General features: G+C 39.2%; 9 protein-coding genes across 11 annotated transcripts in view; 4 read left to right on the top strand and 5 right to left on the bottom strand.

The window, feature by feature from the left end:
• Positions 1 to 5,236, top strand: part of LOC114356249 (uncharacterized) — an 8,700-nt gene extending 3,464 nt beyond the window's left edge. Inside the window, exon 2 of the mRNA XM_028309335.1 lies at positions 3,633 to 5,236. Coding sequence (XP_028165136.1) covers positions 3,633 to 5,045 — 1,413 coding nt within the window. The 3' untranslated portion in view covers positions 5,046 to 5,236. The remainder of the gene's footprint in view (positions 1 to 3,632) is intronic.
• An 11,819-nt stretch (positions 5,237 to 17,055) lies between these two features.
• Positions 17,056 to 35,630, bottom strand: LOC114356265 (zinc finger protein 85-like). 2 transcript variants are annotated; one of them, XM_028309351.1, is made up of 13 exons: positions 35,476 to 35,630; positions 34,813 to 34,987; positions 34,609 to 34,734; positions 34,378 to 34,518; positions 33,862 to 34,287; positions 33,658 to 33,765; positions 20,931 to 21,071; positions 20,708 to 20,838; positions 20,025 to 20,232; positions 19,415 to 19,530; positions 19,088 to 19,259; positions 18,294 to 18,419; positions 17,056 to 17,603 (listed from the first exon to the last, which is right to left on the bottom strand). In XM_028309351.1, the coding sequence occupies exons 1-13, from the start codon at positions 35,556 to 35,558 to the stop codon at positions 17,319 to 17,321; spliced, it is 2,238 nt and encodes a 745-aa protein (XP_028165152.1). In that variant the 5' UTR covers positions 35,559 to 35,630; the 3' UTR covers positions 17,056 to 17,318. The 2 variants fall into 2 exon arrangements, with proteins under 2 accessions (XP_028165152.1, XP_028165153.1); XM_028309352.1 differs by lacking the exon at positions 20,931 to 21,071.
• Positions 35,631 to 35,922: 292 nt separating this feature from the next.
• Faa (fumarylacetoacetate hydrolase) lies at positions 35,923 to 46,826 on the bottom strand. The gene is made up of 9 exons (XM_028309343.1): positions 46,533 to 46,826; positions 45,040 to 45,147; positions 43,611 to 43,735; positions 43,029 to 43,169; positions 40,726 to 40,823; positions 39,234 to 39,389; positions 37,813 to 38,019; positions 36,806 to 36,954; positions 35,923 to 36,171 (listed from the first exon to the last, which is right to left on the bottom strand). The coding sequence occupies exons 1-9, from the start codon at positions 46,614 to 46,616 to the stop codon at positions 35,968 to 35,970; spliced, it is 1,272 nt and encodes a 423-aa protein (XP_028165144.1). The 5' UTR covers positions 46,617 to 46,826; the 3' UTR covers positions 35,923 to 35,967.
• Positions 46,827 to 50,731: 3,905 nt separating this feature from the next.
• On the bottom strand, positions 50,732 to 55,530 carry LOC114356262 (protein phosphatase 1 regulatory subunit sds22). The gene is made up of 7 exons (XM_028309349.1): positions 55,356 to 55,530; positions 55,044 to 55,287; positions 54,336 to 54,464; positions 53,783 to 53,945; positions 53,119 to 53,427; positions 52,644 to 52,918; positions 50,732 to 52,435 (listed from the first exon to the last, which is right to left on the bottom strand). The coding sequence occupies exons 1-6, from the start codon at positions 55,360 to 55,362 to the stop codon at positions 52,745 to 52,747; spliced, it is 1,026 nt and encodes a 341-aa protein (XP_028165150.1). The 5' UTR covers positions 55,363 to 55,530; the 3' UTR covers positions 50,732 to 52,435; positions 52,644 to 52,744.
• Positions 55,531 to 55,688: 158 nt separating this feature from the next.
• Positions 55,689 to 58,263, top strand: Mcm10 (minichromosome maintenance 10 homolog). The gene has a single exon (XM_028309348.1). It carries the CDS (start codon positions 55,779 to 55,781, stop codon positions 57,918 to 57,920), a length of 2,142 nt encoding a protein of 713 aa, XP_028165149.1. The 5' UTR covers positions 55,689 to 55,778; the 3' UTR covers positions 57,921 to 58,263.
• bur (GMP synthase burgundy) lies at positions 58,038 to 80,172 on the bottom strand. The gene is given in 16 exon segments (XM_028309350.1): positions 58,038 to 59,720; positions 61,665 to 61,856; positions 63,262 to 63,518; positions 65,338 to 65,398; positions 65,875 to 66,003; positions 66,926 to 67,060; positions 69,496 to 69,676; positions 70,865 to 71,019; positions 71,557 to 71,645; positions 72,524 to 72,620; positions 73,497 to 73,643; positions 74,403 to 74,559; positions 75,336 to 75,453; positions 76,829 to 77,015; positions 77,953 to 78,075; positions 80,002 to 80,172. Coding segments are annotated over 16 exon segments (2,151 nt in total). The 5' UTR covers positions 80,023 to 80,172; the 3' UTR covers positions 58,038 to 59,618.
• A 920-nt stretch (positions 80,173 to 81,092) lies between these two features.
• On the top strand, positions 81,093 to 90,829 carry Rpt1 (26S proteasome regulatory subunit Rpt1). Its single transcript, XM_028309340.1, has 10 exons — positions 81,093 to 81,286; positions 81,372 to 81,409; positions 81,486 to 81,659; positions 82,092 to 82,231; positions 82,724 to 82,892; positions 83,976 to 84,108; positions 85,890 to 86,016; positions 89,101 to 89,197; positions 89,814 to 90,022; positions 90,530 to 90,829. The coding sequence occupies exons 1-10, from the start codon at positions 81,214 to 81,216 to the stop codon at positions 90,672 to 90,674; spliced, it is 1,305 nt and encodes a 434-aa protein (XP_028165141.1). The 5' UTR covers positions 81,093 to 81,213; the 3' UTR covers positions 90,675 to 90,829.
• A 1,506-nt stretch (positions 90,830 to 92,335) lies between these two features.
• On the top strand, positions 92,336 to 99,378 carry LOC114356266 (uncharacterized). Of its 2 annotated transcripts, none has more exons than XM_028309353.1 (9): positions 92,336 to 92,466; positions 93,128 to 93,274; positions 93,699 to 93,821; positions 94,207 to 94,379; positions 94,870 to 95,026; positions 95,479 to 95,558; positions 95,714 to 95,885; positions 96,460 to 96,715; positions 99,158 to 99,378. In XM_028309353.1, the coding sequence occupies exons 1-9, from the start codon at positions 92,455 to 92,457 to the stop codon at positions 99,289 to 99,291; spliced, it is 1,254 nt and encodes a 417-aa protein (XP_028165154.1). In that variant the 5' UTR covers positions 92,336 to 92,454; the 3' UTR covers positions 99,292 to 99,378. The 2 variants fall into 2 exon arrangements, with proteins under 2 accessions (XP_028165154.1, XP_028165156.1); XM_028309355.1 differs by having other exon boundaries at positions 92,337 to 92,466; positions 93,143 to 93,274.
• Positions 99,379 to 99,576: 198 nt separating this feature from the next.
• Positions 99,577 to 102,238, bottom strand: LOC114356256 (TBC1 domain family member 31). Its single transcript, XM_028309341.1, has one exon. It carries the CDS (start codon positions 102,138 to 102,140, stop codon positions 99,693 to 99,695), a length of 2,448 nt encoding a protein of 815 aa, XP_028165142.1. The 5' UTR covers positions 102,141 to 102,238; the 3' UTR covers positions 99,577 to 99,692.
• Between the last annotated feature and the right edge of the window lie 36,271 nt (positions 102,239 to 138,509).

Raw genomic sequence — 138,509 nt, 5'->3', positions numbered from 1 at the left:
CGGTGGCCGATGCCACGACACAGGGCCCAATTCACCACCGGACACATACCATCTCCGAGTCAACTTCAGGTACGACTTTCAAAGCACCTGCAATGCATCCAATAAATGTTCCGAATCATCCAACATCAAAAATTTGTTCATTTTGTAAACAAACGCACGATCTGTCAAATTGCAAAGACTTCATGTCATTGACAGTCGATGACAGATGGCATTTTATTAAAAAGAATAAAATCTGTCACCGCTGTCTTAAAAGAGGTTTCCACATTTTTAAAACGTGCAATAGGAACAAATTAAATTGTCAGGGAAACGGTTGCAATGCAAAACATCACATGCTATTACACGATCCAAATTTTAAACCTAATCCTAATCACATTTCGGCCGCACATAATAATATCGAACAATCATTTCCTTCAACGTCATCTAACTCAAAACCTGATACGGTAGCTATCAACGCAACCGATACGCTAGTTAACAATCCTGCATTACGTCCCTTATTAAAGGTAGTGGCTGTTACCGTGTCTGGGCCTGCTGGTAGTGTCGATACGTTTGCACTACTAGACGACGGGTCTACAGCCACGCTGATCGACTCCGACATCGCCTCTCGAATAGGCGCTGAAGGTCCTCAGGGACAAATTCATTTAGATTGTGTTGGTGGTTTAACAAAACATAGCGCCGTGCAGTATGTGGATTTTGAAATAAAAGGTCGTTGTTCCGATACGAGTTACCCTATTCAAGGGACGAGGTCGATAAAGGACTTAGGGCTGCGCAGCCAGTCTGCGCCACGAGAAAGCCTCCAATCATTTCCGTATTTAGCTGACATAGTACACGAATTATGCTACGATGAAGCGAGGCCCATGCTGATTATAGGTGTCGATAACTGGTCTCTCACAGTCGCTTCCGAGACCAGAAGTGGTTCGAAGTCTCAGCCGGTTGCCATTCGAACTCAACTGGGATGGGTTTTGTTTGGGTTTTCGGGTAGCAAAACGCAAGCGGTTACCTCGTCCATTCCTGTGTTTCATATTATGGTATCACGCGACGATCCGAGGCGTGAATCGAAAGCTCTCATCGAAGAACCAAATAACCCCGACGCTTTAAAGCTAGTACATAAAGAGTTGTCCGACCTCTCAGTTGCCGATCACTCTAATGTTGATTTAGGTAGTTCGCTGTCACCCACTTCATTCACTCGCACTCTGGGATTATTTTGGGAGTCGGTTAATTCTGTTAGCAAACAACCCCATCATTTCACCAGGAGGGAAGACATGCGCATCTATGAACCATTTAGATCTTTTGGCTCCCATACTAGTGAGAGGTCGGATACCTTTTCAGAATTTGTGGCTAACAATGCACAGGTATCTCCGNCTCACATTGACGCATATGATGTCGTACTTTTTAGAGCATAGACAGCATTTCAAAAATTGGCGAGATGATATAATTTGAAAGCAAGCAGCGCAAGGACCATAATTTTCCGTTTTAGTCGAAGCCATTTTTCTGTTGTTGGTGTACGTAACGCCCTCTATCGATGCCTAGTGGTAGTTCTTAATAGCTTTTAAATGCCTATTCTTCTGTACGCTAGATGGCGGTGATAGTTGCTTTTCACTTTCACTACTCACTAACAGATGGCGCTACTAGTCTTTTAGTGACGAAATACAGTTTGATGGAACATCATTGCAGCACTGTTTGTTTACACATTCAAAATAACGGTTTTTAAATTATGTATCAAAATCCTTGAAAATGTTTGGCGATATCGGTGCTTGATGTTATTACGACACTGATTACGCAGATCACTGATGCTCTTGCAACTAAAAATGTTCTCTATAACCAATTATCAGTTTAATTAGTGTCACTCTGTCCAAATTTAGTTTGTATTGTTATAACACTTTATTACTGGCAGCAATACACTAGATAACACTCACACATGATAGTCAAATATAAACCTCACGATTTAAACTACAATTACGGTAAAAGGTGTGAAAATGTATTTTTAACAAATTTATTTTTACGGAGCCAATGTTTACGTCGCCCGGTGGCGCCCTCTCCCTTCCAACTAATGCGCTGAGTTCGGAACTCAGTGTCGCATTAGAAATTGATACACACAAAGTAATCAAAATATGTGCTCATTATCCACTGCGGTATCAGTACTCAACGTTCGAATAATCTTTAGTACTACGCAAGTAATGTAAACTGTTTACATTATGACGTCTGCAGCAATGTGTTCCGTTTTTGGGCATATTGCTGCGACACCGGCCACGCCCCCTTGTCACATCTCCCTTTAGTTTCTGTGATCTGTGGTTAAATCTATTTTCTGCAAATGGCCAATAACAAAGAAAGAAAAAAACATTTATTGGCATAGCTGTGGGTCTAGACAAAGTGCAAATTATAATCGCAAACCAGTCGAAAAGTGGTCGAAAAGCCCCTTTTTTGTATGGAGTTTTGACGGATTCGATTTTCGATTCGATCAAAAAGTGCGTTTTGTCTAGGGGGGCAGCATTCGTCTAAAGCGTCCCAAAATATAAGTCTTGCGTTTAAATCAGTTAGGTCCTAAGGTATGGCAGCGACAAGGTAGGGTGTTTTCGTAACGTCAAACGTCAGCGAGACTTCAGTGGGTCTAGACAAAGTGCAAATTATAATCGCAAACCAGTCGAAAAGTGGTCGAAAAGCCCCTTTTTTGTATGGAGTTTTGACGGATTCGATTTTCGATTCGATCAAAATGTGCGTTTTGTCTAGGGGGGCAGATTTGTATTTTCTGTCACGTCATAACTATGTCAATGCACCCCTCCCGTGCCACTTCCTATAATAACTAACTGAAACTTATTGGAGACGGTGTAACTGGCCATAAGTATAGCAAAAGAGTATAGTTGTTGCAATCCACGAAGGCGAGTGAGCTTTACATGTGTGGTGGCTCGCTAATGTTCGCATTTCAAAAGTTTTGATAGACATTACACTATCGTTGTCCACGAATGGACACTTTTTGATAAATATGTATACTTTTTTACGCTATGTTTTTTTTATTGTCTATTAACTTTCGATGTTCGCTTTTTTATTATTAATGTCACTTGAGGAAGAATAGACGGAATACGTTTCTGAAACTGCATTTTATTGATACGACAGAATTAGAATAGTTAGTACGATTATCCGCAATTGGTACGGCTTCTGGCCAACGGGTGAACCGATCTACGGCTGTGAGGCAGTACCGGAAGCCTTCGGAGACAGGAAGCGGTCCTACCAGGTCTATATGGATTTCCTTGAACCGCGCTTGGGGTAATTTGAAAGATCCCAGCGGTGCAGTCACGTGCCGGTTGACTTTTGCACGTTGGCAAGGGATGCAAGCGCGCGCCCAGTTGCTGCAGTCCTTCCTGACGCCGGGCCATACAAACCGTTGGGAAACCAGTTTTGCGGAAGCCTTACAGCCAGGATGACTAAGGGAGTGCAGGCTGTCAAAAACTTGTTTGCGAAAGAATTTGGGTACATAAGGCCTGGAAGTCGGTGTACTGACGTCGCAATACAGGGGAACGCGACTTCCGGGTAATTGCAGTTTTTCCAGCCGCAGAGAAGAGCCGTCGACCCTGGGCGAGATGCTCGAGGTTTACAGGCAGTTCCAGCTCCTCAATCCGCGACAGGGAGTCAGCCACCACATTTTTCAAAATTTTTGGGTTGGGGATATTTGTTTAACGCAAAGATCAGGTTTTCAATCTTCGACCCCTTCCGCCACGGCTCCTTGCCTATTGCCGCTAAAAGCTGAGGACATTCTGCGTGCGGAACGACATCTTCTGGCTCGGAGTCAGCTGAACGTTTTTCAAGAGGAAATGCTCTGTCTGATGCGCCACCAACCCGTGCCAAGAAAGAGCCGCCTTGTCACACTATCCCCGGTGTTGAAGGATGGATTGCTGTGCCTCGCGGGGAGAACATCGTCGACTTTGGCGCAGCTACCGGTAATTTTGGATGGCAAAGAGCCACTGGTACGCCTTCTTATTCTTCATTACCACGAGAAATTCGCTCATTGCAACACGGAGAGTGTCATTAATGAACTGCGGCAGAAGTTTTGGATTCTCGGCATACGAAACGCTGTTCGGTGGGTCATACATAGATGTCAGACTTGTAAGCTGCTTCGGAGATCAACGCTCTGTCCTCCAATGGGAGATCTTCCGGAGGAAAGATTAGCTCACCATCAGCGCCCTTTCACTTTTACCGGCATTGATTATTTTGGACCAGTTGAAGTTGCCATCGGTCGCAGGAAGGAAAAACGTTGGGTGGCATTATTTACGTGCATGGTTACAAGAGCCATCCACCTTGAGATCGTTGCAAGCCTTTCTGCGGATGCGGCTATTATGTGTCTTCGGAGGTTCATCGCGCGTCGAGGCACACCGAGCGTCATTTTCTCCGACAATGGCACGTCATTTGTTGGAGCAAGTCGGCAACTTCGGGTCCTCTACGATATTGCGGTTTCGGACTACGCTGCGACCAATAAAATCGTCTGGCGCTTCATACCCCCTTCGGCTCCATTCATGGGCGGCGTCTGGGAACGATTAGTACGAAGTGTCAAGTCAGCGCTGAAGGTGACATTGCGGGAGCGGAATCCTCGAGAGGAAGTTTTGATGACCCTATTATCGGAGGTAGAAGCTATACTGAATTCGCGGCCTCTGACGCATATAGCTCCAGATCCAGACTACCCCGAAGCTTTGACTCCGAACCACTTCCTGATTGGCGGGTCGTCGGGCCAACCTTTTCCTGCGGATGGGCTTTGCGATACCGATTTGATGGGCAGGAGCTGTTGGCGGAAGGCGCTCCGTCTCGCGGACCATTTTTGGCGTCGTTGGATGTCGGAATATTTACCAACCCTGGCCCCACGACGTGTACCGGGAGTGGATGTTCAGATTAAGGTCGGGGACCCTGTTCTCATTGGTGACGGAGATCTACCAAGGGGAACCTGGCCTCGGGGTGTGGTCGAGGCCCTGTTTCCGGGTCGTGACGGCGTGGTCAGGGTGGTAGATGTTCGGACAGCGAGTGGAGTCCTGCGGCGCCCACTTAGGAAAATCGTTCTCCTCTAAAAAAGGGGAGGATGTCCACGAATGGACACTTTTTGATAAATATGTATACTTTTTTACGCTATGTTTTTTTTATTGTCTATTAACTTTCGATGTTCGCTTTTTTATTATTAATGTCACTTGAGGAAGAATAGACGGAATACGTTTCTGAAACTGCATTTTATTGATACGACAGAATTAGAATAGTTAGTACGATTAACAATCGTTATGTGCACGTAGGCCCAGAACAGACGGTGAAACGCAACTGCAACGAAACTGCAACTTTCTGATGATTCCGATGAATGAAACTGAAACTGAAAGTTTCAAACTGGTCGCGTCATGTGTGGTCTCTCAACGGACGCTATGGCAGAAACTTAGATGCAATTCAAAAGTAACTAGCAGTTGCAGTTTCGTTGCAGTTGCGTTTCACCGTCTGTTCTGGGTTGTACACGCACATAAGTAAAGCTCACTCGCCTTCGTGAGTTGCAAAAACTATAATTATGTTTGACATACAAGCGCAATTGCTCTCGTTGCTTGTAATAGATGCTGTTATGTTTGTCCTATCAGCTCGCACTCCATTACGTCATAACTTATCTTAAAAGGCAGGAATTACTTCGTCTGAAGTCCTGTTGGAACAAGCTCACTAATTATCGACCTCCATTACCTTAAGACGTTTCTGTCACCCTGTAACACCGTGCTGTATCGTGTTCTTATTCTTTTTGTTGCGTAGACAATAAACCTACACAGTGTCAGCCCAAAACTCCGCCACAAGAGTGGCGTTGTCAGTAGCATTCATTAAATCGTTTTTTGGGCACGCAGGGCACGACATCATGTTCTTCATCGACTGGGGAACACAACATTTAGATCCGTATTGTAATCAGCGTCAAATATGTAGTTCGTGACACCCAAAGTAGCCAAAAAGTTCGCAACACGTCTTTGTTATTTGGGATAAGGTTGTATTTGTCAACTTTTTGGCCACTTTGGGTGTCACGTCTATTTGACGCTGACTGTACAGAACAACGTTGTTTTGAACTATTTGAATTAACTCCAGTGAATAATCTACCATTAATTTCATCATCATCAACATCATGATCATTTCAGTCACAGGACGTTCACTGCTGAACATAGGCCTCTCCCTTGGACGAATAAAGCCTCTCCCAATGACTTCCAGATTGCCCGGTTGGTAGCGCATCCAGCGAATTCCAGCTACCTTTATAAGGTCGTCTGTCCACTTTGTGAGTGGATTAATAAAGCAAACATACAAATATGTTACTTTTGTACGATAAGTGTGATGATAAATAATACTGTACCACGTTATGTTGCGTGGCTTATTACTATAGCTACTCCTTTCTTAGAAGAATGTCGATCCTAAACTTCGATCTCCTATGTTCTTCTAATTAATTTCGTTGCGGGTACAATGTCAGTTTAACTTTCCCCCGCGACAAACTTGACCTTCGCTGGTTGGGTTACTGGCGGTCAAGCTGTAGATCCTGGCTACACAGGAGTTGCAGCGGTGGGAACGAGAGGTGCGAATAGTTTTGCATAGAGTTGCAGTGGGAACGAGAGGTGGGAAAATAGTCTGGCTTCGGTGTAAATGTAGTCAAGGGGCTAAACCTCTGACTAATCGCCCCAGTAATTATCAGGGAGTCAGAGTTAACACGTCGGCATCCAAGATGGCGGCCTGTCACATTTGACAGTTACAAGTTTGCCGCGCTTTCTGTTAGTACCCTCGCAATTACTGAACGAAGATGTGAACATTTAAGTTGCGTACTTGAGCAAGTATTTAATTATAGTCATTTACAATACAAATACAATTATTGGACGTCATTTTGTGTAGTTCGCGTCAATATACGTCAGGAATTTTGTATGTTTAAAAGATATATGAATCAACTAAAACAGTGTCATTTTTACTGTAGTATTCTTACTTGAGCCACTAAGTTCGGTTTTAATTTTAGCATTTGCAGATTGGTAAAATCCAAAAGCGTAAACTACAAAATAGTAAGTCTTTCACTTCATCATAATCATCATCATTATCATTATTATGATTATCAGTCCAATACCATAGATCTATACTAATATTATAAATGCGAAAGTAACTCTGTCTGTCTTGCTTTCACGCCAAAACCACTGAAGCGATTTTGATGAAATTTGGCATAGAGATAGTCCTGAGAAAGGACATAGGGTAGTTTTTATCCCGGTTTTTGAAACAGGGACGCGCGCGATTAAGTTTTTCTGTGACAGACGAAATTCCACGCGGGCGAAAAGCTAGTTACTAATAAGTTACTGATACTTTTATTATACTTGCAACACATATTTTCCATCAATTTCTTTTAATATAAAATAAACTCTTCCCTACACAAACGTCCGGACTAATTCCTAGAAATTATTCATATACATCCACTCCAGTAACATATTAATCAACTATTAACATATTATTTATTGCCTGTGTCAATCCCCATATTTGGCTTACTAATATGTGTGGTAGAGCGTGACATATTGGCATAAAACATCGTAGTTTATTTAAATAAGTTAAATAACCAGGTTTTTATGAAACCATACAGATATTGATATGTTCAGTCAGAGACTGATAGAGGTAGATAAGAAGTTGAAAAATATTAAGCTTTCAATTTGAAATGTTTAGGAAATAAACATCTCAATTATTTATTACTCTAGTATTAGATATTTATGATGAGAATGTATGTTAAGATCGTTTCATCCACGAAGACGCGCCCCACCATTCTTGCGCTAATGTCTGAGTGTTATCGGTACACGCTAAATCCATGAGTGCACACGCACACTACAATAATGCCGCTCGGATTGCACGGATCAAACTCCCCGCACCCCGCGCTTCACTCGACCAAAAATTGGCGGGGCGCGTCTTTGTGGATGAAATGATCTATACGTTTGTTTACACGCAAAAACTGAGTAGGGTACTAGACACACTATAGTGACATACTTTTTAAGAGCCGTCAAAACGCGACTTTCCCATCGTAGAGGGAGAAAATTTCCCAATTTTCCGGCTAGAGACTTATAAACTTCCAATCTTCAGTGAGTTCACGAGGATTCCGGGAATTAGCACTCACCGGGATGGATACCGATTATGCGGTAGTGTACAAGGCATGAGAGATAGCGCAATGCGGTAATTTTGATACTTGCGACTTTGGAACACAAAGCGCAAAGTAAGTGTTGCGAACTATATTCCATCTTCATACTCTTTCAGTCTATAGATTTGTAAAAACCAAATTGTAAGGCTGAGTTGCACCATCTTACTTTAACTTTGACAAACGTCAAAAATCTGTCAAACTTCATACAAAATACATCGGTTATAGTTACGGTCAAAGTTAGGTGGTGCAACTCAGCCTTATTGTGTCAGTGTCAACTTTATACTTTGCTGTTTGTTGATAAACTAAGCATTTTAATAGTATAATATTTTGTCGATAGCGAAACATTTTATCATTTCAAACTCATAAATACAGTCCACATTTCGTCCGTAAAAGTAAGTGTTCAACCGGTCTACAAGTGTCATCATCATCAGGTCATTTAGTCCCCACTGCAGGAGCACGACCCTCTCTAAATCACCAGAGACAAATGGAGCTGGATTGCTCATTTATCAAGGAAGGCTTAACATCATGTCAAATTGGAGAGGAGTATCAATGAAAAACATTACGAAAACGGACAAAAACTCAAACGATTTTCATGCGTACAAAGTTGTGTAAGCTTTAGTTTTAGTAATATTTACTGCACAAATTAGTTACTTATAGTCTCATTAACTGCTCGTACTAAGCTAATAATTATGCATACGTGTTACGAGGGGTTCACCACAATAGTCGAGCGGGGTTTGAATCAGCGTTTCTCGGATCGAGGCATCCAGTCCTACCTTTCACCATTCGGCTACCGTCACAAGTTTGGTGAAGACTAGTTAATTAATCATCATCATCATTATCAACAGCCCTTTACAGTCCACTGCTGGACTATGCGCCTCCTCCACTATATTGGAGGGTTTTGTAGTTTTGTGGGGATTACCCGGTACCCCACGCTTGACTATAATAGTTCATTAATATGATTGGCATATTATTTAAAGTCCAAAAAACTTATCCGCTACCGTTTATAACTAGTTCCCGCTCAGACCAACAGAGCGCTCACAATTAAAATAGTTTCGTACGAACAGATCAGCTAAGACCCGCGATCTCCAATAACGAATAACGTTATACCGGTAAACGTTTGTGGGATGTGAATACGAGCATGCCTTCGTGGGTTTGCTTGCAGTTGTAACGATACCAGTTATTTGAGTCAATTTAAAGTGGTTAGACGTATTTGCTGGCTTAAGAGGTAATCTTGCGTTTACGGGAGTTTTAACTTGTTAGATTTTAACAAGTAACGTTTTGAAAAAATATGGCACGCTAAAGGGACATTGTTTATTTTATACAGTGAACAGTTAACAGATCTTTTAAACTTTTTTAAACAGTTTGATGTAAGTTTACTACACAAACCAGTTATTGAAACAAGATCAAGCTCAGTAAAATAGCCATCTATCTGTTCATGACTCAAATACAAGAAGAATCTAGTTTTAAATGCATTGATCGGAATTACCAACAGTTTATTATACATTACACTGTAATTTATCAGGATTTAAAAAAGAAAGAACTAACGATATCTAATGAAAAAAATCGAAAACAAAATGTAGCTTAAAAATGCATTCTTTGTAACTTTTAGCAGGTGCCTCTTTTATCACACACGTCCAGCAACAAGGAACTAAGTGTTGAATATAAAAACGCAATAACCTTCCCCTGACGAATCCTAACCCTTGTAACTAGGTCGCCCCTCTCGTGGCCCCACCCCGAGGGTGAAAATTCAATTGGCACAAGTTTCCTAATTAAAAGTCGCTCAATGTCTCCAACTGCCCTCCATCGCTTCATCAACGGTAACGGTAAATTAAAATAACGGTATCAACGTCAACGGTATCCCGTTATTGGATTTATTTGACGTTGTTGGAATTCCTCATTAATTTTCCAAGATTTTAGCGTTTTGAGTTTGATATTGTTTTAATTTAGTTCTAGGGAACAATCTAGATGGGTTGGGGAGGCCTGATGTTCGCACATTTTGTTCTTTAGTATCTTTTTCTGATATTCAATGGGAAGATATCATAGCAGACTTATCAACTCGGAAAGGGATCAACACCGTATCGCCTTTCGCGCACTATCAACCACGAGGCGAGGCGTTTACGTTACGGTGCGGATAAGTGTGTGTTGCAGTATGGAGTTTAGGTACTGATCGCCTCAAGTTGATACGGTTACGATCCCTTTCTGGGTTGATATAAATCTGCTACGTCCTTAAGGGTGATCCTTTAATGACACCAAAACAGTGCCTGAGCACAGAAATTTAAAACACAACTCGAAAACTCTCAAAAATCGCGGAACATACATGGGGGTGATTCGGACAGCCCTAGCGATGGTTTACCTCTGGGCTTCGGCTTGACACTACTTTTTGGGACACCCTGTATAATTATCTTTTGTTTTTATTATCTGTTTCCCTATTCACACTGCAACGACATAACAAAGTAATTACAAATGTACATCAAAATGTGAAATTATACCTCGCGATGCGGCCTTTTCATCAAGTAATCGCCATAATAATAGTTATTAGTACGCCTAACCGGCGCGACCATGTTTGCAGATGTCATTTGTAGATCTGTACTTTTAATTTCATTTATTTTACTGGCAATTTTCTCAGCAATTATCATGAGAAAGCATTTTTTAATTTGTCTGCAAGTTTGTTATAATAAGTACCTACTGAACTGGTTAGTTAACTAACCCTGGATTGCTCTTACTTAAAACGTCAGTCTGTTAAACTCCATACGAAAAACCGGTTATAGTTACGGTTAAAGTTAAGGTGCAACTGAGAAAGTGTTAAACCTATTGACTAAACTGAGGTTTTTTTTTGCATAACAAGGCAGGTATTTGACCACAATCGCACATATCTGCCCTGAAGGTTTTTAACAAATAAATATAAATAAAAACAGCTGTGGAAGTTTCCCCTTGACCAAAGATTGTTTCTGAATTTCATTCATTCATTTCAATTTCTGGTATCTATTTTGAATTATTATATTACGTCAAAATTCGTTAAGTGGCGTATAAAAAGGTTACAGACAGACGAGTTGCTTTCGCATTAATTATTTACTTATTATGGATGAATTAACAAACAATAAAATCGAAATCTTCTCGTTAATTCCTCGATTCCTTCAATTAATGTGTAAACTTTATGAGGCCTATAAAGGACCACCGCTGAGTCAATCAATTACTAAATTGGCATCATTTGAAGTATTGGCGTGCAAATATAATTATTATTGCCTTCAATCGCCACTCTTGTGGCGGAGTTTTGGGCTGACACTGTAGGTTTGTTGTCGACACGAAGAAGTAGAAAGAAGGCCGATGTGTCATTTATATCCTTGAACATTTTACACTGCGCTTCTAGTCCCAAACTAAGCAAAGCTTGTACTATGGGTACTAGACAACGGATATAAACATACTTAAATACTTTTTTTTGTAAATACGTACTTATTATACTTATAAAACACCCAGTCCAATACAAACAAATATTTTCATGCACACAAATGTTTGTACTGTGCGGGAATCGAACCCGCTACCTCTATTTAGTTCCGAAAGTATCCGAAAGAATCTTCCACTCTTCCCATGGATGTCGTAAGAGGCGACTAAGAGACAAAATATGAGGACACCAGGCCTCCCAAACCCGTCTGGCCAGCGTGGGGAGTGTAGGACAAATCCTCCATTTGCCTCTGGTACATTAGAGGGTCGTGCTCCTGCAGTGGAGACTAAATGACCTGATGGTGATGAAGAATGATGTTATGATAAGACAAGTGATGATGGGGTCTAATTTGAAGCACACTGGCTCAGTAAATACTTCCCTAGAAGGGTGAAAGGCAATTTTCATTCGCATTCTTAAATTACACTTTTCCGTTAATCTTGCTATGTCCCTGGAAATTTTCGCGAATTTTCCGGGAATTCACAAATTTTCCGTATAACATTAGTTACTCACCCGGAAATAACCGGAATTTTCCAGTTAAAATTACCAACTTTCCCGGAAATCGTACGTAAATTTCCGCAACCATTTTCTCACATTGCAACGCAACCCACGCGCTCTGGAAAATTCTCCAAAACACATGTAAACCAAAATTGGTCACTAACAACCAAGATTAACGCTGTGTCAAGATATACAATGATTTATAATTAATTTAATGAGTTATAATTTGTATTAATTAAGCGTCGCACGTACAAGATTGTCGAGAGGTGATTCTCTCATTATTATATTACTCTATTGTATTGTCTAACCTTAATTACTTGACAATTAGCTGAAAAAAACGTTGAACAAACTACCCGATGTTGGCTGATTTTTATAATTAGATATGTGAGGCAGGCTGTTATTAAAACTAGCGGTGGCACGTGGTTTCGGCTGGGTTAGTTTTGGTCTTTCGCAGAAAGTTATCTATACTAATATTATAAATGCGAAGGTAACTCTGTTTTGCTTTCACGCCTAAACCACTGGACCGATTTTGATGAAATTTGCCATAGAGATAGTTTGAGTCCCGGGAAAGGACATAGGATAGTTTTTATCCCGGTATTTGAAACAGGGACGCGCGCGATAAAGTTTTTCTGTGACAGATAAAATTATTCGCGGGCGAAGCCGCGGGCGGAAAACTAGTTATATAGCATATAATACTCTACGCTGCTTACAATACTTTGTTTTGTCACCTGTCATCCGCTTTGCACTGGACCGCCGAACCTTATAACTTCGAACTCCTCCTATGTTCTTCTGATTAATTTCGTTGCGGGTCCATTGACAGTTTATCTTTCCCCCGGGACTAACTTGACCTTCACTGGTTGGGTTTTTATTGGCGGTCAAGCTGTAGATCCTGGCTACACAGGAGTTGCAGCGGTGGGAACGAGAGGTTGGAATAGTCCCGTATACGGTGGCCTCCACTCCAGAACCTTGTTGCCCCATCGGCCGTTAGTTCTGCGTACTATGTGCCCTGCCCATTGCCACTTTAAGCTAGCTAATACTGTTAAGTTTATACAATACTGTTAAGTTCTGTAATTTGCTGTTTTAAATGTGCCAATACGAGTAAATGTATTTTCTTTCTTTCTTTCTAATCCGTCGGGGTATGTCAGCGACTTTAGTTCGTTTACGGATCTCCTCATTTCTGATTCTATCCCGTAAAGGAACACATAGCCCTTCTACATAGACCCAAGGATTTCCAGAACTTGCCAAAGTGTAAACATAACAAAGCATTTCCACCGTCTGCAATGGTGTGTCAATACCTCTTAAACAATAAAATGGAATGCTTTTTATCAAGAGTTTTTCACCCGGCTTTCACCCCATCGAATTCAGTTCGCCCCTAGCAAGACTAATGACTCGGAACGTATTCTGTTATCTGCCCGCGCCAACGTGTGGCGCAGGGCCGGATTAAGGGGTCCTGGGGCCCACTGGGGGCCAAAAAACCACGTAACGCACTGTAAGGGGCATGTAAACATGGGAAGGTAACTGTTTACTACGCCATCTTGATTAGCTTCTATAAAATGTTGTAAAGCCTTATTTTTTCAACACGGTTCCATACCCAAAGGGAGCGAGACCCTAGAGTTATTTTGCTGTTTGTCTTTTTAAAGCAAGTTCACTGTTTTTTAATTTGCAAGTTCGTTCGTTCATTTCAGCCAAATGACGTCCACGACAAAGGCCTTCCCTAAGGATTTACACAATGACCAGTCTTGCGCTGCCCGCATCCAGTTTCCTACTTCTCGCGACCTTCAGCAGATCATCGGTCCATCTAGTCATTTCACTTTTTGGAGTCGTAGGTTGACCTGTCTTTTTAATTTCGGTTTGGTTTGAAAAAGAGGCTGACAATAGTGTCTGAGTTTCTTGCGCTGCTTCTTCTCAGCGCTGGCCCATTTATTGTCCTGAAGCAGTGGTAGGATTAATACTGGGACATGTAAAAGTGCTTTTTTAAAGCCTACTTACAGAAATAAATGAGTTTTATGAGTTTTAAACCTATGTTGACCGGTCATTCCACAACCGAGCCCTGGCGCCTCTAGATGCGCCCCTGGCGTGTGTTGACTGGAATGAATTGCCGTAAGGGCGTCTTTTGATTAAAGCGCACTCGATAAGCGTGATTGGGGTGAAAACATATGTTTGACTTGTCCTGGAGATAAGTTAAATTGATTCGGTGGTGTACTTGCTGTAATGGTTCTGTTTGTTACGTCAGCTAAAACCGCAATAGAATAAGAAAGTCTTAAGTATATTATTTTATATACCCTACTAATACACTGGACCGCAAAGAAAAAGGATCGGTTAGAAAATCTTCTGTAACTTCAATAGTATCTAACTAACTTAGCTTTATGAACCAGACATACTCGTACTGGGACAAACAAACTTCGCATTATTATTTATAATATTAAAAAGCATGAATTATTTAGTGTTTATTTCATAAAGCTAAGTCAGTGAAGATATTGAAGATTTTCCAACCGCCCCTTTTTCTTTACGGTTCACTGTAATGTGAAAGAAACCAATTTGTTAGTAGAAAAAATACTAATATTCCTGAATTCCTGTCAACCCCTCAAGCTAAATAGGCACTTGTGCCATTGTATAAATGTGGTGACTGAGTTTGTTGCGGCGCTTCTCCTCAGCACTTGCCAAATTTTGGTCGCGAATCACTGGTATGGCCAAAAGATTATGAAACATAAATTCTAAAGGCTCCTTAAGAACAAAACTTTTAAAGTATTTTTTTAAATTGCCAGTCCAAAAGAAACATCTTTACGCTATTGTTATAATTTAGGTATGTCTGAAACAAAAGTTAGGTAGGCTAAAACCCTCTCTTAGATCCCATCTATGTATCAAAATGTGTTCAGCAGTTTCTGAATAAAAACGTAACAGATAGAGTTGCCTTCTCATACTTATGTAGGTATAATGAATGATTTAGGCCTAGTTTAGTTTTAATTGTAACGTACTCCACATCACGTACCTACGATTCATGATTATTTTAATCATCAAAAAAAGTTGCAAAAACTGTATCCCATAATCGTTGGCATAATTATTGCTAAACGCATCGATTAGGCTCAGTATCGCTCGCACATGCGTGCGTGAGCGAGAGGCGCTGACGTCACGGCGTGCGTCTCGCTCGCTCGCGTGTTGGTTTTGTTGCGCGTGAACCGAGCCCACCCAGATGCGGGCTAGGGGTGGCAAAAGTTTATGATGTTAAAGAAAATCCATATTTTTTAAAAGAATATAAAAATGCGGAACTATTCCCATTTTACTTAATCCTACCAGCAACACTGTGTAACCAGGATCTAAAGCTTGTCCTTAAAAGAGTAGTAGTTTGGTTGGTGGTAGGGCTTGTTCTAAGGCTACCACCATCTTACCTAATTCTGTCGCCATAACAACAATGTTAACAGTATTGTTGTGTTCCGGCAGTTAGAGGTAAGATAGCCAGTTTCTCCGTGGTTGAGGATTCCGGGTGAAGCTCGCTTCCACCTTTGGCCTGATCATCACTTACCATCAGGTGAGATACAGGCCAAGAGCTTCCTCGTTGAGGATTAAAAAAAATAGAGGAGGCGACACTATGATCGCCTCCAGTTTCCTCTCCTCGGTGATGGCCAGCAGGCCGGGGCATTGGGGCGCCCCACGGCTTTGCACTGGCCACCATCATCGTCGGAACAGCTGTGTGCTTGGGGGGCCCCTCCTGGGGGGCTTGTAGGTGGTCAATCTGTGGCTGAGGCTGTGGTAGAGAAGGTTTTGTCCGGTCCTCTATCCCACAGTGGCAATGAGGGCTTATAAGTATTTAATAGCGAATTAGCGCCCTCACCAATGAATTGACGCCACTGTAGTTGTTGAATATGACTGTCAATCGCTAGCTGTTAAGACAATCCTAGTATAAATGTAAAATCACCTTCTTTGCAATAACAAATACGGTAGTTCATATACTTTTTTAATGAGCTGTCAAAAAACGCGACTCTCCTGTAGCTTTGGTACGCCAAAAATTATGGTTCGACAACAATGAAGTGTCCCAGATATAACAGTGAGTTGAGTGTGAGTTTACAACAAACGCGCTCGTGAGCGCATTTAAAAAATCTATGAAAATTTTAGTTTTTGAACTTTTCCCGCTAGGGGCGCTGTACAATCCGTCATACATTTAATGTCATTTGTTGACGCGCTCACTAGTGAGCGCGGTTGATCTAAACTCATACTAGGCCCTTTGGGAAATTCCGATTTTTGCCACTTGACGTTTCAGTATTGTTTGCCTGTATTTTCAGGACTAAATTAAAGATTTTTCTAAAGAAGTCGCATATTAGCTCGACAGCTTTATATAATATAGTAGAATGCTCAATTTAGTCCCTGTGTCAGCCCTGAGATGAAGTATGGATCCGGTCTTGGAATGAATTTGTCAAAACACGTCACTTTGCGTCGGTGCGCGCGCGCCGACCGCGGCAATGGCTGGACGGCGGAATGTAAACAGAATTAGGATTGTCAGCATTCTTTAAGGCAGATTTTTAATTCATAATAATCGCAAACTATCAATCTTCCCTTTATTTTAAACTAGTTTTCTGCCCGCGGCTTCGCCCGCGTGGAATTTTTTCTGTCACAGAAAAACTCTATCGCGCGCGTCCCTGTTTCAAATACCGGGATAAAAACTATCCTATGTCCTTTCCCGGGACTCAAACTATCTCTATGCCAAATTTCATCAAAATCGGTTCAGTGGTGGCGTGAAAGCGAGACAGACAGACAGACTGAGTTACTTTCGTGTTTATAATATTAGTATAGAAGTATAGATTTGTGACGCGCCCCGCGACGCATCGACAGCCCTAGCACAGTGCACGGAGATTTTGACAACCCTNATTATTAATGTCACTTGAGGAAGAATAGACGGTTACGTTTCTGAAACTGGTTTTTATTGATACGACGAAATTAGAATAGTTAGTACGATTAACAATAATAAAATCATTTATTTGCAAGAACATGGTTAGATTGGTGTTAATTTAGTTAATTCCAGCATATTCTGTCGCATGCGACGTGCAAAAGTTTTTATTCTTAAAGTTATGTTAATTGTTATTGCTACATTTGGTTGTCGTGTTGTAGCTCAATACTAAAGACCTTATGCTGATGATGATAAGAGTCACGCTCACCCGTTCGTGCCTCGCCAGGTTCCCTTTAAGAGCAAACGCACGTCCGCAGTGTTTACAGGCGTGGGTCGCGCGTGGGCCGTGCGCGACTACATGTCGTGCCAGCGCGTACTTGTCATGGAACACGTCGTACAGTCGAATGTGGGCTGCCGTGATGTAGCTCGAGACTAGACCTTATGCTGATGATGATAAGAGTCACGCTCACCCGTTCGTGCCTGGCCAGGTTCCCTTTAAGAGCAAACGCACGTCCGCAGTGTTTACAGGCGTGGGTCGCGCGTGGGCCGTGCGCGACTGCGTGTCGTGCCAGTGCGTACTTGTCATGGAATACGCGGGAACACGTCTCACAGCCGAATGTCGGGCTGCCGTGACGTAGCTCGTGGATGCGGAGCTTGGTGGAATTCTGTAGAGTAGAGTTTAACCAATTAGGGAAATGACAAAGTTTGCTTTAACAATAAATTCGTTTCTCTCCCTCGTTCATGGATACTGAGAGAGAAAATATATCATGTGAGGACACAACGATTGAGAAGAAATGAACAACAATGTTAACAGCATTGTTGTGTTTCGACAGTTAGAGGTAAGATAGCCAGTTCCTCCGTGGTTGAGGATTCCGGGTGAAGCTCGCTTCCACCTTCGGTCTGATCGTCACTTACCATCAGGTGATATACAGACCAAGAGCTTCCGCGTTGTGGATAAAAAAAAAATACTTTGGGGTTAAGAAGGTATTAGCGTTAACAGGTTATTTGCTAGTCTCTTGCTAGTCCAGGGATCGAACAAGCGTTCATCAAATCGACAATCCGATACAGACACCATTTATTGCGCTATTGTATTTGTCACCTGAACAAACGAAATGAGGGCTATCGTTTTAGCGCTCACCAGTTAGCGCTACTATAGAGTAAGGTCCTGTCACTTGCTAGTAGCGAAGACAGTGGCACCAACTGGTGAGCGCTAAAGTGGTAGGAGGACTATCGCATTTGCACTCATCAAGATGGCGCCACTGTAGAGTAAGGTCCTGTCAATCGCCAGGGGTGCCAACTGTTAAGTATAAAAACGATAGCCCTCATTCAGTTTTAAATAACGAAACGTATTTGACCTGGAAGCCTTTCCCGCAAACATGGCAGACGGCGGTGACGACGGCGCGGTACTGCTGCCGCAACGCCGCGTGAGTCCGCCGCACGTGCGCCCAGTGCTCCTTGCGACTGTTTACTGAGCACCCACACTGAATAGAATAGAAAACTTTTTATTTGCAAGAAAGGCATACAAGCAGGCAAGACATAGATACAAACAGAGAGAAATATACAAGTGGAAAATTGACTGCTTGTGCCCCACACTGCGGGTAAAGAAAGCCTTTTAAATAGCTATCTATAAGCCTCCTGTGTGCTTAACATGATTTACTTTAGATGTGCTCACTAGCGACTGTGTAAAAAAATGACATTAAATGTGTGACAGATTGTATAGCGCCAATAGTGGCTATTTTCAAGAACTAAAATCTTCATAAAAAAATTTGACGCACGTGCTAGCGAGCACACCTAACGTAAACTTATGGTAATCACACTGCTCACTGGACTGGTAAGGATAAGAGCCGTGCTCCACTACTTTTCTCTCTAATGGAGAGGTAGCTTTAGCAAGAGGAATATGGTTGATTCAAGGCCATTTTCCACTAAATCGAAGCCTTGAAACTAACTATGTATTAGGATTTCAGCTCAGCGTCAGTGGAATGGTTAAGCCCAATTCCACTTAGGTTTGATGGATCTAACTGCTATACTACTCCTCTACACACATCCGCTTTAGTGGAAAACCGTCTTGCAAAGCACACAACAAAATACTGAGGCAGTTTGAGTCATATATTGTGTGGTTCAAAGTACGTAAATAAATTAGATAACTTACATGTTCACATTGAGTAGGATACGAGTCGCCGGGAAGCTTCCAAGTGGTCTTTTTCTTGGCTACCCGTCGGTGCTCTGTTCTGGAGTGCTCAACCAACTTCTTTTTAGTTGGAAAGGTAACGCCACACTGCTTGCAGGTCATCTTGAGCAATGGATCAATTGGTATAGTATTTCTGCAAGATAGCCAGCCAAAACTTGAGAAATGAAAACGCAACAGAGAGTACGAAGTATATACAGAATTTCATTTGTAGCTTTCGGCGAAATATTAGTCTTGTCCAGTGCAGAGGTGACATAGTTGCAAGGTAAATACAAATATTGATAAACATACCCTTGGGTGTTTTTCTGGTGGTGCTTGGAAGTAAGCAAATGTACACGTCGTGCTCCTTCTGAAGTAAAGCTAATGGCACAATCGTCACATCGGAATTCAGCAGATGTCGTTGCATCCTGGAGCGAAAGATAATGTTTTTAATAGGAACTGTCTATTTAAATTTTACCCCTGGGTCACACACATTACGATAATCTGAAGATTCGCGGTATCGCAAAGTATTTACGCATGATTTTTTGCAGTCGCAAGTAATTCGCTCCACTTTCGACCGAATATTATCGCGATTTGTATGGCAAGTAGGTACTAAGTGTAAGTTTGAATAAGTATCCTTTAATCATGTAAAAAAGTTCGCGCTTTTTCTCCTTCATTTTATAACTAGCTTTCCGCCCGCGGCTTCGCCCGCGTGGGTTTTGTCTGTCACAGAAAAACTTTATCGCGCGCGTCCCTGTTTCAAAAACCGGGATAAAAACTATCCTATGTTCTTTCCCGGGACTCAAACTATCTCTATGCCAAATTTCATCAAAATCGGTTGCGAGGTTTAAGCGGGAAAGCGTAACAGACAGACAGACAGAGTTACTTTCGCATTTATATTATTAGTTGGGATTTAACTCACCTTATCATCTCTATGCGCTGTAGAAGCATGCAGGGCCAGCCCCCTAGCACTAACGAAGGCGTGCCCACAGCGCGTGCAAACGTGCACGTGTTCGTGTTGCGTGCGCGTGTGTTGCGCGAGCGCGGACGAGTGCACGGTCTTGAACGTGCAACGCGCGCAACTGTACTCGTGGCCGGTGTGCCAGCGATGGTGCTTTTTTGCAACGCTCCTGTGATTAAAATAAACTGGATGCAATATTTATTATACCTACAGGCCAGTACAGGCTGTTCTCACATTGACACCGAAGATAGGCCTAAACTCGGCATGAGGCACACTGAAAACTAGCGCCGTGGCCATCGTCACCGTGGGCCACGGCATAATAAATGCTGAGTGGGGTCCCGTTGCAGTAGGCATCTTGTTGGTGAATGGGTGGCATTACTCAGTTTACTCTTGATTTTATTTTTTTCTTCTTCCATTATTATGTGCCACTGTCATGTCTATGAAATTGCCTGTATTTGTGTGATGTCCATTGTAATAAATGTATCTTTCTTTCTTTCTAAAACGCATCGAATAAGTCTACAAATTTCGTACTTTTCTATGCACATTATTAGGCTTGTTCATGTGTCCCAGCCCCAGCTACCTCTAGTGCTAGTATGACATGCTAATTTATGTTGAAAAGAAAAAATATATTGTAATTTTCTTACACATTGTTGAAGATTTTGAAGCACGATTTGCAGTGGAACTTCTTTCCGTGGGCGCGGTTTGCATGTGACTTCATGAGCACGTCATTTTTGAATCGATGTTTGCACACTGGACATTGTGATGCTCCGTTTTTCTAAAAGTTAAATGAAAAAATCATTTAATAAATTAAGATAAAGTACAAAATGACATTCCGATTTCTGATAGATATTAAATTTTAATACCAACTGGGTTATGGCAATAAACATGGTTTTCGTATGCTTTCGTGCTTGAGAAACTTTTTAAACAAACTTCACATTTGAAGACATTGGCACTGGTTGAAGATAGTTTAGCAACCATTTTGTTCCATTCTTCGATTTGTTCTTGTTCCTGTTCATAATGATAATATTATTAATTAATCAATTAGATATGAAACACTAATAAATTGAGGAGTGTCTTTTCAAAAGGGGATACCTACATTCTATCTTATTTTTCACAAAATGGGAAAAACTTATATGGGAAATATTTACAGACCTACCGAAAAGCATTATTTCTGTTATGAAACTATTTCATTACAGTGTTCTAACTACACTTTTTGCCAAAAAATATGACTTGTTAATTTAAAGTTACAGAGTTCAGAAAAATCATAATATCCTCTTTTGACACGGATCTTTTATAATATCCCCCTTTGTTCTGTACTTACTGTAAATATCCCCTTTAGTTGAGCCTACTATTTTGTAAATATCCTCTTTTGTATTGTACATCTCAAGATTTTAAATGATAATAAAACACAGATTATTCTTTTTTTTAATGGCACGTCATTTGTTGGAGCAAGTCGGCAACTTCGGGTCCTCTACGATATTGCGGTTTCGGACTACGCTGCGACCAATAAAATCGTCTGGCGCTTCATACCCCCTTCGGCTCCATTCATGGGCGGCGTCTGGGAACGATTAGTACGAAGTGTCAAGTCAGCGCTGAAGGTGACATTGCGGGAGCGGAATCCTCGAGAGGAAGTTTTGATGACCCTATTATCGGAGGTAGAAGCTATACTGAATTCGCGGCCTCTGACGCATATAGCTCCAGATCCAGACTACCCCGAAGCTTTGACTCCGAACCACTTCCTGATTGGCGGGTCGTCGGGCCAACCTTTTCCTGCGGATGGGCTTTGCGATACCGATTTGATGGGCAGGAGCTGTTGGCGGAAGGCGCTCCGTCTCGCGGACCATTTTTGGCGTCGTTGGATGTCGGAATATTTACCAACCCTGGCCCCACGACGTGTACCGGGAGTGGATGTTCAGATTAAGGTCGGGGACCCTGTTCTCATTGGTGACGGAGATCTACCAAGGGGAACCTGGCCTCGGGGTGTGGTCGAGGCCCTGTTTCCGGGTCGTGACGGCGTGGTCAGGGTGGTAGATGTTCGGACAGCGAGTGGAGTCCTGCGGCGCCCACTTAGGAAAATCGTTCTCCTCTAAAAAAGGGGAGGATGTCCACGAATGGACACTTTTTGATAAATATGTATACTTTTTTACGCTATGTTTTTTTATTGTCTATTAACTTTTCGATGTTCGCTTTTTTATTATTAACTAGCTGACCCGGCGAACTTCGTACCGCCTTAGCGTAGAGATTTTCTTAATATTTTTTTCCGTAAGAACCATCCTTGGACTTCCACAAACATTTAAAAAAAAGAATTATCGAAATCGGTTCAGCCGTTCACACGTGATGCCGTGACAACGCGAAACGGGTTTCATTTTTATATATATAGATGTCACTTGAGGAAGAATAGACGGAATACGTACTGAAACTGCATTTTATTGATACGACAAAATTAGAATAGTTAGTACGATTAACAGTTAGTAATGTAATACCTGTAATTAACGACTTACTTACATCAATATCTTATGGCCTTTACATAAGAGATTATTTGCTTATTTTTATAAGACTAAGTAAGTACGAATAACTTAGAGCAGAAGTCAAAATATACTTTCTTAAAATGTATTTCATGCCACTGAAGAATGTTGGAAGGAAGTGCTCAATTAAGGTCCTAGGAAATGTATTTAAGTGTACCTGTTATTACAAGTGCTTTATGATGGCTTGAATAACTGAAAATTAGATTGGCTGCCAGCCAATACGGAAACTTGATGCAAAACCAACGAGCAAAATCAATTATACGAACAGTAACTTTGTAAAAATGGAAGCCACAACAATTTTTTTTAAGCCGATCTGCGTAGGTGTTTTACACCCTAAACACCGTGTTTAGGTCTCAAAATCTAGATCAATCTGTGGACTGTGGAGAACTGGAGACATTTGTCCGGCCAAGCGCCAAGGACAAAATTGTAGAGACACCTACCACTGCTGGTAGCGTGGTCGCACAAGAAAAATTGAAAATTCTTTAAATTCTTTCGTTTTATTTTAGGCTTATAAAGAGAACTTTTCCGCAATATTTTTTGTCTACTCAACGAAGACAAAAAATACGCATTATGTTAACTCTACCATAGCTTCGGTACAATAATATAGGCCAGCCAATGCTGGGACGAAGCAGTACAAGAAGGTCAGTCACTATTGTCAACTTCTTTACAAAAATTACAAGATTATAACATGCTGAGTGTCTTGGATTGGACGAAAACACAAGACTGGTGTAAGTTAGGCTATCAGTTCCTGTAAAACTTGAAATCTGGAATTCAAAACTGCAAACAGTACCAAACAAGAAACATTTGTGTGAATTCACTTCCTTCGCACAACAAACCCTTGTTGAGGGAATGTGGGGTAGATATAAGTATTTCCGTGTTATCTCGGGTAGTAGATACGGAGCGGCTTGTGCCTGGCACGCTGCGTTTATCTGCGAAGGGAACACACCGTGCGATTTGTCGGACGACCTCCTTCATTATCTTGTAGGCTGTAACGATTCGAAGCAGTTTCAGCAATTCCAGGCAGTTTCGAACTTTGTTCATTGATTCAGATTCACGCCTTGATGTGGAGCTCTATCATTGCAACGATAAACGAACACTGCGATTTTTATCGGACGATCTCTTTCTTATCTTGTAGGCTGTAACGATTATTAACTGATGTGAACTTGATCGGAATCCACACATTGATATAAAGCTTCTATTTTCACAGCGATACAGGGTGCGATTTGTCAGGAGACCTTCTTCCTTATCTAGTAGGCTGTAACAATCCAGGTTTCGAACTTTTCTGATTGATGAACTGCATCAGATCAACACTTTGACGCGAAGCTTCTATTTTCACAGCGATCACAGGGTGCGATTTGTCAGGTGACCTTCTTCTTTATCTTGTAGGCTGTAACGATCCAGGTTTCGAACTTTGCTGATTGATGAACTGCATCAGATCAACATTTTGACGCGAAGCTTCTATTTTCACAGCGATCACAGGGTGCGATTTGTCAGGTGACCTTCTTCCTTATCTTGTAGGATGTAATGATCCTGGTTCGAACTTAGCTGATTGATTAGATCACCACTTTAACCCGAAGCTTCTATTTTCACAGCGATTACAGGGTGAGATTTGTCGGACAACGATCTTCCTTATCTTTTAGGCTGTAACGATCCAGGGTTCGAACTTCGCTGATGGATAAGCTAGATCGGAATCGACACCTGGAGGTGAACATTCTATTATCTTAGCAGCGAAAACAGTGTGATTTGTCGGAAGACCTTCTTTCTTATCTTGTAAGCTGTAACGATTATTGTTTCTTAACTGATGAGCTTAATCGGATTCCACACCTTGATGTGAAGCTCTTTCATTGCATCAAACAGTGTGATTTGTTGGACGACCTTTTTCCTTATCTTGTAGGCTGTAACGATCCTGGTTCGAACTTAGCTGATTGATGAACTGCATCAGAATCACCACTTTGATTGACGCGAAGCTTCTATTTTCACAGCGATTACAGGGTGCTATTTGTCAAATGACGTTCTTTGCTTATCTTGTAGGCTTTAACGATCCTGGTTTCGAACTTCGCTGATGGTTAAGCTAGATCGGAAAGCACACCTTGAGTTGAACATTCATTATCTTAGCAGCGAAAACACAGTGCGATTTGTCGAACGACCGTCTTCCTTATCTTGTAGGCTGTAACGATTTATTGCTTCAAACTTAACTGATGTGAGCTAACTCGGATTCAACACCTTGATGTGAAGCTCTATCATCGCATCAAACAGTGCGATTTGTTGGACGACCTTATTCTTTATCTCGAGAGCTGTAACAACTAATGATCTATTCAAACTTGACTGATCAAATGAGTTCAATGAGATGAGCTCAACTGGATCAAATCCACACCTTGAAGCTATTTATTTTTTATTTATTTATTTAAAGACTTTATTGCACACACATAAAAATGTTCCGTACAAAAAGGCGAGCTTAATGCCATAAGTCATTCTCTACCAGCTGACCTTGAGCAAAACAGAGATATTGAGTAGCTATCGTGAATACAGGGTGCGATTTGTCCAAGAATCTTACGGTGCGGTTAGTTATTGCTTACCCTTTGCAATGAGGATACTCGTAATGAGGAAAACCAAACTTGTATCCTTTAGGGACAGCCTTTGACGTCCTTCTCCGAGTGTAATCAGTTTCTACATTACCTAAGTAATAAGAAAATCCTTAAATCCTATGGCTTATGTGACTGCACCAGACAGTCTGCCAATAGAGAGAGATGGAGGGAGATCGTGCGGAGAGTTGTATCCGCCTCTACAACCGATGTGTACAACGCTTCAACGTGACCACGACCGTTCTGCCAAGAGCGTAACGAATAAGAAGAAGAAGAAGAAGAAAATCCAACAAATAGCGTGCGACAACCTTCCAACTCGCGCGCAAAGCCTATGAAGAGTAGAGACGAATCTGATGTAGTGGTTAAAACATCATAATTTTATTAATCGGATACCAATCGCGGGGTGTGTTGGACTTGCAAACAAATTAGGTAACCGGCGCCTACTCACCTATATTCATCGCTAAATAGGCCGTAGTGTTCGTGATAGCCGCCCGTTCATTTGCATCCAACTTTTGTCATGCGAAATGTAGTTTAAACACGTCGTTAGCACCAGTTAGAGTTAGCACTGTTAGCTCGTTTGGATTTTTATTGTAAAGATATTTAACAGATCATAAATTCACTCGCAGTTTTTGGTTTGTCAGGATTTTGTTCACAATTTTACTGGGCTATAATTTTTTGCGGGGCATCCTGATTCGTTACAAAAGTAAATATGTTTAGCCTAAGAGGCGGGTATCATAATTCATAAGACGAGCATTCTATCCACAACAAATCACTCATGACATGACAAACCACCACTCTGTGATGAGTTTATTGACTGAGAAGATATTACTTAGGTAGGTACTCCTCCCGTCTATGTCATTGGCGACATAAAATAGGGGTTTACATTTTATCCACACTCTCCAAAACTCTACTTTGTAAGTATACTTACTTCACAAACTCTTCTTCACTTCAATGTATTTAAATAACAGACTTTCCCCAACGTCTACTCTATGCTGTTTACCAAACACCCGCCGCGAACAGTAACTTCAAACACAAAATATGGAGCGTGAGATTTTTCCGTCAGTTGCAGAACGACTACAGTTATGGCAACCATGATATTTCTGATTTCTATTTTTGTATTGGAGAGCTTATGTGATGAGTTCGAAACCAGGTGTTTGTTATTTAACAACAAATGTAAGTATGACAAGTTTTAGCTACTAAAATGGTAAAAAAACACTTTCAATTTTGGGACTCTCTGCACTTTATCTTTATAAAGTTAACTACCCATTTAGTAGGTCTATTTCACTTTGATCATGGATAAGTCCACTTTGATCACATAGGTGCTTATCCCATGGGTGATCAAAGGACACCAAAGTGTCCCCTGGAGTCCACTTTGATCACCAGTTACGAATTGCAATGTTCCAGGAAAAATAATTACTGGGAGTTGCCAAATGCCAATAATTACTTAGTTAAATCCCTAAGGATTGTAGACAAGAGAGAAAACTAGCAAAATGCTCAACTACTCACAGCTTTGCAACTCTTGCCCAATGACTCTAAAGATAGTACTTTAATGGTAGTCTCTACAAGACTTAATTTCCAATAAGATTGCTTCTTGTTGTTGTCATATTTCATTCTCACTATCGTGATTGTGCTTTTATGAATATGGTATCACTAATAATCACTATGTACAGGTGTGAGCCACTGCCCGCGAAACATGCACCCGTATCACACGCGCTGTGAAGTGGATACTATGTCCCAGAGGACGTGTGACGAGCCGTTTGTTTATACTCTTGGTTAGTAGACTATTTTAGATACCTAGTCTTTAGACTGCTACAAAGGTAAACGCTTCAACATCCGTACATACTTCTTTCAGATCCATCCATTCTTCCCAAAAATGCACTTATGAGCAAGTAGATTGAGTAAGCTCTACCACCTACCATTCTAAAATTTTGCTCTATCAGTCTAACTCTAAACAATCGTGGGAGATTCAATTTCGTCTCTTTAGACATTAGAGTTCACTAGGTTAAACTATTACGAAATCAGAGAAAGAATATTACTTCGTCCAGGAGGTGTAGCAGTCACTAAAATGCTGTGCGCCTCAAATCCTAACCAACCGCACCAGTAATTGGGTCATTGAAATACTGTATTTATGAATTTTTTTTCGCCAGATGACCAAAATTTAAGCTTTCAAACCATTTAACAACAAATCTAATTTATTGCAATATCTCTCAAGTTAGCATCTGAGGAACCGAAGTGCCTTCAAATAGTTCACAGTAGTATCACTGGTATCACTAATAATCCATCCAGCCAAAATCGCATCGTAGGCCTACAACGCCTAGGATAAATATGCGATTTTATCGATTTTACGCGATAGGCCCATACATTTGTCGTCTAAAATCATCGATAAGATTTTATCACGGCCTGCATCTTATGACTACATCAATCAGAAGGATCTAATGAAGGATTAGCAGTAGCTTATACGCTTAAATTGGGGCATTTGTGTCTATTCTCAGTTATTTGGGTCATACCCATGGCAACGTGGACAAACATAATGCAAGGGCATGTAGAACCTGACCTCAGCTGTTATGAAGTGCTTCCATGTGGTGTTATTTAATAAACAAATACCTATTTAGAAGTGCAGGCCGCAATACAGGATAATTAATTAAAGTATAGAAAAGAATTCCCAATTCTCACTCAGCGCGATCGACCCAGTTCTTTATCAATCCGGCTTTGACTTTACTTTTAGTGATCCATATATTCAACCTCCATTATTTTCCCTTTTTCGTAAAGCCACTTCCACTATCAATTCCTATAACTCAGACCCTAGGAAGGTCCTAAATTTCATTCTATAAAGATTTGTTGTCTTTTGCCTAGCAAAATATTTGGTTAGAAGAAGGATGGATCTTTGTGTGCCTTAAGCTGAGCCCTTTTTATTCAGGATACTCAAAGAACAATCAAGATTTAGTATTAATATTTATGTTATTTCAAGGCACTACCAGCTTACATGATAGTTCCCCCATAGTTAATGCTTATACTGCCCATGGTGTAATATAATTATTTTCTTAACGGTTACTTAAAGATATAGATCCTGGCTACATACTTATGAGTTTCAGAGGTGGGAACGAGAGGTGGGAATAGTCCCGTAATTTCAAAGCACTATCACTTGCTCTGGTTAATCCCCATTTAAACCCCCAGGCTACACATGCGGTTGGTCTCGATGCGATTGCAACGGCGAACTGCTGCTCGACGAGCGGACCCACTCGTGTGTCGACTACTTTACCTGCACCCATGAGTACAAGAAGAAATTGACGGGGAGAAGAAGGGAGGGCATGTACAAGATGCCGAAGAAAATACGGTTCCCAGAAGAGGAGAACGAGTTTCCCATATGAATAAAGACTAGATTTCCAAACATGTGTCTTATTTTAATCGAATTTTAAAAAGGAGGAGGTTCTCATAAAACTCATTTATTTCTGTAAATAGGCTTCAAAAAAGCACTTTTACACGTCCCAGTATTAACCCTACCACTGCTTCAGGACAATAAATGGGCCAGTGCTGAGAAGAAGCAGCGCAAGAAACTCAGTCACTATTGTCAGCTCATCACTTAGGTATATCTCCCGTTTTTTTTATAGTCTCTTATGTAGCTTCATATCAACTTCAGATTAAAAATAACAAAATCATAGAAAGTAATATAGCGATTCCTAACATTTCAATAAACGTTCGTGAATAAAATAATTAGGTTGAAGCTGAAATAACAAATCCAATTTCATTCACTAATAAAATACTAATAAAAGAGTTGATATTGAAAGCGGTTAAGGTCAACAACACAAATCGCAATGCTATTTTTGCTGAATATCGAATAGCAATAAAATAAAATATCTTCGAAACAAACGCAATAGTTACGTAAAGAAAGACAACTAAAAGATATCCTTTGACAAAGCTAAACGGTAAACATGCTACCTATGACTATCTAAATATAACTCTCACCCCATTTCCTCTTTCGTGAAGCTACGGAAGCGAATGTCATGTCATCAAAATGTATAAGTTGAAATTTGCTTTTTCAACTCGGCCACAACTGGACGAAACTTCTTATCTTTGGACGAGGTAAGACATTCGTATTTCGTAGAGTTAAAGTTTAGAAGATTCTGCTTGTACAATGGTTGGTAGGTAGAATAGCTCTTTTTACTTTGCCAAAAAGGGATATGTAGGTATAATAATGTAGCAATCATCACAGCAATTGATTGACTGAGCAGCATGGATCTGACCTTATTCTCTGTCTTTTGAGGTCACTTTTACGCAGTTTGATTCGATATCTTTATTTTCTTTGACAAATACATCAGAATTAAATAACGAATCAATTTTTTAAAGTGATTAGCTAGCTATAGCAGTCGTCTATCTCTGCCTAATATACTTTCAACTTTTGGCAATTTTTGCAAAGCTATACTGATCGAAAGTCGGCACGGAATTTCCTGATTACAATCTGCTGATTTTCACCGTATTGTCGCTCGTCACGAATACTTAAATCTATTCTTGGCATCTTAAAAGACCCTTAAGCCGACCGACATCACGAAAAAGGGTGTGTTTTCGATAATATCTGATCGAGGGAGTTGAAATTATAAACCATTTTTACAAGCAGGGACTAGACTAGGCTAGTAATATTCTAGGCAAAGAGAATATTGAAATAAGTTATGTCATATTTGCTCATCATATTCAATAAACAAACATGATACGGGACTATTTCCACCTCTCGTTCCCACCACTGCAACTCCTGTGTAGACAGGATCTACAGCTTGACCGCCATAAAAACCCAACCAATGAAGGTCAAGTTTGTCGCGGGGGAAAGTTAAACTGTCATTGGACCCGCAACGAAATTAATAAGAAGAACATAGGAGTTCGAAATTAAGGTAAACAAACATGATAGAAAATATTAAAAGCATCTTAGAAACTAGTCCTCTTCACGAAAACATCAAGATAAAACTAATGCAATAAATAAGTTCACCCAATCTCATACACATCTAGCATCGCCGATTCTCAGAACAAGTGCTTCTAAGAAGTTACGATTATTGATCAGGGGAAGGAACAAAGGCAAAAACATCTACATATACCACAAACATCGGGAGTAAACAAGTCCACTTGAAGAAAGGTCTTCCTTCTGTGAGGTTGCTATGTTTCGGACTTTTGTACTCATTTTGAGTTTAATTAATTTTATCGGAGCGATGTATTACGGAAAAGTGGGGGAAAGAGGGTGTCTTTCATTCAATGGAACCTGTAAGTATTATTTTATCAACTCTCAAACTTCTGATGAAATGAGATTGTAAGATTCCTATTGAAGTTGGTTGTTTGATAGCAAGAAAATGCGAAGTTTTTCAATATTATGTCATCAAACGTTACTGATAGACTTCAAGCACAAAAGTTACAGTCCAATTTCCGACATTTACCGTACCTTTCTTGGTGAACCCAGCCAGTTAACTTCTTCAGATCGGTCTCCGAATCAGTGTCAAGGATCAAGACAGTCGGTCCACTGCTGCTACAAAACGGCCGGTTTAAATCATGATCACGTCATGTGGAGTAATGTGGACATAGTTTGAAGATCACTCCGAAAGTCGTGTACGAAATGAACTCATCTATTAAATGTTTTATACTTTTTAGGTGTCGACGAATGCCCCGAGCACATGCACCGGCTAGACAGCGAGTGTCGGCCGACGCCATCGCAACGCACTTGCGATGAGCCAGTCGCCATATCCATGGGCATTATCTGCGACTGGTCACGATGCGACTGCGACTTTCCGTTCGTTCTGCACCTGCTGTCTGGATATTGCTTCGCGTATGAAGACTGTCCTTGACCCTGACTGGGAAAGGACATGCAATGTTTCGCTACTTTACGAAGCCCCTGATAACGTAATAGGATTATCTATCAAATAAACTTACAACTTTTGATTTCCCAGGTCTCGGATATAAATTTTTAAGCCACCCAGTATTTAATAAGGCTGGGTTGCACCGTCTTATTTTAACTATACAAACGTCAAAAATCTGTTAAACTCCATACAAAAACACCGGTTATGGTTATAGTTACGGTTACAGAAAGGTGATGCAGCTTGTGTGTTAAAATGATTTTTTTAAATTAGTTTACACAAATAAGAATTCGAAATATTTTTGTAAATAAGATTAAAATTGACATGAACGTGAGAAGCGTTAATGTATTCTGTTTGAACCCTAATTACTATCATTAAATACAATTTCGATATGGTTCATGGCGTTTCATTCCACTTCGCAAATTCGCAATATCTATCTTCATCACCCAAAGACCCTCGTATTTCTTCGAGTAGAAAGATTATCCCTGATTTGATATTAGGAATCGAGTTTGCCAGTATCGAAAAGTCAGAGTTTAATGGAAATGTGCGATGTTTGATGATAGGTGAAATTGTGTTTCGTTAAATTCATGTTTACGATTTTAGCCAAACATTACGTCACGTAAATTTTATTCAGTACTTAGACTCTTTCCAGAGCGCTTATTTTCTTCTTCCTCGGTCCCTCACTGATGAGGATCGCGACCCCAGATAGTGTTCCCCCACAGACTGCGGTCATAAACTGTGTGGATCGCACGATGGAAGTTTCCACCCACCGTCTTCCTCACCGCGTCTGACCATCTCTTCAATTCAATTTCATCTGTTTGAGGGCTTATACACGTCCCAATTGAATATACCTTGCCCTGTCACCACTGGGTTGGTGCTGAGAAAAAGCGTAAAGCTGTATAGAGCCTTCGGAAAAATAATATTGAACAATCTACTGTGTCTTCCAATTAAAAAGGGAGATCTGTACTTAACGTACGATTCGTCACACCTCTTTTCCACGCCAATAAGTAGTGGTTTTCGTAGGAACTAGCTTTACTACTTATGAAAGCAAAATGTATCTTTTTTTATGCAAGATAAGGCAGGTATTTAACCCCAATCGCACCTGGTGTTAAGTGAGATACAGTCTAGGATGGTACATATCTGCCCTGTAAGTGCCTATTCACTCTCGCCTTGAAAAGATAGCAAAATCTGGCGAGTTACAATAAGCGNTTTTCACAAAATGGGAAAAACTTATATGGGAAATATTTACAGACCTACCGAAAAGCATTATTTCTGTTATGAAACTATTTCATTACAGTGTTCTAACTACACTTTTTGCCAAAAAATATGACTTGTTAATTTAAAGTTACAGAGTTCAGAAAAATCATAATATCCTCTTTTGACACGGATCTTTTATAATATCCCCCTTTGTTCTGTACTTACTGTAAATATCCCCTTTAGTTGAGCCTACTATTTTGTAAATATCCTCTTTTGTATTGTACATCTCAAGATTTTAAATGATAATAAAACACAGATTATTCTTTTTTTTTAATAATAATAATGACCAAAATTAAAGACCCTACTAAACAGAATTTTTTTTTTAAATTATTAGACATTCAAATCCAGCCCCCCTAGACAAAACGCACTTTTTGATCGAATCGAAAATCGAATCCGTCAAAACTCCATACAAAAAAGGGACTTTTCGACCACTTTTCGACTGGTTTGCGATTATAATTTGCACTTTGTCTAGACCCACTGATTTGTCCAATATCAGTAGGTCTAGACAAAGTGCAAATTATAATCGCAAACCAGTCGAAAAGTGGTCGAAAAGCCCCTTTTTTGTATGGAGTTTTGACGGATTCGATTTTCGATTCGATCAAAAAGTGCGTTTTGTCTAAGGGGGCAGGTGTCAGACAATCACACAACATATAGCTGACCCACGCTGAACTGTCCCACCAAACTCAATGTCAGGGGGGCGCTACCATCGTTCAACTGTATGGTTTCCAACATGTCAAAAATCGGAACTACCGATCCGGTATTGACGGTGGCGCCCCACTGTCAATGTCATGCATAGGACATTTCAGTATTTTGGAACTATAGATTCCGTTTTACGTTAATTTTGCGTTCCGTTCTACAGAGTAAAATGTCTAAAAATAAATCCTAAAGCATAAAGTTAAAGGAAATAAAACACTATGTATAGTTCAAAAATACTGAACTGTCCTGTGCATGACATTGACAGTGGGGCGCCACCGTCAATACCGAATCGCTAGTTCCGATTTTTACCATGTTGGAAACCATATAGTTGAACGATGGTAGCGCCCCCCTGTCATTGAGTTTGGCGGGACAGTTCAGCGTGGGTCATCTATAAAAGTAAATATCCCGTTTTGAAACGGCTAATTGGTATAGTGTAAATATTTGTATTGTAAATATCCTCTCTTGTTATGAAATGAAAAATAACTATTATTTTTTTAATTTTGTAAGTGTAAATATCCTGTTCTGAAATGAACACTCATATTTGAAGCTGCTTTACTTGGGAGAATATCCCGTTTTGATTAAGATTCAAGTGACGAAAGTGAGTATTCAGCACTAAGAACAAGACTGCATACTCAGTTTAATAAATAGTAAAAATGTAAATATCCCCTTTTGAATAGACACTCCTCAATTGTAATAAACAACTTACCGATTGTTTCACAATATTGAAATATCTTCCTATATCAAGCCCATCAGCAGTAAGACCATTGAGTCCTTTAAACTTTTTTCTAGTTTTCAGAGCAGGAGAATTAATTTTCTGAAATAAATGTTATAATGTAAAAAACGAAACTATTTCCTTCTCCTCTGGTTTTTTAAATTAAGTAATTGTAGTAGCACAACAATATTTCCATACCTTATTTTCCTTTTTACAAACTAGAGGAAGTTCTTTAGTTTCTTTAACATCATTTATAACAGTCGTTTTATTGATTTCATTAAAAGATAAGTTATCAATATCATCATTGTCACTACTTCCAAGGTTTGTGTCTTCATCATCCATTTTTATAGAAGCTTCTTCACTTTTAAAATTAATGTCTGCTTCTATATTTGTCTGATTAATAATTTCTGTTTTATAATCTTCATTAAAATTCACTGGACAATATTGAAGATCCTTGAAATTTACATTATTATCAGAGAAATATTTTGTCTTGAGATTTGAAATAGTTTCATTTTCATCATAAACATATTCATAGAAATGACAAGGCATTGAATAATTTAAACTAAGTGGAGATTGCAGATTCAAATGTTTTCTATCTCTCTTTCTAACTAAAGATTTTGTAATCTGTAATTATTAAATTACATGATATTATTATTTATTTTACAAAATGATATTCAATTCAACTGATTTCACAGTCATGCTAAAGCCAAGTACCTGAGCATTTTCTGCAAAAATATCCAGTAAAGTTGCTTGTGTGGTCATACTCTTTTCCATCAAATTGTAAAAATTGGTCAAATGTCTCGCACATTCATAGCAAACAAATTGTGGGAGGCCTTCTATATGGCATTTATTGTCCTGGAATTAATTATAATATGTTACATACATTTCAATTAGTCTTCAGAAAGTAATTAATTAAGAAAGGAAAATAAATTTTATGGCACTGACATTAAAACCTGTTATTGTCTCCATACAGTTTTTTAGCACCCCAATTTCTAGGCTAAACATCTTCACATCAGTGGCTAAACATATTCTGCAAACTTCTATGTGTGATGCTTCAAAGTTGGAGTTGGGCTATAAGGAAAAGTAGATAGGCAATAATAAATTTTGGTAAAGAATTACTTAAGTATCAAAACAGCTGAGTCTACGTACAGGTAGAGCGCTGACCGGACACGCGTCCTCCTTGATTCGGGTCCTGAAGCCGTCTTGGTTGATTTTATCAGTGCTGAAATGAGCACTGCAGATGCGGACATGACTTGGTGGGTTCCAAGCAGGTCGGCCTATAGCCCTAAGCCATTTCTGCCTCAGCTCAGAATTTGATGGAAACCTGTAAATTATTTTTTACAGTAAGTATTGAAAAACATTTAGGACAGTCAATACACATGTAGTTAATTAATAAAGTGCACACAACTTCATCATCAACAGCCCTTTACAGTCCACTGCTGGACTATGAGCCTCCTCCACTATAGTGGAGGGTTTTGCCATAATCTCCACGCTTGGCAGGCGGGTTGGAGATCGCAGTTTAAAAGATTGATGTTTTTCAGAGAGCGCTGCTGCCCATTCTCTGTTTGATGTGTAGTCCCTAAGTCGCCTCTTACGACACCCGCGGGAAGAGCACACAACTTAAGCAAATGAATATTAAGTGAACAGTTGAATATTAATTGAACTTGGAATACTCTTTAATTATTTGTGATGAAAAGGGGCGGAGCCATAGATTTGTGGGCGGAGCCTATTTTATAACAATTTTTTTTGTCCGTGATTGTTTTTGTTATAATAAAAAATTGGTTAATACAAAGTTTTACTTTTTTTACATACGCATGAAAAGATATAGCTCGCGGGTCCTTTTTAGCACTGTTGCTATTATTGTTACACCCTTTTACACAGCAATAGCAGACCATTTTTTACTAAATCCTCTTCAAAATGCTTCAAATCCTCAAAGTAAACACAAAAACATTTTTCTTCATATCCCATCGACAAAATAGAGCAGCGTCAAATTTGACAGCAATTTTGGGTTGTCATACAAAAATAAATGTTACACTTTGTGTACTTTTTCTATTTCTTATGTTACAAAATTTCACAAGCTCCTTCATAATCATTTTTTAGAAGTATTTAAGCATTGTTATTGTAACTTACTAATTAATTCAAATACAAAATGAAACATATTTTAAAATAATACAATGAGTTTTAAATAATGGGACATTTAGCCTCAGTTTTTGTAAGATGTAAAGTCACACAAAACAAAAACAAGTAAAACGACATTCGTAAAACTTAAAACAACTTTAATAAGGTACATGAGAAACAGTTTGTTTATTCTTCAAAAGGTATAGCAGGCAGCAGTTTTCCCTCGCACTTTCCGAAGCCAATGCGGACGCCATCTTCTGACACGCAGTAGCCGCGGAGAGTGACGGTGTCGCCATCTTGCAGGAACTTCCTCTCCTCTCCGTTTAGGAGGCGGAGAGGCTTGGTGCCTTTCCAGGCTAGCTCTAGCATGCTGCCGTAGGAGTCTGGAGTCTATGGAAGATAGATAAAAATGGTTTTTAAAAAATATCATAAGATTTTAACAAGGCGGAGGTGAGACGATAAGTTTAAGCGGAGCAGAGCGGAGATGTGGGAAGATTTCTTGCCCTGATTCATTCCACTCCACTGCATTCACCCCGCTCAACTACATTTATCTCCGCTCCGCTGCATTCATCTCCAATCCGACACATTCATTGTGTGAAGATATGTAGCGACATATCTTCACTCCACTCTATCCGCCTCTATTCCGCAACGTTCATTTCCACTCCCCTACAGTACTACAGTACAGTAACCGAGCGTAGACTGTACTGTAGTAGTGGCGGTCAGCGCGATTCTAAAACCAGCCTGGTTTTAGAATCGCGCTGACCGCTCGCTGATCGTCAGCGCTGACCGCTCGCTGATCGTCAGCGCTGACCGCTCGCTGATCGTCAGCGCTGACCGCTCGCTGATCGTCGGCGCTGACAAATCAAAATGTACGTAATTGAAGGGAACGTTCATGAGTGACGTTGATCGCTAGGCGTCGACGCTTCATACATTTCGGTTGTCAGCGCTGACGGTCAGCGCGATTTAAAACCAGCCTTACACCCCTCTCAGCAGTCTCAGCTCATACTACACAGCAGGTACTTACGTCACCGCTGATGGTACCCGATCCCAGCATATCACCGGGGCGCAGGTTACATCCAGTCACGGTCTGCTGTGCCAGTTGCTGTTTGACGGTCCAATACAGAAACTTGTAATTGGAGCGGCAGATGGTTGTCACTTTGGACGTCGACTCGGCTGTGGACAAAAGATTTTCTTTATTTGGGTTTCGTACTGATATAAATCTATTGTCGAGATAGTTATCAGAGTAATGAAAAGGTATTTGATTAGATGAAAGATATCTCCCTCTGGCCTCCCCCCTATAGTTTCAGTAAAGGTAATTATGGCACTTTACTGGATCTCACTTGCTGAATTTGGCTTTCTCTAATGATTTCGAGATTGGCCGCTTCCTGCAATCTTTATAAGGTCATTCGTCTACCTTGTTGGTGGAAAATGATCAATGCAAAAAATGAATAGTATCGTATTTGGGCTCATTTGCGAGTGATAGGACCTTATACTCTACAGTGGCGTCACTCTAGTGATTATAATTATTTATAGTCCTCTCACCACCTAGCAGTTGCCGTCACTGTCTTAGCCACTAGTGAGGTACAGCCTAGGTGCCCTTAGGGCTTAGCACGTAGGCTGTCACTAGGCCATAGGATCTTACTTTGCAGTGGCGTCAACTGATGAGGGCAAATACTACTGATGTAACGAATACGAATACCTACTTTTTTTAAATTTTGTCACGCACGTGTGTCTCCGAACACTATAGCAACGACACGACGGGAAAACCCCGGTCAGTATACAAAGTAGTAAGTAAGTTCTCTTCCGGAATTTTTGTTTTGTGATTAATAACAAAGTGATAAAAAATGCCATTTGTAAATTTTATTTATACTAAAACATTAACCATAATAAAAAGAGTACAATTTATGAGTATTTCATGACTATACAGAGATATTCGTATTCGCCGAATAGTATATTTAATATCCGTATTCGTAAAAGTAGTATTCATTGCATCACTAATACCAAATACGAATACGTCTCATTACTACTCACGCTTCAGATCAACCTCCAGCTTGATATCGAAGTTGAACTTGTCCTCGTGTTTCAGGTAGGCGAACGGCGCCGGCTCCTGCGGGTAGTTGTCTATGGCGAAGCGCCGAAGAGCCTCCACGGTGACCACCCAGGGCGATATGCTGCTGCCGAGGTTCTTGGCGGTAAACGGACCGAGAGGAACGTACTCCCATTTCTGGATGTCACGCGCTGGAAAGGGAAATGAATGTTCAATGCTAGGCCTGATTCTGACGCCCGTATTCACAAACATTACTATAGATCAGCGGTTTCCGAAAGGTGGTCCACGGAACCCTGGGGTTCCGTGGAAAGTCCGCAAGGGTTCCGTAAAAAATATTATCCCACGTTTCGTGACCGACGTTGTTCGCTCGCGCCGACTTGTTTACGCACAAGGGAGGGGCAGGGCGTGCGGGCGGAGTAGTACGGGGGTTCCGCTAGGAAAAGTATAATCAATTAGGGTTCCTTGGCAAAAAAAATTGAGAAACCCTGCTATAGATGACCCACGCTGAACTGTCCCACCAAACTCAATGACAGGGGGGCGCTACCATCGTTTAACTATATGGTTTCCAACATGGCAAAAATCGGAACCAGCGATCCGGTATTGACGGTGGCGCCCCAATGTCAATGTCATGAATAGGATAGTTCGTGTGTCAGGGTGACACACGAACCAATCACAGAGCTCTATTCAACTCTGTGCGTTCGATTTTCTGTTTCACTTATGCAAGCATCGATTGTGAATACGGGCGTGTAACTACTTCAACAGATTGATGTGTAAGGTAGACTGCTGCGTCTAAAGAATTTGTTTATGATTAAGATTGACTGAAACAATATAATTAGCTCATTTTTATTAGAAGATAAGTCGCTCTGTATATCGACGAATGAAATGAGATAAAGCGTACGGCAACGGCCAAAGGAAAGGCGTGCTGAATGATATCCCGCACACCGCGATCGTTACCAATCAAGTAGTGAAGATGAATGGTTTCCCTATTTCTCGCGTTTCAGAATAACCATTGAAAATGAGCTAAAAATCTTGGTGATAAATATTGATTTTACTTTGCAATGATTTTTGTTTATGAAATGTAATAATAATATGTAGTGTTTTTTTTTTCAATGTAGGTTTTTCTCAGATGTTTATCATCAGAGGACCTGAGAAAATTTAAATAAAACTAGCGGCCGCCCGCGACTTCGTACGCGTGGATCCCGTTTTACCCCCTTTTCCCGAATTTTCTTTACTATAAACCTCACGGAGCCCGAGACCTTTCCAACGAATGCAAAACAATGGAAATCGGTTCGTGCGTTCTGGAATTATAGCGTCAGGGAGGAAAGCCCGACTTATTTTTATATAGTAGATTACAAAGTCAAAACTACTTGACCATTATTTCAGCACAGTCAGAAATTTCACTCACCGCTCCAATCATTAAGCAGCACGAACCCAAAAAGGTGCTCCTCTGCATCCTTAGCAGTGACCCGCTGGCCCAGCGCGGTGGGCGGGCCGCCCACAAAGCAGCCCATCTCCAGCTCGAAGTCCATCAGCCGGCACGGCCCGAAGTGAGGCTCCGCCCCTGCAAGTAAGATCCTCATTTTTTCCATTTTACCTATGATTCACAATAAATGATTTTGTATTTGTATTTGTATTTGTATTTCATTGAATCGGCATAACAAACACAACAACATGTCAAGCTAAAAATGGCTGGTTCACTCGTCATGTCTGTGAACAGGCGCTGCTTTCGGGGACTGGTCAATCCAAGTTATTCAAATTTATGTATGCGAGTCATTTCTACTAGTACCTTAATATGTAAGTCTAGATATTAGCACGTCACTACCTTGTTTAATATACCACGCAATCTTGTATACCCATTCTTATGATATACCATACAAGAATGCATGGTAAATTCAGTGAATTGCTCCTGAATCGAATGTACCTATTACCACAGAATAATAATAAGTACTACGTACAGAAGTTTTACTTCGCGAAAGTATTTAAAAAAATGTATGCTCAATGTCATTAACAATATGGTGTAATTTAGCCTGTCTCAAGAGTCAAGCACCATTTTGTTGACAAACGTCAGTGATCGGCACTGCGCCGAAGCTATAGGGCTGACTTCGGTAAAATGATGTGACGTGAGGTGCCAAACTGCGGAAAATGGCGGAGGAAATACATGATTTAGCATGAATTATCATGAATAATATTAACTACTTATTTACCTCTCAGTGTCTTGAGGCAACTTAAAAAAGTACATTCTGTGTTTTTATTATTATTTAGGCAGTTAAATTCTGCACAGTATTTAGTACACCATTTTCTTTATTTTCTTCCATCATACACAAGAATACGCGTGCGTGAGTCAATGTTCAATGTGCTCGTATGTGAGGCCTTGTCGAATAGTATCCTGTAGGTGGGCAATCGTGCGTGTTTTGTTTTCGATGTAAACTCGCGGAGATGAACAGGCCTGCTATGGGGTCCTTAGTCATGCTAATGGCGCAGTTACACTATGCGCGAAGTTGATCGAAAACAAGCGCGAATACGCGCACGGAAGTATGCGTGTGTGTTTACACTGTTTGATTAGATCAAGTTCGCGCAAAATGTAAGAGCAAATGTGTAATTATCACAGTCTTAATTGCTGTCGGCTACTGTACAATTTTGTGTCAAAAAATAAAAGCTTGTAAAAAGACTTCCCATTGATGATTAAAGGCTTCCCCTAAGGATTTCCTTAGCAACCAGTCCTGTCCTGTGACAGACACTTTCTGCAATTTTCACAAGGTCGTCGCTCCACGGTTATACGCTCCACTAGCATACGTAACCGATGTCCGTATGTACTGTACGTATGTAATCAAACTTAAGAAAGAACGCACATCATCCAAAGCAAAGGAGAACTTTACCTCTATTAAAGAATCACAAACCTTCAACAGGCAGGGTCTGTCCGTAAGGCCTTCTGATGGGAGTTCCGGATACCACGATAGAGCTGCTACGACCGTGGTAGCCGACGGGGATGTATTTCCTGGAAATGTCAAAACATTGTTTTAGTAGAGAACTCGATTCGATTTAAAGCATATCTTGAAGCATTTGAAGTTTACAATATTTAAGACAAATCCCAAAGGTAGCAGGAAGGCGCTGGACGCAGGCCGCTACCAACCGGGCAACATGGAAAGCATTTGGGGAGGCCTATGTTCAGCAGTGGACGTCCTATGGCTGAGATGATGATAATGAAGCCAAATCCCAAAACAGAATCAATGACTCAGATTGAATCTAGTTTTGAGCGTCGTTTTGCAATACGGACTTTGTGGGAAACAGACCGACGCACGGTGATCAATAATGAGATATTAGGTGGATCATATTCAAATTTGACATTGTGAGGGTAGTTAAATCATCGCGATGTGATTGGGGGTACTTACCTCATATTCTTGTTGAATATGAACGTTTAAAGGTAAGTCATTACTGAGATACCAGCTTGTAAATGCAGTGCTCTCGCTAATTTGTACTGATTTGTTCTATTTACTTCCTGTTTTCGCGCACAGTTATCCGTTTGGTTTGACTTATACAGTGCATTATTGCGTATTATGAAATATGGTGCACATTAATGAAGGTATATACTTCATTTTCTATAACACTTAGTAACTGTTAATTGTTATAGTAATTTGGAAAAAATATTCAAAACTTAGCTTAAATTTTTAGGTATTTTATTTTATTTTAAAGCCTGTATCTTACAAGGAACATATTAGAACATGGAAATTTTGGTACTGGTAGATAGCTGGAAGTCTGTATTATGGCATTCAATAAAATTTTTTACCCCAAACTACCCCTGCCTGAACAAACTTTTCATTTTTGCAGGAAACGAAAGTACAGTTAGAAATTCAGATTTATTTAAAAACCTCAAAAAACTTCCTCCAATTAAACCTGCAACTAAGCAATCTAAAGATATATTATTAAACTATGTCTATGAGGTCGTTAGAGTATCAGATTTGATAACACAAGAGCGAAATAAGTTACGAATTTCAAAAAATAGCTTTTGTTTGTCAGCTTCCAGAAATTGATTAAAATCGGCAAAGATATCTCTCAATTTGAAAAAAAATATGAGAATTAGTTGTGTAAATGCATAATAACATCTGAAGATCATTATTGAACAGCCTTCAACTTCAGGGTCTGTAGGTAGAGGACGCCCGAAAAAGGCTTTCATCGATTTAGGTGACAGAACTAAGCGTAGTAGATTAAAAGACGAAGTATCATCCAGAAGTGAAAAATAGTTATTGTGCTTAGCAGCCAAGATGAAACTTCATTCAGTCGGAAAACGTAGGGCTGCCTCAGCACTTCATAACATTTCATCATCATCTCCTGAATTTACTGTTAAGTCACGAGGCAGTCTACAGAATTATATTTCGTATTCGACAAAATAGGCACTAGCACTTTTTACCCAATCGAAATTAACTAGTCTTTAATTGATTCTTTTATTGAACTAAGGGCATCATGGGGGGGTCCCCATACTTAGAACTGAAACTCAAAAATATTTTTTTCATCAAATCCATACGTGTGGGGTATCTCTGGATAGGTCTTCAAAAATGATATTGAGGTTTCTAATATCATTTTTTTCTAAACTGAATAGTTTGCGCGAGAGATTCTTCCAAAGTGATAAAATGAGAATTTTAAAGTCTACTACTTTCCTCATGAACGCGTAGAGGTATTTAATTGAAATTCATATTCAATAATCAGGTCCATAGTACCTTTAAGCTGTAACAAAATCAAAGTTATATACCTACAGGTTTGTACGGAACCCTCGGTGCGCGAGTCCGACTCGCACTTGGCCGGTTTTTTAAGATTGTAGTCTCAAATACATTATTTTAATAAAGAAATATTTATTTACTTAATGATATTTTCAATAACATTATTAGATAATTGTAATTTCAGATTAAAATATTTTTGTCATCCTAAATTCTGATTATTGATCACTGTGCGACGCGACTGATGTGCGGAGGACGTCATAATAAGCCACTGTGGTATCATAGTTACAATAGATGCGATAAGTAGTGAATAAAAAATGTAATAGTAAAATAAATCATCTAACCAGTTGGCCAAAAGTCCATTCTCCATGCTTCTAAACATGTTTAGAAGCTTCTAAACATCATGATGTTGATTATAGCAGCAGCTGCCCACTGCTGCCGGGAGGTGCACCTTAAGTGCTCACAATAAGAGTCATTTTGCAGCTACCTACCAGTTGGGCATGAGCGCGTTCTCCTTGCTTCGGAACATGATGCCGACGTTGGTGGCGTGGTGTATGGACGAGTAGAAGTCGGTGTAGTCGCCCACTTCTGCAGGTAGATGCATTTGAGCTTCACTTTGTTTGACGAATGCCCTGGAAAATTTAAAACACTACTATAGCTACTTCCTTCATTTTGCATTTTGAATTATTGTAGAATAATTACATCGTTAAAAGAGGTTTATCAAATGTAGTACATAAAGGTCAGAAATGGACGTCCTTTGGTTGAATGGAACGAAGTATAGTTAATTATATGGGGCTATCAGGGCTCTATCAGATTTTTTTCTTTTGAAGGTGGTCTGTGACTACGTAAAAGATCATAAAGTTATAAAATACTTTATGGACAATTTTAATAAGGTTCTTTGTCCTACGTACCTACTATTTCAATGTTCACTTTTCTCCATACTTGTGTATTAAATGGGTGGATGTAGATCATAAGAAAAGATCATAAAGTTATAAAATACTTTGATGGAGGACTTTGGTACAAGGTAGTTGGTTGACTGAGGGACTATTATAATTAATGAAAGGTTTAGATACCTTTGCCTAAGTTCACTGTCGTTCTGCAGAGTGGTATTCGAGACATCCAGCAGGCTTTGCAGAGTGTTCCTTGCTTCCACCCAGTGGGGTTTCGTGAGTGCCATGAAGGCATTGAGTTTGTCTTCCTGTATAATAAAACGTTTCAGTATTAAAATCAATTATCACAAGGCACAGTTGAAAAAATTACTATCATCACCATTAACAGATCATTTTTTCTCCATAGCAGGAGCACTAATTTACCGGAGTAATTTAAAATCGAAGATTTTCTTGGTTGGTCAAGCATTGGATTCAAATTTAAATTCAAAATTTTATTCAGTACATAGGCCCTTTCCAGGGCACTTATACACGTCCGAAATATATATTATTGGCCCTACCACAACTTCGGGACAAAATATGATTGAATTGAATTTCACGTATTTGTCCTTTATTCACCACTTATCTAGGGCCAAGTCGAGCGTGACATCTACAGGAAGAGAAATTCCTTATCATTCATCATCATCTCAGCCATAGGACGTCCACTGCTGAACATAGACCTCCCCCAATACATACTTTCCATGTTGCCCGGTTGGTTGTTAATTGCTCTTTTACTCTTTCGAAAACACAAGGGTAGGATAATAAACTTATATGAGTTTTGTAACAAAATCGAACTTATTACAGCTACAGCTCGAACGATTAGGTACGTATTAAAAATCCGTAGTTTTTAGCGCTGTAGTTGATGTGTAGTCCAGCCCGCATGAAAATTTTTTAACTTAATTAAAATACAAAAACAAGTATACCTACTAAACAACAGTCTGACTGGTTTTCTTACAGTGGTATGTAAGGACATTATTGCACAACATAAAATACATAAGTACCTATAGAAAAAGTACATAACAACGCCAAATGATTTCCATAGTCGATTTTGCGCGTAAACACCTAATTTGCATTGTGCCCAGGAGAACTGGTATCCATTAACTAGTTTCTAAGATACTTCATCAAGTTTGTTAGTGTCTTATTAAAATTATTTTTGTAGTAATTAACAGAGACTACCTACTTAGTATTAAGTATTTCAAATTCTAAGGTTCAAAGTTTTAAAGCAAGAGCATTGAGGTTGCTAGATTTCTGTAACTTTATACACGTGTCTAACTAAAATGTTTTATGCTTAGATTAATTAATCTAAGGTTTTATGATATAAAAAAAATGTTGTACAAAGGACCGGCACATCAAGATAGTGATACTTAGGTACTATTTTGAAACAAAAATGTAGTCGGATTTGCTGTCGACTGTACGACAAAAATACACACAACATTTCTAGAATATATTTTAAGGTGGGTAAGTACCCAATGTTGCATGTTGTTATCAGTGCAATAAAATACTTTTAGCTATCATGATAAGACTTAAAATAACAACTGGGATTTAAAAATACATGAGTAGCCATAGTTGCATTTACCTTAAAAACATTTTGTTTGTCCTTCAGCAAGGGTCCATTGAAGAGATGCGATACAACATTCAGATCCAAAATATAGTCGCCAATAGCAACTCCAATGTGTTTATCAGCCTGGAAAACAAAACGATTACACTACTAAAACGCATTGCGCTTCATAAATAACACATTCCGTCGAGTGCTCAGATCATAGAAAGAGACTAGATATGAAGTCGCGCGTAACTACAACGAGAACCAGTGTCCCCACATTTCCCCCACCACAGCTCCCACACACACATTCAACTGTGTAAAAACAAAGCGACTGAGAGTCTACGACAACATGTGCAACCGGCTTAAAAGTGCTGTGATTGGCCAGAAGGCGTGCCTTATGGCCAATCAATGGCCGCGTGACGTGACGCACACTTTGAAAACTAGTGAGAGAACAAAGATAAAATGAAGTCGACAAGATATCGATACTTTAAATCGCTAGGGGCAAGGCTCGAAACTGGTTTCACAAAATGCTTATGTATGAAAACCTTTTTATTATTATACGTTATTATTAACTACTATCACGCATTTACTTTTTAACCGCTTGAGTCCCAGACGGCATTAATTAATGTCATAACAATTGATTATAATTATCTATTGTGTCTAGATTCGCGGGCCTTGAAGGATTAATTATGGCGATCTGCGTACCGCATATTATGTTTATCAAAAATAATGCCTATATTAGGCTTTCAACTAGCTCTTATAGTAATTACATAGTTGACAGTTACTAATTACTTCTACTGTTATTTTTTTTTTGTAAAATCTTATAATCGCAAGTAACACATATTTTTTTTATTTAAAATTACAAAATAGAAAATTATAATTTACTTCTATTTATCGATAATAGGAAACCGCATTAGAACACGAGCACGGCACTATGTTACGACCGGCACATGCGGCCGTACTGTGTATTTTCACACGACAGTGGATATCGGAAGAAATTAAATACATCGCGCAGTAGTTGAGCATGACATAAAGTGGTTGCTAACTAAATCGTCAATGTACAAGTGTGTTAGAATTTTTATCACCACTGATTTCGATATCGCAGTAACTGTTACGGCACTGAATTCGTTCGTAAAAATGTTAAGTTTTTTTTATTTATAACCAAAATACCAATGGATTTGCAATACTTACATGTAGTAAATGACTCCATTGTTCCTGTAGTTCTTCGTTTCACTTGTTTTATTGCACGTAACGACGCATTATCCAAAAAATTCGGAGAACATTTCCTTAGTACGACTGAATCGCGACTAACCTAGCTACGCGGCTGACGTTCGTTTCTGGGCATATCGCGGAGACACGCGCCACGCCCCCGTTTCACATCTATTCCCTTCTTTGATCTGAGGTCGAGTGCAAAGACCCTTTCATTTGATTGTGTAATACAGATAATTCCAATAAGCAAGCAATATGTGCTTTATGATCTTTGCACTTAGGACTAGTTTATTAATAAGAAACAAATGAAGGTCACTTACATTTTTTGGTGAAGTGAAGACTCCATACGGGAGATTTTCGATAGGAAAGTCTGAATTTGATGCGTATTCTATAAAGGACTTCATAGCGACGTGTTTCCTTCACGGAGCCCACTGGTAAAGTGATTACCCGACTGGTTAGAGTAGTTTTAGTTATAATATGGAAATGTAGCCGGTTCTCGGGCGTTTGTAGTAATGTCAAGGCCAACTGTCTGTTGCTTGTTATCAACGAGTGATAAGTTTTCTCTGTGTTACTTAATTTAATTGAATGCATCTTCTTATCAGGAGTGTGTGGAGGCCGTGTTTCATAAGTTTTAATAGCTTGTTATTTAATACAATATCGTTGTGTAAAATTAACCTATTTGAAGAATAAAGTTGTTTGTACTAAAGATGTTGCGTTCTGTGTTGCAATAAGTATTTTTTTTTACAATTTCAAATACCACAGCAGGAATTTTGTAGGTATATTCATCTGACATTCAACAAGCTGTTTAATTATATTTAAACTCTCAGTAGAATTAGATTTGGATCTAATCTGATTTCTCTCAAAAGGGGATGATTGCATGCCTTCTTGAAGGTGTCTGAATCTGTTTAAGTATTTTTAATCACAACTAATGAGGAAGGTACTATTTCCACTGTCGCAACTCTTGTATAGCCAGGATCTACAGCTTAACCGCCAATAAAACCCCAATCAGTACGTAAAGGTTGTCCCGGGGTAAAGTTAAACTGTCATTGGATCCGCTACAAAATTAATCATAACAATATAGGAGTTCGAAGTCAAGGCTCGATCCCTTCCAGTGCGAAGCGGATGACCGATGACAAACAGAACAGTGAAATTATTTAGTCGGACATTTCGATGTTTCATAAAGTAGGCGCGGTGCCACTATAGTCGTCACGATGGTCACACCCACAACTTTGTGGCGTCATATTGTCGCGTTGTAGTTTGATAATATTCTAATGTCTTACAACTTACAAGTGACCGAACTTTACTGATTTGACTACAGCCATTTTTGAGGCTGGATCCACGCCTGCGATATTACTCCGAAAAACGTTATACTAAGTTTCAAATGTTGCCATCCCGTTCACGCAAGGCGTGGTGATGCCAGTATGAGAGACGATGACAGACCCGAAAACTAATTGTATGTGTTTCTGAGAAGCCCAGCTACATGCTGTTAGCGCGCTTTCACATTTAGGCGATTTAGCACCGCGACAAACGCGCGACTGACGCGCTGCCGAAAATGTCATACTATGTGACAGCGGCTGCATGCCTATACATTCTAAAAACGCTGCTGCCGCGCTACTAACGCCCTAATATGAAAGCGCTCTTAAAGTTACCATTTCCAAAACTCCCCATCCCTCATTAACACAAGCGCTGTACAAAAATAGCCTTTATTACAAATAGCTAAGCAACATTATGTATACAGTGTGAGTCACGTTAAAGTGTACATATGAAAATAGATGAAACTAAACCTATTTTTATCGACAAAAAAGAGGTCTAAAAATTTTTGAGATTTTTTTTTAATTTTTTATAGAATTTTTTTTCTTCCAATTACTTATTGTAAAGAAAACGTAATAACTTTTAAACTAAGCGGTATATCCTGATAAAATAAAAACAGTAATAATGCTAAATAACAGGCGATACTAAAAAAATACATAAAATACACAAAAAAAGGCCAACAAATAATAAAAAATGATACTTTTTTAAAAAAATCTGCTTAAAAATTCGTGTTTTTTTGGTTATTTGATAAATTTCTCCAAAAAATGCCCCTATAACCGGTAGTTTTTATTACTTTGTATTATTCTCTATCGTATTACCTTCGTAAAACCAAAAATCGCATGTCTCTATCCCTATCACAATGTTTGCAATGATCGTTTGAACTAAGCCTCTCCGGGCGCGCCATTCAACGCTTCGTTAACAACAAAACTGAAAATGGCTCTAGATTTGTAATTTTGATAAAGACAAGTTAGATTTCAAATAAAAACAAAAGATTTCGAAGTAAAATAAGCATTTTAGTTAAAATTAAAATTGTCTCTACCTGTATCGGAGAATAATGTTGTGGCAGGCCTTTGTTCAAACGATCATAGCAAATGTTGTGATAGGGATAGAGACATGCGATTTTTGGTTTTACAAAGATAATACGATAGAGAATAATAAAAAGTAATAAAAACTACCGGTTATTGGGGCATTTTTTGGAGAAATTTATCAAATAACCAAAAAAGCACGAATTTTTAAGCAGATTTTTTTCAAAAAGTATCATTTTTTAGTATTTGTTGGCATTTTTTGTGTATTTTATGTATTATTTTAGTATCGCCTGTTATTTAGCATTATTACTGTTTTTATTTTATCAGGATATACCGCACAGTTTAAAAGTTATTACGTTTTCTTTACAACAAGTTATTAGAAGAAAAAAAATTCTATAAAAAATTAAAAAAAAATCTCAAAAAATTTTTGAACTCTTTTTTGTCGATAAAAATAGGTCTAGTTTTATCTATTTTCATATGTACACTTTAACGTGACTCACACTGTATATTTACAAATGGAAGTTGACCCTAGGAGCGAGCCGGCGGCGCGACGGAGGCTTGCCCAGCGCCCGGCTGTCGGCCTCCACGACTGCCTGGAACAAACGTCAGTGTGGTGGGATAGCGGAGCGGAGAGGACCTATAGCGGAGATGAGCGATGTAGCGGAGCGGAGAGGAGCTATAGCGGAGATGAGCGATGTAGCGGAGATGAGCGACGTAGCGGAGATGAGTGACGTAGCGGAGATGAGTGACGTAGCGGAGATGAGCGACGTAGCGGAAATGAGCGACGTAGCGGAGATGAGCGACGTAGCGGAGATGAGTGACGTAGCGGAGATGAGCGACGTAGCGGAGATGAGCGACGTAGCGGAGATGAGCGACGTAGCGGAGATGAGCGACGTAGCGGAGATGAGCGACGTAGCGGAGAGGAGTGATGTAGCGCAGCGGTTAGCTACCCCGCGCACTAGGCAGCCTGGTTGCGGCAGCCAGTCGAACATATGACGATGTATGGGAGTCAGCGCATTAGGCAGCCAAGTGTGTTCTGATACCGAATTAAATGCCAAAGCCAGGCTGCCTAGTGCTCGGGAGGATGACTGTCCTTGGAGCGGAGCGGAGAGGCGCTGTAGCAGAGAGGCTGGCGACCCCGCGCACTAGGCAGCCTGGCTGCAGCAGCCAGTCGAACATAATGATGGTGGGAGACGCAGCCAAGTGAAGGTATATGAACATAATTATACCCACAGCGAGGCTGCCTAGTGCGGGACGGGAGGCCTTATGAATGGCTGTCCACTAGAGGAGCGGAGTTGTGCTATTATTGGCACGTACAGGATTGCTTGAAATTTCTGATCTCCCAAACCAAGGACTCTCCCTTTTAAGGATAATTTTCTATCAAAGCGGAGTGGAGACGTGTTGTAAGCAACCAATATAGTTTCGTTTTTCCACTCAGCTTCAGTGGAGACGGTTCTCTCTGAGATCTGCTCCGCTTTGGTGGAAATAAACTGCGGAGCGATGATGTGGTGCTCCCTGTAGCAGCCTGTGAGCGATGCCAATATTGACCGCTAAGCCATTTTTCACCAAAGAAGACACGGAGACGAAATTGGTTAGAAAATAGAAGAGGATGATAGAGCCAAAGTATAAGATGTGCGGCGTTTCTATACTAAATTAGTCGCCTCGAACATGCATCGCGTTTCATCTCCGATTTGGTAGAAAACAGCCTTTAGGATGGCTATAATTTCTGCTCCGCTGCAGTAGATAGGCATTTGCGAACACCAGTGATTGTATTCAACGGTAATCTAAATAGAAAAACGCAAAACGTACGGTCGATTAACTTAAATGCTTTTATTTACCTTCAATAACATCGATACGTCATCGTCTCGACACAAAATATACAATACATAATAACAATAATTAAATATACATAAATACACTGCTACTACTAAGTCTACAATACAAAATCTATTTGACGCCTATCGCGAAAAATGGTCGGTATAAATTTCATATAAAATTCTGGGTAATGAGGGTTTTCGCGAATGAAAAATCCGCCAGATCGCAATACGTAGACGCGAGGTCCAAATGCTGCATGATTGGTTATTTTTGACATGACATTGACAGATATGTCAAAATCCACCAATCACGCAGCAGTCAGACCCCACATCCACGTCCCGCCATCTAGCGGATCTTTCATTCGCGAAAACCCTCATTGTAAAGGTAGGCACAACACTCAAGTCCTTCATGGTTTTTTATTATAACCGCGAGAAAGCAAATCTAAAGTAAAATAAATGCTATTACTTTTAAATAATACTATTACTACTAACATTATAAACGCGCTTGTTTGAATATTTGTAATTCAAACTTGTGAATGCTGAACGGATTTGGATAATACCTAGGCACCTTTATTCAATTGTGATCTAGTTCAAGGATATGTAAATATAATTGTATAATTTATTTAATAATATTAAATGAAATCATGATCTTAGTTTTTACCTTAAACGAGTATTAATAAAAACTGGCCAATTTATTTTAGCATAATGCTACACGATCAAACATACATACAACAATTATTTTTCCATGTGCACAAAATATCCAATTACACAATACAATAATTTATGAAGAGTTAACATTTAGTAATACTAAGGAACTAATTTAAAATCATGTTTTCTACTTACATTTTTGTTAAAATTGGAAGAACTTATAAAGCTTTAGTCAATTTGGTAAAATTTCAATAATTTGATAATTCTTTTAAGCACTTTTGATTTTATTATTTACCTAGCTGCTCTAGTGTTATTACTTAAATTAGGGAGTGTTAAAATTAAACACCATGAAACCCGATGGAGTTCACTGCGCACCAGGCGTGCGTGACGTCACATCGACGCTCTGTAGCTTTATTCACGTAACAAAACTTCAACGACAACAAAACACTGAGTTGGATCCTATTGAGTAATCGTTTTATCAAAATGACCCTTGTGAGTACGGATTTAGAACTGTTTTTCAATGGGACGACTTCTGAACGTCATCAACGAGATGATGACTGTCAAAATACGTAAATTAGGCCACTGGTACGGAAGGGGCGAACGCGGGAAGCTCAATCGGGTTGTAAACATACCTATGTTATTTCTTATGAGAATATAAGAGATGGTTTGATACCATTTAGGCCCAGAACAGATGGTGGAACGCAACTACAACTGCTAGTTACTTTTGAGTTGCATCTAAGTTTCTGCCATAGCGTCCGTTGAGAGACCACACATTACGCGACCAGTTTTAAACTTTCAGTTTCAGTTTCATTCATAAGAATCATCAGAAGGTTGCAGTTTCGTTGCAGTTGCGTTTCACCGTCTGTTCTGGGCCTTAGAGATATTGTCAGTGAGTTAATATCGGACAATATAATTAAGCTTTTGTTGTTATCTCTTCAACCTCGCGATTCGAGACACAATAGATAATATAATCGGTCAAATGCGACTGCTAGGAGGTTGATGGATGAGACTTATGCGTAAGATGTACTCATTTAAACCATTTAAACATGTTTGATCATGCGAAAATTGATGTGCGTAATAATTTGTGTTATTTAAGTGTTTTAAAGCCTAATATAACTTTTTTTTAAAGAGTAATTTGTGCAAAAACTCAAAATTCCCGTTTGCCCCTTGTGGTAAGCTAAATATGCTTGTGTCACGAGTGGGCTCACCACAATAGTCGATCGGTAGAATTCGAACCCGCGTTACTCGGATCTCGAGTCTGCCGACCCCTTCACTGTTCGGCTATCGTGGCTTATAGACAAACTGTGTTCAATTTCGAATATGGAAAGGCTTATTTAAACACATTTTAGATTTTTAGTCTTACCAAACAATTAATCGTAATCATCATTTTGACTGCGATAAATACATTCCAATCAATATAACTAAACTAGCGGCCGCCCGCGACTTCGTACGCGTGAATCCCGTTTTTCCCGCTAATTCCCGTTCCCGTGGGAATTTCGGAAATTCCTTTCTTAGTGCACCTCTACGGTACCTAAGCTACGTCCCTTCCAAATTTCAAGTGCCTACGTTTAGCCGTTTAGGCTGTGCGTTGATCTGTCAGTCAGTCAGTCAGTTTCTCCTTTTATATATTTAGATAAACTCCACCACACCAACTAAATACAACCGAAACTACAGTAACTACATTCATTTTCGCAAGTTCAAACTACTTTTTAGGCTACCAATAACACGAAATTCTTATCTACACAACGTCGCGTCGATCTGTTGCAGCGATGGCAGGGTCAGCTTTAGTTTCCTCCGGTATGCTGGGTCCGAAGCTATTGGGTTCCTTTCCAGGTATATCGTAGCCAATTTCTTGTTCTCTTGCAAGTAATCCACCGATGACCACTCTGATACTTGGTTATCATTCAACTAGAACGAACATGGGAAACGGTTTAGTTTTATCGTGTAAGTGTTTGTAAATTATGTTTGCGAAGGCGGTGTGAAACTTACTGACACAAATGAAACTTCTTTTAGTAGGTCAGTTGCTTCGGAAGGCTCAAGCGCTTGATGAAATGATATGGTAAACGATGACAATGAAATGTTTTACATGAATATTATTAGCAACTAACCCATAATTCTTCCAAGTCGCTCATATGCCTCACGTTATCGATCACTGTGATTCTGTTCATGGCCAGATCCAAGGTTTGGAGTTTCCCTTGACTTTCCATGTTTTCCATCATTATTATGCCATTCTCCGATATGTACAGTTGTTCGAGGTTTGTAAGCAGTTCTAAGTTTTCTATTTTGGTGATGCGATTGCTCTGAAGAACTAGTATCTCAAGGCTGGACAGGTCATCTAGATTTTGTATTTTGGTTATCTTATTTTTGCCTAAGTACAACTGTTTGAGGGACTTCAGGCCTTCTAAATTTTTTATTTCCTGAAAATCACACATTTAATATCAGTATAACATTTTAATATTTTTTAAAAACAATCATAAGAGTCTTATGACCATTTTCACCATTAATTTTAAGTGACCCCTATGGTAACACATAACAGGAATTTTGTTTTCATAGGAGTCACTTAAAAATTAGGGATTGATGGTGAAAACAGAAAAGGCTCAGTTGCACCAACTTACTTTGACCGTAACTTTAACAATAACCAGTGATTTTTGTCTGGAGTTTGACAGATTTTTGACATTTAAGTCAAAATAAGATGGTGCAACTCAGCCTAAGCAATGAAAAATGTAGATACATTGAATAAAAATTGTATACTTTTTAAAAGCTTTATCTTACCCGTATACGATTATCTCCAAGCTCCAGGAGTTCCAATTTGGGCAAATGGTTGACGTTTTTGATCTCTGAAATCTTGTTGGAGCTGATGAATAACTTTTTCAGCTTCAGAAGGTTGTCAAGCCCTGATATTTCTTTTATCCTGTTGAATGATAGGTCTAGGATTCTGTGGAAGTGTACATAAATATATTGAGTATTTTTTAGGTCATAGATAAAAAATATTACGAAGATGTAAAGTTAAGAGTCTGTTATCTAGGTTTTTTCAGTCAGGATAGATAGCAAGTACTACACAAAATTAAGATTAGATTAAGCATGACACTCATAGTTACTGCTCACACTAAAGTATTACAATTCTCATGTAACTCTAGGAATAAAATGGTGTCCCACTTAATTTGAAAATAAATGGGAAACAAAAAAAAATTAAGTGGGAGACCACTTGATTCCTTGAAGCTTAAAGACATTCACTGCTGGAGAAAGGCCTCCCCAAGAATTATCACATCAACCAGTCTTGCAGCAAACACTTGCCCATTTAAACTAAAACTAAAAACCCACTCACTCAAGGTTGACAAGGTTATCCAAGTTCTCAATGGTTACAATCTGGTTGTCATACAACTCCAGCTCCACCAATGTGCTCAAAGTATCCAGCCCTTCTATCTTTTTGATGAGATTCCATCTCAAATACAACCTGGAAATTAAGTGATTGTTTATTGATTACTGAAACACAAGTTAGATCTATAGTTAAACAGATATTATCCGAAATGTTTTCTTTCCTAAGTATGTTACTGATCTGTTGTGAGAGAAATAAATAAATAACTTATTTAATTTATTGTGCTACTTTATTGTACTGAACTGTTCGTAAAGGAAACATTGTTGTTGCCTAAGAAATATGGGGCTATACTGACAATCATGATACAAAATGTGGAATGAAACATGTAGGTCTTTATCATCTAAGAACTTTTTATAATTTGGAGTGATTTAAAAAGCCTTGTAGAATTGTGGTGCATTTGTGAACACCTCTAGTATATAATTCCCTCCACAACAGTAATGCATGACTCACTATCTTTCTACTTGATCTCACAACAAGGACAACTATTTAAATCGAAACTTATACCACTTTCTAATTAATGAGTCAGTCTTTACTGTTAATATCAACTATTATCCTCATTCTGAGTAACAACCACATATTTCATAATGATTTTGCATGCATCTTAGAGGTTGTATAACAATTAGGACAATTTTCAGGCTGTTAACAAATATGACCTACCTCTCAAGATGTTTTAAAGGCTCTAAATTCTCGATCTTTCCAATTCTCCCGTGGTTCAAGTCCAGCTCTTCAGTGTTTTCGTTAATGACTATCAGCTCCTGGGTGTCTTCGTTGCCCGGTGGAGGCGTGGCGGCTTGCGGAGGTGAACCAGGCTCATCATCTTTGCCCTGTTTGTTTTGACCCAGCCCGTCGCCTTTCGGCACTTCGTCAGCTTCATTATTGGCCATAGGAGTGTCTTGATTGTCTGAAAAACAATGTGACCATGGCTCATTCCATTTACGAGCTGGATTTACGGTTGCAATAGATACGTACCTGCCATGATATTGTGTTAGTTAACAATAAACGGTGTTAAGATATGGCTTAAGTGTATTTTTAAATCAATTTACACGCTATTGTAATTAATTAACAGCAAAAAAGACCTCCAATTGGACGAAATTCGGCAAATTCTCGAAAATAATAAATTCACGAACACGAACTGTCAATTTGAATTGACAGCTCCACAGATACAAACACAGGATACCAAAATATATTAGGGTAATTACACACACGTGTTTTTACCAAAGTATCACGTTAAGTAACGTGATATTTATGTCATTGATAAGCGAAAGGTTAAAAAAAACTAACAGCTGATATTTGACATTTGACAAAAGGATATTGGCGCCATTTCATTTGTTGTGGCTTGTGGTGCTTGCATTTTGTTTATTTCGGCATTTTTAAACAATTATTACACTGATCATGGATGAAATTGATGAATTGTCACAACTAGAAGAATTACTAAGTGCTGACTTAGGAGAAGACCCCGAAAATGAGGTCGAGACGAAGAGAAACCGTATCGAAGAAGTTGATATATTTCAGTGCACTGATAACGCAGAAGAACCAGTACAAAATGAGACAAACGTGGAGAATATCAAAAACTCAGCTATCCACAGTGGAGATACTGACTCGTCGGATGATGAAGAGCGGCGAAACTATACGGAACGTAAATACAACGACTATGGTTCACAAGTGAAGAAGGCACTCGATAATAAGGCTCAGGAGCAAATTCACAAAAGATTGGACTTTGAAACCAGGCTGCGACAAACCAACATTGATATCAAGGTAGAACGTAGTCAATCTTTCATTAAAAAGCCAGACACATCAGATCAGAACAGCAAGAATCAATTCTGTGTCCCAGAAACAAAAACTGCGCAGCGCGCGGATGTCTATACTGATCCTATCTTTGGAATCAGAATTACCAAACCACTCATATCAAGTTCTGCTCTTCTCGATAGAATGCAGGGCCGAGAAGCTATTAACATGTTGAGAGTAAAACGGCACGTAGAAAACGAAGATTTATCAAAAGACTGGGTGATTGGTGGCGTCATTGTTCGAAAAAGTGCAACAAAGAAGTCCCAGAAAGGCAATCAATTTGTGATTTGGACATTAAGTGATCTAAAGGATGACATGAAGACAATTTCTATGTTTTTATTCAGAAAGGCTTACAACGATTTGTGGAAAACAAGTGAAGGAACAGTTGTTGCAGTATTAAACCCCAGTGTATTAGACAGGTCACAGAACAGTGCTGATCAGGCTTGCTTGAGTGTGGATCACTCGGACAAAGTCATGATTCTTGGTCATTCAAAGGACTTGGGTATTTGTAAAAGTAAAAAGAAGAATGGTGAGCCCTGCACAGCATTTGTCAATGCAAGCAAATGTGAACATTGCATTTATCATGTTAAGCAAGAGTACCAAAAATTCAGCAAGCGGCAGGAACTTCAGTCTTCCACTATGGGCAAAGGTCTAGTCAATCTGCAGAATAAGGTTCTTGGGAAGAATACAGTCATCTATGGAGGCAAGGCATATTCTGCTTTGCCAACAGGAAACAACAAAAAAGTGAAAGAGAAGGACCAAAACAGGCTTATGTCTTTGAGTGACTACTACAAGTCTGAAGGAGACCAACTGATGATGAATAAGGCACCCTATGGAGCCGGGCTCATGAGTAAGAAATCAGACATACTTCACAGTCCTACATTACAACGGAAATCTGACAGTGAAAGGTTGAACAACCTCACCAATTCCAGTCCAGTTAGTTCCAAGTCATCATCTTCAGGGTTGAGTTTAGCTGATAAAGTAGCATTCTCACCTAAGCTTGGCAAGGGATTTGGTCTAAAAGGTAGTGGCACAATAGACCTCAATATTTCATACGGTCAGAAAGCAGCTGAAAGAGCAAAGGCAAATGCTATAAGACTGATACAACAAAGTGGTGGAATTTCCAAAATAGATCCAAATAATATCAAGGGTACCGAAGCTGGAAAGAAGAGAGCTTTAGAAAACCTTAATAGTTCAGGGAGTGAAGAAAATAAATGCAAAAAGTCAAAACCCAATGAGGAAATTAAGAAGACTAAAGGAGTGATGTCAGAGAGGTTCAAGAAGATTCTTGAAGCATCTTCAGCTCATCAGAACCTGATTGAGCAGCATGATGATGATGAGCAAGAGAGGTACTTTAGCAAACTGGAGAAGAAAGAAGCTATGGAAGATAAAATGTTGAACACTTTCAAACTGGCATGTAAAGCTGTGAGATGTGCCAAGTGCAAATACACAGCCTTCTCTGCTGCCCAACTATGCAAGGATGAGAGGCATCCTTTAAAAGTCTTGGATACCTTCAAAAGGTTTTTCAAATGTGCAGATTGTAACAACAGGACTGTTTCATTGGAACTGATTCCATTGCATTCATGCAGTAATTGTCGTGGATCCCGCTGGGAGAAGGCTCCCATGCTCAGAGAAAAGAAAGTCACAAGTCTTTCTGATGGACTGTCCATTAGAGGTGAAGAAGAGACGTTTATTGGTGGACAAGTAAATACAGGAAAGAACATTAATCTGTTAGTACCAGATAGCTAAAACATTTTTGTAACTATATTTTAAGACAATACTGTGTTGCTTTAACTTTTATTGCTAATTTATTTTATTCTTACATTTTAAGAGGATTGACTATTTTTATAAATAAAATACAATATGAAAATAAAGCATAATATAATTTTATTATGAAACTTCCAGTCAATAACACTGAACCATTCCATAAAACAGTGTCTTCGATTTACAAGATTCATTATAATAACCTTGTCGCGCGGAATAATCTTGGGCTTTTTATAAAATTTTACACAGCCTTTGACAATAAATTACTACATACATGTTACAAAACCGATCAGTGGAGCTAACAACAACATGCGACACCAATGTATCATGTGTTACAGAAATGTATTTACAAAACTTCATTATACAAGCAGTGGTCCAAAATGTGGCAATATACAAATGTGTTACAAAATTAGTTAAGCGTTTAAACCCCATTCAGGCAAACTAAATGATTATATTGCTAAGATATCATAGTGATAATTACAAACATTTACTAAAATTGCATTCATTTCATAGAATATGCCTGAGCGGGGGCGACTTTTCACATAAAAAAAATTGAAAAATAAAACCATTATTTTGTATGGAAGAATTAGAAAGGCTAGCGTACTATCCCCGAATCTCGCGAACTGGCATTTCCTAGGGAAGTAGATTATAATATTAAAGAGAAATGGCGATTGGCGAGATCGCATATTTGCACGCCAGAAGTGCTATAAAGAATTAGGCACTTTATTTTCTAACAATTTACCAATTACAACTCCAATGGTACACACATATCGAGTAGCCTCAGATAAACGATTATGTACAAATCCCTTACAAAATAACAAACAGTGTCTTCACGCTGTGCTTTTACGAGGTAGGTTGTTTCGTGATTGCCAAATGTTAGTAATTGACAGTAAAAATGTCTGATCGATACCTAATTGTTTAGATTTGAGAAGTTTTTCACCTAACCAAATCAAAACCTAACATAATTGGTTGATATAGCGCTAATGACCTCGTCTCAATCATGTGCGGTATGGCTATCTATTCCTAGCCATATATTTTATTGCTACAAATTCCCTATTTTCCTAGTTCAACGCAATGATAGAGACTAGGCCTTATAGGACTGATTGGCTGCGGTCTATTTACCTTCAAATGATCGTAACGTATGGTAAGTGCAAGCATTTTGTGCGCATGATAGAAACAGTCCGTTTTATAAGTGTGAAGTTTCTATCCTCATAAGGCTACTTGTGGGTAACGAATTTAAAATATCTAATTGGAAAATTTATCTAATGGAAGAATTGAATGTAATATATTTATTCATCAATAACAAATAATTCATTATATTTTTATATTGTACCTACAGGTTACGAAATCACGGATGTTTGACGTTATGTCATGGTCATATTGTAAAAGGAAGTTGCTCTACCCGCAAAACTAATATCAGGTCATCCACCTCTCTTCCATCTTACCGACACGAGTGAAAAAGACCGAGTAGAATCTAAGTTTCATATTTTTACAACTCGACAGATTTGCGCATATGCGTGGCAACGGACGGCACGGTTTTTCACCTTGGCCTTAGCGAATTAAAAAAAACGATCTGAACTTCAGCCGAGACCGCAGCCTGTGAACGGAACGGAATGAACGGAGAGGGACCACTGCGTGCGGTGCGTTCGTTCAGTAAAAAAAGGTACAAAATGCGTCGCGCCATCATTCCCACTCGGTTGTGGCGGGCGGCTTCGGCGTCAGATCGTACAGCACGCGAGAGATGCCCGGCACCGACTGCAGTTCCTTGCGCATTCGGTCCACCACCTGAAATTAAAATAAATAGTCTTTATTTGCTGGTTGCAGGTCGCTTTTAATTCGTCTCTCGTACGAATTAGGGCTGATTTTTCAAACGTCGGATAACTTTTATCTGAAGAATAAGTTTGGCACATTGACAGTTTCAGTATGGGAAATATGTCAAAATGACAAGTTTATTCATCAGTTACAAGATATCTTATGATTGAAAAATCAGCCCTAAGTGTAATAAAGCTGCAATCCCGTAATTTGCTACCAAATACAAATTAAAGAATGTTTTCGTAATGAAACTGCTTTTAATGCTCTTGAACACTGGAATAGGAGGGGCCGAGTGTTATTTTATCCACAATGAGGAAGCTCTTGGTCTGCATCTCACCTGGAAAGTGATAAATCCTCAAGAATCCTCAACTACAGGAACTGGTAATCTTACCTCTTAACTGTCGGAGCACAACAATGCTGTTACCAATAACGTTATGACAACAGACTTGGTAAGATGGTGGTGGCTAGCCAGGCGGATTTAGAACAAGCCCTATCACCAACCAAACCGAACAGAAAATTCTACTCACACTGGGAATCGAACCGGGGGCTTTTGGATCTGAAGCAGATGGTCTTACCACTAGACCACAGTGTACTCACGTCCTGCGGCATAGCTGCGGAGCCGGGCAGCGCGGCGACGCCGGTCATGAAGTCAGCAGCACCGAAGTTTCGAATGTTGCTATCCCTCTCACTCATATCGACATGCCAGCATGAGCGACGCTGACAGACAACACTGCAGGTCATTATACTGTCCTGCGGCATTGCCGCGGAGCCAGTCATTAAGTGCCGCAGTACGAGCGAGCGTTGCAGCGGGGTAATCCGAAGTTTCTAATGTTGCCATCCCTCTCACGCATATCGAGATGCCAGTACGAGCGACAGTGACAGACAGTACTGTAGGTAGTGTTGTAAGAAACTCGAGTCTTGAGTCTTTTTAATAGAACTTAAGCTATTTTTGAAAACTCGCAAGTACTCGGACTCATGTGACTAACGGGTCCCCATCTTGAAAATAGACTCAAGTTTAAGAGACTTGAGTTTCTTACGACTCTAATACAGGTTATAGTGGGTATACTCACGTCCTGCGGCATGGCTGCGGATCCTGGCAGAGCTGCGACTCCAGTCATGAAGTCCGCGGACAGGAAGGGCCGCAGCACGAGCGAGCGCTGGCACGAGGCCGCGCGGACCGCGGCGTCGCGGTCGAAGTGGATCGGGAGCGAGCGAGACGCCAGTACGAGCGACAGTGACAGACAACACTACGGGTCATTGTACTCACGTCCTGCGGCATGTGGGCGTGGCAACACGAGCGAGCGTTGCAGCGGGGTTATCAGACGTTTCTAGTGGTGCCATCCCTCTCACGCAAAGCAAGATGCTAGCATGAGTGACGGTGACAGACAGCCCTGCAGGTCATTGTACTCACGTCCTGCGGCATGGCGGCTGATCCTGGCAGAGCTGCGACACCAGTCATGAAGTCCGCGGACAGGAAGGGCCGCAGCACGAGCGAGCGCTGGCACGACGCCGCGCGGACCGCGGCGTCGCGGTCGAAGTGGACCGGGAGCGAGCGAGACGCCAGTACGAGCGATAGTGACAGACAACACTACGGGTCATTGTACTCACGTCCTGTGGCATGTGGGCGGAGCCAGGCGACGCCGGTCATAGCGTTGGAGCGGGGTTTCTAATGCTGCCATCCCTTTCACGCATATCGAGATGCCAGCATGAGCGACAGCGACAGATAGCACTGCAGGTAGCTAGGAGCGGTAAGAAACTCGAGTCTTGGAGTCTTTTTAATAGAACTTAAGCTATTTTTGAAAACTCGCAAGTACTCGGACTCATGTGACTAACGGGTCCCCATCTTGAAAATAGACTCAAGTTTAAGAGACTTGAGTTTCTTACGACTCTAATACAGGTTATAGTGGGTATACTCACGTCCTGCGGCATGGCTGCGGATCCTGGCAGAGCTGCGACTCCAGTCATGAAGTCTGCGGACAGGAAGGGCCGCAGCACGAGCGAGCGCTGGCACGATGCGGCGCGGACCGCGGCGTCGCGGTCGAAGTGGATCGGGATGAGCACGACGGGCATCTGAGCGATGCGACCGGCGTAGCCGCTTGATATCAACACCTGCGAGTAGAAATTACATAGTTAACTTTACATGTAATAAACGAGCACTTGGGATAACTAAGACTTTGTAGTGTTGCACCTTACAGGTAAGGCGGGTTTTAGAATCGCGCTGACCGCTCGCTGATCGTCGGCGCTGACGCTTCATACTTCCAACGAGACACAATTTCAACGGGACACATTTTCAATCAGACACATTCCCACGTGGACACATCAATTATTGTATCATCAGTTAAATGTTTTAATGAAAAAAATAAAATGTGTTAATTGTCATGGGTATGTATTCGTCTGCCGTTTGGTGTAGTGGTTCAGAACGGCCTACTGTGCCGAGAGGTCCCGGGTTCGATTCTCGGCCGGGCAGAAATTGAAATGATGCATTTTAATTTCTGTGACCGGTCTGGGTGTTAGACTATCTATACTTATAATAAATCTGTAGAGAAGTCAATTCTGTACATGAAATATATTTTCAAAATAACTATCAGGGGGTGATTACTGATGCCAAAAATGCAATCAGTAAATTTTTTGTCTGTCTGTGTTCCTCATAGAAACAAAAACTACTCGACGGATTTTAACGAAACTTGGTACAATTATTTTTCATACTCCTGGGCAGGTTATAGTATACTTAGGAGTATCCCACGGGAACGGGAATTAGCGGGAAAATCCTTTTGTATGAAAAATCTAAACCACATAAGCTAGATGAAGGGGATAATAAAACGGGATCCACGCGTACGAAGTCGCGGGCGGCCGCTAGTCTTTCCATATCTATGTGCGGAAACGTCACGAAATCTGAATTTTAGCTGACCTCCTAACCCCTCATAAAAGCCAAGGTAAATTTTATTGATTGGTCTATGTTATGTTTAGGTTATTTTATTGATTTAAGGAAAGTACGCGAAGATTTTGTTTTTAATTGTAATAAAATATAGTTATTTTAATGTTCATATTTTTAATTTCACTTTCATTTATTCGACTGACTGTATTGTGTCAGTTTGCAACTGTGTCCACGTGGGAATGTGTCTGATTGAAAATGTGTCCCGTTGAAACTAAATCATTTCGGCGGTCAGCGTGACTCTAAAACCAGCCTAAGTCGATAAACTGTTACGCGGCTGCAACGCGTGTCTATCAATCGATCAGTGACATCACTTCGCGGCAAATTTGAAGGCGCCCTTAGACAGTGTCATCAGTCAACTGGTGAACGCTGAAGCGATATGAGATATTTCCCGTACCATCCGATCACGCCACTCACCAGTAGTACTAACTAGTGAATGCCAATACGGTAGCCTTCTTAAATACTTTTTATAAGCTGTTCAAAACATCGTTTTTTTTTCATAGATTTCGCATGAAAATACCTGTTTTTCAGTCTAGTAGATGTTCAAGATTTTATTTACTACTGTTTAAGTTTATTTCTCACCTGTGTCGCGATGTCGTCCGCTTGGCGGATGGTAGACACGACCTGCTGCGACAGAAAGGTGGGCGTGATATCCGTCACCTGCTCCTTGATGATGCCGCCGAAGGCGTAGCAGACCCTAAGGATACATGGCTGATGTTAAAAATTAGAATTTACATTTCTACAATTAACTTATTCGTCTGTAATAATCATGATCATCACCTTCCATCAGGTGAGATGCAGGTCAAGAGTTTCCTTGGAAGTAGTAGCCAATTTAAATGCTATAAAAAGCACATCACAATTTATTTAACAGAAACAATACGAGGATAAGAAAACAGTGGTCTTTTATTTATTTATTTATTCATGAATAGAACGGTAGTACCAATTACACTATTCAAACAAGACGTAACAAAGCTCAGAATAATTAATTAATTTATGCAGTGGAATTTATGGTTGTGTCGTAACAAATAAGAAAGAAATCGGTTTCATACATTTAATATGTGATACGTCAGAAGGCGTTACGATAGGATACAACACCTAGTGTAAAAGTTACCAAATTAAGGCTGGGTTGCACCATCTTACTTTAAAGGAAAATGACCAAAAATGTATGGAGTGTGGTCCAAATGTCCACCACTAACGAGACCTATGTAGTACAATAGTCTACTAAATACTGATTCATTACNCGGTCGCCGAGCTGCGCCGCCAGCGGAACTTCCTCGTGCAGTCGCTGGTCAGTACCCGCGGCCACGTGGCTCCCCCACCGGCCCCTCGTGGCCTGGACTGCTGCCGGAGCGACTGCAGGCCACCGGCCACGCCGCCGTGTTCAACACGGTCGCCGAGCTGCGCCGCCAGCGGAACTTCCTCGTGCAGTCGCTGGTCAGTACCCGCGGCCACGTGGCTCCCCCACCGGCCCCTCGTGGCCTGGACTGCTGCCGGAGCGACTGCAGGCCACCGGCCACGCCGCCGTGTTCAACACGGTCGCCGAGCTGCGCCGCCAGCGGAACTTCCTCGTGCAGTCGCTGGTCAGTACCCGCGGCCACGTGGCTCCCCCACCGGCCCCTCGTGGCCTGGACTGCTGCCGGAGCGACTGCAGGCCACCGGCCACGCCGCCGTGTTCAACACGGTCGCCGAGCTGCGCCGCCAGCGGAACTTCCTCGTGCAGTCGCTGGTCAGTACCCGCGGCCACGTGGCTCCCCATGCCAAATTTCAAGCGTCTAACTTAAGCGGTTTAGATTTTTCATACAAAAGGATTTTCCCGCTAATTCCCGTTCCCTTGGGAATTTTGGTAATTCCTTTCTTAGTGCACCTCTACGGTATTTAAGCTACGTCCCTTCCAAATTTCAAGTGCCTACGTTTAGCCGTTTAGGCTGTGTGTTGATCTGTCACTAAGTCAGTCAGTTTCTCCTTTTATTGTATAATATTTAGATTCTTTTTTAACTACAATGTCGTTTATATAAATTACATTGATGTTTTTTAGTTCTTTTTTGTTTCTTTGAGTAATATTTGATTTTAATATTGATTTGATTTTAAAGGTGGAAGAAAAAACGTAAGAAACTATTAATAGCAGGGTTAATAGCCAATGGATGGCTAATAATGGCTATTAATAGATAATAATCAGTTATTATCCAAACTAGCTGGCTACAAACCCATCTCTAGTCGTGAGGGACTTCAGATTTATATGTTTGGTGACAGAGTCGTGACGTTAGAACTGAGTTACACCATCTTACTTTAACTGAGACAAACGTCAAATATCTGTAAAATTCCATACAAAAACACCGGTATAGTTCCAAAATACTGAACTGTCCTATGCATGACATTGACAGTGGGGCGCCAGCACCGTCAATACCGGATCGCTGGTTCCGATTTTTGCCACGTTGGAAACCATATAGTTGAACGATGGTAGCGCCCCCCTGTCATTGAGTTTGGTGGGACAGTTCAGCGTGGGTCATCTATATTTGTTATAGTTACGGTTAAAGTTAGGTGGTGCAACTCAGCCTTATTAAGTCTAAGTCACCCACCCCTCTCATGCCGTTCCCATATCCCAGGCACTGTATCAGTTAAGTGCTACAACTATAGTAAGTGCATGTAATGTTGATTGTTAGAAAATTTGAAGTTTACCTTGCACTCCGACGGTCCTTAGTGGCAATAATGTGGCAGCCACCTGAAACAAACGTACATTATTAAATTACAAAACGGAATAGTACGTTTTTGTAGCGGCGTGTACACTCCCAGTATAGCGTCATAGTAAGGTTACGTAGCGGCGTAGTAAAGTTATGTAGTGTGTAGCTTCGTAGTGGGATTATGTAGCATCGTACTGTATTGTGAGTATGTAGCAATATAGTGAGTCTATAAAAGCGTATAGAATTTCGTCCAATGAACCCAAGTTACCCATCCTTATCACTCGCACAACTATTTTGCTGTCGCGACTGTGCGTCGGGCGGCCGCAGTGAGTGTGCGAGCGCGAGAGCAATATAATTACAGCGATAAGGATGGGTAGCTTGGGGTCATTGGACGTAATTCAATCTGCTCGGCGACCGGACTTTAGAATTATGTAACGTTGTAGTGTGAGTGTAGCGGGCTAGCGGTAGTAAGGTTGTATAGCGGTGTAGTGAGGTTATGTGCCTTATAGCCTGTTACCTGCGACTTGGAGGAGATGCGCTTGAGCTCCTGCTGCTCGAGCGGCGTGCTGGCGTTGACGACGCGGCCGAGCAGCGCGTGCGACTTCACGCACATCGACGCATACTCCACCATTATCTTCACTATCACCTGCCGAGCGGGGAATAAAACACTGATAAAATCAAAATCAAACGGTGGTGAACAGGGAATAAAACACTGATAAAGTATTGAGGGAAGAGCCTGGATGCGAGCAGCGCAGGACCGTTCATTGTGGAAAACCTTAGAGGAGGCCTTTGTCCAGCAGTGGACGTCATTCGGCTGAAACGAACGAACGAACGAACGAACGAACGAAAGTATTGAGTAGATTTAATTAATTAAATATTTAATTAAGACAACACTTAGTTTTAAGCACTTTTAGTTATAGTAATTTCATGTATGCGTGTTTGTCTTGTTGGTTGTCCTAATAAATAAAATAAAATAGATAGTGTTGTCTAGTCATTGCAATTATTGAATGCACCAGTGTCCGGTGTTTCGACAATGATTTGATCAAAACGATAGTTCACTCGTAACATATTTAACAAAACAATGGATGTTCGTAGCTGAATAGTCAACTGGCCTGTTGCCTGTTCTCTTTTAAAAGGTTGCCGATTCCTGGACTAAATAATACAGTGTAGTACGCACCCATCTCAGCGAAGTATCGTCTCGTTCAGCATACTATCTATACCTGTTTCGATTCTCACTTAGCGCATCACATCTATTTCGGCTGGACTTATTAATACAGTGTAGTGCGCACCCTGTATTTTAGTGAAGTCTCGTCTCGCTCAGCATACCTGTGTCTGGGCTCTCACTTAGTGCACCACAACTGTATCGGCTCTCTCAATGCACCATACTTATGTGTCGACACTCGCTTAGCGCACCTCGGATTATGTACATAGTAGTGTCTCGGCGAAGTCTCGTCTCGCTCAGCAAACCATACTTCTCACTTAGCGCACGACATTTGTCTTGCCTCTTTCACCGTATCATACTTATGTGATGTGTTTAGAGCGCTTTGGATTATGGACCAGTGTTGTACCTGTGTCTCGGCGAAGTCCCGCTCGGCGTAGGGCTCGTCCTGGCACAGCACGCGCACGGCCAGCCCGGGCCCCGGGAACGGGTGCCGCTCCACCAGCGCCGCCGGCAGCCCAAGCTCCACACCCAACGCTCGCACCTAAAGAAATATCGAATGATTTAATAGATAGATAGATAAATAGTTTATTTGCAAATAAGATTAATAAACACAGGAGTAGCAGGAAAGATATAGTACAGTCACGGAATGAAAAGGTTCGTCAGTTTTCAAATTGATTCCTTCAACGAATCGCGAGCACATATTACCTTTTGAAGCTATGTTACAGAATAATCTCGAGTTAGAGAAAATAATCTTTAACTGTTCGTCAGTAAAGTTCAAAATTATTCAGATTAAAATTGTTTGACGATTTATCTTGTCAAGAAGATTATTATGATTGATAAACTAAAACCTTCTTGTTGGTTCAACCTGACATTATTATTTCTATTAAATAAAAAAATCTATTGTCAATTGGTCAATGTCATCATTGCATTGCACTGATGGGATAGAAAAATACACAAGCAAAACCTTATTCGTTAGCAAACGTCATATTTATTTAAATGTTAGTAGCACTGTTTCTTTCACTGTTATGTTGGCAGGTTTGACTCTTACAGTACCTACCTAGTGCAAGCGAAAACCGACACTAAGGTGACGAACCTTTTCATTCCGCGACTGTACACTAAGTAAAAATTCTTCACGCTCAGCACGCGCACTAGAGAGTGCCATTTTACGTTGAGAAGGCCCGGTTTACAATCTCAAGCGCCCACTTGATGAAAGACGCTTACAGTGGACGGTTTCTGGCTGACGATACGTACGTCAGCCAAGCGTATGAATAATGGTCCTGACATCAGCGGCAATATAATCGCAAGGTTGAAGTCGCGTGACCAACTTCACGAAAAGCTATCCGCAATCGCTTGTTGCGTAGCTCCTTCGCGCCGCGAGTGTCTGGTCTACGCGCAAACACCTATAAGTCCTAATGTAGTTGTTCAGTGCTTGTCGAACGGTCATACGAGGCCGTCATTTTGTTGGACAATCGCTATTAAGACAACAGGACGGAGCGGCTGTCGTTGTACTATAAACCTTATATCCACACGCTAAGGTTCACATTACCTCGTCCTTGTGGAAGTCCTTGAGCGGCTCGACGACGCGGCCGCGCTGTCTCAGCAGACGGACGAGCTCTGTGTCGTTGTGGTGCGTCTTGATGGCGACTGTCATTGCACTATACACCTTATATCTAGACGCTAAGGTTCACATTACCTCGTCCGTGTGGAAGTCCTTGAGCGGTTCGACGACGCGGCCGCGCTGTCTTCGCAAACTGGCGGTTGTCATTGCACTACGCGCCTTATTGCCAGATGGCTTTTATTGCACTATACACCTTATATCCAAGCGCTAAGGTTCACATTACCTCGTCCTTGTGGAAGTCCTTGAGCGGCTCGACGACGCGGCCGCGCTGTCTTCGCAAACTGGCGGTTGTCATTGCACTATGCGCCTTGTTGCCGGGCAGCTTTTATTGCACTATACACCTTATATCCAGGCGCTAAGGTTCACATTACCTCGTCCTTGTGGAAGTCCTTGAGCGGCTCGACGACGCGGCCGCGCTGCCTCAGCCGATGGGCGGTTGTTGCTGCACTATGGACCTTGTTGCCGGACAGCTGTTATTGCACTATAAACCTTATTGCAAGACGTTAAAGATCACATTACCTCGTCCTTGTGGAAGTCCTTGAGCGGCTCGACGACGCGGCCGCGCTGTCTCAGCAGACGGACGAGCTCTGTGTCGTTGTGGTGCGTCTTAATGGCGACTCTCATTGCACTATGCGCCTTATTGTCGAGCGACCGTCGTTGCACTATGCGCCTTGTTGCCGGGCAGCTTTTATTGCACTATACACCTTATTGCCAGGCGCTAAGGTGCACATTACCTCGTCCTTGTGGAAGTTCTTGAGCGGCTCGCTCGACTACGCGGCCGCGCTGCCTCAGCCGATGGGCGATTGTTGCTGCACTATGTACCTTGTTACTGTACACCTTTCGTTGCACTATACACCTTATTGCGAGGCGCTAAGGATCACATTACCTCGTCCTTGTGGAAGTCCTTGAGCGGCTCGACGACGCGGCCGCGCTGTCTGAGCAGACGGACGAGCTCTGTGTCGTTGTGGTGCCTTGATGGCGACTGTCATTGCACTATACACTTTATATCTAGACGCTAAGGATCACATTACCTCGTCCTTGTGGAAGTCCTTGAGCGGCTCGACGACGCGGCCGCGCTGTCTAAGCAGACGGACGAGCTCTGTGTCGTTGTGGTGCGTCTTGATCGCGACTGTCATTGCACTATGCGCCTTATATCCAGGCGCTAAGGATCACATTACCTCGTCCTTGTGGAAGTCCTTGAGCGGCTCGACGACGCGGCCGCGCTGTCTAAGCAGACGGACGAGCTCTGTGTCGTTGTGGTGCGTCTTGTGACGCCTGTCATTGCACTATGCGCCTTATTACCAAGCGACTGTCGTTGCACTATACACCTTATTGCAAGACGTTAAGGGTCACATTACCTCGTCCTTGTGGAAGTCCTTGAGCGGCTCGACGACGCGGCCGCGCTGTCTTAGCAGACGGACGAGCTCTGTGTCGTTGTGGTGCGTCTTGATGGTGGCGGCGTTGTTGCTGCAAAGAGCTGATGCAGATTCAATCAGGTCTGGCCGGAGAGTGCCTTGGCCTAGGAGCACTTGGTCCTCCCTGTGGAGAAATAAAAGTTTAGTGGAGGTAGACATTGTACACGCACAAACTGCACGTTATTTTTTGGACGGCTGGACTAGATTGCTACGTGAATTAGTAAAAACCGAGGGAGAGAATTTACTGGAATACCCCTCCTCATGAACACAAACAAAAAAGCAAGACAAAACATCTGATTATGACCTAAGTCGATTACAGATATAAAAAGGGGGAAATAAATTTTTTATTTGATTTTTATATTTGATTTTTGTGTTTGTTTTTTATGGGTACATTTTCGGCGCCCCCTTATTGCGTGTTCCCGCCGACGGACAGGTACTTTACGGAGTGCTTCTCCTTCGGCGGTAGGGCGCAGCAACGTCAAGGGACCCGCTGAAAATCGGTGTCGAGGCATGCCCACGGCATGCCCCGATTAATGCTGAGCCCCTATTTGACAGCAGGGCACAATGTTTCCTCTTTTTGTAATATATGTAAATGTGATGTCGCTCTGTTTGTCAAATAAAACATTTTTTACTTTTTACTTTTTTTTACTTTTATGTTGCAGCAATAAATTGATTATGCCACTTGTGAAAAAAGTCTACAAGATTACTAAAAGTCACATTTTGTCGGACGGACTGTGCTGTGTGCTGAGTGTGAGTTTACATACATTTAAAAAATTTATGAAAATTTTAGTTTTTGAACGTTTCCCGCTAGGGGCGCTGTACAATCCGTCATACATTCAATGTCATTTTTTGACGCGTTAGTGAGCGCGTTTGATGTAAACTCACACTAGGCCCTCTGATAGCCGTGAGTGGCTTTTTCAGATTCACCGGGCAATGGGTCGCATTTGTTCAACAGGGTGAATCAATTCCTAGGTGAATAAAGGAATAAAGGCGACCGTGTCGTGAACGTGAACAAAGGCGTGAAATGGTTCCGACCAAGGTGAAATGAGGACACTAAAAATTCCACTTTCTTCATCCAGATGAACAGTGGAATAATCCCAATAAATAATATTTCAACAAAAGGTAGAAAAGACTACATCTAAAAAACTTCTCACTTATTTTTGCAAATAGGCTTTTAAAAAGCACTTTTACACGTCCCAGTAATAACCTACCACTGCTTCTAGAGGTCAACACTATAGGACCTTATAATCTTGCGCTTGTCTCGGGCGGGGACCTTATGTCGGGGCCACAAGGGCGACATTGCAACACTCACTGCAGCTCGAGGTCGCGCACGGCCTGCTCGGCGACGCGGATGAACACGTCTCCTATGATCTTGCGCTTGTCTTCGGGCGCGGCGGTGTGGCATAACAGGGGCGTGTGACGCGTGCGACCGCCTGCCTCGCGGACCACCGTGCTGCCTTGCCGGAACTGCGAGAATAGCGTTTATTTTATTGAGGTTAGAGTTCATAATTCCTGGTGCGCCATACAAATAGGGTTGGAACCGCAGTCAAATAGCTGAGTCCACACCGGACGATATAAAGCGATCATCTGGTGTGGATCTAACTATTGACATACTTTTCATGAGCTGTCAAAATGCTGACCTGATTTGATTTTGTATGGAAAAAGGGGCCTACGGCGATGTCAAGTCACGAACTCAATTGACAGATTTTAGGGCTACTTTTGATATAATTTTACGGAAAATTGAAAGTGTTTTCTTTTTTAGAAGTTGTGTCAGTATTAAGGCAGATTTTAGATTCGCGCTGACCGCTCGCTGATCGTCGGCGCTGACAGATCAATATGTATGTAATTGAAGGGAACGTTCCTGAGTGAGGCTGAGCGCTCGGCACCGACGCTTCATACATTTCGGCTGTCAGCGCTGACGGTTAGCGTGCGTCAGCGTGATTAAAACCAGCCTAAGTCTATCTGAGTTCATGAACAAATTGAATATTTAAGGTTAATACATACCTGATGTGCAGCGTTGACGACGTGTAGACGAACTCCAAGATCCCGAAGACACCTTTCCACTTTGCTGCTCTCGTTTTTACGCATGAATCCTTTGAAAAAAATTATACAATAATTAGAGCTGGGACTTTAAAACTAACTTATTTTTAGGGCGCTAAAATAAGGGCTTCGTCGCATTCACCTCTGGATTTGTATCGATTGGTAATGATCCTACTCTAGTGGTGTTATCCTGATGACTGCAAATGCGATTGCTCTCTTACCGTTTTGTCGCTCACCAGTTGGCATCATTATCTTCGCCACAAGAAAGTGACAGTGACCTTAGGCAGGATTCACATTGACCGGCGCGAGTCGGCGCGCAACGCAGTGTCTGTTCACCCTAAAATGCGGTGGAATGAACGCGTCTGCGCGCGTATCCACTGGAATACGCTCGGAGCCGACCGGCTTCCGACGAAATTGAATCGATTGATTGAAATGTCAGTTAATCAGTTGTAAGCAATTACGACTCTAAGAACTGTTAATAAAATACTATTGTCTTTACGGCCGTGTAAGTGCGCTCCGACGCGCGCCGGTCAACGGGTATCGTACTCTACAGTAGAAAGAAAGAAAAAATGTTTATTTGGCACCAAATTACATGCACTTTTTAAATATACCTGCACAATATTAAACTTATTCTAATACAAAACAACTAAAGCCTGGTCCGTGAGCACGTAGAATTTTGTCCAATGACCCCAAGCTACCCATCCTTATCGGTTGCGCGTAATTATATTGCTGTCGCGACTGTGCGACAGGCGCCCGCAGTGAGTGTGCGAGTGCGACAGCAACATGATTACGCGCGAGCGATAAGGATGGGTAGCTTGGGGTCATTGGACAAAATTCTACGTGCTCACGGACCAGGCTTTAGTGGTTTACTAACAGTGGCGCCAACTAGTGAGCGCTAAAACGACAGCCTTAATTCCCGTGCATTGCTTACCATTGTCTATGTGTAAGGCGATGACCTGGTCCTCCCGCAGCGCTGTTCTGATCAGCGCGGCGCACACGGTGGAGTCTACGCCGCCGCTCACCAACACCTACGAGTAAAATAATCGTTTTATCACTACTCTAGCTGATCCGACGAACTTCTCATCGCCAATAGAAATTCTATAATAGCCTATCTTTATCAGCGTGAGATATTATTGATTGGTCTAGAGCAGCGGTCCCCAAACTTATTTTGTCTACTGCCCACTTTGAGAATAAATTCTTTTTAGCGCCCCCATTTGTAGTCGAGTGTCGAGTGCTCAGTCGGTGTCCTCCTAGTAAATGACGCCTCCCAAGCCTCTACACAACGTCCCGATTTTTTTTTCTGGGTCTCTTACCGCCCCCCTTTAAGCCTGCAGCGCCCACAAGGAGGGGCGTTATCGCCCACTTTGGGAAAGACTAGTCTAGAGGTTTCGGTGCCTATTCAATATAAATAAATACCTTCACAATATTATATTAAAAAGTAAAAACGAAGACAAGATGATTACTTTTACACTAGCTGTGCCCGCGACTTCGTCCGCGTGGTATTACTCCACGCGAATATGTTTTAGGGTGTGATCAACATACCTAAAAATCATTTATTTAACGAATACTTCGTCACATTAATCAAATTAAATCTACTACAATGGATCTACACTACTATACTAATATACTCGATTCACTACGTACCTACGTAAATAGAATTTGAAAGTCATTATAATAAGCGAGAGTGCACATTGCAACGGCAGCTGTCTTTTGAACGTACACGTTGTCTATTGTGCGGACTACGAGAGACTGGGTTCCTCGAGAGGTTTCACGAATGTGTAAATAATATGTGATTCGAACTTCAGTTAACTTCTTCAATACGTCTGAGTAATTTGACAAAGTGTATTTGAGCCTCCAGGGAATTTGACCTAGCTAAATCGTAAATTCTTAAGGCCAATACTCACCAGAACTTTGTTGTTCTCTCCCACAGTATCCCGTATGTACTGTATACAGGCCTCGCGGCGCGAGCGCAGCGTGAACGTTCGCGAGAGCCCGGCGATGTCGAACAAGAAGTTCGATAGCATCTGCTTGCCTTTGGGGGTTAGGTCCACCTGCGAATAGACAAAATATGTGAGAACTGCGATTTTTCAGTCAAAAGCAGTCAAACGGACTGTGGGACGGGCGCCCGCAGTGAGTGTGCGAGCGCGACAGCAACATAATTAACCGCGAGCGATAAGGGTGGGTAGCTTGGGGTCATTGGACAAAATTCTACGTGCTCGCAGACCAGACTATAGGCGTAAACCTCTGCCAAGAAACGCCATAAAATACGTCCCGCTTTTTAACGTTTATTTAGCTTGCCCTGTTTATTTTTTCATCCAGTCTCAGCCAGCTATATTCTTGAAGCTTGAGCCGATGTACCAAGTTTGCTGAGATGTAGTAACCCATTTGAGAACCCGTCTTCATCTATCGTCGGTTCTCCTTAACCGGCCCACTTCCACTTGAGTTTACTAACTTTTACAGCTGGCATTACAGCTTCGGTTAGTTACAGAAAGACTCTATATCCTTACTCATTATAGCCTTTAAGTGGAGACCGAGGAGAGTTGAGACATTGACGATTTTTTGGAACTTATTAACTATCAGCGAGCTCGCAACAGCACGTATTTGTTAGCTCGAGACTTGAACTAAAAAGCGCGCTCTGTTACGATCTCACTAGTAGTTAATAAGTTCCAAAAAATCGTCAATGTCTCAACTCTCCTCGGTCTCCCCTATGTATAAAAATTAATAATGTACTGTAAAGGTAAAATTAGTTCTGCGATTTTTGCATGAAAGAGTAATAATAGTAATAAATAGTTAATTGTTTATGAACTCACCTCAGGGTGAAACTGCACGCCATAAAGTCGCATCTGCTCGTTGTAGATCGCCGCGATCAGGTGGTTGGACGACTGCGCGCCCACGCGGAACCTCTCGCCGACTTTTTGCACGCTGTCGCCGTGTGTCAACAGCACTGGCTGCAGCTTCTCTAGGCGACTGTACGGAAAACATGAACATTTACCCTTTAAATGTATACCTCGGGCAGAAGTTTCAGTAAAAATCAGCCTTAACACAAGGTGATAAGATTCAAAATTATGTGAAAGCTATTTGTCTTCTGCATGTTGTCACTGACAAGATTACGAGTTGACATTTATAAAAGAGATTATAAAACAAACCAAAATAAGTTCACAAGATTTCGGACTACAACTTACGGTGATGAGGTTCAAGTGTGTGAGGACTGTTTTCCTATACATATTAACTAGAAACAGAACAGCGTGCTGTTGCCGTACATCAAAAGCATTGGTATGGATATCAAACAATCTGTACGACAAACGCACCAAATATCTTCATCATAACAAGTTTAAAAGTTTCAGTAAAATCAACCTTAATTAAATGAACAGTTTTACTTAAAATCAATCTTAATTCAAGGCAGTAAAGAAGAATAGAATAATGTTTATTTTGCTGCCACATGAATACACATACATACATAAAACAAACGGTCAACATTACAGAACCAGTCAAAAGATTGATAATTAAAATTAAAATTAATCGGGACAGTTACTTGGCGGCGCTGCAGCAGCAAAAAGGTCCCCGTCTCAGCATGTGTCAAGTGCATACCACATGACGCTGATTTTCAGACGGCGGCCGTGGTCTGAGTTACTCGGTGTATCAGGATATGAGTTTTATAAATGTCAAATTTAATGTCAAGTAGTAGATGAAATTAATACAAATAAAAAAATAATAATCAAAATCTTATGAAATTCATAACTCACTTGAAGAGGGGACAAGTAGTCTCCACCTCGACTTCGTACTGGCCGTCCTCGCGCGCTTCCTTACGGAGCACGGACCCGCCAAACTCCTTGTTCAACATCTGCATGCCGTAGCATATACCTGAGAAAAAGAGGTTTGATATAAAAAGTTCAAGGCTTCCACCAGACCAAACGCGGGTCAGAAGCAGTGCGGAAGTAGGCACACTGAATGCAGCGCAGTTTCAAAGCAGTTGCAGCGCGGCAGTAGGCACACTGAAAGCAGCGCAGTTTCAAAGCAGTTGCAACGCGGGCGGTTGTCAAAAATTTCAATATTTGAAAACCGCTTTCAACGCGCTGCTACCGCCCTGCGTCCGGTGTGTCATGCTAATATGGCCGCCATAGTAATACAACAGCGCGGGCCCGCCCTGCGCTCGCGCCGCTTCTGTCCCGCCCCCACGCCGCCTCGTTTGTCGTTCGGCAGTTGCAGTGCGGCGCGGTTGAAGCGCGGGCCCGCGTTCAAATTTGGTGTGACACACTTCAAAGAGTTTCTTGTATTACAACTTGCGCGGGCCCGCATTCAAACTGCGCTGCTACTGCCCCGCGTTTGGTCTGCCCAAGCCTTCAGAAACTACGCGAATATTAAGACCTGATAAAAGTCTGACGCTTTGGTGTGGTTGTTAATGAAAACATGTGATAAGTATAAGATTTTTAACTTTCGGAATGCGAAAATTTCAATTAAAATAGAGAAACACGGGTCTCAAATGTAACTCATATAAAATTTCGCGTTTGAGACCTGTGTTTCTATGTGGTAAGTAGTTTTACACTGAGAGTTGTATCTCTGCTTTTAAGCAACTGTCGTCGAAACGTTAGACTGTAAGTCAGGTGTTGGAACGAGTGTAGCAACAAGTCGAAAAGTCAAGTGCAACTTATGTACTACATAAGTGACCTTTTGCTTTCAATTTCAAATGCAATCGAACCATCCTTTATGGTGATGGCTGGTAGCCGGCCTTCTTCAGATGACAGCATCTGTCAGACACTTACCAAGCACCGGCAGGCCGATCTTGAATATGTCCGCATCGTATCTAGGCGCGTCCTCTGCATACACCGAGTTGGGCCCGCCCTATATGATAATAGCGCGGTAGCCCTCCGTGATCTGTCAATGACACGTGTCACTAAGCCCTATGACATCTGTCAGACACTCACCAAGCACCGGCAAGCCGATCTTGAATATGTCCGCATCGTATCTAGGCGCGTCCTCTGCATAGACCGAGTTGGGCCCGCCCGATATGACGATGGCTAGAAGCCGGTCTCTTTCAGATGACAGCATCTGTCACTGACACATGTCAGACACTCACCAAGCACCGGCAGGCCGATCTTGAATATGTCCGCATCGTATCTAGGCGCGTCCTCTGCATACACCGAGTTGGGCCCGCCCTATATGATAATAGCGCGGTAGCCCTCCGTGATCTGTCAATGACACGTGTCACTAAGCCCTATGACATCTGTCAGACACTCACCAAGCACCGGCAGGCCGATCTTGAATATGTCCGCATCGTATCTAGGCGCATCCTCTGCATACACCGAGTTGGGCCCGCCCGATATGATGATGGCGCGGTAGCCGGCCTCCTTGAGATGGTAGGCGGGCGTGTCCAGAGGCAGTATGTCTGATTCCACGCATAACTCGCGCACGCGGCGGTCTATCACCTGGGAAACAGATAATTACAACAATGAGGGCTATCGTTTTAGCGCTCACCACTGTAGAGTAAGGTCCTGTCACTTGCTTGTAGCGAAGACAGTGGCACCAACTGGTGAGCGCTAAAGTGGTATACTATCGCATTTGCACTCATCAAGATGGCGCCACTGTAGAGTAAGGTCCTGTCAATCGCCAGGGCTGCCAACTGTTAAGTATAAAAACGATAGCCCTCATTGAATTAAAAACTCATTTCATTTTTGCAAGTAAACCTTTAAAAAGCACTTTTACACGTCCCAGTATTAACCCTACCACTGCTTCTGGACAATAAATGAGCTGTGAATAAAAAGTGCTGAGAAAAAGCAGCGTAAGAAACTCAGTCACTATTGTCAGAATGAGATTGGCTTACACTACATAAAGAAAAGATTGAGGAAGTGATTAAATTATTAAATTCTATGTAACTTTATCAACTTAGTGTTTATGAGAAGGCAGTATGCCTATTGTAATTTGAATAAACAAGTCTTGTGTAGTGCTCATGTGAATTTGAGTAATCAGCAATCATTTCTATAGAGTTCTTAGGGATTCCCCTGAGTTTGGCAGCTAAATATAAATCTCATTATGTCACTGTTACATTTTAAACACAAGAAGAATCTAATATCTCAATAAATAGATGCTATATTTAAGAAAAACTTGTGTTGAAAATTTCTAAGCAAGTAATTAAAATTCTTCAAAGTCCTCTTATGATCTTCTGATTATTTCATTGTGGGTCCAATGACAGTTTAACTATCCCCGGTACAAACTTCACCTTCACTGGTTGGGTTTTTATTGGCGGTCAATCTGTAGACCCTGGCTACACAGGAGTTGCAGCGGTGGACCGAGAGGTGGGAATAGTCCCGTTAAACAAATAATTAACTTTGAATGTTGTATCTCTCTTACGACTACTATCCTCACCTTCCCATACTGCGAGCCGGCATCCAAGATGGCGACCTTGTCACGGCCGTGGGTGGAGCCGTTGGTACCTCGGTACTGTCCCTCTGCACTGGCCGTGTGCATTTCGCCTCGTCGCCAGCAGCACTGAGGGACAAAACATTAGTTACTCACTCACAAACTAAATAAAGTTGACTTAGGCTGAGTTGCACCACCTTATTTTAACCGTAACATTGACAATATCGGTGCTTTTTGTATGGAGTTTGACAGGTTTTTGACATTTGTCAAAGTTAAATGGTGCAACCCAGCCTTAGCATACACAAATTAAACAAGACAAGCATTTCTACATCTTGATAAAGTCGACTCTGGATGGAATGTATAAACTGACATGGCAAACCAGATGAAATAATAAACAGATTCAGCAGGATTTTCTCAAAAGTTTTAGTTTAGTTATCATATTCTTGATGTTGTTTGTGTCACTGAATAAAACATTTCATTTTCAATTATTAAGACAATGGATTTCTCCAAATTGAGTTCAAGAATAGAACTAAAGCAGAGTAAAGAAAGAACTAATACAGTGCTTTCTGTACAGCTGTCACAAAAGCGACGCTATTGTATTATGGCGCGAAATCACGAAGTTAGAGATAGAGCATCAAGATTTTCTTGTTGCCCCTGTTTTAAAATTCATTTTCACTGATAATGACTGAAACTAGAAGTGCTAACTGCTATTTAGATCCATTGGTGTACATATTTGTATGAAATGATTTTATAATTAACTTAATTGTTTTTAAATCAATCTATTACGAGTCTCATTATTTAATAAACTAGTATTATAAGTAAAAATATCTAACATGAAATTGTAATTTTGCTCAAGTTAATTGAAATTGAAATTGTAGACAATGCACTTTGTGTAATGTAAACAACATTGTGAACAATGAATTAGAATCACAGAGATTTATTAAAGTTAACTGATTTAAACAGATTTACAAGTCAAGTTTAAAAATATTGAGGACAAATAAAATAAATCCTCTTTATTCTTTTTAACAAAAGTCATTGTTTCACTCAACAAAAAAGTTCACAGTACCTTGAACAAAAAGTTTCTAAAGCCAAACATCACAACACAAATGGACAAAGCTTAACTCATTCTTAGAAATAAACTCTGTCATTATTTACAACAAAATTAAATCACAAGTCATCCCTTGAGCAAAAGTTGTTAGGTTTTAATTGTAAACATTTACATTCACTTTGTTGGGAATATCATTGGACTGTACTGATCCACACTCATGCGTCGACTGTGTTATTTATAGAAAGCATCCCACATGAAGATGTAAATATACACAAACTTTTATATGCTTACTACTATTCATCTGCACAATAGAGTGGTCCAAATGTTTATATAAATAGTATATTATATGGATACTTACATAATTTGAGTAAATTAGTGTAGTTTATATGTGACAGAAATTATATTGAAGATGGAGTGTAGTTTGAGGTGACATTGAAACTGAAACTAGGTCACTGTAACATCTAACCAAACAATATGTGTTTGTGAATTTGTGTGTTGGATTTTAAATAAAAGTTATATTTTTGTATTTGATTTAGGATTACGAAATAAAATGTGTAGGTAGTATTTAATTTTTTTCATAATTTTGCTGAAAAATTAAGATTTATCTAGTGGTATTATTTTAGTTTTGTTATTTAAATATTATTTACTTACATATAAAATAATTCAAAGGCTTCTAAGGTACTATGTATTCATCATAGTTAAGATAAATAAGAAAATTTTAATATTTTACTTAAATATTTTAACCTAAACATGTTCAAAAACATACCTTGTCTTGAAAATCTGATAACAAACTGACTCCAAGTGGTCACTTAATGGACACATTTTTAAAGGTTAACTTAAAAGGTTATCACACCAATACACTTATCAGATTTGTCTAACATCAAACAATTGTAAATAATGATGTAATATTGGCAATACTATCACGTTTAGAGCATAGAAACACGATTCATGAACACAAAAGGCAAAAAATAAACGCAGAGACTTGAAACAAAGGGTTAAACACATACCTTTCTGAAAATACAAAACATGCTCCAACTAGACCACTATCTGAGTATGGTACTTTTGCCATTATTGGAAGAATCAAAGATGTTCGAGATTGAATGATAAAATAAATGATAACATTGAGATAAACCAAGCATTTACAAGCGGAGGACGAGATCGCGGGCCGGGCGACACGATGCGTTCACTCTCTCAAGTTCACAACTAATCACATTTATTTACATCACGATGGCGCAGCGCGCGTACTATACACAACACCATTCCCACAATTAATCCATACTGCTAATTAGCAGTCAGTAAAACTGCGCATAATTGCACAGAAATGCCGAATAAAACCGCTCTTTGACAATACTTTCTGGGTCATAACCGAAGACAACTCGTAGCAGCCGCCCAATATCTTCCCAATAGTTATTTGTATGTATTTATGACACATGTAATGGATTTTTGGACTTACCTAAAAGAAAATATTCGTGATTTTAGGAGAAAATGTTCATGAAAAACACGGAAAAATGTGATTCTCCATTCAGCACTACGAATACAAAATTTTAGTACTGAATTTCACCCACAGATAGCGCTTTTGAATCGACGATATCTTGCGTTCAAAATGTATTTATTTCTTGTAAAAAAGCTTCTTTCTATTGAATTCGAATATCGATAATTTATTAAATTATAAGTTTGATATCAAAACATTTTATAAAGATTAAATCTTTATTTTAATAGGTTTTAAGTTTATTTCATATTTATTAAAATGATCTGAATTACAAATAAAATTAGGTTTTTATAAACGCGATTAAAACTTATGCTTGTCATTCCCATCGCATACGTTACGTTTCACAAAAAAAATCTTTGAATTCAATTACGTTTCTTTTATTATCAGAATTTTTTACGATTATTTATAGTAGAAATGCTTTAGAAATTAACAATTTGACTTGGTTTTAGTAATTTGATTTCTAAATTATGCGATACATGTTCGATCGTGGAAAATTTCAATAAAACTTTTCGTATTAGTTTTGAGTGAAACGAACACAAGTTTCAACGTTTTTTCATTCTACGCATGAACCGTACTACGAACTACAACCAAAATTCATAATAATTAGTCATCGAATTGACAGAAGCGTGAAAAGGAGTAACCTAAGTTTGGTGGAGGATTGATGACGGGAAGAATATTGTAGGAAATATTACTATTTTACTTGATACTTTTAGTAAAGAAATTAGCAAAAATGCCAGACCATTTGGGAGATGATATGCGCAAAGTGAAAGATGATAAAGAGGAGCCCGAAAAGGAAATCAAATGTAAGTATTGTTACTGACACCAAACATTAACCTTTTGTTAAATCTATGCCATTAAAAATTACTAACTAAAATCATATTATTTCAGCTTTGGATGAAGGAGACATAGCCCTTTTGAAATCATATGTAAGTACGATTCCGTGGTATTTATTTTAAACAATGATGACTGGCAAAAATTCACTATTGCATTTCCGAATTACAGGGGCAAGGGCAGTACACAAAAATCATCAAAGAAGTTGAGGATGGTATCCAGACTGTGATGAAGCGGGTCAATGAACTCACGGGCATTAAGGAGTCTGACACAGGGCTGGCACCTCCTGCTCTGTGGGATTTGGCAGCAGACAAGCAGACTTTACAGAATGAGCAACCCCTACAGGTTTGTTACTCAACTACCATTTGTTTGTAACATACATACTTACAGACAGTGAGCATGCTTCAATATTTTATTGCCACCAGGAATATGAAGACTGATATTATTGATTTATTTGAAATAGGTCATGGTATTTTTTTTATACAGAACAAGGCAGGTATTTGACTGCAATCACACCTGATGTTAAGTGAGATGCAGTCTAGGATGGTGTCTTAATTTTTCTGAGTAATAATATCACATGGAAAAATGTGTATGCTACTTAACTCATCAACTCTACAGCTTAAATCATGTGCTGAAGAATATTGTGTCATCCAGTTGTTCTTCTTCTTCTCGTGTCGACAACAAACCTACACAGTGTTAGCCCAGTTGTTAATATTGTCATTAATAAATTGTAAGAAAGTGATTAATTAGGATTATTAACTTTGTTATCTTTTGCAGGTGGCCAGATGCACTAAGATCATAAATGCAGACTCAAATGACCCTAAATACATTATCAATGTCAAACAGTTTGCCAAATTTGTGGTCGATTTGGCCGACTCCGTTGCCCCCACTGATATTGAAGAAGGAATGAGAGTTGGGTAAGTGAATGTAAAAATTAGACCTTATTTAATTTATGTCAATAATGCTATTTGTATCTACTCACACCTAAAGTCATATTTTACAAACTTAGGCTGAGTTGCAGCCATCTCATTTTAACATTGACAAACGTAAAAAATCTGTCCAAAAGCACCAGTTATTGTCACTGTTACGGTTAAAATAAGGTTGTGCAACAGCCTTAAACTTGAACACAAATTAGCAAAACTCAAAGTCCTAAGTTATTTTCACGTCTCCTATGAGGTATTGAGACTTCACCATACTGAATGGGGATGATAGATCGGATTTTCATTAAAGTAATTGCAAATTCGGACACACATCCCCTATATTATTGTTGATCGCAGCAGCTCATTCCTTATAGATATATTTGAATGGGTTATTACTTTCAACAACAAAAATTCTAATTTTATCTTTGTATTACACATTAGAAATTTCTAGAAAACGTTATAACTTAAAAATCTTTTTCTGTAATCCAGTGTGGACCGAAACAAGTATCAAATCCACATCCCCTTGCCGCCCAAGATCGATCCGACGGTCACCATGATGCAGGTTGAAGAGAAGCCAGACGTAACGTACAGCGACGTCGGAGGCTGCAAGGAGCAGATTGAAAAGCTGAGAGAAGTTGTAGAGACTCCGTTGTTGCATGTAAGTTATTGTTGGAAATGATTTTTAGAGATTTTATTTGGGCGCAGTTACACTATGCGAGAATTTGATAGAGACATAGGGCTATATTTCACCGGGACCACATGGCGGCGCAACCAGTCGCCGCTACCATCAAAATGTATACAGCTTTGCGCAACCAAACAGACACCAGGTGAGTAACTCTATAGAGCTGTATACATTTTGTTGGTAGCCGGCGACTGGTTGCGCCGCCATGGTGTCCCAGTGAAATATAGCCCATAGTGTAAACACTCAATTCAGCTAGTTTCGTTGTGTGTCGTCGATACTTCGGTGTGCTCACGCTTCGCCAATTTCCCGCATAGTGTAACGGAGCCATTATGGGGAGTAAAGAAAGACTGCTGTATACAAGCTTAGGCAGCTGTCTGATACACCTCTCCTATAGCAAACAGCATAAGATGGCTTTGCTTAGTGAAGACTGAGGCAAGGTTAGAATTTGCAGGACAAAAACATTAAAATCTTTTATAAAATACAAATCTCAATTCAAACTCTAGATTATGGTAATGATATGAAGAAATTCAGCCAATCACAGGCTCTGATCTATGCTTTACTTTGTATTGAGTTTCATTTTTCATTATACTGGGTAATAACATTTTAATTTTTGGCATCTTTTTAAAATAAGACTACTCATGATACAGTCAGCCTCAAGTCCATGACATCCAAGGTAGCAAAAATGTTCGCCAAGGTAGCAAATGTGGACCGACGATCTGGTAAAGGTCGCGGGAAGAACCTGGATGCGGGCGGCGCAGGACCGTTCATTACGGAAAACCTTGGGGGAGGTTTTTGTCCAGCAGTGGACGTCATTTGGCTGAAACGACGATGTCTTTGTTACGGTTGGAATAAGGTTGTCTTGTCAACTTTTTGGCCACTGGGTGTCACGTACTATTTGACGCTGACTGTGCATAGTATATTCCCCAAATAAGCCTCCTCTCTAAGAACCTTTCCCCCTGGATTAAAATGAAATTTCCATACTAAATGACAGTTTAATTAAATCAGAGTTTAACTAGGGTGTAACTTTTATTAATAAGGGGGTTTTTGTTTATGTAACAGCCGGAGAAGTTCGTCAAGCTTGGTATCGAGCCGCCAAAAGGCGTGCTACTGTTCGGACCCCCCGGTACGGGCAAGACGCTCTGCGCTAGGGCTGTCGCAAACCGCACTGATGCGTGCTTCATTCGAGTTATCGGTGAGTAGAACTATAGTCTGGTCTGCGAGCACATAGAATTTTGTCCAATGACCCCAAGCTACCCATCCTTATCGCTTGCGCGTAATTATGTTGCTGTCGCGACTGTGCGACGGGCGCCCGCAGTGAGTGTGCGAGCCGGCTTTAGGAAGTTTGTTTTTAACTTGTGATAACGTGATTATATGAGTGAATGTCACCTTTATCGACCAGTGGCCTAATTCACGTATTTTGACAGTCAAGATCTCGCTGATGTTCAGAAGTCGTCCCATTGAAAAACAGTTCTAAATCCTTATTCACAAGGGTCATTTCGATGGAACGATTACTCGATAGGATCGCAACTCAGCGATTTGTTGTCGTTGAAGTTTTGTTACGTCGTCCCATTGAAAAACAGTTCTAAATCCGTATTCATAAGGGTCATTCCGATGGAACGATTACTCGATAGGATCGCAACTCAGCGATTTATTGTCGTTGAAGTTTTGTTACGTGAATAAGGCTACTGGTTACACAGACATGGCCACTCGTACAGCGTCGTTGCACAGATACATTCTTAGCCATGACAAAACCTTGGCACAATATTTCATTAATTAGTTTTTTATTAACGTTTGTTTTTTTTCCTATTTTTCTTTTTCCCTGTAACAAATAGTTTTGGTTTAATTAAATTTTGTGCTTTTATTGCATGCTCGTACACACGCCAACACTGTTAACTATCCATTTCCGTTTTTGCTCTCGCTCCCATCAAATGACGATTCTTTGCGATAGAACGAGACGACATTGACAGGCAATGGATAGTTAAAACTGTTGCCGATGGTACTTGGGAAGTAAAGAAAGAATGCTGTCTTAAGCTTTGGCAGCGTTTTGATACAACTTCCCTAAAGTAGCACTACATTCCTAATAGCATTGTCGTTTGTAGACTTTGGCAATGTTACCAAAATGTAGAACAATTTTAATGCAATCTTCATTAAACATTGGTTATGGATTTCAATTCATTAAAATAATTATGTTGAATTTCGAGTCCAAACCGACAAGAATGGAAGAGTGAGATTGAGGTTAGTTATAGATTTATATTTGTCTGACGTGTATTGTCGTGACGGATCAGTACCTCTAGCATGAACAACTTTCGTCTTCGAATCGTTTGCGTACTCGATAAAATTCGATACTCAATCTTCGAATTAAACGATAACGTGACAATTTTGATTCTCAAAATAAGTTTCGTGCAACCACATCTCATATTAAGTTCACTTTACGACACGTTCAACGCACCTGTAACGCCCCTGGGTCTGCGGGTGTCTATGGGCGACGATAATCACTTACCATCAGGTGATCCGTCTGCTCGTTTGCCTCCTATCACATAAAAAAAAAAAAAAAAAACGTTCACAAGGGCGCTGTTGTAGTTTTCTTATTAAATCTTTTGATGGCGATTCGAGTACGCAAACGATTTGAACTCGAAAGTTTTTCGTGCTAGCCGTACGGAACGGAATTAGTTTCATACATTTAGTATGCGACACATAGAACACTATAAACTAGTGCCGTGAGTATACTAACGCCCGTATTCACAACCGATGCTTGCTTAAGTGAATCAGCAAATCGAACGCACAGCGTTGAATAGAGCTCTATGATTGGTTCGTGTGTCACCCTGTGCGTCCACGCGCACTAGGAGACCTCATAGTAATGTTTGTGAATACGGGCGTAAATCATCAACCAATTTGATGCGCCACGTCACAACACGTCAGTAAAATATAAATCCAGTTTTAATAGTTTTTTAATACGGGCCAATTTAAATGCAGGATCTGAGCTGGTCCAGAAATACGTGGGTGAAGGTGCTCGTATGGTCCGCGAACTCTTCGAGATGGCGCGAAGCAAGAAGGCTTGTCTGATCTTCTTTGATGAAATCGACGCTATCGGCGGTGCAAGGTAATGTAGGCTTTAGGCAGGGTACTCACCTGCTATGTAGCACGTAACGTAGTATGTAACGTGTACAACCTTCAAGTGAGTACGGCTCGTCTACGGTCATCGCTTATCTAGCTACGAGCTCCCGGATCCTAAAGCGAGTCGCCTTTGTGCTCGCAGTGATACCGCCACTCGGCGGGTCGCTGCGATCTCCCTGCGAACCACGCGCGAGCAGCTCGCAGCGGGCTCGTGTCTATGTACTCACTTGATACAGTATCTGATACATTCCATGCTACACGGCTAGATGAGTACCCTGCTCTACGATTAGTAATTTCATCGGATGAGTTTGAACCATAAGCCAATGGGATAAAGAGTTTATTAACACGCTGGCGAGAGTGCTTGTATGGTCCGCGAACTCTTCGAAATGGCGCGCAGCAAGAAGGCTTGTCTGATCTTCTTCGATGAGATCGACGCTATCGGCTGTGCAAGGTAATATAAGCTTTACGATTAGTAATGTTATCGGTTGACTTTGAACCTTATGCCAATGGGATAAAGAGTTTATTAACACGTTGGCGAGAGTACTCGTATGGTCCGCGAACTCTTCGAGATGGCGCGCAGCAAGAAGGCTTGTCTGATCTTCTTTGATGAGATCGACGCTATCGGCGGTGCAAGGTAATATAAGCTTTACGATTAGTAATGTTATCGGTTGACTTTGAACCTTATGCCAATGGGATAAAGAGTTTATTAACACGTTGGCGAGAGTACTCGTATGGTCTGCGAACTCTTCGAAATGGCGCGCAGCAAGAAGGCTTGTCTGATCTTCCTTGATGAAATTGACGCTATCGGCGGTGCAAGGTAATGTAGACTTAACAATTAGTAATTTCATCGGTTGAGTTTGAACCTTATGCCAATGGGATAAAGAGTTTATTAACACATCGGTGAGAGTACTCGTATGGTCTGCAAACTCTTCGAAATGGCGCGCAGCAAGAAGGCTTGTCTGATCTTCCTTGATGAAATTGATGCTATCGGCGGTGCAAGGTAATATAAGCTTTACGATTAGTAATGTTATCGGTTGACTTTGAACCTTATGCCAATGGGATAAAGAGTTTATTAACACATCGGTGAGAGTACTCGTATGGTCTGCGAACTCTTCGAAATGGCACGCAGCAAAAAGGCTTGTCTGATCTTCCTTGATGAAATCGACGCTATCGGCGGTGCAAGGTAATGTAGACTTTACGATTAGTAATGTTATCGGTTGAGTTTGAACCTTATGCCAATGGGATAAAGAGCTTATTAACACGTTGGCGAGAGTACTCGTATGGTCCGCGAACTCTTCGAGATGGCTCGCAGCAAGAAGGCTTGTCTGATTTTCAAGGTAAATATAGGCTTTGGCGATGAAACTCAATCGAGTTTGAACCTTATGCAAATGACAAACTTGATGTTACTGACTTTTAGAGCTCCTCCACTTTAAGGTGCGTATAGGCTAAAGCATTTACTTGTAACAGAACAACGAAGCGCTCTATGAAATGTTCTAGTGTTCACCCTTTCAAGAACTAAACGTCGTACATATTATTCATTCGTCAGAACGTTACATACATTGAAATGCTCTAGTCTATAATCACCATAAGCGATTGTCCAGATGTGATAAGTTCGATTTTGCAACATATTTTATGTATAGTATGATGTGCTTTCAACTGTAAAAATACATCCCACCAATAACATTCTGTAAAAAACTAGCCAAGTCTCGATGGAGCTGCTTGTTTATCTCTAAAAAGTANAAATAAACTCAACGACCTTTAAAATGGACAACAAAGCAGAAGTTGTATTAATAACTTAACCTTAGCCAACCTCACCATATAATAAACGAAATCAACGAAATTCAAATATTTACACAACATTCAACTTAATCGACGGGGGGATCTAGAAAGGAAATAAAATCTGGACACCGCGGTGCAGAAAAATGACGCTCAAAGTGCTAGCGCCATCTAGCGGTGAGCGGTATAGGCGAACACCACGGTGCCGGTGTGGTGCTAGTAGTATTGATTATGAATGTGGTGTTACTCCAGATTTTCGATTTTCCTAGTTTTTATAGTTTTCCCTTTATGTGGCCATTAAACCCTAACTCTGTACCAAATTTCAGCTCTCTGAGTTGATGGGAAGTACTAGTTCTATTTTGATGATCATCAGTGAGTGAGTGAGTGTCGTAAATGCGAAACTTTGCTTTCGCGTAACTTCGGAACTAAATGACCTACAGACTTGAAATTTTGGATTTTAAGTATGTGATTATAGCTTACTAGATGACGAAAATTTCAGCGTTCTGGTCTTATCCAGAGGTTCTCAAATAGAGGCCTGAAAATGCGGCGAAATGGTTCCAGTAAAGGATGGTACGGCAGTGTTTGCTTCGCGCTCGACTTGGCGGGGGCACTGCCGTGCCCCCAGATTAAAATCAATGTTTTTTTCATGGGGAATCTTAACTGGAATGCTGACTAAAAGTTTATCAGTGTTCTCTTAACTTCCCCTAAAGCAAACAAACTGCCACTGACTTTGCATAAGCATAAAATATAGATTCCTTTGATCCAGGTGGAAATGCTTTTATTACCCAGAAAACGTGTGAACCCAATCCCAAACCAGTGTAATTTCGACCTGTGTTTATTAAGCTATATTTTACTGCTTTAGTAAAGATTAATGCAAGGCATGTTAAGCAGTTTGACATTAAAATATTAATACAACACGATCAAGGTTAACTGCGCACCTCGTTGTAATGCTACTCTCCCGCGCACTTCCCCGCGTTCGCAGAGCGTCGATGTGACGTCACAGCAGCCAGATGCGCAGTTAGCTCGACCGGGTTGTAATGAGGGCTATCGTTTTAGCGCTCACCAGTTAGCGCCACTGTAGAGTAAGGTCCTGTCACTTGCTAGTCGCGAAGACAGTGGCACCAACTGGTGAGCGCTAAAGTGGTAGGAGGACTATCGCATGATGGCGCCACTGTAGAGTAAGGTCCTGTCAATCGCCAGGGGTGCCAACTGTTAAGTATAAAAACGATAGCCCTCATTGTAGCATTATAATATTACAAAAGAAAAACATATGGATCACAGAATAATATTACAGATTTGACGACGGCGCGGGGGGTGACAATGAAGTCCAAAGAACCATGTTGGAGCTGATCAACCAACTGGACGGGTTCGACCCTCGTGGAAACATTAAGGTAATGATTTATAATAATGTCAGTATTTACCACGGATATAGCCCAGCTGAGGTAAAATCTACAGCGCATGGAAGGGTGTTTTGTTACTTCAAACGTCAGCGACTTTATACATCGAGTTGCTTCACCTAACTTTAATCGTAACGTTGGAGTTTGACAGATTTTTACGTTTGTTATAGTTAAAGTAATATGGTGCAACGCAGTAACAGCCCTGTTATATATCATTTCTCATTGTCGTATAAACTTACTCAGATATATGCTATGTTCATAGTGAATAGGTGTGATTTGCAAAAATAACAACGATTGCTGACATAGTGTGTTAAAACTCGATCTATCTCATAAGATCCATTCACTAGATCCATTATGGATCTACTGAGATTTTATTTTCCAACTAGATCCACCGTGGATCTAATGAGAAGTTATTTATCATTTGATACACCATTACTCCTAGTCGCTACAAATGGATCTGAGGAGAATATTTTTCTCATTAGATCTATTGATATGCCCGAGCATGGATCTGTGTATTTTAAAGGAATTCAAAATTCCTTTTTACAAAGTTGCATTTTGTAGTACACCTACACTCAAACGGAAATAATATTAAATGTTCCATTTGTTTTAGGTTCTAATGGCGACCAACAGGCCTGACACGTTAGACCCCGCCCTAATGCGTCCCGGCCGCCTCGACCGCAAGGTGGAGTTTGGCTTGCCGGACTTGGAAGGCCGCGCCCACATCTTCCGCATCCACGCCCGGTCGATGAGCGTCGAGAGAGACATCCGATTCGACTTGCTAGCTCGACTGTGCCCGAATTCTACTGGTGCTGAAATTAGGTACGTTATATTGTGGGCTTTGTTATTAAGCCGTAAAGGTCGGGTTTAGCTTGGGTACACTTCCAATTTAGAAGTGTCACATGAGATTTGTCCAGCTTACTCTACTGGTGCTAAAATTATGTAACAAGATAGGTGTGGTGATAAGTCATAACAAAATAATGGGAAGTTATAAATAAATAAGTTAGCCACAAAAATACATGATTTTCCGGGTTCGGAGTTCGGACACACATTATGTACCTAGACTGATTCAAGTTTTTCTATATTATGTATCTTATTAGTTACTGTAAACAAATGCTATAGTCGTGATATTTTCATAGTACCATTTTTATAGATTGGGACCTCCGCGGCCGATTCGAAAGTCAGCAATTTCATCCCCGTAAACGGCTGGAATGTTGTGGTGAACCCCCTCCTAACACAAGTTTATTTAATTCCACTAGAAGGGTTAACAAGAGTATTCGACATTTGATGTTCTTTTAAATAAAAGGTTAACCATAACTTTTCCTACAGGTCCGTCTGCACAGAAGCGGGTATGTTCGCGATCCGGGCCCGCCGCAAGGTGGCCACCGAGAAGGACTTCTTGGAGGCAGTCAACAAGGTCATCAAGTCCTACGCCAAGTTCTCAGCCACGCCAAGATACATGACCTACAATTAAACCGCTTTGTGCCTTGTCTTCTACGCAGTAAAGTCCAAAACTGTAAGGTTTTATTGTGAAAGACAATTTGCGTGATTGAAAGAGATATCTTCACCCTTTGAAAATGTGCATAAAGAGTTTCATGTTGCTTGTTGCCGGTCGCCATTTTGTGAAGTTGTCAAAAACAAAATGGCAGCCTGTCGCAATGCTTAGAATGTTCGTAATTCTTTTGTTGTATGTCGAAATGGGTGAGATCTCTTTGTTAGATGGTATTTACTATTTACATATGATTTTTCTGTAATAAATATAATAAATAATTATTAAAAGACTGGTTATTTTATTTATTAAGCGAACTTTTATAGGAGTAGAATTTAGTAACATCTTCCCTCATTCCTGTTTGCTTCCCGGGTGACAAATATTGTCAATAATGTCTTTGTTGCATATTTTTTTCTATTCTGCCTTTGATCTGTTTGCTCAAAAATATAAACGAATATGTTGGGTACATTGGGCTAAAACTTACATAAAAATATTCATTTCACCATTGCATATTCTTAGCCACATCTTCATGTGTTTTCATGCAGTAATAATTTTATTCATACATATTATACGCTTCTTTATGACTACAAAACATATTAAAAATGATAAATGGATAGTTTACATATTATGCAACAAATAAATTACAATAAATTTAAAGTACCTACAGTCTACACTAAAACCATCGAGCCATATGACTGTATAGTTTAAGATATCTATCGCGAAGATCATGCAAAATTTGCGCACAAACTACGTAATTGTTATCTATCCATTCTATCATAAGGGCAACCGTACACTCGAATAACGCATAACGTTGCTTTTGATATAAAAAAAAAATCGTGTTGAGTAACTTTATCATTATTTTTTTTGGGACGTGTTTATAAGTGCTTTTTAAAAGCCTGATTGCAAAAATAAAATGAGTTTAAAGCGCTATGCTATGACTGAGTTTCTTGCGCTGTTTCTTCTCAGCACTGGTCCATTTGTTATCCCGAAGCAGTGGTAGGATTAAAGTCAAAGTACTGGGACGTGTAAAAGAGTTTTCTATAAGCCTACTTGCAATATAAATGAATTGGAATTTGTGGTCTAGAAACGAACTTTTCCAGACAACCTACGGAGCTAAGGAGAGGACTGTTTAAATTAAGTAAAATGGATGGCGGTGATTCATATTGTGAATCAAGAGATTTAGATCCATTTTTTAGAATATGTACCTACTTACCTACTTATTTTAAATTTATTTATTTAATAGGACAACCAACAAGACATTACCTACACTAAAAGAAAAACAATATTTACAGCGTATTTAAACTTAATATAAAAGTGCTGCCTTAATTATAAACCATGACTGACGTGTTTCAGAAATCAAGCATGTGACTAATTTTCAGATAGACTGTATCAACTCAGGCAAATTAGTTTTAGTGTGCGCCGGCCCTAAGAGAATGGCGTTTCATTCTGTTTCATACATAATGTATAATTAGTTGACGTCTCGCGCTTTCATTCTATTACACCTGCCTGGGATTATCTACCGGCACTTGACTATCGCATGTCTTCGTTAGCTCAAATTATTTCGATAACTACAATGAAATTGACGATCAAAATTGTCTAGTAATTGACGGTAGATGTTTCTTTTAAAGGGTTCTTTTTTTTAAATAATGAGGGTACTCTGACTTAAGAGATTATAGTGCGTGTGTAACGGGTGTGACTGTGTTTTGTTTAATTTAATTTGAAAAGAAAGTGGTTTGTGATAAGTGTTTGTATGTTTTATTAAAAGATGTCTGTTAATGTAAGTACCCTAGTGTTTATTACTTAGTAGGTACGAGGATTTACTAATTAGGTTTTATTAATAACGGCGTCCGGATGAATATTCCAAGTTATTCATGAGTTATTTATAAAATATTTATGACCATATTGATGCCACAATGATAACGAAGTTTCGTGGGGTAAAAAATTTTAGGGATTTAATAACGTTTTTTAATTTTAAACTCAAGTTATTTTTATGCTTTTGATTATTACTGAATAACCAAGTTGGTGAAGATCGCGGGAAGCGACTGAATGCGGACAGCGCCAAACCGGCCGCTGTGGAAATCTGTGAGGCCTTTGTCCAACAGTGGACAGAATTTGGTTGATAAAACGAACAAACGATTGTTTTGTTTATTTCATATTAAGGCTGAGTTGCACCATCTTGCTTCAACTTTAACAAATGTCATAATCTGTCAAACTACATCCAAAAAACACTGGTTATTGTTATGGCTAAAGTACGTTGGTGCAAAATAGGAACGGGACTATTCCCACCTCTCGTTCCCACCGCTGCAAATCCTGTGTAGCCAGGATCTACAGCTTGACCGCCAATAAAAACCCAACCAGTGAAGGTCAAGTTTGTCCCGGGGGAAAGTTAAACTGTCATTGGACCCGCAACGAAATTAATCAGAAAAATAATTAAATAGGAAATTGAATCGCAGGATGCATATACCGACGTTGTGGAGCTATGCGCGTTGCTACAGTGCTTGGGCTTCAGCGTACGTTCACTGGAGACGAGTGAAGTGAACCTCAGCCAGGATGTCGGCACCAGGACCGTGGTTATCAACTGTCAGGTACGATGTTATGGCCTTGGGTGGCTGATACTCTGGCCTAGGGGGCAAATCAGGCAGGCAGGGTTTCCCGCACTTAGATACTTACTTGAGGACGAAACATAAGGTAGTTAGGTATTTATAAGAGTTTAATTTCCTGGCGGGAACTGCCCTCCCCTGCCCTCTTCGGTGGCATATGGTTATGGCCTGGCTGAAAAACTCAGGAGAATGGAATGGTCAAAATTGTGGTTTAAAGTTTTCAATGTTTTTAAGGATTCAGACTGATGAATAGGAACAGCAATAATATTAAATTCCTGTACTATAATAACTTTGCTTAAATTCTGTTGCAGTATAAATGCCTCTATACTATCTATTTAACTTCTCTACATATTTAAACCTGTAAACGAATTTTTGTCATCCTAAGGCACTGTCATTGGCCTATTTCCAGTCTTCAGGACTGCACGTGGTGCTGGAGAGTCCAGGCTTGGCGTGCTCGTGCCCCGCCACCGACCAACAGAACAGCGGCGTTTGGCAGGTGTCCGGCGTGACTGGCGGCAAGCATCTTGATAAGGTACGGCTTATTGTTTTAACTGTTTTGAACTTTATTAAGAGTTATGGTCAAAAACTTATGAAAGTTTTCAATATGCTATACCCTGTAGAGGGTTCTGGAGTTTTAAAATTGGCTTTGGAGTGAGCCTCTTTATTGAGTCTTTAAAATTTTTCGCCTCCCCCAATGATTTCCATACTGCCCGGTTGGTAGTGGCCTGCATCCAGCACCTTCCTGCTATGAGGTAGCCAGTCCACCTTGTGGGTGGACCTCCCACGCTGCTTTGTCTGATACGTGGGTTCTATTCCACTCCAGAACCTTGCTGCCCCATCGGCCGTTACTTCTGCGTACTATGTGCCCTGCCCATAGCCACTTCATCCTCATCACCATCTTATTCCTTCATCCCCAGGAGTTCGGCTGCACCCTCCTCGGTTCTCTCCCAAAGCCGCACCGCGAGCGTCTGACGAAGGAGCTACGGGAGATGATCCGGTGCATCAAGCAGCACAACGACTCTGATCACGATAAGAAGAAGGAGCTGAATAAGTCTACTAGCATCATCGAGCTTAATACGCCGGAGAAGAGGTGGGCAGGTCTAGATTACCTACGAGTACACTTGCTTGTTTATTTTGATATTTGATACTCTTGAACCTAGCACGAGTTAAGAATTCATTTAGGTGAATTAATAATAAGGTATCTTTATAGAGACCTCTGATAATAAATTATAACAGTTAAATATATGTATATTAAGTTTGATACCAGGAATGTGAACTAAAATTGGTTCTACAGAAGAAAGGTGTAAAGAAAAATGCAACCACAAAAATCAGTGTCGTGAATACAAATCTTAGTTAAGAAATTACTATATGTAAAAGTAGGCTACAAATGCATTATCATCATAAACCTGCATGATTCGCATATTCCCCAAAAATGACTAGGCTTAGTTAAATTTCACAAAATAGTAGGCCTAGTCATTTTGAAAGTATGTAGATTAATAAACTGGTTTTTTAGACATTTTCAAAGTAGTTATAACACTTTCATGGTAAAAATAATAACGTTCTCTCAACTGTCTTTCCAGGCTATTCCAGTCCAGAGTCGATACGCCCACTCGGTACCGTTCGCTAGACACGCTGACAGCAGCGAAGGCTGAATCTGATCAGCAGCTGCCGGCGCCAAGGCCGCTGACGAAGCGCTTGCTGGCGAGCGCTTATGGAGACGACAACACTGAGAAAAAGGTTCGTAACGAGACTTACGCCCGTAAACATTACTATAAGGTCTCACAGCGCGCGTGGACGCACAGGGTGACACACGAACCAATCACGGAGCTCTATAATTCAACGCTGTGCGCTCGATTTGCTGCTTCACTTAAGCAAGCACCGTTTGTGAATACGGGCGTACCTAATTCTTATCTCTGATCTATGTTGAAACCGATAAAAGATACAATAAGAGTAAAAGCGTTCTTAATAGAGACCACGCCTTGGTATGTAGGGTAGGTACTACTACCTAACCTAGTCATCAACGAACTCAGGAAGATAGCTGGAAATAAATGGCAAAGAGGAGATCGTGCTTTGCGTTAGTCCTTGGGAGAGACCTACTTCCAGCAGTAAATTGACACAGGCTGAAATGATGAAAAAAAAAAGAATCAATTAGTATCAAAATTATTTATCTTCGATGTTATATTTTTCAGACTATGTGTCGCAGACAGAGTACATACACACTATCGTCGACTCCTGGGAGCAGTATCAGGAGACGCAACAAAACATCAAGGTAATTATAACACAAATCCAAGCCAATAGAAATTGTCAATTTTGAAATAAAAGTAGTTATGATAAAACACTCAATGAAAACATTAGCACATAAATTTTCTATAAGTCACATATAAACGTCGCAGCAATTCAATATGAATTTCCATATTGTTACAGTCCAATACAATCCATACACAACCCGCTGCTAGAAACATTGATAGAAGCTGAGAAAGAGGCTGAGGAACTAAGAAACAAGATAGCATACATCAGAAAGGAGTTTGTTGAAGAGAAGAACGATTCTTCCATGTCCTCGCTAGCTTTGGACGTCTCCAAAATATCTGTCTTGAAGGTAAGTGTCTACAAAGACAAACAAATTAGCAAATTAAATAATTGTTTAAGGCTTCACGTCTTGGGGAGCACCAAAAAAAAATTATCCTCTAATTGTCTCTGCTGCTTTGTTGCGAAGACTAAATGACCTGAACGGTAGCACATAAAATCTATTTTCCGCGAATTTAAGATCAGTAAAAGTAGCAAGTCACAATTCAATTTGAAAAAAGAGTAAGGCTGGTTTTCGTGTCACACGGACCATCCGGTGCGGACCCGCTCCGCACGGCTAATCTGTATGAACTTCTAGGGAGCGTTAATGCGGTCCAGAGGAACCGCTCCGCTCCCTAGCAGTTCATATAGATCGGCTGTGCGGAGCGATCTGCACTGACAGTCCGCGTGACACTAAAACCAGCCTAAATATCTACCAACGTAATTTTTTCAGGTCATCATATTGTCAGACTGTAATTTATTAAAACTAGCTAGAGAAGTTAGATTGATGTGACTGTGTGTGCACTCTAGTTAAAAAAAAATAGTTTTTACCGACTGCGCTAGAAGGAGGGTTATGTTTTTCATGATTTCGTCTTTTAATTCCCCAGGCAGAGCCACCCAAAGCCCAGTTTGCGTCCAGTCCAAACCTGTCCGGCTTGGGAACAGTTCAGGAAGACTTCCCCAAGAGTCGGCTCAAGAGGTTCGAGAGTGCCTCCACCTCGCACTTGGGGCCGAAGTCGCTGAACCCCAACGAGAAACCCTCGCGGCTGAAGAGGATATCGCCCAACATCTTCAAGATGAGGAAAGACGCCCCACCTAAGGTTGATAAGCTGAAGCCGGATAGTAAGAGCAGCAAATTGAACAGTGAGTAATTTGGTGACTTGAAAAAATCGAACTGCCTAAGGCGGGAATCGAACTGACGACCTTTCGCTTGCCGAGCGACTGATCCATCTGAGCTACTTAGACACTGGATGAACCAATCGAATTCGTAGGTTCGATTCCCGCCTTAGGCAAATCGATTTTTCAAGTTATTTATACGAGCAATTTAGTTTGTGATAGAGATCTCAACTCTAAGAAATTTGAATAAATAAAAGTGAGTAATTTTATGCATAAAAACGTGATTATTTTATATTTAATGAACATATCGACGGCAGAAAGCGATTTTGTCGTATCTCAAAAAGTCCGATTTTACACCAGAGCAAAAAAACTATTTCAAAAATTCATAAATCTTAAATTAAGAAAGTTAGAAAGCTGAAATTTTACATGTTTTGTCTACTAATTAAACTTTATTTAATAAAGGTGATTGGAATAATCTAGAGTTACTACTTCATTGACTTTTGACTAGTTACAGCAATTGATTTTTTAATGTCGAGCTGCAGAAATGTTGTATCAGGAAGGTAAAATGTATGGCTTATTTAAGTTGACTTCAATTCCCAGGCAGCGGATCTGCTGTATCTCAAAGAAACGATAAACTGTACAGGGCTATTTAGCTGTATGGACCTTATAATGAAATAACTTTCTACATTTGAAATGTTTTATCTACAATAAGAGTCAGAGATGTGAAAACAATAAAATACTGTATCTTTTTCTTAACTGTTTTATTTAAATTTTAAGAATGTAATGGCACAAAAAAATCAGTCTGTTTTTTAATTATAATAATCAGTCCGACAAAAATATTCTTCTTTATTAGTTTATCTCTCTTCTTCATTAATTTTAAGAAGCATACACTTTCTCTTTAAAAGTTTAACAATCAGCCTGCCATAGTTTTTCTTCTTCATTAGTTTCAACAATCAATCTGCTAAATTCAGTATTAGTTTTTAAACTAAATAAAAATAATCATCATGTTACTTTTCCTTCTTTGTTCATTAGTTACATAAATCAGTCTGCTATACTTTCTCTTTATTGCTTGCAACAATCACTTACTTAGCCTCCAGGATCAGAACTCGAAACTTATCCAGTTGCAGCGAGGAGTGAGACAGGGAGATGTCATATCTCCGAAACTGTTCACCACCGCCCTGGAAGATGTTTTCAAGCTTCTGGACTGGAGCGGATTCGGCATAAATATCAACGGCGAGTATATCACCCACCTTCGTTTCGCGGACGATATCGTAGTCATAGCTGAGACCGTGGAGGACCTAAACACAATGCTCGATGGCCTCAGTAGAGCCTCTCAACAAGTGGGTCTTAAAATGAACATGGACAAGACAAAATGCGTGGCCTGGATGCGAGCGGCGCAGGACCGGTCTTTGTGGAAATCCTTGGGGGAGGCCTTTGTCCAGCAGTGGACGTCTTTCGGCTGAAACGAAACAACAAATAAAAATGTAAAATAATATTTATTTTAAGAATTTACAATTCTGCGTTCTCACTATCGGCGCTAACGCACAACTGCCGCGCGATCAGAATGGCGTATGACGCAGCGGGTGGAGGGGGTTTGTTTTGCTAGAGTATCGTATTACTTGCTGTACACAAAACAAGACTCTATTCTAATGATGTTAGTAAGATTTTCGCTATTAGATGATACGTTTGAAATGCAGTAACTATTTTATAAGTACTCACGTCAGTTCGGCTCATTTGCTGTATGTTCGACATCGTAAGATTTTAGGGCGGCTGAAATGCTGTATCTCCTTAAAAATCAATGTTCGACTCAGAAAAAGAGTGCTGTAACTGTTTAACATACTAGTAGTGTGGTCGTATCTATTTTATTTTCGAAAGTTGCGTTTTTTTGACCAGTTACAGCAATTGGTCAAGTAAATTGTAAAAAAACTGGAAAAAATTCTATGACGTATCTATATTTTTTTTCATCGTAGAAAGACGATACATACACCATTCGACGCGGCTTTTTTTTCTTAATACAATACAATTAAAAGTCATTTTAGCCAATTTTTGAGATACGACATTTCCGCTTTCTGCCGTCGATATAGTGACCAATAAAACTTTAACCAAAGTTCTCACTGCACTCTTTAATCACATATTTTCTAAATAGCCTTTACATGGGCAATCTGGGCATTTAAACAAAGATAGATGGGCATTTAAGAAAGATGTAATCCTTCTGGACTCTTTCCAGTAGTTACCCTTATCTTCAAAAAGGGGAAATAAATCTATCTGACCTAAGTTACTTAGGTACGTCAATGTAATAATTGAGAAACATTAGTGTTATGAAAGAATATAAGTAGTAACATTTCATTACTTCTGGATGCACTTTTTTGCTGTGACAGTATGAAAATAAATTCCTTTCATATTTTTTCGTAGGTAATATGATTCCTATGAGAATACAGGGTGTGTGCTAATTGAATAATATTGTTTCAGACTTGTTCAGACCAAAAATAGTGACTCCAGTACATTCAAAATTGAACGAAGCAAGTCCCAACAGTGCCTCTAAGAAAAAGTTCAGTCACGTGAAGTCGACTATACCTAGACCAACGCCCGTTAAAAAGGACTAACTTTAACTAGAAAATTGACTTTTGTTTTGAATCTAACCTTGATACTTTTTTAATTTATGAAAATAAACACGACTACGAAAGACTGTCTCCAATTTTTTGTTAAGCTGAATTACCAAAACTAGGTCGTTCATATTATAGCAATATTGAAAAAACCTTTAATACTTTTTCAGAAGCTTGAGTTGTTTATTGGTCCTAGTTAAAAGTTTATTCAGATAAACTTAACCCATAATAATGATGGTGTAGTAATTAATGAATGGTTAAGGAATAAAATAAAAGATGAGGCTTTTGACCTTTTTACTGGAAAACAGATGAAAATAATAGCTTAATATTGAAGCTACAAGTCTTGGAAGAAAAAATTCTCACGTAGCATTAAAATTACAGACATTCGTATATTTCTAACACTATGTATCAGTTACATCAGAGTTCGTGCACGTCCTTATTAATTTTTCAACTTCTTTCTCTAAATTGTCGTTCTTCCTTTCCGTTGCTTTCTTCTTATTTTTAGATTTGGACGAATGTTTACCTACATTACTGTCTTTATCTCTCCTACTGGATTTTGAATCGCCATGTTGTTTGTTTCTCGTCACTGAGGCCGGATACATAACACTTTCAAGAAACTCCTTTGTGCACAAATCTTCTCGGTTAGGTGAGTGGTGTTCATGGCTTTTTCTCTTACTCTTTTTCACATATTTCTCCGCGTGACCATCTTCAGAAGTATCATTATCACTTTCCATAGTTCTCAACTCGGAATCATTTTCAGCCTTCTGTCTTTCATTTATGATTTTCTCTTGACTTTTTTTAGTCAAATCTCGCAAGGTACACTTATCACTTTTACTCTCTTTTTTTCTTTCCTTCTTCGCTAATTTTAAACAAATAGTAGCTTTGGGGTACCCAGTGAATTGTTGGTAGCAGTTTCCCTTTTCAAGAGAAACGAAACTGTTAAAAAATCTTCTAGGATGAATATCTTCACCAGTTTCATTCAATAAAACATAGGCTTTCTTTAGAAATAGTTTCTTGTCGATTGGATTCTGCATGTGGAAGAAATTGTCAAGCTGCTCGTGTGTCGTCAGTCTTTTCAGGGCGTTTTTCTGAACAATGTTATACGAAACAACCGCCATCAAAATAAATGCTGGTTCGTTGCTGAGAATATGGTCCCAAAGTATCAACCATTCCGAACATGTCAGTACCTCACTAAAGGCGGTTTCTAATATCTTCAAAGCGTAAGTTTGGCTCGTGATTCCAGCCTCGCAGAAATGGTTCAAAAGTTGCTGGTCGTGCTCTGCTAGTATATTTTCTGCCATCGCCAAGATGCTGATTGGTGGAAATGGGGCATACTCAAACCACAACTGACAATAGTTCAGTAGGACTGTTGCTACACACTCGAACAGCAAAAGTGGATCTTTTTGCAGAACCTTCACAAACGGGAACACAAACCCTGGCAAGAATTTCATGACACCAAACAAGGGACACCAGTGTGCCAGACATGACAGTAATCGTTTAAGGTTTTTCAAGGTTACGGATCTGTGTATAGTAAATTGTTTTTCTATATCTCTGTACGTTGGATGTATGCCTTTGTCAACCAGCGCTGCATACGCTATTTTGTTTTTAGGCGTATTTAAAAGAGACCTCCAAATGACCGATCTGAATTTGTCAGGATATTCCCCATACTGCATAAGGATTCTCCTAAGTCTAGCACTATCCATGCAAGTTCGCATCTTCTGTTCAACTTCTATTTTCGAAGGAGACAGATTGTGAGGAACAGGCTTCTGGGTTGACGTAGATGGGACCTCTTCTTTTATACCATCTCCTATAGCACTTTGAGCCATGTCCAAAACATGAGCTGAGTTGTAAATATTTACTTCTCCGAGTTGTAAGATACAGAGGAAATACTTTCCAGTAGGACTTACGACGAATTTGCGAATTCCCGATGACTCAGGGCGTATACTGTGTATCACCGATAAAGATTCTAAATCAAATAAAAGCAGCGTGCAATCACTGCTCAGTATTGCCAGTATTTTGTTGGCTCCTCCATCGAAGACTTGTGGGATAAACGCGATTTGCTGTGCGCCAGAGATGTTATATTTGGACATGTCTATAGATTTTAGAGCCTTCCACGTGTCCATGCTGAATAATATTAGCATGGGCGTGAGTCCGGCCATCGCCATCGCTCTGCCATTCATCGTGAACGCTATGCTCTTCATGTGTTTCAACTCACTCGGAATAATTTGCTTCACTGATTTCATACTTTCATGTTTCCATATCTGTACCGTGTCGTTTTGAAAGCAAGCGACGAGGTAATCGCCTCCCGGCATGAACATTATCTGCTGGATTTGAGCGCCTAAATAAGTATTTAGAGTGAAGTATTTGGTGTAATTTGTCAGTTCCCACAGTATTGCTTCAACTGCGCTAGCAGTCAGTAAGTTGTTTATTTTATTGTTCGAGAATGAAATATGTTTCACAGGTGCCGTGTGTCCGGTTAGTGTCAAGGATGCTTGTCCTGTTTCGGTGTCTAAGAAGGCGATATCGAATCGTTTTGCATTTGCGATTATTATTGTGTCCAATTTGTTGGGCATGAAATGGAGAGCTGTGCATGGTCCTACGCCGGTGAGTTTCCAGAACTTGAGGTCGGAGAAGTCTAGAATGAACAGGTTACCGACATTGTCCGCACACGCGAGCTTTTCTTGACTGTCATCGAAGGTCCCCGTCGAGAACCGAATCCTACGGCTTTCTCCATTGGACCCTCGAACAGTGTGATGCAGCTGCAAGATAACTCCATCCCTGGGCCTCGATTTAAGTTTGATATCGAATTTCTCCACGCTCTTCTGGTCGCCTCGTTTCTCTTGTTCCATTTAATGATAATTCAATCCCATACGATGCATACAACATTATATATTTTTTTAAAGAATAATCATTATAAATCTGGGTCAAACTGATTTAAAATTTGGCAGTCAAGCTATCAAAATAATAAACAGGAGTGTCAAAACACGACAGCTAGTGAGCGTTGTCATGGCAACCGCGGATGCAAACTTTAGTTCGGAAATGTGTTGTGTTTATAATATCGGCTGAGTAGACTAAAGAGGTCGTTTATAAAACACCTTTTTTTTTTAGGGTTCCGTAGCCAAAATGGCAAAAACGGAACCCTTATAGTTTCGTCATGTCCGTCTGTCCGTCTGTCCGTCTGTCCGTCTGTCCGTCTGTCCGTCTGTCACAGCCGATTTACTCGGAAACTATAAGTACTACAGTGATGAAATTTGATGGGAATATGTGTTGTATGAACCGCTACAAAATTATGACACTAAATAGTAAAAAAAAGAATTGGGGGTGGGGCCCCCCATACATGTAACTGAGGGATGAAAATTTTTTTTCGATGTACATACCCGTGTGGGGTATCAATGGAAAGGTCTTTTAAAATGATATAAAGTTTTCTAAAAAACATTTTTCTTAAAGTGAACGGTTTTTGAGATATCAGCTCTCAAAGTCGTAAAAAGTATGTCCCCCCCCCTCTATTTTTATAACTACGGGGTATAAAATTCTAAAAAAAATAGAGGTGATGCATGCTAATTAACTCTTTCAACGATTTTTGGTTTGATCAAAGTATCTCTTATAGTTTTTGAGATAGGTTGATTTAACTGTAATTTTGGTTATATTTGCTGCTACGGAACCCTTTGTGCGCGAGCCCGACTCGCACTTGGCCGGTTTTTAAATAAAAAGTGCCTTTTTCCGTGATTCGGATTTCGGCTCGCTTGCGGATCTTTACATGTTTTTCCGTTCCACGTGCGTGTAGCCTGTGCGATTTAAGGACATGATTACAATAAATACGATTCAAATTCATTTAGCTATCTCAGATAACTCTATCACAGTGCTACTTTTAAGCTACTTTTCACAGGTCTTTTCATTGGTTTCTATCTCAGTTAGTTTTCTTTTGTCGTGTTATATCTGGGACAACTTCTGTAAAATCAGCGTAGTGAAACGCACTAACGTGTTTACTTACATCAGTAGCATCATCATCGCGGAGATAATTACGAACAACGAACGGTTATCTTATTTTGAAGTCTCCAGAGACCTAGAAAAATCGAACTAAGATTGGTAGTTATTTGAAACGACACTCAAAATTCTAAGCCAAGTTTCACAGCCTAGTGTCAGCTCCGCATAAGATAATGTCTTCTCTCATTATCCTACCATGTTGCGCAATTCAATTTAGCAGGTATTTACGATGCCGTAACATAACTTCACGTCCCTTGAGTTCTGAGAGATAAATAAAAATAATTACAGCAATAAATATTCAAAACATTTTTTATGCATTGTTGTGCTTGCAGTAACTTTCTACCTGCTCTTGTCTCGCGTAATGTTCACAAACTGTTATTATAATCTCGTTATCTCACAATGTTGCAGTACATTCACTAGACGTTTAAAAACGTTTATCGAGTTAAGCCGGAGCTTGATGGACGAAATGGAGCATCGGTTACGGCTTATGACCCTGATTATTTTCAGTTGTGCCGCATTTTCTCCGTAGACTGTTCCGTTTTTTCACCTCACGGGGAAATGCGAGCTAATTTGACGTTAAGTGATTACTGTCGCGCCCGCGCAGTCGCCACAGAGCCGCAGCGGTCGCAGCGCGCGCCGCGCACACGCCACTATGGAGAGACCGGGTGACCGTTATTTTGGCGCGAAATCCAAAATGTAACCGCAACGTGCTCGCGCGATCATTGCTGACTTTTCCGAGGAAAGTTTAGCGTATGAACACGACACCACAACATCAGCGTGCCGCGGATTATTCAATAGCGCACGACAGGACGGGAAATCGCTTAAATCACGTCGGAATACCTTGTTAACGAAGCGCTCGCATCGCTACTTAATAGCGACAGTAAAATGAGTTGGTTTTCTCTGAGATTCCTCGTCTGCCGTTTCGGGTAGTCGGGCCTATGCCGACGTACCGGTTGGTGGAGAGTGCGGGCGTGGTCAGGCGGTTCCTTCGCGGGCTGAAGATGTGTTTCCTGAACGTGTTGCGGCTGCATGTGTCGCAGAGCCAGCGGCAGAAGCGTTTGTACAAGCAGTACATGGAGCAGCTGGCCGGGGCTTATGTGGAGCGGTGTACTGACTTGAATACGGGGCATTGGGACCCGAGATACAGATACAGGATGCCGTCTCCCGATTGGCAGTACTCGATGTCCTGCGACGAACACTGGTACGGGTCGGAGGGGTCTCGGTCCTGCTGCGGCTCGGATTGCTCTGATAGTGGAAGGTGCTCGTCTCCTTGCTGCTCGGAGGTGATCTTCAATGGGGGGCAGCACTTCAGTGGGAAGAGGGTGCCGGGGGTCCATGTGTGCCGGCGCTACCCCGTCTGCTATCCCGGCAATTTCGGGTAAGTTTTCCTACAATTATAACTAGCTAAACATTAATTAATGTTGTAGATAATCAAGGAAGATATAAAGTAATCTTTTTTATTTATACGCGCACGTTGACATCATTACATATCATGTACGAGTGAGTTTTGTTGGGTATTGAATTCGTGAAAACATTGGCATTCCGGCATTAATATTTAAACATACATAAAGATAGTTATTTTCATACCACAAATAAATTAGAATACAAAGTGAACGACCACTTTATTATTATTTCTTTTGGTCATATTGTATAAACTCACGCGACTGAAGAATTCGATTTATTATTTGTAAATAGAGCACACGTTCCGCACTATTTGTTATGAATTTCATACGATTCCAGTAAATAAATAAACACCGATGGATCGAACAAGTTTCTTCTTCCGGCAACATGATTTACGAATGGCATTACTTTTCAGAACTGTAGACATGTACTATAAATAATAATGTACTGTAAATAATATTGCACACACAGGTTTTTGAACGGGGAACATCAAATCTAGATTTTATAGGACTCCAATCTTTGCAACAGTAGAGATTTTTATTAGCCTATCCATAACCATTGCAATAATCAATTTACCTCAATATTAATATTGAAACTTTGACCTTTAAATGAAACCCATCATAATATACGGTCTGGTGGTTCACGTAATAACAACATTTGTAGCTTCGATTCCAGTGGGGGCAATTTTTAGTGTGATGTGTATTATGTATATTCAGTCATGGCCATTTATCTTATTGTTTATCCGAATCTAGTCATCAGCCGAGATTAATTAAAAAGTGTAACAGCTGATTCAGCTGATTGCTAACCACCCACACGTGGACCGACGACCTCATAAAGGTAGCAGGAAGGCGCTGAATGCAGGCCGCTTGTGCCGCTACTAACCGGTCATATGGAAATCATTGGGTGAGGCCTACGTTTAGCAGTGGACTAAAATGATGATGATGATGAACTATTAAGTATAACCTCTAACCTAACATTCAAAAAGTTGTTGTATTTGAGCACCAGAATGATCTCCTTTGGATCGAAAAGTATTATTAAATTGTATACTAGTTTGTGTGTTTGTATATTTGTTAAATTGTAAGGGGTAATCTCGGGATCTACTGAACCGATTTTAAAAATTCTTTCACCAATAGAAAGCCACATTATTGTTATTATAAAAAACCGAAAAATTCAACGCGGGCGAAGCCGCGGGCGGAAAGCTTGTGCTGTATAAAAGTCAAAGTTGGTTGCACTATACTGCATAAAAAGCGCCCTCTGTTGCTAGCTGTACCCGTATGGGAAACGGGTGTTATTATGTTTTTACTGAAAGTCAGCGATTAGAACGCATCTTTTATCGCTCTACATTCCAGTAATTAGTTTTAGTATTACATACATACATTGTCTTAGGTTTTACTGTCACGCTTTGTTATTTTGAAGCTTAGGCTGGACCGAAAAAGTAAATCAGGAATTTGGTAGAGCAATGTATTTATTTACTTTGCTATCAAAGGAGATGAATTCCGAATATCAGAAATCCACGGCATTATTTTAGGAAACATAACTTGAATACGCTATTTTGATAAAATAAATAGAGCATCATTTAAGAATCAACAGAATATAATCCTCCTCCTCAAATAAATAATTATTTGAATTTATTTTTGAATAAACAAAGTTTTTGGAAAATGTGTAGTGAAAAGAAGGCTTTCAAAAAAATTACGTCTTCTATGGTCAAAACTCGCCGAGTTAGATGAACATAAAATAATAATAAGTACAATCATAGTACGAGGTATTGTAGTTACAATTGATTATTATTAATTAATACTTTCTTTTGTGTTTCTTCTGCAAAAAGTACGGATATAATATAGGTTCTTCTAATGTTTCTTAATGAACGTGATAAACTGTCGTAATTATTATAATTGAAGAAAAAGTTTTACAACCTTTACTGGTGGGCTTTCAAAAGAAAAATGATGGGTGTAAGTTCACCTAATTACATATTTTTAACTACACTTTTTAATGGGAAAAAGAGTTTCAAATATTACTTTTTGTGTTTGTACGGAAAATACCGTTTTCAAGTAACTTATTGAATATAAAAAAAAATTATCTAATTAAAAATGAAATCAGGTTTTTCTTATAGATCCAATTATACTTTCCTCGTTCTATTGGGTTGCCATTTCAATAATATCAAAACACCAGTAGATGTAAGATTGGCTCAATTTTCATGGAGTTCGATTGGATTGGACCGTGAAAGCGTAACAAACAAACAAACGCTTTCTCATTTAATGTTTAGATGATAAGTTCTCATTTAAATAAGGTTTAATCAAATATGAATAATTAACTTTTTGTACAATCTGTCTCTACTAAAATTCATTGTATTAGATTTGTAGTATCTTTGGTAGTATGTAAATACCCATTATTATACTGTGGTAGTACACAAATTAGCGTAGAGAATGAAGGTTAAATACACCATTTGCTTCTGATAAATTAAAAGTGATCGTGCTTAACTAAATATTCTGATGATGGCACCTGGAAACTTACAAACTAAAAATACATAACATTTATACCTGAGTTTTTACAGACTACAGTATTGTCGTATCTGTCAAAACTATAGGATTACCTATGTGTATGAAATATTCAACATATGTACTTAGTATTCATTCAAACGTTTTTTCATCAGATATCTAAGACATGCTTTGTGCCAAGTAGCAATAAAACACACTCATTTTATTATGCATGGCTAAACTCGCGTGACGTTTCAGTTCTAACTTCTAATGCATTGTACTGTGTAACTGCACTTTTAAGATAAACAAAAGCAGTAGTTAACAACAAAGCATTGTTGTCTCATAAAGTTTAGCATTTATATAAGATCCTATAGGTATTGATTTTTTCTTTTATTCGGAGCTGAAATCAGCTGTAAGATTTAGACCCGATTCAACCAAACTTTTATCCGAGAATAACTCCTGGTATAACTGGCACATTGACAGTTTCAGTATGGGAAATGTCGAATAACTGACGATTTATTCTGAGATTAATATTTACTCTTTCTTGTTTGGTCGACACACTACGAACTACGAGTAGGTATATTAACTACACCATGTTGTTGTAAGATAGCTAACTTCTGAGACAGTCCGTGTCTCGACATTTATAATGAGCATAGGGACCTCGGACCTCTTTAGTTAGGTATTTTTTAAATTGTAACCACAAAAGATGCTTAACTTTCATGCCTTTGTCTCACATCAACAGTGGTTACTGTAAATTAAAGATGAATTGGTATTACCCATCAAAAGTCATTGGCGAAAAAATGAAGAAGCCTGTTTTAAGAAGTAATTTTATGATGGGCAGCTTATTTCATGAGTAATAGACTATTTTATTTTTTTACTATAAAGATGTTTAGTTTTGTATGCGTTTGTATCAAAAATCAACAGTGGCTTATGTAAATTAAGGAGAAAATGGCATTCGTAACTAAGTCCAATAGAATCACCAGTTGACCCAAATATTGTCAAAGTAAGTTGCACCAAAACATGCCTCATTACATAATTTCTGTAATCAATCAATCCAATATTGAATAGTCTTGGCGAAAAACTGTTATGTCTACATTTTATGCAGTCGCCAAATTCACGGCTCATTGGTCATCGTCACGCATTATATTGTCGCATTCGTTAATAATAACGAGGTGTTGCGGAATATTCCCAACGTCTGTTCTCTTGTGGACTAAGAGCTAGTGAACGCCAGACCTTCGTTATTTTGTAAAGGCTGAAAGTTTGTCAGCACATGCTCCCAACACAAGATAAAAGCTACCGTAAGCTAGGCTAGAAAAACCTTATAAGTTGATATTTTTCGCAATAATACATATTGCGCCCGCGACTTCGCCGTGGATCTCATTTTACTCTTTTAGGGGTTGAATTTTGCAAAATCCCGTCTTAGTGAGCACCTAAGTTCTAAATGCAAAATTTGGGACTCATAGCACTTGTCATTTCTGAGATTTCGTGATGAGTGAGTCAGTCAATCAGTGACCTTTCTAGATATAGATTTGGGCAATAATTAGATGATGTTTCCTCATCAGCTAAATACTTTTGACCGTTCCAACCCCTTGCCAGACAAGCATTTTAGGGTAGCTGCCAATGCAGGATGGTCCAACGTTCTTCGTCTTCGGAAGCATGCGTTGACAAACTTTCAGCTTTTATTCTAGTTGTTTTTGTTCTCGTTGTTGTTTTTATCTACTTACTGTGTCAACAACTTTTTGTATTTCTATTTCTTTTCAACCGACTTCAAAAAAGGAGGAGGTTCTCAATTCGACCCGTATGTTTTTTTTTTCTATGTTTGTTACGCGATAACTCCGCCAATTATGAACCGATTTGAACAAATCTTTTTTCGGCGTATCTGGGGGCACGGCAGTGCCCCCACCAAGTCGAGCAAAAAAGCGGCACGGCCGTACCATCCTTTTCTCGAAGCAATTCAGGCCATTTTCGACCGCCTGTAACTTCGTTGTGGATAAAACTAGAAGGCTGAATTTTCATTAGCTATGCAGGCATTGTAAAGACACGGTATATTTAAAATTTCATTCAATTTGAACCAGTAGTTTAAGAATTATAACGGGTCAAAGTTACTTAATTTTGTCACTCACTGACTGACTCACCGATCATCAAAACTCTAAGGCACTTCTAGCAGACCTAGAAGCTTCAAATTTGGAATATAAGTAGTGTTTGGTGTATGAATCAAGGAAAAACTAAAATATTTGGGGGCACGGTAGTGCAACCGCCAAGTCGAGTAAAATTTTTCAATTTCGGTCCAGTTTTCTAGATACATAACTGCTGTCTACAAAATACAAAAAGAAATGAGATCCCATCAAAAACAATACTTGTCAAAAAAAACAAGTCTCGCAACTCAGTTGTTCTACGGTAAAAAGTTGTGAGATCCATGTAATACAAAGTCCAGGCCAGGAAATCTTTAACGTTTTACATAAATATATTGACTTGGCCATCGCATGAAAACACGTGTAAATTAAATTATTTAGTGCGATGGCCAAGTCAATATATTTATGTAAAACGTTAAAGATTTCCTGGCCTGGACTTTGTATTACATGGATCTCACAACTTTTTACCGTAGAACAACTGAGTTGCGAGACTTGTTTTTTTTGACAAGTATTGTTTTTGATGGGATAGGTTATACCTCAAGGGTGGTCCCATTTAAATTTAATGATAGAAAAAACAAAAATTGGGGATGAACTTTTTTATACGCAATATCTTCGCCGATTATAAATCAATTTGAACGATTATTTTTTTGTTGAATAGGTATTATCAAAAGGGTGGTTTCATGCGAATTTGAAGAAAATATTTCACCCCCAAGGGTGGAAAATTAGGGATGAACTTTTTTATACGCAATATTTTTAATTTTTAGTTTTTTTTTGTGTTCACGCATTTGAAGTCGGTTTTATTTTTTTTAAAAGTTAATTATATAAAATAACGTAGGTCTGACGTTCACTGTCTCTTGTTCTATTCGCTTCAGTGTAAATGTTCGTTTCGCGCTTCAATGATCGTTGCACCGTTCGTGCAAGGGGTTAATATACTGTGGGTGTTTTGAAATGTGCGAGATAAGAAAAAGTGGCCAAGTGCGAGTCGGACAGGCACATGAAGGGTTCCGTACATTGTGCACCACAAGTAGTAATAACTATACTTTAAACTACGTGAAAATACTTAATTTTGATGCGTTTAACAAGGATTTATTTGATTAGTGCTTTAGATTATTACCTGATAATACATAGATAGTAAAAGTGAGTGAATTAAATTAGTTGTTATGGTATCAGATGAAAGAAAAGGGCTGGTTTTTTAAACATTCCCATATCATGCACCCTGTGTAAACATTTACCTACATATTGTCATTATTAATAAAAAAAAATGTTAGAACCCTTTGGGCACGGAACCCTAAAACTGGACAAGCAATAGAAGATATGAGTGGGTGAATTCCGCAACGCCATTACAATCCATCGACTCTATCTTCCTCTCTCATGCCAGTAACGAGTGACAGTGATGGATATACTCGGTATATCGAAATCATATTGCGGAATAGGACTTCAGTATTGGATAAAAACTGGAAAAGCTGCAGTAATGAGACTTAGTTGCGCTTCAATTGTTGTCAGTGTATACGGAATGTAAGATGCATACTGAAGAAATTATTTAGATGAGTACGCACCTATAGATGAGTTTAATGCAACTGAAAGAAAGATTTGAAAGGTTTTAGATGTTGACATGTTTTATTTGAGATATTTAAAACAGAAAATGAAGTAGGAATTTCTATGATATTTCAACGATTGGATGAGGTATAATACGAGTACATTTAATAGAATAAACATGGAGTTAACGAAGCATAAATAGTTAGTAAGTTTAGAACTTAATTTATTCAAACCTCAACTTCATAGATAAAATATCTGATTAATTCTTCAATAACTTCATACTTGCGTTTGGTAGGACGGTAATTTGGCCAATAACTAAACTGTGTAAAGAGACTTAAAAATAACCTTTATGTTTTTATGTCAAGCTTCATTAGCCACTTTCAAGTATTGATGCTTGTGATGAAATGATGTGCCAGGTACCAACCGTGCACATATTTGGGTTAAAATGACGATTTGTAATGCTTTGCATAAATACACCCAATACAACATTGCTGCAATGTAATATATTTATTGAAAAGGTAATATAAGTGGATAAGTATAAAAATTTTAACAAAATTGAAATTAAAAGAAAAAATAAAAATATAAAAAAAGGTAAAAATTGGTGATTAGTTCCTGGCAGTATTATGTTAATTTAGGAAAAATATTTTTTAAGTTAAGTATATTATTATACCTACTATGGCATGTATTCGAAAGTGGTAGTGGTAGATATAAATAAAATAGTGTACTGCCACAGAATAAGTAATAGTACAGGTACAGAAGGATTACTCCGCAAGACGATTTAAATAAATGCGAGTCTTGCTGCGACGCGATACAGTGGTATTCAGCTCGCACAGCACTACGTACCTACAATTTTATTCACCTACAAGTTTTGTCTCTTTTTATCGCGTGCCTCTGAACTCTTTTTACGCTGTTAGGGTTGCTGCTGTCTAGTGAAAAAATAATGAATCTACTTATTTGTAATGAAGTACGTATGTAGGTAAAAAGTATGCATTCATTATGGAAAACCTTGGGAGAGGCCCCTGTCCAGCAGTGGACGTCATTTGGCTGAAACGAACGAACGCATTCTGAGCAGTAGTCATGGTAGGTTAGGTTCCTATACTATCCTAAGAATTATTGATTACCTACATGGCCAACATACCTTTCAGCATCTTTGGGAAGCGAAAAAAAAAGATAAATCCGGTAGATTTATTTTCGAATTTAAACACCCGAACGCCGCACAATATTTCTTTCTCTTTATGTCCATTTTTAAATAATACGTCGATTATAGAATTATAATCATACTACAACGCACGCCAGCGTCCTGACGGGCGCGCGCGTGACACTCGACTGATATAATACCCGCCGGCGGGGCGCTTCGCTGTAGGTAATTATCGGATGTGCCGCGCGGAGTGAGCCAGGCCTGGTACTGCATACAATTATAGATATGTATTGTATATCTATATATATAAAAATGAAACCCGTTTTCCGTTGTCACGACATAACATGAAAACGGCTTGACCGATTTGGCTGATTTTTTTTTGTAGTTTTCTAATACTCTGTACAAGGTTTTTAGGGAATAAAATATAAAGAAAATCTCTCATTGATTGAAAAATATACATTTAATTTTGCATATTTTAAAAAACGCGCGTAACGAATGTCAACGTCATTCAATTTAATTTATTAGATAGATGAAGGGGGTAAAACGGGTAATCCACGCGTACGAAGTCGCGGGCGGCCGCTAGTAGAATATAATTTCTTATTATAGTTACTTTATCACTTACCTTTCCCTGCTTGTAGCTCCCGCGTTCCACGCCGTGTATGCTTTAACGTAGTCCGCGGTTCGATGTCCGTGAGTAGTAGACATTCTGTTGAATAATGTTTCTAGTTATAAAGAGTTCCCATCTGTCTACTTTTTTGTTTTTTGTATAGCACAAATTACGAATACTCCCGTTAGCCCCTCGTACTAAGCTAAATATGCTTGTGTCACGAGTGAGCTCACCACAATAGTCGAGCGGCGGTGGGGACCGAACCCGCGTTCCCCGGATCACGAGTCGGCCAGTCCGACCCCTTCACCGTTCGGCTATCGTGGCTTCAAAACTTTATTTTGCGACTAGCGGCCGCCCGCGACTTCGTACGCGTGGATCCCGTTTTACCCCCTTAGGGGTGGAGTTACGTAAAATCCTTTCTTAGCGGATGCTTACGTCATAACATCTACCTGCATGCTAAATTTCAGCCCGATCCGTCCAATGGTTTTGGACTGTGTGTTGATAGATCACTATGTCAGTCAGTCAGTCACCTTTGAGTAATATATATTTAGATTTAGAACAGGGGGATTTTCATAAAAGGGAATTTAATTAAATACGTCAACGTTTGAATCAGCTTACGATGATTTAACCATTTCAAATGATTCCGTGACTTTGAGGCATTTCCACAATTATAGCGATTCCAATAACTTTTCATTGTTCTCGGATTTGTTCGGAATTACAAATATTTTCTTGCTTTCATAAATATTTCGCGATAAATAGAGCATGGGCGTATCATGGGGCGGCGGCGGTATGGCGGTGTTATTCTATGATCGATAGAGATTTTTAACAGCGATTTATAGCTTAAAGTAATAGTTTTAATTAATAATGATGGACAGATTAATGTGGTCTGATAAAACAAATGGTATAAGCTCTAGCTAGAGCTAGATAGATAATAATAAATAATAAATAAATCTTTGGACAATTTCACACAGCGCCAGCTAGCCCCAAAGTAAGCAACTAAATGCTTGTGTTATGGGTGCTAGCTTAACGGATATACTACTTATATACTTTTTTTTAAATACATAAATATTATACATAGTCACACCCAGACCCGTCACAGAAATTAAAATTCATCATTTCAATTTCTGCCCGGCCGGGAATCGAACCCGGGACCTCTCGGCATAGTAGTCCGTTCTGAACCACTACACCAAACGGCCGAGATAATTTATTATAATTGATAGGCTCGGCTGTATTTGTATTTTGAAGAGAAGGTCTAGCATTTACAGAAGAAAAATGTTTTTAAAGACAAACTTGTCACAGTAACATACTCGTAATATGTAAAAAAATGAAAATTTGTACCTTTATACTTTATAGGTATAAAATCCATTTGATAAGCGTGTTTTCAACAAAAAATTGACCTGCTAGTAAAAGACATCAACGCGTCACCGAATTAGTGCAGTAATATTTTAATGGATTTTTTAAAATATACGAATACCGTGTCGTACCAACGTTTTTTATTTAACTAAAATAGTAAGACACGGGTCTTAACATTGTGAACCCAGTCTGCTTGTGACCACGGCTGCAGCGTCGCAGCCGAAACGTCAAGCCGTGAGTACACAATGTCAACTCATTAATAAACGTCGTATTAAAACCTGTGTCTTACTATTTTAGTTGAAATGGAACGCGAAAGTTTAAAATCTTGTTTTTTATTTAGTCTGAAAGTCTAAATGATCTACTATATAAAAATAAGTCGGGTTTTCCTTCCTGACGCTATAACTCCAGAACGCACGAACCGATTTCCACGGTTTTGCATTTGTTGGAAAGGTCTCGGGCTCCGTGAGGTTTATAGCAAAGAAAATTCAGGAAAAATTTAAAGGGGATAAAACGGGATCCACGCGTGCGAAGTCGCGTGCGGCCGCTAGTTTTAAATATAATTTTATTGTGTTATAAAATCTTACAGTAAATAAAATACTTTACAATTATTCAATAAATTACAATTATTAAATCGAGATAAAAGTCTGCAGAAAGTAATTTTCTAACGTCTACAGTTTACAGCGGCAAGTTGTTATTAGAAATGGAAGCTTATCATTTACACTAGCCATTCATTTAATGGAAAGTTGCACTGCGTTTTAAATAAACTAGCCATTAATTTAATGGAAAGTTGCACTGCGTTTTAAATAACACAGATATAAGTCGACTTTCGAGGGCAGTTAAAAGCCAATTGCATGTCTCCCAGACTTGTAAATACTGGTTAAACTTAGTTGATACGAGAGGGAATGGCGTATTGACATCTAGCTAGGGCTGCCAATTATTTACTTTCGAAATCGGAAATGGTCAGAAATTGTTAACTGCGCGTAAGCAATAATTTATTTAAATGAAGCATTTATTTGTATTTCTAAAGTACGAGTATGTTTAATCCATGGTATGAATAGTTATTAATTTTATGCAGTTTTCTGACCAATGGGATATTAGATTAAACTATACCTGTGTGTGGTATTGAATGGTGTCGAAAAATAAAACGCACGTAAGTCTTGTTTGAATTAGAAATAATAAAAAAAACTGATCAGAAGTCTTTTATGGGATAAGTAGTAATAAATCCCACGGAATGACAGATGAAACAAAAATCTTAATGCAGATTCAGTTATTTGTACACTGGCCAAAAATATTGATATTTTTTATGTCAGCCCGTGAAGATGAAGATAATTGTGCATATTTTGACAGGAATATAAAAATGTAATCCGCTTTGTTGCCGGAAGTGTGGTATTTTAAGCCTTCTTATTTAGCTAGATATTATTTTGTCAACCCTAACAACCTCCCAGGAGACACGCTTGCCAACATCCGTAACGCTGCGTGTTAGGTAAGTGTATTGCAAATTATACATTTATGCTAAGTAGATATTTCTATGGAACTTTATAATTTGTAGTTATGGTACCTATCTACCCGGGTACACCCAGTGGAGGGAGATCGAGTAGCTACAGTAGGTGCCCGCTAAATGCATAGTAAAATAGGAAGAAATGTTTCGGACAGTATTCTAAAGAAATGGAATAAAAATTCAGTGAAATTAATGAAGATTCTGTGCTTCGGAGGTCAGGGGCTGTTTAAAACCAAGATTGCTGAATAAATGTATCGTTAAAAATCTATAAAATGCCACAATAAGATTTATTTTATATCGTGTCATTCATATCTTGGTTGTTGATGGTTAATTGGTTTATTTTGAATAAAAATCAACTATTCGTGATCAAAGATTTCAACAAGCCTTATGTACACTAGCGGCCGCACGCGACTTCGTACGCGTGGATCCCGTTTTAACCCCTTAGGAGTGGAGTTTCGTAAAACCCTTTCTTAGCGGATGCCTACGTCATAACATCTACCTGCATGCCTAATTTAGCCCGATCCGTTCAGTGGTTTGGGCTGTGCGTTGATAGATCACTATGTCAGTCAGTCATTATATTTAGACTGGGCTTGCGGGGTCTATTTCAATTACTGTGTTCATACTTTGGTAAAATAATGGTAATGTATACTATACAACCTTACGTAATCATCAAAACAATGAGAATTTCTCATCACGTGTCTTGATATAAAATGCGAGAGTGTCTGACGTCAGCCATCTCTTTTTAGGGACCTGTAATGGTGTAATTTCTTTTGTTATGAGTATAATTAGTTTGTCGTAATAATTAGTGGAGTTAATTCTATGTTTTTTTTTAAGTTATATCCAACAGAGGTCGATAAATACTTTAATTTTGAAAATACATTTTATCCTGCTTACCTAAGATTAAAAACATAAGTTTGTGAGGTTATTAGAGGTTTGTAATTATTATTCTTTCATACTAAACTATTGAACCATTCGAAAAACATGTTATTTGTGTATGACCTTCAAAGTCGAATGTATACGTTAGTGTCTAGTAAATTCACGTCGAAGCAGGGTTAAAATTACACTAGGACGTGTAAAAGCGCTTTTTAAAAGCCTAATTGCAAAAACTAAATGGCTTTATATTTATTATCGCCTATTATAGTAATTACCTTGACACTACCTTTCTTACTTTATGTTTTACTTACCATTAATAGTAGGTAATTATGCTCGGAAGAAAAGTTTGTAGGAAAAAGTTGTTCATAATATTTATCGTAATATCTAATATTAGCTTGTTATAGCTGCTATAGTAATTGACATAATTATAGATACGGATCATGTTACCTAACTATGCTAGATGGATCAATGCACTTCATTTCACAATTAAAAATAATACAAAATGTACTGTAACTTGTACAATTTCATATTTTTTATATGTGCCGAAGTATTTTTATAGAAGTTTCAAAGAAATAATAGAATGCACACAGGCTATAATAGGATAAACTGGGTATAGTCAAATTAACTTTACTAAAATCTATAACAGTGCCAACTTTGAACCGACATGATTTAATATGCAAATAAGTCCAAAACAGTTATTTTCCTCTTTTTTGTAAAAAAATATTTTTTGCTTAAGCTCCTAATTGAGCAGATTTAAATGGTACATACCTACATAACAGATGATTTTATCGATTGCTTTATGTATCTAAGCTACTTATAAATAATTATCGTTGAATTATTTAACTACATCAATCTAACTAGAGAGTCTATCAGTGAGTATTATCAGTTACAACATTACGAAAGTAATTTCGAACATAATAAATTTAAACCACTATTGCCTTAAAAGACGCGGAAAGTACAAATATTGCAATTCTAACCAATACCAATATCAATTTTGGTCAAAAAGAAAGCAACCACTGATTACGTCAGAAAAAATAGCGCACGAGCGTTTTACTTTTAAAGTTAATCCAGTAAGCTTGGCTATAATGTCCGGAACGCAATCAGAATTGTCGTCGAATGGTGAACAACGAAACTATAGAAGTAATCTTCATCTGCCCCAAAAAAGTAGTAAATGTGTTTCGTTTACCTAAGGTAAACACTTACGCCCTCTCACAGTGCGCGTGGATGCATACGGTGACACACGAACCAATCACAGAGCTTTAACCGATTGGGTCCCAGACGGCATTAATTAATGTCATAACAATTGATTATCTATTGTGTCTAGATTCGCGGAGCTTGAAGAATTAATCAACGCTGTGCGTTCGATTTGCTGCTTCACTTAAACAAAACATTTTTAATCTAAGAATGTCAATATTATAAATTAGTTTACTAAAGGTTTACCAACTATTACACTTCATTTAGAAAGAAAGAAAGAAAGAAAGAAAGAATGATTTATTTGGCACACAAAAAAGAAACAATAAATCAGGACATTAATATGGAAATAATTTTTTTTAAATAGTTTCTAACTAAATGCACAGCCTACATGTAAATTTAAACACCTCGAGAAATGTAATAATGATAAAAGACGACAAAGAAATACATCTTTACTAATAACAACTGCGCATTTTTCATTAAAATTATTAATCTTGAAGAAACTTAACATATTTTGATCAGAGTCAGTACCCTTCTACTTGTTTCTTAATTTTTGAATAACTACGAATTTAACAAAATGAAAGGTTGCCCCAGTTATTGAGGCGACGTAATCGGTTTTAATCGATTAAATAATGTGATAAACAGAGCCAATCGATTCGGAAAATCGTGGTCTTGCCGGATTCATTTGTTTATTATCTCAACAGCTTTTTTACCTTTTTTGGGTTAACTGAATTTGCAGTTCCTCTGGCAAAAAGTTTGGTTAGTTACAAAATAATTATGGCTGATTTCTCTACGGAATTATTGACGTCATGAAGCTGGAGATGTCAACTGAAAAACATAGAAATCTTCTCCTTTTGAAGATCTAGGGCAACCTGTTATTTCCTGTTTAATTATTTTCTGGGAAAATCTAAATATAACTCAAAAGTGACTGACTGACTGACATAGTGATCTATCAACGCACAGCCCAAACCACTGAACGAATCGGGCTGAAATTTGGCATGCAGGCAGATGTTATGATGTAGGCATCCGCTAAGAAAGGATTTTACGAAACTCCACCCCTAAGGGGGTAAAACGGGATCCACGCGTACGAAGTCGTGGGCGGCCGCTAGATTTTACATAATTTTTTGGAACGATTAGTTTGCCACAAAAATCAAATGGACTCTATAAATGAATTTACAATTTAAAGTTTCTATAATATTATACTTTAACGTAATTATATTTTTATAACTGACTCGTAGATGGAAAGTGCAATCATAACTGTATATTTTATAGATCAATATTGTATTTTCAAACTGCAGTTATACAGTTAATGATTGTGCTACATTTGAGAAACGTTTTCTGTGCCTCGTATCAGTTACTTTGATTGAAAGTATTGATAAATATAATGATTTAACCACTACGGAAAAGCTCCTGTCCTAAATCTTACCTGATGGAAAAGACTGGTATGGTAGCTAGCTAATACTTTAGCGTACCTAACAATGGGGAAAAACATTTTTTTGTCGAAACAAAAACACTAAAGGATAAGATGTAGAGTTTGGGTGAATGAAAAAAATTGCTGAATTTTAATATTATTTGATTTTGGTTCAATACCAGTCGTTTCAGCATACCTACACCAAGAAAACATGAAAATCACCACTCTTCACATTTCCCTGTAAGTAGTCCTTCCCACTAAACAATGGCTTTGATGCTAGATTGTTCTTGGCAATGGTATCTGCTTATTCCATCAAGTTAACGCCTTGGTCGGTGGATGCCCACATTACCCTCGGAGGTAATGGTCCGTGACGCCAAGGGCGGTTGCCCAAGGAAAGTGGTAGACCGCTCGACCATAACCATTTCACTCCGTTTACAATTAGGTATCCAAGAAAGCGAGCTTGGTAAACATAGTTTAGGATTGAAGGAATCGATTTTGTTGTTCCTTGATTATGGTATCTTCTTTCAAGTAACTTTTTCTGTATCTAAATAAAAGGGTTTGCATGAAGAGGCGAAAAAGTGTGTGTAGAGACTAGAGAAAATAATCCTACAAAATTGTGCGTGCGTCTGTAGATACAAAGAAAAGTTATTAAATAGAATACAGAATTCACTCACTTAATTCTTTAATTAATATTAGAGTTAAATAAAACTTTATGTTGTACTTAGCCTCAGGATAATCTTTAACTATAAGTACTTATTATTATTCTGTGCTATAAACTTATTCAGACAATATAATTTATCATGAACACGAAAAATGATTTCGCTTTTAGCGCCATCTCTTCATTATAGCTTGAACTACTTTCTCTACTTGACGACAGCTCTATACACCTTTGTGTGGCTATGGTAAGCTAGATGGCGTTATGTTGCAAACGTTATTTGTTCACTATTTCCAACAGGTGGCACTTTAGTGCAGTGTATTATTGATATACATACAGAAGAACTGAGTTAGGCACTAGGTCTTAGGCGCATAGTTATAATATTTGTGGACTAGTTTACATCAAAATTAGTTAACTGCATTAAAACTTCTGTAACATTTAAACGATTGATTAACAAATTAAATAGAACAGGCAACTACACTTGTATGCAACCTGGAGGTAGTGTTTTCAATTCACAGTTAGACCATATATAGCCTGACCAGGAACATAAAAACCCTNCAAGAAATACTTGATAATATAGTTAATAAAGCAAAAGGTAATTTATTTTGAAATTTTGAAGACTGTACTACTAGAATTTAAGTTTAATGTTTTGTTTTGTTTATTTAAAGCCTATTTTGTCCTTTTAAAATTGATTATTTTGTTTTAAGATAATGGGCAATTACTGTGCTTTGATGTGGGCAATTAGTGTAAGTAGTGGGCAATGACTGTACTTTTTGGAGGATTTTAAATTTATTTCAATATTTTCTAAGTTATGTAAGTTTTAACTAAAAACTGTTAATATTCTGTTTAACAGTTTATTGGGTTATAAGAAAAAAGTTATAAATGGTCGACAATTAAAATACTTTCTTTAATTTTGCATGTCAAAGTGTTTGAAATCTTTAAGTGGGCAATAGCTATACGGTTTACCCTATTTGAGTATTCACAGCGCGAGCGCTTATAACATATCTGCTTTTGTTTTTATATAATATCATTGCATGTGTCCAACAAATGGTACAAAACGACGGTTTAACACATTGAACGCCGAGATGCTAGACACAATGGAAATTGTATTGTTCGAGGCTCACCGGTGAGCTGCGTGGCGTCCAACGTGACGAAGTGTTAAACAGCCGTTTTAAAAGTCGGTGAATTCGGTCCTTAGTAATTTCAGGGCTTTGGAAGTTTAGCAGGGTTTATTTTATAGTGCGAAAGCACATTCCTGTGGTTTTAATACAATACTAATATAATCTACTTACTTTATTCAGTTATTCGGCAACAAATTCACTTATATTTCACTATAATTGTATCACGAAATCACGATAACAAATCGACTCGGCGCCGGCCACCAGAATGAAGCGCGTCATCTTATAACACAGATAAATAAAAATTTTGTTCGAAAAGCAAGCGTAGTAACATGAACATATAGCTAGCTCTTTCATTCTTAAGCATTATTACTTTCGTACGAAAGGGATAGAAGTATATTTTTTAAATGGCAGGCCCCGCACCTGCCTCCCAAGTGTTTTGCGGCGGCAGCCGCCCTACCCCAAATGACCCAAATCACTTTAGAGCTAATTTCACGCGGCGGCTCCCGCCGCAGATCGCTTGAGGGGAACATTATTTTAAAATGCATTGAAGCAGAAAACTAATTTGATTTGAAGTTCACGAACCTTATTTTTAACCGACTCAAAAAAGGAGGAGGTTATATGTTCGACTGTAGAAATGCAATTCTAATTCCCACGTATTTAGGGTTATTTTTGCCCAAGATAGTAATTCAAAACAATCGTCGTTCGTCTACACGTCGTCGTACGTCACACTCATACACTCTTCCTTCTCTTTCACACATCCTTACGTTCCGTTTCGCACTCTTAAGTTAAGAGTGCGAAACGGAACATAGACAGTAAAGAGGTAAGAGTCTTAACCTACAAGTATGTTTTTTTTTCTATGTATGTTCACCGATTACTCCGTCAATTGTGGACCGATTTTCAAAATTCTTTTTTTGTTCGATAGGGTATACTTCTGAGGTGGTCCCATTGTCACCACGTCAGGATCTGATGATGGGATCCTAGGGAAATCGAGGGCAACCCTAAATTTTATAGGCACGTATATCGTTTTTCAAACGTTTCCTAAAGTTATTCAAGTATTTGCTCCTGGAAATCATCATCTCATATTGATGAGCTGATGATAGGTACAAGGTAAAACTCCTTAATGCTTAGAAGTTAATTCTTTTGATTTATAGATAAGTATAGTTTCTAAAGTTGTCAAGTGTTTGCATCAGATAGTCATCATCTCATCATGATGAACTAACTGGTCATGGTACGTACAACTCCTTAACGCTTAGGAGTTGGAGGATAATTCTTTAAATATTATAGGTACAAATAGACCAACAGTTTTATTCTTTCATGTTTTTAAGGTGCCGATATGGTAACCTGTATTTTGTTAGGGAATATTATTTTACATTTGACATGAAGAATATAGTCTCAATGTAGGTACTGCCTACCTTCAGTGGTAACATCAAGGTAACAATAAGTAACTAAAAAGCAATGTTATTTTTTATTAAAAAAAAACCGACTCCAAAAAACCTAAACTAAAAAGTATACAAATAATTACTAATCTTATTTATTAGGACGAATTAATATTTATATACCATGATTGATACTTTTGGAGTCGGTGCAGACAATCTTCACACGTTTCATAATCTTGGCACTTTCAAAAACTAATTTTTTCGTTCTTTTTCTTCCTCTTCTTATCGTGACGACAACAAACCTACACAGTGTGAGCCCAAAACTCCGCTACAAGAGTGATTAATTTTTCGTTTACAATATTCGAATAATCTAGAAACATCTTACGTCACGTCTAAGCTTGCTTTCCCTGTATGAGTGTTCCACTTAAAATTCTTACAATAAAATTATCCGCACAAAGGAATCACAAATCGCGGGTCGACTGGTGATGTTAACCCGGCGCCAATGACGTGAAAATAATTGCAAAGACGATGACCCCGGGTCATATTGACCCACATGTCATCGATCATTTTTCAGGAAATTGTACAAGTAATCTTAATTTTAATTACTGTCTATGTATATAGGGTTCTTTACTGAGCTAATAAAACAAAAATAAAACGAATACATGAAGTAAATAATTTTTTATGAATTTTTAAACAAAACATGAAAAAATCATGAAATATGAACGTTTGAAAATGCCTCGGGTCAATATGACCCAGCGTCATTGACGCCGGGTTAATAGCAATTTAGATGCGCACGCCACAACCCATGAATCATGGGGGCCGGTTGTGACAGTTCATGCTATAGTAAGTATAGTACATCTGAACTTTCCCCTTTTGCAGTTGGAGACCAAATTAATGTTCTCAACGTGAAGGTTTTGTTAGGAACTTAATTTACAAGTTATTTCTGCGTTAAAATTGCAATTTGATCAATTCTCAAGGACTACTCATTGTTATTTTCACATATTGGTCCTACTTTTACTTGTTTCAAAAGCGGTTATTCGATCTCATTGTTTTCACCAACAAAATTGTGGGTACCACCACATAATACATAATGGTAACAAAACAACTCATTACCATGAGCCTTGCTTATTTTAATTTCGACTAGTATAAAAAGACCATGCTTTCGCAGTATGTATGTTATGTACGCACGTTAAATAAATTGGTTAAAATTTGCATAAGCATAAACCTCCCACACAAGCTCACTGCACATAATGTAACAACGTGCCGTGTGCGTTCGTGTATTCTCTCACTTTTGTTTGTATTATCATTGTGTAGAACAAAATCGTGGCCGTGGCTGTTGCGAGCTTGCGAGAGCATAACCCACGATACTGTGTGGGAACTGTGAACTGTGTTTGATTTGGTACGTTTTAAATTCTTTCTGGAACATTTGATACACAGTAAGTAAAGTAGCTCGAGGATAACACGATCTGCAGTTGTTGTTAATTTTGTCACGTCTAATGAGGAAAAATTAAAAGCGCATCTATTTATTAGGCGCTTAGTCCTAGGTGGGTACCTAATAGGGTCATAGGGTTATGACCGCAAATGATAATTATTGCCAAAACGTTACAGATAACAGAGCCAAGAAATTCATTACATAATTAACATAATTTGCAATACATTTTTAGCTACTTATTCCCTGTTTGTTTTCGTTTTCAATGTCTAGTCAACGTATCATAGCTTCTAAAGTGAATGAAATTAGCCTGTTCAATTTTCAGAGCTGACACTAATTTTCAAATATTTAAGTTCTCTTTAATTTATCCATAGATAATGGCAACTTCCAATCTAATAGATCTGCAGCAATCTCCGTGGGTTTGCCTCATTAATCAAACCAGTTGACACAAGGAAATGATAGGTGCGGTCACTCTCACCACCCATTTGCTGGAAATGGCACAGTTTGAGCCATCGAGGTCACCTCATAGCCTTCCCCATTATTTCACCTCCACCTTCTGAAAATAGCTCTAAACATCTACCCCTTAGGGTGAAAACGCCACAGCACATTTTAAAGGTCTACCAAATTGGCTGAGTAAAATGGTGTTCATGGCATCTAATAATGTCGAGGTTCAATGACTCGACGGCATCGCGACTTCGTTCTAAAAATTGATAACTGTCACCTTCATGGGTGCTTTGACCGTAATCCAGGGTCTGCTGTCTGGGGCTAAAGCATTGTTTTGTCGATTATCTGTGACGTTGATACTGTGCTAAGTCTCTTATCTGTTTGGTGATACAAGAATTATTGATTGAGTATCCGTCATTCCGTTACCAAGTTGTACACTGTACGATTAACATGGTATTGTTGTCTAGACTTTACACTTCGAAACTATTTTTACCTAAACAAAAATGTATGAAGTTCTGTCATAGAATCCTATCTGCTACGCAGATACAAAGATGTCGCTGCTTGCACCTGATGACGCATCTAACAAAGATAAAGCTATGTATATTAATCGCAGTTTTATAAATAACCAACAGTTCGCATCTGAATATGCTTAACCTTGAACTTTCTAATTTGTTTGACTAACACCTAACACAGTCATCTTCTAAACGACCGCAGTGACGTCAAAACTGCGCTGTGATCAAGACCAACGGAAAAACGTACGGATTTTCCGCTGAAAACGCAACTGTCATGGACACTTTTATTACTATTTATTTTTCCCTTTATTCTTGTAACTGTTGTAATATTATCTTCATCAAAGTGTTACTTGCTTTGATTGCCATTCATGCTTACTCGTACATTTCTTCGAAGTATTTGTGCTACTCGTTCACTAATGTCATGTGGATTTATAGGATTACTAATGTTTGGCCAAAAAACGTTTCCCAAATTATCACATCGCAAACAACGTTTCGCAAATTTTCATTTGGCAAATTCTCATTTGGCAAAACAACTTATTGCAAACTTTTAATTCGCAAATGTCGTTTTTGGCATATTATTGTTTAGCAAATTTTTGTTTGGCAAAGTATGTTTTGCCAAATGTTTCATTTGGCAAAAATATTTCACGAAAAACTATTTACAAAATAATTTGATTGGTGCATAGAATGGAATACAAATTAGCTTGTGGTTATTATTTTGCTTAATGGGTAGTTAATATAAAATTTGTTCTAAATTATTTTTTTTATTTCATTCTTTTTATCGACATTTCCAAATGATTCATTAACCCATTTAGACCTACCGTACCCTATGTGGTACAGTATCTTTTTGAAAATATTTTGAAATACCAAACTGTCGTTAAGTTTTAAAAATGATGGTGACAGTAAGCTTAAAGTGATTATTTTACATAAAAATATTTAAAAATATGTTTTAATAAGTGGTTTTGGAAATATTTATGAAATCCCTCGACAGAAAATAAAAAATATATTTACAATGTATTGNAGCGTTCATTAGCAGACATTGCAGTTGAATATTCAAGTTCTGAATTTGATTATTGATGAATAACAAAATAAGTCCTACTAGCTAGATTGAGGGTTTCATTTAATTTATTTAAACCAGGTTACCTATAATAATATTTTTTCGTTAATTTATGAAAATATTAAATTAGCCCGTAATCCTGAATCCCGAATTCCCGATACATAAAGTTAGCCTATTAATTTAACACAGGTACGACTGTACTCAGTGTTGCACTATCAAATGCAATTGACGCGCCTCTATGCCAGGGTTTTTATGTTCCTGGTCAGGCTATAAATAGAATAAATAAATCTTGTTGAAGCAGTACTTTTCCAGTTTAGTTACCTAACTTCTAACAACTAGATAGTGACATGAAGGTAGTTATCATGTCGTCTCTATAAAAGATAGTGCGTGAGAACGAAAGATAGATCCGATATCGATTTTCTTGACGTACGCCCTGGGGACAGGTCTTTCTGCAATTTATCAAAATGGCCGCTTCCTTCGATCGGAGAAAGTGGCCGATGTACCGACAAAATTAATCAGCGTTTTATCGAGCGGAAAGAATTTTGCGGTGTCTTTCTGGGCGTCCTGTGAGGGCTGAGAAAGTTGACAGACGATATAATCAGACTATCAATTTTTATACCAAATTCACCTTTAATACAACTACATAAGACCCCACAGAGGTAAGCTTGACGTGCTCGTCTGTACACGGCTGGGGTAATTAAGTGTCAGATTGATGAAGGCAAGACTTGACTTGAGTCCAGATACGGGTGTGGTCTTATCTATACTAATATTATAAAGCTGAAGAGTTTGTTTGTTTACTTGAACGCGCTAATCTCCGGAACTACTGGTCCGATTTGAAAAATTCTTTCAGTGTTAGATAGCCCATTTATCGAGGAAGGCTATAAGTGGTTAAATAGATTTTGTATAATGGTTAAATCATTATACAAAATCACGCTACGATGAATAGGAGCAGAGCAATAATGAAAAATGTTGCGAAAACGGGTTTTCACGCGTACGAAGTCGCGGGCACAGCTAGTTTTAGTAATAAAGATTGAGGTGATTAAGATTCAGATTGATGAAAGGAAGACTTGTCTTAAATCCAGATATGGGAGCGGTCTTGTTAAATAAGAATGCCGAATTTAAACAACAGCATGTATAACTGCTTTTACTTTAACTACCATTTTAATATCAATCAGTTTCGCGTTTTAGTTTTGATTAATTCTCGGACATATTTATTTGTTTGTTTGCTTGTCTTACTTTTTTCTCATTATTATAACGGTAAGGAAATAACGTTTTTAATTGTGATTAATGATCACTTACACTACAACAGAACTAAGGCACTTTATTATCCACAACGAACAAGCTCTTGAATTTGATGCCACTGAAAGGCATTAATATCCTTGTCATTTTAAACATGAATCTTAGGCAACAGAAATTAGGCAGGTGTGAAGCTTTAGGAAACTTGCCACTAAACCAGGACTCAATTGATATTGTATACAAGTATTAGCAGAATACCTTTGTCTCCATCGTAATGGAATCGTAATTGAATAACAATAGCATGTCATTTATAGCCACGATAGCTAAACGGTGAAGGGGTCGGAGTGGCCGATTCGAGATCCGAGGAACGCGGGTTCAAATCCCACCGCCGCTCGACTATTCTGGTGAGCCCACTCGTAACACAAGCTTATTTAGCTTAACACGAGGGGCTAATGGGACTATTAGTAATTTGGGCAATACAAATTGCTAATAATCTTTAAAAAAAATAAAATACCAGACTTGGGGCCCAGGTGTGACGACCACAACCATTCTGGCAAGAGTGTAGCGACGAAGAGGATAAGAAATGAACATAAGTATCTTAATTATCTTAGCAACCTCCCAAATTCCGAATAAGCACATGTAATTGCAACTACAACCGGGTTACAACAGTCGATAAGCTTTATAAAGGCACAGTTACACTTGCTTGTATCACATAAGGTAATATTTCATATCCACCGATTACGGCATAAAGCCCGGTTTCCACCGAGCCGAGCGGAGACGAGAGAAGATGTGCGGCGAAGCTGGCAGGCTATTTCCACCAAAGCGGAGCGGAGAAGAGCGGAGAGGAAATGACACAAGAGGAGATGTGTGAGCTGTGCGTAGCTGTCAGTCTGTTGTTGTCTATAAAAATCCCGCACCGCTCCGCACCTTACCGCTCCGCTCCGCGCCGCATGTCAAATTCTATAGTAAAAATAATAGTTTAAAAACTAAAAACACGCTTTTAATTACTGTACTAAAAGGTCAAAAAGTTATCGAAAAGACAAATCCAATTAACCCAAACTCGATGCCATTCCGCCGTTTCGTTTAGGAGTTCCTATGGCCACCTACCAGTCCCGTGATCAAACCAGTTAGTACTATAATATTGTATTGTCATCTAATCTACATATAATTGCCAAGTTCCATGATGATACAAGACTTAAAGTGCGTGTAATTTAGATTCTTAGATTCCATTACATAGTTACATACACGACGACCTAATAAGAGCGTGTTAAAAAATTAGTTCGCACGACACTGAAGAGACGTGGAAATAATGAAATCTGATTGGTTCGTTCGTTCGTTCGTTTCAGCCGAAAGACGTCCACTGCTGGACAAAGGCCTCCCCCAAGGATTTCCACAAAGACCGGTCCTGCGCCGCTCGCATCCAGACGCCTCCCGCGACCTTCACCAGATCGTCGGTCCACCTAGTGGGAGGCCTGCTCACGCTACGTCTTCCGGCTCGTGGTCGCCACTGACGCTGATTGGTTATTCAAAATTTTTTTTGTTCTGCCTTGGTGGAAACCGGGCCTAAGGCATTCATATTAACCGGTCACGAGGACCGGTTCGATAGACCTCATCGTTTTCACCAATTAAACTACAATAATTAACTCTCTTACAGCCCTGCTTATGTAAAGATCCGACCGTGAATATATTACTGGGAGCTACGACATTCGCTTTCGTTTGCGGGTCGATGATTTAAATTACTGTTTTGTGATCGATGGTTGAAGGTTTCGATGAAATAACGCTTAAACTTTTTCTTTTTTTGGCTCTCGGAGCTAAGGCAATGTAAAATAGATAGATATACACTTCGTTAAATGGTTCCTGATACTGACTTGTACGTTAACCATTTAACAACTTTTTATTGATCATTTTCATTGTTTTGCACTAATATTAGTCCCGTTAAAAATGATTGTGTTACGAGTGTGTTCACTACAATAATCCAGAGGCGGCGGGATTCAAACCAATTCCTTGGATTTCGAGTCGGCCAGTCCGACACCTTTACCGTAGACTATTGTCGTATTCGATAAAATATAGCATGAAGATAGGTAAAACGTTAGGTATTTAAAGATATTAGTTAAGTTAAGTGATGTCGCGAGCGACGTTTCAAATAGTTCCAATTTTATTGTGCTTTAAGCAAATATAATGGCGATTATCCTCCACCGAAGAGCGTTCGGAAGAACAACGGCATTTTCAAACGCGCATGCATCCCGCTTTGATCAAGGTCGCTTTCGTTGTGCCAGCGCATATTAACGGTATATCCTGAATCTCGAAAATACTTATTAGGCGAGACAAAGACTGATATAAATCTTTTTAGTAACTTTGCGATATTAATTTAATTACAAATTATGTTACATATCAGACTGAGTACTAAATTAATCAATGATAATACGAGGTGATATTTTGACCTCAGAAAGGTAGCAAAAAGGCGCTGGACGCAGGCCACTGCCAACTAATCTATTGTGAGAGGCATATGTTCAGCAGTGGACGTCCTGTGGCTGTTATGATGATGATGATGATGACAAATTAATTGTTTGAAATATTACACTGATTATCTAGCTTTAAAGCTTAGGAGAGCTTACATTGTTTCGGTTAGATAACGGATAAACATGATTGCATTTATTATACACAAGTAATTGTAGTAATAAGTAGCTACATTGCTGAACTTTTCAGTGAATTGAAAACAACTATTTTACAGTTACGTGTTTAGGAAGTTCTGAAATATAATTCGCTTGTTTTCAGCATATTCCAAACACTACTTTTCACCACTAACTAGTTTTTGCTCTAGTAACTAGGATCTAGTTATACTCAGTAGGTCACTTGGTTAAAGAAACGTGTATACTAGACTAGCGGCCGCCCGCGACTTCGTACGCGTGGATCCCGTTTTACCCCCTTAGGGGTGGAGTTTCGTAAAATCCTTTCTTAGCGGATGGCTACGTCATAATATCTAACTGAATGCCAAATTTCAGCCTGATCCGTCCAGTGGTTTGGGCTGTGCGTTGATAGATCACTATGTCAGTCAGTCACTTTTGAGTTATAATTTAGATTTTGTTTACGCGCTACGATGCGTCATACATCATTTATTATGTTACCCAAGGGTAATCTTCCTGATCGTTTCCTTGTAAGAAGAATCAAGATTGTCTTCGTAATCTATAATGCTCATTTCGCTTTCATAGTAATTCAATATCCGCTCATCGTATTATGTAAATGGGTATTCATAATTACACTAGATTAACTGGAGATTATTAATACTCAATGGCACATAATTACGATGATAATAATTAGTTCAAACAACACTTCATACACTCTACCAGTACCTATCTTTCAAATGTTTTTCAATTGCGCTACGCCTCATTTCAATCGTTAGATGTTCAGTCTTGAAAAAACCCCTCACCAATATCTTAAAACACACAACCATAAGTGTTAAAAACTATTCCCAATAAAATTTTATACCTTTTTTATTGCGCGAATAAAAGCTCTGCAGCTTTGTCCTTATAAAAGTTTTAATAATAATTTGTTTCTAAAACAGATATGTGAGATTATTAACATGATAATAGTTATCGTTTATTTTTTTACTCAAAATAAATAGCACAAATTCACTAAGATAGAGCCTTTAGCATTTCAATCTATTTACTGCGTCACCATGTCATCAAATTTCACTTATTCCGTCTACAAGTTTTATAATCCTGATTCTATGTTCAGACCTGTTTTAAGATCTAGACATGCGCGTGCAGTGATTGCGCATCTTGGGGAAACGCACTCGTATTTAGTGCTTAGAAAATCTTGACATGCGCAAGTGCACCGTAGACCTGTCAATTTCTCTCTATTTCTGTCCGTCATGCTGACGGTTAAGGACAAACCTCTTAATCGTGAGATCGTCTTGCGAAATATACAGGGCGTCCCAAAATTAGAACGTCACACTGATACTGGAAGTAGATGGGCTTAAGATACTTCGACATGTAAAGTCCATATTGAAAATAACTTGTCTTGTCAATTGTTATATTTAAAAACTAATAAAACTTTTCAATAATTGGTCATATCTCAAAACACATGAAAGTTGTCTATGGATTGTTCGAAAGGCAGAGCTACCGGTGACAATATGACGTGCTAATTTTGGAACAATCTGTATATTATTTTACTATACAATCACTTTTAGAGTAGGCGCACACCGTTGATTTTTCGTCGGCCGATAGTTTAGTCGGGCAGTTGATCAGTATGGGCATGTATGGGAGTGCGCACACTACGCCGATTCGATTTGGCCGATTCTTCATACAAATTAAAATCGGGCACAACTATCGGCCAACTAAAAATCAACGGTGTGTGCCTACTCTTACATCGCGAAGGTTTCAATTTAGTTTGTTAACTTCTGTAGACAGAATCGTACACCTTTTTGCTAAAACTTTCCAAAAGGTGCATATCAGCTAGGCTATTACATATACTCGTAGTAATTATTAAGTTTTAGGTATTATGATGTGCTAGATATCATAGCTGTTCTCAGAGTAGTTATTATAATAAATCCATATGATATAATAAGTCAATGTTAATTGAAACTTTAAACAACAACAAGGCGTATACATAGTCGATGTTTCGCAATCATAAGATCCGCTACACAAAAAGGAAAGGCTGACGACTAATACGAAAGTTTATTTATACTAATGTGTATTTTGAAATCAACTACCAACTAATAAAGTTTGTTTTCTCAAGTGCTTCGGATGTTGCATGAATAATAAATTGGCGATATTAGAAACTGATATAGTCGGAAAAGATGCAGTGGGGTCACCATTTTCGAAGCGTAAAGAACGGGTGTCACGGAATTTATACTTTACTAGCTTTCCGCCCGCGGCTTCGCCCGCGTGGAATTTTGTCACAGAAAAACAATATCGCGCGCGTAATGCTCACCGTTTAGACCTACCCTGGACTACGACAAACATTTTAAAACCAAAATCAGCTTAATCGGCCCAGCCGTTCTCGAGTTTTAGTCAGACTAACGAACATCAATTCATTTTTATTTATATAGATTTTAAAAATCACCGTTAACGCAGCCTGGTTATTAGCGGAGCAAGGTATTCACACTAATCTGTTAATTATAATTTATAATGACATTTTCCAAAAACACAGGATACAATCCTGGAAAAATTATTGAAGCTAAGCTTTACAGAATTTTATTCGGGTTCGCGATAACATACAAAAATAGGGCTAGATGAAAGTTCTTCCTTCAACTAACTACATTTATATTCCCTTTGATATTGGAAAATTAAAGAGAAAACTCTTTGTTATTATGTACCTAAGTTACTTACTTTACGGGAACTAAAAATGTTTAGGTATTTTAACTGAAGAAATTCCGTAATCCTACAAAATATTAATTAATCATTTGCTGTTCTTCTGAAAGCGGCTTGGCTTTTCTATAAAAGAAATACGAATGCATTAAAAGTCTACAACTCTTTAAATGAAAAAGCTTGACGGTAAGCTCTGAAGGAGCTTTCTGACTCTACTTCACATGTGCCAGTAGTGCTTCCACTTTCGTGCATCAATAAAATATCCCCAGTTCAACGACATTAAACATACCTTTTGCTTTTGTTTTATCACCAATTAGTTTCTAATTAAAACGAATGGAAGCTGTAATGGTTATTTTTGTCTTTATGGATAGAAATAGACACAAGAAGTGTTATGACAATTGTATAGCATTAAATTATAATTAAGTAAGGCTTTTGAACGTCCTATGGTTGAAATGATGATGACGATGAAGGCTTTAAAACTGTATTTATATTAAGTTTACGATGCAAAAAGGAAAGATCGACTTAGGGTGGATTCGACCAAACAAGAGTAAATATCTCAGAATAAATCGTCAGTTTTGACATATTTCCCATACTGAAACTGTCAATGTGCCAGTTATACCAGGAGTAATACTCGGATAAAAGTATGGTCGAATCGGGCCTTAGAGAATTAACTCCTTGTACAGTCAGCATTAAATAGTCCGTGACACCCAAAGTAGCCAAAAAGTGGACAACAAAATCTTATTCCAAAAACGTGTTGCGAACTTTTTGGCTACTTTGGGCACAGAATAATAATAAGTACTACGTACAGAAGTTTTACTTCGCGAAGGTATTTAAAAAAATGTATGCTCAATGTCATTAACAATATGGTGTAATTTAGCCTGTCTCAAGAGTCAAGCAACATTTTGTTGACAAACGTCAGTGATCGGCACTGCGCCGAAGCTATAGGGCTGACTTCGGTAAAATGATGTGACGTGAGGTGCCAAACTGCGGAAAATGGCGGAGGAAATACATGATTTAGCATGAATTATCATGAATAATATTAACTACTTATTTACCTCTCAGTGTCTTGAGGCAACTTAAAAAAGTACATTCTGTGTTTTTATTATTATTTAGGCAGTTAAATACTGCACAGTATTTAGTACACCATTTTCTTTATTTTCTTCCATCATACACAAGAATAGGCGTGCGTGAGTCAATGTTCGCTCGTATGTGAAGCTTTGTCGAATAGTATCCTGTAGGTGGGACATCGTGCGTGTTTTGTTTTCGATGTAAACTCGCGGAGATGAACAGGCCTGCTTTGGGTGTCACGAACTATTTGAAGCTGACTGTACGCAGACGTCACGTTATGTAGAGACTAGATCCAAGTCAAAGTCTAGGTAAATACTGTAGCGTAATCTTATTTTACATAATTAGTAGTTCTCGTAGAAGGTATGCATTTACAAAATATGAATAGTCTATAGCTGTACCTAATTTGAATGATTGTGGGAAGTATTTTAAGTCAAAATATGTAACAATAAAATTATGCATTTAATTGGAAATTAAGTCAGCATTATAATGAATCGTATATTCCATCCATTGTTTTGGATCGCATCTTTCAGCGCTCTAGATTCGATGAAGTGTTACAATTGCTATTGTCTTCGTTTGTGTTTGTTTGTATGCAGGTCGATGATTGGAAAGGGTCAATGACATTCACGATTATTTGCTTAATGTAATAACACAACACACTTTAAAAAAAATACCTGCTTACTACAGGGCACAAAAGTGTTACAAAATTAAGTCAAAAACCTATCTTAGCAACATTGTTCGACCTAAACGAAGCTTTGAAAAATGTAGAGTTAAATTATAGTTAAAACTAACAGTAGAGTTAGTAGTAGTTTTATGTAATTTAAAGCTTAAAAAGTATTAAATTTCAACGAATGTTATCTGTGTATACAGAAGGAAATATCAAATTTTATTATTCTAACATACATCAACAGACACCTGATAACAATTAAACAAAGCCTTAAAACAGAAATATGATCCACATTACCAAAGTCTAGCTTATTACCGTAATTTATCCTGATAGTCCGGATTTTGTATATTGTCTTAAATTGGACTTTAAGACGTGAATAATAAGGGCTTCCAAGATTTCAAGTAGCATCGGTAAGTAACGTAACACACGTGATATCTGCGCGCACGCATTCGTGAGCCGACGGACGGAACGGGCGCGCGCGTCGTCGCCCCATCTAGGTCAAACTGTGCATTCGTTTCGAATACCGAATTTGAAGTTTTGTTTTTTATTTCCACGTGAAATAACTTCCTAAATTCGGACTTTTTTCTGTGCTGTGTTTCTAACCTGCCAGTGTTGTGTTGTTCAAAATAATTCAATTGGATTGTGATTATTTACCGGTAAGTCGTATAAATTTTGTAATGATAAGGTTTAGAATCGCGTGCGAGGATTTGCAGACCACGGTGGGTTATGGAAGCGTTAACTTTGTACGGTGCAAGCGATTATTGTTGGAAATGGACCATGCGAGATTTCATTAGATGGTATGAATCTTTATGATTCTTAAGTTGAATGGGAGCACGTGCTTGAATTCCGTGTTTAAAAATTTATGTTCTTTTTATCAGACCGCATCTTAACTTATCATACACAAAATAATTGGGGGAATCTCTTAACTGTAAAGTTAATTTTTTTTTTACATTTTTTTAAACATAATAAAGTTAATAAAGTATGTATTAATTCAAAGTAAAGTATCTCAATGAATTTTGCAATGTAAGTTTGCAATATTTTTAAATAGAGACAAATGACGAAAAGTTACAAGTTTATGTAAAATCTGTGTAAGTAGTTATGATACCCAGTAGTGTACAAACATTATGTATTCTGTGACTCTACTTTAAGTCTAAGTTAAGTGTTACCTTACGACAGAAGTGATTGGCATATTTTGGGAGCTTAAATACACTTTCAGCACTTTCTCTGACATTTAGTTATTGTTTAATGTAGTGTAGCCAATTAGATGCTAGATTTCTCAAAATGTTATAGCCGAAGTTGTAAATAGATACATGATTTTAAAGTTCTACAATATAAATTACGTAACCCATAATAACATACAACATTACTACGAGTATTAGCTACATTATAAGTAATACAATCACAAAAACAACCAGCTGATTTTAGACTCATTTGTGCATAGAAAGAAAACTCTATAAATGAGATTGAAACAATTTAACAAAAAATACCAGAAAGTTACATTATACCTACTCTAATCTAATTTGGTCGCCGTTTGGCTAAGTAAGAGATTTTAACATCAAATGCAGTTCCAGAATCGATTTCCATTGGGAGCAAGTATGATGAGCACGAGCATCAATCTTTTCCATATTTCATATAAAAGTTTTATTGACAAAAGTTATAAATGAATACGTCACCATTAAAGTGCGTGCACTACATAACCTACGTCACTTGTTATATAATTTTGAATTACGACCAGCCAACATGAAGAAAAATACTTTTTATCAATAAACAGCCTATAGCATATTAAACTCTACATTTTTATTCCAAAATAGCCACTATTAAAATTACATACGATGCAGCATTGTTTAACTTGCTATACCATTGTCTCTACATAGCTTGAAGTGCTGTACTAAATTTACTGTCAACATAAAACCATCGCATGCAGTTACGATACAATTACCAACTGCAGCGTAACACTTACGTAATAATATGCGTCAAAATCAAAATTTGTCGATGGATGCGCAAACTGACAGGTAGATTTACCGATGGACTGATTTATAACGAATACCGTGCAATATAACGTATTTATTGTCTTTGCAATATTCTATATCGGTGACGTAATGAGTGTGACGTCATCAAGAAGATTCCTGTCATATTTCGCTTGTCTATTGTATTGGATTTCTGTAAGAATAGGCTTAAGCTTGGAAATAAATAAATAAATAAAAATTTATTTACAAATCTAGCACCGTCATCAGTCTCTAGAGGTCCACTGCTGGACTTAGCGAGTGTCTCTTCTATACCTGTTTCAGAACAATGTATGTGTATCTTTAAATACAGTGTGAGTCTGATAACATATGAAAATGTATTCTTTTTTTATAAAATAAAAAAAAAATCTTAAGTTACTAATCTCAGACGTTTTTTGACGTTTTTTCCTTCGATAAAAATGGGTCTAGTTTCACCCTTTTTCATATGTACACTTTATTAAGACTCACACTGTATAGTTGCTATGTTCTGAGTTGGTTACTTTAGTGTTTCTTTAAGCCTGAAGACAGTGATGAATCGCTATACATTGTATGCGTTGATTATAATCCACCTTAGCTAAATTTAGTTTATGCATATGGTGTTAAGTTTAATCAGCATTATTAAGTTCGCTAAGCTTAATGAAGTATAGTTTTGAACTCGAACTTTCACTGAGAATCAAATAAATTATCATTAAAATTGTGATTTCACATGCATCATAGTGAGATGCTGACCAAAATGGAAATACTTATTGCTTTTTTTGTAGACACGGTATTTATTATTACCTAACATTTTTGCGAGACACTACTGCCCAGTTAAATAAAATAGGTTAACTTTGTTGTAAGTAGTTAAACCTTGACATATAGGGGCTAGTTAAAGTTTTCAATGGTTAACACTGAACCGGTTTCTGAAATGAAAGTTTTCAGTAACTATTTTCCTTATTACTGAAAATGTTCTTCGACCTGTTGAAAAGAAGATTAAGTTAGGCTCTTCAATACTTATTTTAAATATCACGTATAATATCACGAAACAATGATAAATAGGTACCTACCACGACAAAAGGTTGTGTAATCATGGCTTCACCAAATGGAACCCAGAAAAGTTTCATAGTTTTTAAAGCACTGTACTTTCAACTTGTCAAATCACTGACTGTAACTACGGTTGACTGTCTAACTGCCTATATGAGTAAGCAGTTATGAAAGTCATATCCTTATTACAGAGTCTTCTTTTCATAAAACAAACAGTTTGGGTAATTCTGCAATTTTAATTACAAGGTTCATTCATTAACAATGTAATAATGCGTATTTATTACTACAATTTGTACGCATACTGCAATATTGCGTACATTGCGTTCGTAATAACTTACATAAGTGGAGCACGCGTGTCTCAACTGCCAATTAATTTATTGATACACCAATTATTTAAATAAACAGTAAAGAACTACATATTTTTTTAAAAACGCGTTGATTTTATTAACCAACTTGATCAATACTTTTCTTCTGTTTTTGGAATTGTAAGTTTTTTGCGGTCCTAGGTTGTCGTAATGGGCACTGTTTTGTAATCAAAATTATAGTTTAATTTGATTGACTAAGTATACATGTATCGATGTAATTAATGTTGTGTAAAAAAATATAGTTTATTGTTAAGCTCTTTGAAAAAACCGTTTTTTTAATGCATAACAAATACCTGCCTGTATTTGACCACACCACCACCAAAAATATTACAAATTAAGCCAAAATTCGTAATGTAATTAATAGTGACTGAGTTTCTTGCGCTGTTTCTTTTTAGCACTGGTCATTTTATTGTCCCGAAGCAGTGGTAGAGTTAATGTAATACTACGACGTGTACATACGCTTTTTCAAAGTCAAAAAATATTTGAGTTTTAATAAAGTTTTTTGGGGAAATCCTGAAGTATACTTCAGTGTCAATACCACTTATGATCCACTGACCGTATTTCGGGTCAGCTGACCAAGTAACTGACATAGCAATGCTAATTTAATAGAGACTGTTAAAAAGATAATTAAGGTTAAAATAATATGCGCTCGCGCACCGTAACAGCATCTTGAAGTGTATCAAGGCTGCGGCATGAAAGGACGGAAGGATTTCGGGCATTTTAGATTGTATCAGGTTTCCTTTTACCCTTATAATAACAAAAGTGATAGCATTGTTTTGATTTGGACTGACAAAATAAATATAGAACAAATAAAATGTGTAGTTTTTCCAGTAGGTAGGTATGTTTTGTTTCATAAAGCTTAGGTTTCAGTAATCATTATTTTGTTAGCACATAAATAGAATAAAAATAGCTATAATAACTAATATACTTACGAGCAAAAGTATGAATATTACATTTGAGAAGACTATACATTTTTGTTGCAGAATATCAACTTATTTTTCTTGCTTTGCCAAGGCTAAGAGTAAAAAGTGATCCTATGGGTTCCCTTTTTCTTTTAGAGGTACGGAACCCTAAAAATATCTAGATAGTTTAAGGAAAAAACTCTCTAACATATAGGACCTCGCCAATTTTCAAACAAGGGCATTGTTTCACTAATTAGCACTTTCTCTTACAAAAAGTTGCCGTATGTAAAAGAACTGATACCACGTAATACCAAAAGAAACCTAATTAGTTTAGTTAGATGGTATTTTGATGTGTATTCCGAAATATACAGTCAATCAAAATGTTTTAATGTGGCGAGACAATTTATTTATGTCTGGACAAAGGCCTCCCCCAAGGATTTCCACAAAGATCGGTCCTGC

This window comes from Ostrinia furnacalis, unplaced genomic scaffold (assembly GCF_004193835.3).
Source record: "Ostrinia furnacalis isolate ACB-3 unplaced genomic scaffold, ASM419383v2 OfSCF2703, whole genome shotgun sequence".
Lineage (NCBI taxonomy): Eukaryota > Metazoa > Arthropoda > Insecta > Lepidoptera > Crambidae > Ostrinia > Ostrinia furnacalis.
The sequence above is the reverse complement of the archived record's forward strand: the minus strand, read 5'-3'. Positions and strand labels throughout refer to the sequence as shown.

Bases quoted from the DNA above. Each gene is read 5' to 3' on its own strand.
- LOC114356265 (XM_028309351.1), bottom strand. From the start codon at position 35,558: ATGGTCTGCTATTGCTGTGTAAAAGGGTGTAACAATAATAGCAACAGT. The intron at 19,531-20,024 runs GTGAGTTAAATC...CTTTCGCTCCAG, and splicing joins CAGCGCATAGAGATGATAAG to GATGCAACGACATCTGCTGA. The intron at 19,260-19,414 runs GTATGTTTATCA...GCTATCTTGCAG, and splicing joins CACCAGAAAAACACCCAAGG to AAATACTATACCAATTGATC.
- LOC114356266 (XM_028309353.1), top strand. The intron at 93,275-93,698 runs GTACGATGTTAT...GCCTATTTCCAG, and splicing joins CCGTGGTTATCAACTGTCAG to TCTTCAGGACTGCACGTGGT. The intron at 95,886-96,459 runs GTAAGTGTCTAC...TTAATTCCCCAG, and splicing joins CCAAAATATCTGTCTTGAAG to GCAGAGCCACCCAAAGCCCA.
- Mcm10 (XM_028309348.1), top strand. From the start codon at position 55,779: ATGGATGAAATTGATGAATTGTCACAACTAGAAGAATTACTAAGTGCT.
- LOC114356262 (XM_028309349.1), bottom strand. The intron at 54,465-55,043 runs GTAGGTCATATT...CTTAATTTCCAG, and splicing joins CCTTTAAAACATCTTGAGAG to GTTGTATTTGAGATGGAATC. The intron at 53,428-53,782 runs GTAAGATAAAGC...TGTGATTTTCAG, and splicing joins TTGGAGATAATCGTATACGG to GAAATAAAAAATTTAGAAGG.
- LOC114356256 (XM_028309341.1), bottom strand. From the start codon at position 102,140: ATGGAACAAGAGAAACGAGGCGACCAGAAGAGCGTGGAGAAATTCGAT.
- Rpt1 (XM_028309340.1), top strand. From the start codon at position 81,214: ATGCCAGACCATTTGGGAGATGATATGCGCAAAGTGAAAGATGATAAA. The intron at 81,410-81,485 runs GTAAGTACGATT...TCCGAATTACAG, and splicing joins TAGCCCTTTTGAAATCATAT to GGGCAAGGGCAGTACACAAA. The intron at 84,109-85,889 runs GTGAGTAGAACT...ATTTAAATGCAG, and splicing joins GTGCTTCATTCGAGTTATCG to GATCTGAGCTGGTCCAGAAA.
- Faa (XM_028309343.1), bottom strand. From the start codon at position 46,616: ATGAAGTCCTTTATAGAATACGCATCAAATTCAGACTTTCCTATCGAA. The intron at 45,148-46,532 runs GTAAGTGACCTT...TTTGTTTTCCAG, and splicing joins TCTTCACTTCACCAAAAAAT to GCTGATAAACACATTGGAGT. The intron at 43,736-45,039 runs GTAAATGCAACT...TTTATTATACAG, and splicing joins ACAAACAAAATGTTTTTAAG to GAAGACAAACTCAATGCCTT.